Source organism: Phoca vitulina, unplaced genomic scaffold (assembly GCF_004348235.1).
Source record: "Phoca vitulina isolate PV1807 unplaced genomic scaffold, GSC_HSeal_1.0 scaffold57, whole genome shotgun sequence".
NCBI lineage: Eukaryota > Metazoa > Chordata > Mammalia > Carnivora > Phocidae > Phoca > Phoca vitulina.
In genome coordinates, this window is record NW_022589760.1 from 1,289,683 (window position 1) to 1,403,062 (window position 113,380).

Consider the following 113,380-nt stretch of genomic DNA (forward strand, 5'->3'; position numbering starts at 1 on the left):
TAATGCAATATATGTTAAGAAAGAAAAAAAGAAGAAGACGAATGTAGCAGGAGGGGAAGAATGAAGGGGGGGAAATCGGAGGGGGAGAAGAACCATGAGAGACAATGGACTCTGAAAAACAAACTGAGGGTTCTAGAGGGGAGGGGGTTGGGAGGATGGGTTAGCCTGGTGATGGGTATTGAGGAGGGCATGTTCTGCATGGAGCACTGGGTGTTATGCACAAACAATGAATCATGGAACACTATATCTAAAACTAATGATGTAATGTATGGGGATTAACATAACAATAAAAAAAAATTAAAAAAAAAAAAAAAGATGTCTACCTCTGTTGGTATCACACTCAGTTGTTGGACTCCATTATTGCCTGCCTGACCGCTCTATTGTTTTAAACAATGCCCTGGGGCTTAAATTGCTTTACGGTTTGATCCAATTAAATTTGGGCTCCTCTGTAGGGATAGTTTTTGAGGCACATGTTTGAAGTTTGTTCTGATCCTTGCAGGGTTAGTCTTAGCCTTCTATTTCACTAGTTCTTTCTGGTAAATTTGTTGGCCTACAGTTGACCTTGTTGCTTTCATGGATTTATCATTTTCTTAATTACTTACTACCAAAATGTCCATTGTTTCCAAGACCACCCTCAATCTTGAACTTCCCCACATACTGTTTCAAATTAAGTCAGTTCCTAGGAGGAGAACTTTGGAGCTCTCTTTTATTATGGGCTGCCCCTCCCCATAGGAAAAAATATCTCTGAGCTATTCTCTGGGAACTGTATGGGTACAGAAGCCTCTGATCTCAGTTTTCTTCTTCTGACATGGAGCCTTTACTTTTAGAATGAGGTGGAGCAAGGGCAATTGGGGCCCCAATATTCTGGCCTGCTCTGCCTGGTGTAGAACCTCTGCCCTGTGAAGGAGCTGGGTAAAGGCAGGGTGCCCCAACTTCTTGGCCATATTCACCAGGAACTTAGTTTTTTCAACTTGGAGTGGAATGGGATGAAACGTGCTGGCTTGTTTCTCCCAGTGAAATATGGTAACCCTTGATTTGGAGTAAAGGGTAAGAGAGACCTGTCTTTTTGGCCACATCTTCCTGGAGTGGAGCTCCCATTAAATTCAGCTGGGGCTGGGGAGGAAGGGAATGGGTCTTGGCTGAACTGCCACAGGTTCTTGGTTTTCTTACTGAGTTTTAGTAGGTTTTCTTAAAGAAGTGTTCCTGCATTTGCTGTTTACCCTATGACAATTTCCAGGGACTTTAAATGGTTGGCTTTTAAAATTATTTTCATCAGTTATACTTGCTTCTGGAGTGGATCTACAGTACTGCCCATATTTCATTCTGGATGTGACATTCCTTCACTTCAATCTTTAACAAAATTCTACTTTGTGTGAGAAATTTTATGGTTTGGTGGATCAGATAGTACTCAGTTCATGAAGACAAGTGTGACTTGTATAGTCACTTTGTGTCTTATGGTCAGGTGTTCAGTCTCTACCAGGGCCCAACAGTAAATCAGTAGCTATTTTTCAAATGCAGAGTAGTTGGCAATAGAAGAGGGCATGGCCTTACTCATAAGCCATAGTGATCTTTACAGTGATTCCTATTGGGGTTTCCCAGAGGTTTCATATTGCTTCTCTGCCTGATATAGACATGAAATTTAGAATAGTATTGGGTCTGCTGGGACCCAATAAGATCCCAGGGCCAGATCAACTTCCACTGCAATCATGACCTGCTTCAAAGCTGTTTCTTTTTCTGAGCTTCATTCAAAAGTGCAGCCTTACAAAGTTCCTCGTAAATGGGTCAGAGCAGCATAATCAAATATGGTCAATATTACCTTCAAAATTCAAAGAGACTCACCGAGCATTGTCCCTCTTCTTTATGGTAAATGGTATAAGTGCAGGGGGTTATATCCTATTTTATAAGGAATATACAAACATACCCCAATACCACTGGACACTTAGAAACTTCACCAATTGGCAGGTGCTTGAACTTCTTCAAGGTTTATCCCCTGTCCTCTAGAGTACATATGTCTCACTAAGATATTTATTTATTATTTCCTACTCACTGGGTTCAATACAATGGACTATTACTTTGGGATATCAAGATAATCAAGTAATTTCTGGACTAGTCAACATTGGTGGTGACTGATTATACTTGTTCCATTACTAAGTAATGATGTTCACTTTGAACACTTGATTAAGGTAGTATCTGCCAGGCTTCTCCATTGTAAAGTTCCTCCTTTTATCTTTTGCAATTGATAATTATTTTGTGGGGAGATACTTAGGAACTATGTAAAAAATTAAAGTTTATTTACTTATTTATATCAGTATGAACTCATGGTTTCCTATCTTATCCAATAACTTTTACTATCATTAATTTGATGCTCAAATTGTCACTGATTTGGTCAGTGGGAGTCCCTTCAGGGTGGCTTGTTTGTTCTTTTGACATGTCCCCATCAGTCTCTGAGCACTTTCTTTCTTCCTTACTTTCTGGCACAAAAAGTTGTTCCAGGCTTATTTTATAATTTTCCTGGTCCATCCCTGTAATAAACCACTTCTTCAAGGTGCTCTAATTTCTTTTAGCAGAAACTGGTATTTAGAAAATAAGATCTGAGTACTATGTGTGATCATTGCTTGTAAGTACTCTCAGCAGACAGAACTAGGAAGTATATGTAGAGGGGAGTGTATGTGTGTGTGTGTATTTATATCTTTAGCAGTCTATATATCTAAATGTATATATACATATTCACATTTACATCTATACTTATTTATTTTTATTTTTAAATTATTTTTTAAAAGATTTATTTATTTTTAGAGCGAGAGACCGCGCGTGAGCATGGGGAAGAGCAGAGGAAGTGGGAGAGACAATCTTAAGCAGACTCATGCTGAGTGCAGAGCCTGATGCGGGGCTTGATCTCACGACCCCGAGATCATGACCTGAGCTGAAACCAAAAGTCAGACACTCAACAGACTGAGCCACCCATGTACCCCTTTATTTATATATATATATTTTTGTTATTTCTTTATTTATTTATGTATTCATTTTTTATTAAGTTCAATTAGCCAACATATAGTACATCATGAGTTTTTGATGTAGTGTTCAATGATTCATTTGTTGCGTATAACACCCTGTGCTCATCAGATCACATGCCCTCCTTAAGATTTTATTTTTAAGTTATTTCTATACCCAACATGGGGCTTGAACTCACAACTCCCCAAGAACAAGAGCTGCATGCTGTACCACCTAATCCAGCCAGGCAACCCTACACTTACCTTGAAATTGAAAACCATGAGTTCTCATCAATACCTCCAATTCCAACCCAACAGCACAAGACTCATTCTAGTTTTTTTCCCCCTACTATATTGGTAACTCTCTTCTCTGGCAGTGAGAAACCTGGCTTCATTTATCCTTAATAATTTCATTACGCCACATGTATGTAATTAATCTGTATTTCTTCCATTACCTCTTCTCCTATGGAGATACCCTCCTAACCCCACTCTGGCTTCAACACCTGATGTCAGGCCACCTCTCTGCATGGATGCCCTCCTCATCCTTCTTGGCCACTGACACCCTGTACCAGGCTGTGTTTTTGTGGGCATACCCATTCCATCCCACGAAGTTTCTGATGTTGCACACTGCCTACCCACCCCTCCTCCACTGTGTGAATGTACTCTTAACTCCACATACATTTTGACATTACATACCAGGCCACCCTTCTGCAGGAATGCTTTTCGCACCCTTCCTTACTCAGGTTCTGACTCCTCAGTGCCAGGCTGTCCTTCTTCCCACATGGATATATATATATATATATTTTTTTTACACTGCTTTGGCTCTAATACCCCATATCAGGCAGCCTCCTCTGGAGATATCATCCTCACTCTCTTTGAGTTCAAACACCCCTCTCTAGGCTGCTTCCTTACCTGTATGGAAATCATCCTTATCTTGCATGGACTCTCACATTGCACACCAGGAAGTCTCTTCCTTTCATGGACACTCTTCTCACTCTTCTTGGATATGACACCTCATGCCAGGCCTTACCCCGGCATGTATGCCTTCCTTGCCCTGCTCAGGCTCTGATACCTTGCTTTAGATTGCCACCTTACTCTCATAGATGCACTCTTCACCTTGTTCAGGATCTGACATCCTGTATGAGGCTGCCTGCCATCAAGGACATCTTCCTTACTCCACTTGGGCTCTGATACTGCATGCCAAGTTGCATCTCTGTGTGGATGCCTTCCTCATCCTGCCCAGTTCTGACTTTGCATGCTGAGCTGTGCTCCACTGTGGATACCCTCCTAACCCCACTTAAGCTGGGATATCCCATGCCAGGCCACTTCTCCCATTGATACCTTTCTCATTCTACTTGGGCTTTGACACCGTCATCAGGCTACTCCCTCTGCAAAGGGCTTTCATTTCTCATACCACACAGCCCCCTTCACTCCATGTGGATGCTTTCCTCCTTGTCCTTGGACTCTGATAGCCCATACCAGGCCACCCTTCCTTGGGGATGCCCTTCTCACCCTGCCCTGGCTGTGACTCCCTATGCTAGACTGACCTCTAGCATGGACACTCTCCTAACTTTACTTGTGTGCCAGCACCCTATGTCTGGTCACCCCTCTACATGAACTCTCTCTTCTCCATATTTTGACTTTGATACTCCATGCTAGACTTCCTCCATATCTGCACAGGTGCCCTCCATACTCTACTTGGGCTCCATGACCTTATGCCATACCTTCCTTACCTCAGGCAGGCTCTAACTGCCCTGCCCTCCAGATGCCTCCCTTGCTCTGCCCCCAGCTAATGGCTTTCAGGTGGAATTTCTCAGGAATGGGAGGGAAGAGGAAGGACATCAATGCATGTTTTAAATGCCTTGGTGAGGGGAGTATCATATGTGTCTTCCCAAGAGGTATGGTTAGGGGTAGATCCATTCCATTATATCCATTTCCCTGAACCTTTGGACTCTTTCTAAAGGATGCCAGAGAAGTTCAGGCATTTTGACATCAATGACTGCAGGCCATCTCTGAGTCTAGGCTTTTTTTTTAGTTTTTAACATTTATTGAAGATTCTTGCCCAAATCTGTCCATATCATGATCGTTACAAACTTCCCAACTCGGGGCACCTGGGTGGCTCAGTCGTTAAGCGTCTGCCTTCGGCTCAGGTCATGGTCCCAGGGTCCTGGGATCGAGCCCCGCATCTGGCTCCCTGCTCGGCGGGAAGCCTGCTTCTCCCTCTCCCACTCCCCCTGCTTGTGTTCCCTCTCTCGCTGTGTCTCTCTCTGTCAAATAAATAAATAAAATCTTTAAAAAAAAAAAAAAAAACAAACTTCCCAACTCTACTACTCCTTCCAGTACATTTTGAAGGGGGAAAAAATCTTTAATCTAAAAATCCATGACAATAAAACAATGTTGGAAACTGCCATAAAAACACAAGTGAAAGAAACTATTTTTTCTAAGAACCACAGGATTAAAAATTTAGGAAGGACACAAAAATTTTTAAATGAATCAGTGAGTCTAGGCTTTGATTAGCCCATTTAACAGACCACTACCACACACCTTAGTGCTTGAGCCAACACTTTGGGTGAGTACATCAATGAATTTCACCCTATTAAGTCTTACATTTCTTCCCTCTTGGTCAACACCCTTAGAACTCACTTCCATACATGCTTTCTGTGCTCTTGCTAATACAAGCTGGTGACGTCTGATGAGTCTGTTGGGGTATAGGCTCGCTCTAATTTGTGCTATATTGGGATCTAACTGTCCTCAGGGACTTGGAACACAGGAGAATGTGGATCTAGAGGAGGCTAAATACTATCTTGTCTAACAACTGCCCCAGGGTATTTATTGAAAGCACTGTAAAGGCTATCCATATTTTATGTTAATCAGTTATCTTTTTTTCTTACTTCCTTTTCCTTGCTTCCTTGATGAAGAGTACTGGTGATGGCTAATGTTATAATTTAGGTTCCAGATAGGAATATAATTGAATCAACACCACCTCATGATGATATAGTGGCATAGATTTTGTGTCTCCTCTGTGTTGGAGATGAGAGTTCTTCCTTTGCACAAAAGACAGGAATCACTTCTGAGTGATAAGAAGGGTAGACCTTGCTGATTATTCTTTGCTCTTGTTCCCGTCCAATTTCTACTCTTGCTAGCCTCATTCTGTGATCTAGGAGGTTTATCCCTGCAGACTGTATGTATATTCTTGGCTCTTTTGCATGTTGGCTTGTAGTTGGGTTTGGTAAAGGGGTAGAAATGGTAAAAGATTAGATAGTAGAAAGAGAGAGGGGTCAGGGTATCGCTCCCTCACTCCCTCCCTGCTCTGGCTCTGTGTCTCTGGCAGTAGCTACCTTCCTGGAGTACCTACTGGGCTCTTCTTCCATGGTTCTGGCACTCACTGGGCTCTGGTAACTCTATTACTTCCCCTGACCCCTTGGCTCTAGGGATGGTAAGGGTTTCCCACTCATACGTCACTATCTGCTGTTTCTTCCTGTGACTCTGACCACTCACTGTAAATAGTCTTTTCACAAACTCTATTAATCTGGACCATCTGAGTGAATTATTTTGCTGTCAGGGCCCTGCTGATAAAGTCTGTTTGTATCTTCATCCTTTGTTTTATCTCCATGATTAAATAACAATAATGCTGGAAGTGGAAAACTCCCCACGTGGGTGTTTTTCTGTACACTTTCTGGGCTGTTCTACAGTGCTTGGAGATAGAGCACCAGGGAAATAAAAATGACTCCTAGAGGAAGGTTACTTTAAAAAAAAAAGAAGTTTAAAAAATCTATACAAGTAATACATGGCCCTGATGGAAAATTTAGGAAACCACAAAGAGAAAATCAAATTTCCAGTGATCCCACTCTACAGAAATAACCACTGATAACATTTCGATAAATACCTTTTTAAACTAAGTTGTACACTTCCTAAAAACATCCACAATTCCTGAAGCAGTGCTAGCTTGAATTCTTGGGGTTTTAGAATTTTTACAATTTCCCCCATCTGTGGTAGTGTGTACAAGTAGAGGCAATTGAAGAAAAGAGAAGCACAGTGGAGGAGGAAGCAGACTGGAGTGGTTTCATAAATCAGCCCCTTTCTGGACGGTCATATTTGATGCACTTGATGGACCCCACCCACACCAAGTCCTGCTGTGCTGGGTTGGGCTTGTGTGCTCTCTGGGAGGGGCTGCTTTTTCCAGTTCTCACACTCAGAGGAATATAAGCAGAAGCATGGGTAAATAAGCCACAGTTACACAGCTGGCTGCCCTGTACAAAGCTCCTTTGGAATACATGGAAACCTCTAGAGCCTAAGGCAGCCTGCCCAGGGAGAGAGAGAGAGGTTAAGAACCAATTGATTCTTCAGCAGCCCTGAAAAGGTTAATCCCAAATTAACTGCAGAACACAAATGTGTTCCTACAGGGCAGAATCTAATCTTATTGTGGGTAATAACTTCAATCTTCAGAACTGGAGCTTATTTTCTAGATGCCAAGGTCATTTTGTTTTCCCTGAGAATCCGAAGAGCCAAAAATCCCTGCTATTTGATTCCTGTGTCTCTTCAAAAGAAATTACACTATTATGTATGTGTAGAACATCTTGTACCTATCCCCTATATTTGCTTTTCCACTGCTCAGTGTTATGCTGACCCCAGATAATCAACTCTTTTGTCATCAAGTTTATAAATTATGCTGGGTCTATAAAATAGACCACAAAGAGGGGGAATCCACACAGGCAGAGATGTACGCACAGTGGAGTTACTCTGAGCTAGCTGATTGGTGCTGATGTACAAATTTTCTTCCTGGGTAATGTCCCCTATGACTATTTGTCTCACTACTTCAGAGCAACTGAAGTATCAGCTTTCTACTAGTTTCCTCCTCTGGAGAGTTAGCAGTAGCCACAGAAGGATGGAATTTATATATCGTCCCTCTTGCTTGTCCTTTCTTTCTTGTTCTATTATTCTTCAAGCCCCTAGTTTCACTCTAAACAGATCCTGTTGTGAATCTGTTTTTTTAAAAAAAATATTTATTTATTTATTTATTTATTTGAGAGAGAGAGAGAGAGAACACAAGCAGGGGAAGGGGCAGAGGGGGAGGGAGAAGCAGGCTCCCTGCTGAGCAGGGAACCCAATGCGGGGCTCTATCCCAGATCCCTGGGATCATGATCTGAGCTGAAGGCAGAGGCTTAGCCGACTGAGCCACCCACGCACCCCACGAATCTGCTTTTTAAAAGATCTAAAGAAAGAGATACCATGTGAAAAATCTGTCATAGGCCAATTGTAAGACTTAAAGTACAGAGAGAACCAATCTTCCTATTTAAAAACAGAAGACTACCTTCACTTTAACTCTGCTAGTCCAGTATGTGTCTTTTGGAAATCTTGTTGCACCTTTTCAGTTAATGTTGAGGTGAGATAGTCGTAAGTTTACTGAGCTTCAAATAGAAAGGTATCTGGGAAGGGTGGACTCTCAGTAAACTTGTTTGCTCAAAATGAGTGCCAGGATTCAACAAATTTGCTGAAGCTTCTTAGTAACTCCCTGCATATCTAATTGAAATCTACTTTTGTCAAGCTTCATTCTCACAGACCTTTGGCTACATACTAAGAAGAGCCTCAAGATTGTCAAGCAGGAGTGCAAGAAGAACAACAAAGAGAATTTCAGGAGAAGGAAGCGGAGACTAAACCACTCTTCCTGTGAAGCATTATATATGGTGCTAGAACAGTCTTCAGTGGTGTTCTTAATAACAAGAGCAAAGTTGTACAGTCCTTGCTTTCTTCTGATTCTGGCCCATCCAGTAGTCACTCCCTGTAAGGGAAGGATTAGTTTAGTAATGATATAAAAGACTACATAAAAAGAACTCTTGTGATTGTTTTCTGGAGTATTGAGATTGTGTCCCACTCTACAGAATGGGGGAAGGAGAATATTGATGAGAACTCCGAGGGGATAGAAAGGATCACAGCACTTTTGGAAAGAGGGAAAGGCAGACCGAATCCCAGAAGCCTTTGGCTAGGAAGTGGGTCTGGGCCTGAGAAGGGACCCTGAAGTCGCACATTAGATAGGCCTATATGTGGGATATATCACATCTATCATAGCCTATTGTTATCATAATCAAACTTTATCATTTTGTAGATGAGAAACCAAGGAATAGTGAGATAAATGCCATATTCATTTTTTCAAGTACACATGATTAATTTTATGAGTTCATGTCTTTTGATTCCCAGCTCAGGCATGATCTTATTGGACTATAGTGCCTCCAAATGGAAATGTACCAAAGGAAGATGGGCCCTACTCAAGTATGAAGAATCAAACAAAGGGCTAACTGGTTTTAGAGTGGATGCCAGAATATTGTTTTCCTTTTAAAGTTTAACAGAAGCAAACAAAATGTTGAATGTATTAGAAGATATCTTCTGCCTTGAGAACTTGATTTTTATGTGCCTTGAGCACTGAATCATCTTAGCATGGTATAATAGAAGGACATTGGATTTAAGGACTTATTTCTTCACTTAGAATTAATGTTACCTAACTTCTCTGAGCCACAGCTTCCTCATCTGTAGAATGGAGATAATAAAACTACTTAATTTATAGTGCTATTGTGAAGATTAAAAGAGATAATGCACATAAAGCACTTTATAAAAATAGCTCAACAAATGCTCATTTCTCTTTCCTTTTCCACTTGTACAGAAGTTTGTCTAGTGTGTTTAGCTTGAGTCAAAAACAGTGGCTCTAAACCGTTCTCTGAATTTAGTTAAAGCCCTTTGGGCCATTTGTAGAATGGTCCATCTCCCCATAAGTGAGCATTTTTCCAAATATGGGTTTTAGCGTACATTCAAATGTACTTTTGCTCATCCAGCAAGACCAAGTGAAACCCCAGCCCACAAGAACTTTATCTTTATGACTTCCTTTTCCTCCTCCTCATTATCTTAGACCCCAGAAGACAGGACTGAATTTCATAGGCAGCTCTGTAATTCAGCACAAGTTAACAAAGCTAGAAATTACATTATAGTCGAAGGGCTTTGCTTGTCCTCAGGCAGGGTTTTCTTAGCCTCAGGACTATTGATGTTTTCAGCTGGATACTTCTTTGCTGTGAGAGACTGTCCTGTGCACTATAGGATGTTTAGCAGCATCCCTGGCCTCTACCCACCCACTAGATGTGAGTAATATCTCTTCCTTGAGTTGTGACAACCAAAAGTTGTCAAATGTCCCCTGGGGATGGGGGTTAACATTGTTACCAGTCTTAGGAGAAACACATCAGCTAGCTGTTTGGCATACAAACATCCTATAGGGGAAGACAAATGAAATCTTTAAGAATGATCAGAAATTCAAAGGACAAGGAAGAATGAGGGAAATAAGAGTTTAGGCAGAGGAACAGTCTAGATTTAGAAAGAGAACCTAGTTCATATGCCAGGCCTCATGGATACAAAGAGTCATAAGACATATGTTTTGCTTTTGAGGAGCTCACATTTTAGTGGGAGAAGCAGCCACTTGAACAATGAGAACACTGGAATGAGTGCTAGAGGAGGGGCACCCATCCTAGAGAGTGCAGGGAAGGCTTTCCAGAAGAGATCACATTTGAGCTGAAGAATGAGTAAGTATTAGCATGGAGAAGATAAAGGGAGGATGGAAAAGATGTAAAAGAATTTGGGGTTTGTAGGGAAATGCAAATCATTTAGATTGACTGGGAGAAGAGCGCTCAAGAACAAGGAGTGGTGGGAAGAGAAGGATTATTAAGATAGATAAGAAGCAGATCTTGAAAGTCCTTCTAAGCCATGTTAAAGACTCAGTTCTGAGAACTACCAGGAGTCACTGAGTTTCTCCATGATCCAATTTGGATTTCGGGAAGATTACTTCGGCAGCAGTGTGGAAAATCGATTGGAAGTAGGGGGACTAGTTAGGAGTCTATTGATGTAGTCCAGGTGATTACGGCCTGAGTAATGGCAGTGGCATGGAAATCAAGACCTATTTAGGTGGTGAGAACAACAGATCTGGGGACTAATTAGATAGGAGGACAGTTTCTGGCTTGTGCTACTAGGTTGATTACAGTGCTATTCACTGGGATGGAAAACATTGGCGACAGAAGTTTGGAAAGAAGATGAAGTTTCAGTTTGGAAAAGTTGAATTTGAAGTGGTTGTGATCGTTGAGGTGGGGATATTCGGTAGGCATTAAATATATGTGTCTGAAGATCAGGAGAAAATTTAGGGTAGAGTTACAAGATTGAGAGTCACCAGGGGAATTTGAAGCCATGGGAATGAATGAGATATCTAAGGAGAACATGTGAAAAGAGATGGGGGCAAGGATATTCCCATGGCTTACTTCTTCATTTGTGTCACCTCCTCTAAGAGTCTTTCCTTGAGTGTATAAAATATCACCCCTATCACTATTGCTTTATCCTGCATTTTTATTTTTGTTTTTTTAAATAACAATCGCGATCCTTTGTTCTGTATGTAACCCATTTGCTTTGTTGGTTATTTCCAGATGTTTACAACAGTTTAATTCACGGGCATTAAAAAGTTCAACCATTCAGAATAAAAATTTCCATCTCACATTCAATTTAAAGCTTCTTCTCCAGCCCCCAACCTCCAGTGCAGCTTGATTAGAGATCCCACAGTTCTCTAGTGGAAAAAAAGTGACTATTCTTTCACTCTCCTTTCTGCACCTCCTCCCCTACTTGCTCTGCTGCTTCTGGCTCCACTAGGGTTGAAGAGTGGGGTGGGTAGGGAGAGTGAGTCTTAAAGGGAAAGTGAGAGGCTTAATTCACTGAAGCTGGTGTAATCTGGCTATCAATACCCTTTGTGAGGTTGATGTCCAAATACTGGTTTTATTGTGCTGTGCTTTTGTGGTTTCTTTAGAGACTCCTTCACTCCATATCCTCCTAGTGGGGACCTTTACCCAAACCATGCCATGATGGGAACAGTGTATCCTCTGACTGTTTTCCCACACAACTTTCTTCTCATGAGATCATCATTCTTCTGCTAGAGTTGCCAGCTACACTCAGAGGAAACTATCTGGTCGGTAGAAAACATGGTCCCTTGGAAGTCTAGATACTTTTCTTTGCCCTGCCACTGTGAAAAACTTCAACCAGGCTTCTGTCTTTAGACTTTTTCAAGTAACAGTCAAGCATAAGTTTCTATCTTCTCAGACACCACAGGACATAGGTGAGGTTCTCTTATGAACTCTTTCTACTTCAGTGGCAACACAGGCGGGCCTAAAAATTTCTGTAGCATAGTAAGCCTTCAGGCGGAAGTAAGATGCCAGTCTCCCCTTTTGAAAGGTTTAATTAGGACGTGTTTGCTCGGCTCGAGGAGAGGAACCATAGTGCTTTTACTTCCATGAATTCCCTTCAAAAAATCCTCTTTTCCTTCCTCCAATTAATCTCTAGACTTCTATATAAACTGGAGTCGAATGGCGAAGAATGATAATTGAAACACCAGTTTGGCCACCTCTTAGCAAGTCCTATTTGGTGTATTTGTTTATCGCTGAGAGGCAGTATAGAGTACTAGTTAAGAACATGGACTCTGGGGCGCCTGTGTGGCTCAGTCGTTAAGCGTCTGCCTTCGGCTCAGGTCATGGTCCCAGGGTCCTGGGATCGAGCCCCGCGTCGGGCTCCCTGCTCCGCGGGAAGCCTGCTTCTCCCTCTCCCACTCCCCCTGCTTGTGTTCTCTCTCTCGCTATGTCTCTCTCTGTCAAATAAATAAAAAATCTTTAAAAAAAAAAAAAAGAACATGGACTCTGGAGCTATACTGTCTGACTTCAGATCTTGACTTAACCATTTGATCTCTCTGTGCCTCAGTTTCTTTATTTGTAAAATGGGAATAATAATAGGATTTTTGTGAGGACTAAATGTGCATGTGTATCTTAGATTCATACCTTAAAACAGTATTTAGAGTAATAATAAGTGCTATGTGTGTTTGCTATTAGTGCTATTGCTTATTTTTCTTTGGCTTAGAATGTAAGCTCCATGTGCACAAGATCTTTTTTGTTTACTGCTGCATTTCCATCTACTAAAACAGTGCATATCAGAGGCACTAATAAATGTTAGTGCTCTCAGACTTCTTCTGAATAAATTAATGTGATATTCAAGCCTTAAATGTTAAGATGTGGACAGAGAAAATGGGGATTGAGATGATTAAGACAGATAGGCAGAGGGATAGGAGAACCAGGAGGCTGTGATGTTCCAGAAACCATAGGAGAGGAAAATTTAACAAGGAAGGAGTGGGCAACAGTGTCAAACATTGCTAGAATGTCAAAGGGAAATAAAGCTAAAATACAGTCAGTACATTTTGTAACAATGAACCCCTATCTTTTGCTTTCATATCCTGGTAAGTGATGGTGTTTTTTCCCCAGAGAAGCTTTTATTAAAATGAATAACCACTCAGAATAAATCTTTGAATAGGTCTTAAAGTTTTTAACCCTGCATTATCAACCTCCAAAGAGCAAACCAGTCCTGCACTTACTTAATTTTGTCCATAAACACAAAGGACGCAGCCTCAATACAATTTAGTACATTTTCCATTGACCTGTACTCTCCTCTTGAATCAAACAACAAAATCTGCTGTGAACATCTGCTTCTAACTCCATGCCACTTCCCCAAGAATGTTCTTCTCCTTTCCTCCCACCCCCTTCTCTCTTTACAAAAGTATAAGTGGAATGTATAAAAAAAACTCTTATAACTCAGTAATAAAAAGATAGATAACCAAATTAAAAAATAGACAAAGGATCTGAATAAACATTTCTTCAGAGAAGATACACTAATCGCTAGTAAGCACATGGAAAGATGGTTAACATCATTACCTATTATGGAAATGCATATCAAAACTACAATGAGATACTACTTCACACCCACTGGGATGTCTATAATAAAAGAGACCAGTACTAACAGGTGTCTTTGGGGACGTGGAGAAATTGGAACCCTCATGCATTGCTCGTAGGAATGTAAAGTGGTGCAGCCACTTTGGAACGCAGTTTGGTGATTCCTCAAAGGTTAAACACAGAGTTACCATATGACTCAGCTATTCCACTCCTAGGTATATAGGCAAGAGATTTGAAAACATGTGTTCAAAAAAATCTCATACATGAATGTTTATATAAGCATTATTCATAATTGCCCAAATGGGGAAAGAACCCAAATGTCCATCGACTGATGACTGGATAAGCAAAATATGGAGTATTCAGTGGACTATAATTCAGCCATATAAAAAGAATGAAGAATGATTTGAGTGATGTCACCAATAATAATGGAGTAGAGAACTCCAAGGCTCCTTGAATGGTTATAATTATCCACTGAATAAAGTCCAGATTTCTTAACATGACTCATAAAGCTAACAGATTCTAATCTCTACCCATCTGTTACCAGTTAAATTGTGTGGCCCCACTCCCCACAAATTCGTATGTTGAAGTCCTAACCCCCCAGTACCTCAGGATGTATTATAATTTGGAAATAGGACCACTGCAGATATAATTGTTTAAGATGAAGTCATTTGGGTGGGCCCTGATGTAATATGACTGGTATCTTTATAAAAAGGGGAAATATGGGCACAGGGACACACACACAGGGAGAATGCCACGTGAAGATGAGGGCAGAGATCAGGGTAATGCTTCCACAAGCCAAGAAATTCGAAAGATTGTCAACAGACCACCAGAAGCTAGGAGAGAGGCATGCAACAGATTCTTACAGCCCTCAGAAAGAATTAACTCTGCACCTTGATCTCAGACTTCTAGCCTCCTAAACTGTGAGGCAGTAAGTTTCTGTTGTTTAAGCCACTTACTTTGTGCTACTTGGTTACAGTAGGTCTAGCAAACTAATGCACCATCTTTCTAGCCTCATCTATTATCATTTTTTCTTTATACTTTATGCTCCAACAACACCAACTTCTTTGTACTTACTTCTTTTGCATAGACCTGGTATTTCTAGCCTTTTAGTTTTTGCTTATGCTATTATGCTTGCAACTCCTTTTTGGTCTAGCTTAGTCTTACTCATCCTTTAAGATTCAAAGAAGCTATTACTTTTTCCAAGGACCCTTCACTGACCACTCCCCACAAGGATGGTATAAGTAGCCTTCCTCAGTACTCCTGTGCATATCCTGTGCATCTCCCCAGCTTTGTACTTACCACACTGTATTATAATTTTATGGGTTTTCTGCCTCCTTCCACCCCACACAATATACTGTGAACTCCTTGAGGAAAGGGTCACCAAAATCCTACAGCCTAGCACGGTATACTTTGCACATAGTAGATGCTCAACACATTTCTTTGAATAAGGGACTTTTTTGTCAGTGTTTATTCATTTTCTTTTTTTCCCATAGCGCCTACTAGAGTGCTTCACATATAATGGGTGCTCAGTACATCTGGCCAGTGGTTGTCAAATAAGGACATTTGGCAATATCTGGAGACATTTTCGGTTGTCACTACTGGCATTTAGTGGGTAGAGGCCAGAGATGCTGTTAAACATCCTAGAATGCACAGGATAGCTCCCCACAACAAAACATTATCTTGTCCAAAATATCAATAGTGTGGAAGTGGAGAGACCCTAATCTTGACTGAATAAGAGACTGAATCTACTTTTTATACCATATACTCACTGTAGACCACTAGTGTACTAAATTTGCTCTGTCAGGAAGCCTGATTTTTTTGCGGTACATACAGGGTGATACTGTTTATGTAAAGTACTATATATAATTTAAGGATAGACAGATATGTAGTAAATGTATAAAGATATACATGGAAAAGCTCAAGATCAAATCTGGTGAATAGTGAAACAGTGAAAACCTCAGGGTAGAGGTGTCTACAGAAGGCTTCAGTTGCAGTGGTGATACTTTATTTCTAAAGCTGGCTAGTGGGCATATCCTTATTATATTATTCTCTCTATATTTATGTATTATTGAAATCTTTAACACTTTTATAAAAGAGCAATTGCTCAATACTGAGGGGCGGAGGAAAATCTCCATCTTACTAGTTTGCACTAGCCAGAACTCCCTCAATGTGGCAAAATCGAACAACTCATTGAATCTAGTCATTCACTATGGGACAGGAGCTTACATACTATACATAGGATAATATTCCATGAGTTCGTGTTTGCATTGCCCTGCAATGTCTAAATTTTGTGATAATCACGTATTTACGGAAATTTTATGGTATGCAGTCTAAAAATATAGTCAATTTTAGTATTATTCATTATTTTTCAAAACTATGAAAATGTCCTTTGATGTTCATCATTTAAAATAACAAGATAACGGGAAGGGGTGCCTGGGTGCCTCAGCTGTTTAAGCGGCCAACTCTTGATTTCTGCTTAGGTCATGATCTCAGGGTCCTGGGATTGAGCTGCCCCTCAGGCTCCACACTCAGTGGGGAGTCTGCTTGAGGATTCTCTCTCTCCCTCTCCTTCTGCCCCTCCCCCTGCTCACGCATGTTCTCTCTCTCTTTCTCAAATAAATAAATAAATAAATCTTTAAAAAAATAACAAGATAATGGGAAAAGGACAGTCTATCCAACAAATGATGATGGGAAACTTGATATCCATATACAAAAGAGTGAAATTGGACCCTTACTTTACAACATATACAAAAATTAATTCAAAATGGATCAAAAACCTAAACATAGAGCTAAAACTATAAAACTATTAGAGAAAAACATATAGACATTGGATGTGGCGATGATTTTTTTTTTTTTTTTTTTGGATATGACACCAAAGCACAGACAACAACAACGTAACAACTAAATTGAACTTCATTAAAATTAAAAAGTTAAAAAAAATAAAATTAAAAAGTTTTGCACATCAAAAGATACTATCAAGAGAATGAAAATACAACTCACAGAATGGGAGAAAATATTTGCAAAGGGTATATCTGATAACGGATTAATACCCGGAATATGTAAAGAACTCCCACAACTCAACAACAACAACAACTTCAATTAAAAAATGGGCCAAGGACTTGAATAGATATGTCTCTAGAGAAAATATACAAGTGACCAATAAACACAAGAAGTGATGATCAACATCACAAGCCATTAGGGAAAATGTAAATCATTTTGATTTACAACATGAGCTACTACTTCACACTCATTAGGGATGGCTATTATACAAAAAAACAAAAGAAACAAACCCCCCCAGAAAATACCAAGTTTTTGTGAGGCTATGGAGGAATTGGAATCCTTGTGCGTTGCTGTTGAAAAACAGTTTGGCAATTCCTTAGAAAGCTAAATATAAGATTACCGCATAATATAGTAATTCCACTTGGAGGTATATGCCAAAAGAATTGAAAGCAGAGACTCAAACAGATACTTGTACACCAATGTTCATGGCAGCATTTTTCAAAATAGCTGAAAGATGGAAACAACTCAAATGCTCATCAACTGATTAATAGATAAACAAATGTGGTATATTCATACAATGGAGTATTATTCAGCCTTAAAAACACATTCTGATACGTGCTACAACATGGGTTTGCTTGGCATTGGATCCCTCACGATATTTGGTTATAAGAATTTGAGCACAGAATCCTTGTGACAAGCAAGGAGGATCAAACGGAAGTGGACAGTACAGAGTCTGTGCAAACAGGCCAATGCCTAACTTTGTTTTGGTTCATTGTTTATGTTTATCTTTCTCTGTGTATTTGCATTTGGTCCAGTGAGACTGTCTTAGAGTAAAAGAGTCAGATCCTCACATCCTCTTTAGTGAGGTGGACCTTAGAGAGTGAGAAACTGCAGAGGTAGAAATAAAAACATAAAATAATATCTGGAGGTTTTGCTGAGGAATAAGGGGATTGGACTGAATTTCTTCTGGAGTCCCTCCTGGCTGAGAGTGTTTCCAGCTTCTGCTAAGCACCACCAGCAAAAAAGGAGCAGAAAAGTACTTGGTCTGCATTCCCACAGGCCAGGTTAGGGAGATGGAGCATGTGCAAAGCCTAGGGCTGAGCACAGGGGCCCTGAGGGCTGAGTTGGCAAAGCTAGACAGAACAAAAGAATTTTCTTTTTGAAGTGGCCCTCATCACACTTCAGGCTGTGCACAGGGTACTGAAGGGCTAAAATATGGAAGAAAACTTTGGGTAGAACCTGGGAGCTAAATTTTACTGTTTTGTCTGCTAGGATTAAAATGATTTTTTTTCAGGGTGCCTGGGTGGCTTAGCTGGTTAAGCCTTGGTTTTGGCTTAGGTCGTGATTTCATGGGTCGTGACACGGAGCCCCAAGTCAGGCTCCACACTCAGTGGGACTCTTTCCCTCTTTCTTTCCCTCTGCCCCTCCCCCCACTCGCTCAGGGGGGTGCTTTCTCTCTCTCTCAAATAAATTTTTAAAAAATGATATTTTTTCCAAGATTTTTTATTTTTATTTTTTATTATTTATCTTTTAAAAGATTTTTATTTATTTATTTGACAGAGAGAGAGAGCACAAGCAGGGGGAGCGGCAGGCAGAGAGAGAGGGAGAAGCAGGGAGCCCGAGGGGAGGCAGGGCTCAATCCCAGGACCCTGAGATTAGGACCTGAGTGGAAGGCAGATGCTTAACCTACCGAGCCATCCAGGTGCCCCTCCAAGATTTTTCAAAAATAATTATTTATATTATCAAAGCCATACAGTTCTCATTATAATAAAGGTGAAAAATACAGAAAAGTAGGAGGAAAACAAAAAATTCATTTAGTTCTACCACATAGAGACAACCAGTACTAGTATTTTGCATATTTTGTTCTATTTTGTTCTGTTTCCCATGCGTATCGATCCATTTCATTAATTGTGATCATAGTTTATATTAAATGTTGTATCCTACTTTCAATTAATATTAGAGCATGAGCATTTTCCTGTCATAAGCTATGTGTAAATGTCAGCTTCATTAGCTATATAATATTCCATTTTATGACTACACTATAATTTACTTAACCATTGAATCATGAGGTTTTTTGGTTAGTATTTTATTATTCTAACTAATACTAGGATTAACATAGTTGTACAAAAAGTTTGTGTACATCTGTTTTCCTGAGGACACATTCATTCACGCATTATATAAATACTAATGAGGGCCTACTATGTGCCAGGTACTATGTTAGGTGTCAGGTTTCTGCCTTGGGTGGCATGCTATCATTTACTGAGATAGGAAACACTGGAGGAGGAGCAAATTTAAGAGAAAATATGGTGTGTTCAGCTTTGGATGTGTTGAATTTGAGGTTTCCGCAAGACATCCAAATGGAGATGTCAAGAACACAGATTTCAGTGAAGAGGTCTGGATAGAGCTATAAAATTACAGTTGTGGCCATATACATGGTAATTAAAGCCAAGTGAGTGAAAGAGATCATTTAGGGAGAGAATATATGCAGCCTAGGTCTGAGTCTGTCTGACATTCAGAGGTTAGATAGCAGAAATGGAGTCTACAAAGCTATTCTGAGGAGAGGGCAAAAGCGTAGGAGGAAAGGCAAGAGTATGGCATTATAAATGCCACAGGAAGACTTTCAAGTAGGAGGAAATAGTTAACAGCATTAAACGTAGGGATGATGTCAAACAAGATAATGATTAAAAATGTCCCCTCTATTTTATTTATTTACATAGATTTATTGACATGGGGGTCATTCATTGGTTGGGTATTTTGTTGAGCACAGTTTCAGTGGAGTGTTGGGGAAGGACGCCAAACTGGTAAGTGAGAAGAAGAGAATAGAGATTGCAAATGTACCTGCAAAGTACATTTTCAATAGATTTGCCCATAAAGAGGAGCTAGAGAAGTACCTAGTTTGTAGAGAGGATTTTTTTTTTTTAAGATGGCAGACTTGGGCATGTTTAATTGAGCATGGTTAATGGCTGATGAGAAGAAGGGAAGGAGAGGGAGGGAGGGAGAGAGGGGGACAGGAATCTACAATTACTGGGTAGATATAAACATTTTAAAGCCTAATGATATATATTGCTCACATGCCTTCTAAAAGGGTTTTTAAGCAGCACGCACTCCTACGAGCAATTTATGAAAGCGCTTTGTTTTTGTCATCAAATGTGAATAAAACAAACAAAAACTTTGCCAAAGAATCTCATTATTGTTCTAATTTGCTCTTACTTGATTACTAGTGAGTTGAATGTTTTAAACATTTGTGTCTGTGTGTGAATTTAGTCTATGTCCTTTGCCCCAAACATTTCTATTTTAGACAGATACTTTTTTTTTTTGATTTTATTTATTTATTTGACAGAGAAAGACACAGTGAGAGAGGCAACATATGCAGGGAGAGTGGGAGAGGGAGAAGCAGGCTTCCCACTGAGCAGGGAGCCCGATGTGGGGCTCAATTCCAGGACCCCGGGATCATGACCTGAGCCTAAGGCAGATGCTTAACGACTGAGCCACCCAGGCGCCCCTAGACAGACACTTTTTATTTGCCACTTTTATTTGCCTGAAAGTTAAAGGATCAGAATGGTATCATATTTTATCTTCCCAAATCATATGGTCTAGAGTCTTCATCTTATAAGTACACGACAGTTTGACAACTTTTGGCTCAGCTAAGAGCAAGACGCAGGAGATTTATCATCTGAGTGACCACAGATGGAAGTGAAAAGGGGGCCACGTCCAGTCTTAGACCCCTATCCTCAGCCCTTAAGCTCCCTTTCCTAACCTAGGGAGGCATCCCTCCAGTGACTTAAGTCTTTGGCTCTCAGAGCACCCATTCGGGTGGCGCGGTTCCCTACGAAGGGGCCCGGAGAGCTGTGCGGCCCCTTTAAGAGTCCAGCTCCTCCCCGCTCCAGGGAAAGTTGCAGCTTTTTCCGCCTCCCGGGAGGGTGAGTAGGGCCGGCCGCCTGAGCAGGATTGCCGCCTTCTCGGAGCCGGAGACCCTCCCTTGAATCCCGCACTGGGACGCCTCACCCTCTCGCGGCACCTGTTGCAGGTGACAGGTATGTCAGCGGCCAGCGGCCGCCCCTTCGCCCTCGGTCCCGGGCTCCCCCCTGGGCCCCTAAGCACCCCCCACCCCTATCTCAGGGACCCGCGTCCTTCTCTACCCGCCTATCCGCTCTCCCAGTCTTTCCTTCTCCCTAGCTGACCGCCTGTCCCCTCTCCCTTGTCGGCCTCCCTGGACCGCACCCCCCACACTTTGACTCCTGTCTGCTTGGGGCGGTCCCTCCCCGCCAGTTTGCGTGTCCTCGGGCCTCTTCTGGCCCCTTCCCTGGCCCACTGGTCGCTAACGGGGGCTGTACCCCTCTGGGCTCTGCCTCCTCGGGGTCTCGCCTCAACGCAGAGTGGCTCGGCTTTTCCCGCCAGCCCCAGCTGGAGCCCCTCCCGAGCTGGCCCTGGGGGCGGGTGGGGCCGAGCTCCGAGCGGGAACTGCACTCTCAGAGACGTCGAGTCACCTTTTCGGTGGCTCCTGTCTCTGCGCTTGGCGTTCGCGCCGGGTCTCAGTCTCGCACTGCTTCCGGACCTCGGACCTCGCGGCGTCAGCTTCTCTGGCCTCCGTAGGTCCGCCAAAGGTAAAGGCTGGAGGCCGGCTGGCTGCGAGTCCTGCCTCAGTGGGCTCCCCCTGCGCTTGGGGCTGGGGACCCAGCTGTGTGCTCTGGTGTTGAACTGCTTTATCTTGCCACCCTTCAAGCAGGCGTCGGCGGTTTGCTCCTGGAAGAGGGTCCCCAGAGCCCTCAGAAGGGGCACAGAATGCTCTTATCCCCAGTGATGGTTTGTAAAGGGCCAGAAAACATGTTCCTCCAGCCCCCCAAAGTTGAATGAGATGGTTGGGTGTTTGTTTTGTTTGTTTTGTTTTGTTTTTGTGGCGGTGGAAACGTTTGGTTATAATTCTGGTGAACGAATACCCTGCTTCTTCAGGACCAGAGGATCTAGCATTCCGGAATATTGCTTTTGGCAGGGTTAACCCTAGACCTTGTGCGTTTGTGACAGAAATTAATCTTCACTGCATCCTGGACCTTCTATTTTTAGCTGGCTTCTTTTCTGTTCTTTCAGCTCCCCACCCCCACTCCTCATAAACCCATTGATATTAAGGTGTTAATAACCTCATGTGTTTACTCCACTGGGCTGTGGAGAGGACGATGTTTAATGCAACAAAGTTGAGGCCCCCGGATGAAGTTTTTTGTTGTAGTTGTAGTTTGTTTTTTTTTAACACCTGCTGGAAATCCAAGTAGAAAAAGACCACCAGCTTGGCTTGTGAGACTTCTGGCAGGGGATAACATTTCTGGTAACACAATTTTAGGTGCCTCACTTTAGGTCAGAGCAGTGAAATGGAGCTTGGAGGCCTATCCTGGGATAATTGGTCAGTGTGTGTATGTGGCATTCTGGTTGATGCTCTCTGAGCTCTCCCTGTTAATGCTACTAATAATGGTTGTTAAGATCTATTGAGCCATGTACTATGATAAGTTCTTTACATAGTTATCTCATATAACCCTCATGATAACTCTTCGTGGTAGGCACTACAGTTATAACCATATTTTGATGGAAAGGAAACTCAGAGCTTAAGCGCCTTGCCCCAAATCGCCCAACTGATGAGCGGCTGAACTGGGCAGAGCTTGTGTTCCTATCCCCTGTCCCACCACTTCTGCTGTCTTAGATTTTAGGAACACTAAATAAATAGCTCACAGGGGAGGACTAAGTGATTAAAATTTTCCCTTCCAAGCTGAAACATGAGTTTTGGTCTTTGACTCCATTTCAGATGTGCTGCAGAGACTTGGGACCCCTTACCTCACTGATAGCTTACCCTCTTCAACACATCACAGGGGGCCAATTGCCACATTATTACGATAAGCACACCACCCTGAGTGTACCCGGCTGAATGAAGCCTCTGGGGCTCTCAGCTTGGTAGTAATTGTCCCAAAGTTAAGAGAGGGTAACCCTGGCTTCTAGGGATGTGCGTCTGACTCAACTTCTTCCTTCCCTGCTGGCTAGGGAAGAGATGAGGGTGTGGTAAGTGATAAGGATTTCCCAACAGCCAGCCCAGAGAGCCCGAGGGTGAGTGTGTGCTTGTTTTATCGTGGGGTGGATGGAGTACCTTTGGCAGCGACAGTGCGGAAGAGAAAATATCCTCACCGATCCCATCTCTGGTCCTTTGCTACAACTGTTTATTTTTCCTGAAAAGCGAACTGGACTCCCAAACCCACTCTCCTGCCATTGACTCCTGTTCACCTCTCAAGACTGAGCTTTCAGGGCCTCTTCTTTGGGACAACCTTAGTGAACACACAATTCCTTACCCCAAGCCACATTTACCAGTTATCCTGTCCTAAAGCACTTTGTTTACACCCCAGGAAAGCCCTTAACATCTCTCTTAGTTGTTTTTCCACCTGGAAGGCTGTAACCTCTTTTAAGGGCAAGGTCTGGATCTTGGAGCTCCCTTTCTCTTAGGTATGAGCGAGATTAACAAATATTTGTGCTAGGCTGGAGATACCAGGCCTTTAAGGGCCTGAGGGCTGGTGGTAGTAGAAATGAAGGCCACAAAACGGCTTCCTGAGGCCCTTGAAATCCAAAGGCTAGGAGTTAGTACTTAAATGTCACTTCAGCGAGGCCCTCCCTAACCATACTATTTATTTATTATTTATTTTATTTTATTTTATTATTTTTTAACCACACTATTTAAACTCGCAACCCCATCCCTGAACATTCTATATGCCCCTTCCCTACCTTATTACTCTAATGTAACATATTGTGTATTTTTTTTTTCATTTTTCTTTCTTATTGTCTGTCCCTCTTCCGCCCCTCCGTAATGTAAGTTACATGTGGGCAGGGATTTCTGTTTTATTTACCAGTAGTAGACCCCAGCACCCACAACAGAGCCTGGCACATCATAGGTGGCTATTTTGTGAAATGAATCAATGAATGACATCACCGCTCTAGGAACTGGCACTCTTTTGTGTTCTCCTGGACCTGAAAGGAAGTATCCCTAGTCTGTCACCCTACCCCAGGCTCAATTCCCACACAGCTTTCCTTCTGCTGAGTTTTGCTTTGAGACTGCATTGCATTTCTGATGCCAGCTTTGACCTAGTTGGAAGTACTTCCTCTCTCTCTCTCTCTCTCTCTTTTTTTTTTAAGGCATGGGTTTCTGAATGGAAACTTCTAAAGTGAAAATGGAAAGAGGCCGTGCTTCTTGTTGGTAGGAAGGGGGATTTGCACTAAGAGGAGAGGATGTGGATTGTCAGGCTCTTCAGGCCTGTCAGGCATTTGGCAGGCTCAGTAAGAAGCTGGAGAAAGTTGCTGTGTAACAGGGAAATGAAGAGCCCAAAAGAATCTAAGGTGGCACAGATTTGGCTTCTGGCCTCACATTTTCCTTAGCTTTTTGGGCAGGAGGTTATTGGATTATAAGCTTTATGGAAAAGCCACTGTTGAGTGCTATTGTATGTAGTACTTGACTGGTTTAGTTTTATACTAGGAGGAGAGTTATGTGGTGTGAGGAAACCACTATGGAATAAAAAAGAAAAAAAATATGATTGTGTTTAAATGTGGTTTGAAATATTCAGAAAGAAAAAAGGGGGGGCGTGCCTGGGTGGCTCAGTCGGTTAACTGTCTGCCTTCTGCGCAGGTCATGATCCCGGAGTCCCAGGATCAAGCTGTATGGGGCTCCCTGCTCAGCAGGGAGTCTGCTTCTCCCTCTGCCCCTCGCCCCACTCGTGCTCTCTCTCGCTCTCTCCCTCTCAAATAAATGAATAGAATCTTAAAAAGAAAGGAAAAAAACCCCTAGAATTCCTTAAAAGACAAGCTTGGAAGGAGTTGGGCCCTTGATATGGTGGTAAGTATGGGATTTCCTGCCGTTTGATGTATGTTAACTTCTTTAAAACTCAAGTTTGTATTGAAAAACTTCTGCTCAGCCTCCTCTTCTACTAAATTTATCTCCTCAACCTCTGAACATTGGAGTGACCTAGGGCTCAGTCCATGCACTTTTTTCCATCCCAAATTTTCCTAGAAGCACTCCTCCAGCCCCATGGCTTTAAATACTATCTATCTATACACTCACCACTCCCCCATTTATGTGTCTGACCCAAGCCTTTCTTCTAAGCTGTAGCCTCATATATCCAATGGCCTATTTGACAGCTCTACTTGGATGTATGTCCAATAGATATCAAATGTGACGTGGCCAAAACAGGACTCCTGATTCTTCTCAGGTCTCTGGCCCTTTCCCTCAGCCTTCCCTATCTCAGTAAAATGGCACCATCATCCATTGAGTTGCTCAAGCCGAGAACCTGGGGTCTCCCTTGATTCCTCCCCTTCTCTCGCCTCTCCACATTCAATTCATCAGCAAGTCTTATTGACCTGATCTTCCAACTGTGTCATATATTCTGCCACATACCTCCATCTCCTCTGCCTGTTACCCTAGTCCAAGCAACACAAGGCTGCAATAAACATCTTTACAGAGTGCCCACAATGGATGTAGATATGGATATACCCACACAAATATTTCTGTAGGATAGCTTTCTAGTAGAATCGTTGGGTCAGAGGATACTTACATTAAAAAATGTGATCAGGCTTTGTCAGAGTGACATCCAGGAAGGTTTACGCTCTCACCACAGAGAGTGCTTTTCTGCATGCCCTTGCTGAGGGTGGACAGTCTTTCTAATTTTTGCCAGTCTGATAGGTGAAAAATAGTATCTAACTGATTTAACTGGCATTTCTCTTATTACTAGTACGGCTGAGTAATTTTTCATGTGTGTTAGCTATTTGCATTTTTCCTGAGACTTGCTCTTTAAGATCCTTTGCACATTTTTCTTTTGGGTTATATATTTAATTTGTTTGTAAGAACACTGTGTTTATGAGGGATATTTATTCATTGCCTGTTACACAGTGCAAGTTTTTTTGTTCTTGTCATATGTCATAACTTTGTTCATGCTGTGTACCCCTCTTATAATCAGATAAAACACGCTATAAAACATTTTGAAAAACATGTTCATTAGATTTGGCAATTAGGAGGTCAATGACAGCATCAGTGCAGCAGGAGAGAAGGGGGATTGTAGAGGGTTGGGGAGTGAGCATGAAGAAGGCCTGATAAGGCATATGATATATACACTTTGAAGAGGCTTGGCTACAATGGAAAGGAAAGGGTGTTTCTTATAGACAGTTGGGCACAAGGAACAAGACCATCTTGTTAATTTTTTTTAGTTTTAAATATAGGAGATGAGCCCATTTATATGGAGATGGCATAGAGCTTGATGATACATAGTTGCTGAGGAAGCAGAAGGATGGGGGCTCCAGAGTGAAAAAGGTGAAAAGACTGGCCTTAGAGAAAGGGAGTTTGCTTTTCTATTGAGACAGGAGGGAAAGGGGCAGGATTGATGAAGCTGTGGAGAAGGAAGGAACTGTGGAAGGACAAGATTGTGAGGAAGGTCCCATCTCATGCAAGGGCTGAGGGATTGGGATAGCATTTGAGAGGGATGAAAAGAAGAGCTTTTTAGAGGCCTGTCATCCAAATTGCCACATCATAGTGAGCCAAGAAAGGCTTGGATAACTTGAATTTGTCTCCACCCCAAGTCACAGAATCCTGTATCCATTCTCTCCAGCAGCACTCATCAGTCCAGGTGTAGAAACAGAGTGTCCATGATCTGGTTTGGGGATTTTTCTGGGTAGCTGTGACAGAAATATAAGAGGGCAGGAGATTGGACAGTGCTGGTGGAATAGCTGAAATGGTGGAACCCTGTGGAACCCATATGTGTGACTAATTCTACTTTGAACTTGAGTAATTCTTAAGAGATGGAAAATTTTCATGGCATCTTGTACTGTTTGTTGTTTGTAGCTCTATTAATTCAGGCATCAGAATAGCTTTAGTATCAGTGTCCTTAAACTATGGTTTGCAACTTACCAGAAGGCGTGGGTTGATTTACTGAGGGCCTAGAATGTGCCAGTTTCTAGGTGAAGTACTTGGGAGATATAGTGGAGAAGAAGACCATGGCCTTTTCTTCATGGAACTTACTTCAGCAGGAGAGGTATGTGTTAATGTATCACATAAGTAGTGATTTCATCACAATTGTGGTAAGTTCAATGAAGTTTAATTTTTTAGAAATCACATTGTTGCATTGCTTTCTCTAACAGGTTTTACCAATTTACATTTGCCAACAAAGTATGAGAGTACCTCTTACATCTTCCCTTTTTAAAATTGAATACTGTCTTTTAAAAATTTTGCTGAATTGATAGGCATGCATGAAAACATTTTCATTACCAGTAAGAGTGAAAGTTTTTCTTTTTTACATCTTCTGGTCATCTGATTGATCTTCTTCCTTCAAGAATTATCTGTTCATGCTCATTTTCTGTTAACATACTTAATTCTCCTTGTTTTTAGTAGATCTCTTTTCCATATTTGAACCCATTAATCACCCTTCTCTCTCTCTCCTCCCTTCGCTGTGGAAACTCTAAAATGTATTTTACCCAGTCTCTGGCCATTCCCTTTTGATTTCCTCTGAATTTCTTTCTTACCTACTTTAGAAACTTTGGTGTGACTAGGGATCTGACTACATTTTTATTACTTGACCCAACAAAAATAATACATAAGTCTTCTGTTCTCCTTCCACATTCCATTCCCCAGAGGTAACAATATTAAATTTGTATCTCTTTCCAGACATTTCCATGCCTGTATAAAATATTTCCTTCCTCCCATCCATCCATCCATCCATCCATCATGTCTGTACTTATATGTTAAAAATACAAATGGAATCATAATGTATGTTTTGCAGTGGATTTTTACTTAATATTTGTGGCAAGCCTTCAATGTCAGTAAAAATAGAACTATCTCTTTTTAGCAGTAACATTGGTGTTTTCAAATGTATGTGTGGAAGGAGGAGTTAAGATGACAGAGGATTAGGGGGACCCTAAGCCTGTCTCATCCCTCAAACACAGCTAGATAATTATCAAATCATTCTGAACACCCAAGAAATAAATTGGAGGTCTGCGAGAACAAAAACTGCAAGTCTACCAGTAGAAAAGCGACCACCTTTTGGAAGGTAGGAGATGCGGAGAATTGAATTGGGGGAGATAAAGCTGCGGATACAGTGACGGAGAGGGAGCTTGCTTACGGAGGCTACTGCAAAGTGTTATAAGCAGCAGAGCGCAAAATCTGAACTTTTAGATGTCTGCTACAGTGGGGGATGTGCCTGGCTTACAGGTGCTCAGGTGGCAAAGTGGGGTGGAATCCCAGGTGGGACACTGTGGTCTGAGCATCCCCTGGGTTGCAAGAAGACTGGGTGGTGCTTGAGTGCTGCACTGTTCCCAGACTTAGGAGCAGGGACACTGGCTGAGCCATGGTGCTGGCTTTCTGTTCTGTTTTGCAATAAACTGTGAACTGCTGTGAAGTCCTGTAACTGCTTTCCTGTAATAGGCTGGCAAATGGCAAAAGCATGGTGAGACACTCCCCCAGAGGAACAGTGTGTGTCCACCCCATGGGAGTCCCTAAAACTCTGAGTTTTGAAACTCAGTCGCAGGCCTGAGATAAAAAAGCTCAGACACAGGCAGGGTGAACGCAGGGTTCTGACAGAAATCAGGGACACAAGAGTGATTGATTGCTCTTCTGTGAGGGCTCATTGAAGATGGGGGACAAGAACTTTCAGCTCCAGGGGTAGAGAGCTGGGCACCACCGTATTCATCCCATCAGTCAGCGCTGAAAGCCTTCAGGGAGCAAAACAGTGCCACCTAGTGGAGGCTGGAGGTGCTTACACCAAGTCCTACCCCCCTGCATCCTGGAGGTGCATTTCCACTGGTGCAATTCCACCTGAGAATCAGTACAACAAGTCCTTCCCCCAGAAGACCAGCATGAACAACTTGCTTGCAACAAATCTACTGATCATAGACTGCTGCAAAGCTTAAGCTCTAAGGGAAAACAGGATCTAGTTTCCGTTTTCCTTTTATTCTTTATTATTATTTTCATTTATTTTATAATTTTTTCCTTTTTAAAATTTTTATTAATTTTTTAAAATTTTTATTTATATATACTTCATATGTATATTTTATTTTTCGTTTACTTTCATTTTATTATTATTAATTAATTTATTTATTTTGGGATCGAGATTCTTATTAACAAGCAGGCCAAAATGCACCCAGGATATAGGTTTTTTTGTTTGTTTGTTTTCCTATTCCTTGTTTTTTGTTTTGTTTTGTTTTTTTCCTTCTTTTCTTTTCTGGAGAAAATGATGAGACAGAGAAATTCACCCCAAAAGAAAGAATGGGAAGTAGAACTCACAGCCAGGGATTTAATCAATACAGATATAAGTAAGATGTCTGAACTAGAATTTAAAACAATGATTATAAGGATACTAGCTGGGCTTGAATAAAGCATAGAAGACACTAGAGAATCCCTTGCTGCAGAAATAAAAGAACTAAAATCTAGTCAGGCCAAAATTAACAATGCTATACCCAAGATGTTATCCCAAGTGGAGGCCCTAAAAAAGAGGGCGGACCAATCAGAGGAGTGCATCAGTGATAGAGAAGATAAAATTATGGGAAACAACGAATCTGAAAAGAAGAAGGAAAAAGGGGTGCCTGGGTGGCTCAGTCGGTTAAGCATCTGCCTTAAACTCAGGTCATGATCTCAGGGTCATGGGATCGAGCCCCATGTTGGGCTCCCTGCTCAGTGGGGAGTCTGCTTCTCCTTCTCCCCTCTGCTCATGCTCTCTCTTGTTATCTCTCTCTCAAATAAATAAATAAAATCTTTATAAAAAAAAGAAGAGGGAAAGAAAAGTAATGGATCATGAAAGTAGACTTAGGGAACTCAGCAACTTATTAAAACATAATAACATTCATATCATAGGAGTCCCAGAAGATGAAGAGAGAGAAAAGGGGGCAGACGGTTTATTCAAAAAAATTATAGCTGAAAAGTTCCCTAATCTGGGGAAGGACACAGACCTCAAAATCCAAGAAGCACAGAGAACCCCCATTAAATTCAACAAAAGCCAGCCATTGCCAAGGCATATCATAGTCAAATTCACAAAATACACAGACAAGGAAGGAATCCTAAAAGCAGGAAGGGAAAAATAGTCCTTAACCTACAAGGGAAGACAGATCGTCCGCATAAACTTGGCAGGCCAAAAAGGAGTGCAGAAAATGTTTGATGTGCTGAATGGGAAAAATAGGCAGCCAAGAATTCTTACCCAGCAAGGCTGTCATTCAGAATAGAAGGAGAGATAAAGAGTTTCCCAGACAAACAAAAACTAAAGAAGTTCATGACCACTAAACCAGCCCTGCAAGAAATTTTAAGGGGAACTCTTTGAGGGGAGGAAAAAAAAAAAAAAAACAAAGCAGCAAAGACTAGAAAGGACCAGAGAACATCACCAGAAACACCAAATTTACGGGTAACACAAGGCACTAAATTTATGTCTTTCAATAATCACTCTGAATGGAAATGGACAAAATGCTCCAATCAAAAGACATAGGGTATCAAAATGGACAAAAAAATAAGATCCATCTATATGCTGCCTCCAAGACTCATTTTAGACCTAAAGACACCTGCAGATTGAAAGTGAGGGGATGGAGAACCATCTGTTATTCTAATGGATGTCAAAAGAAAGCCAAAGTAGCCATACTTATGTCAGACAAACTAGATTTTAGAACAAAGCCTGTAAAAAGAGTTGAAGAAGGGCATTATATCATAATTAAGGGGATTATCCATCAAGAAGATCTAACAATTGTAAATATTTATGCCCCCAACTTGGGAGCACCCAAATATATAAATCACCTAATAACAAAGAAACTCATTGATAATAATATAATAATAGTAGGGGACTTTAACACCCCACTTACAGCAATGGATAGATCATCTATGCAGAAAATCAACAAGGAAGCAATGGCTTTGAATGACACACTGGGCCAAATGGACTTAACAGATACATTCAGAACATTTCATCCTAAAGCAGCAGAATACACATTCTTTTCAAGTGTACGTGGAAAATTCTCCAGAATAGATCACATACTGGGTCACAAATCAGCCCTCAACACATACAAAAAGATCGAGATCATAGCATGCATATTTTCAGACCACAGCACTATGAAACTTGAAGTCAACAACAAGAAAAACTTTGGGAAGACCCCAAATACATGGAATTTAAAGAACATCCTACTAAAGAATGAATCAGTTAACCAGGATGTTAAAGAAGAAATTAAAAAATACATGGAAGCAAATGAATGAAAACACGATCGTCCAAACTTTGGAATACAGCAAAGGCAGTCCTAAGAGGGAAGTACATACCAATACAGGCCTACTGCAAGAAACAGGAAAAGTCTCAAATACACAACCTAACCTTAAACCTAAAGGAGCTAGAAAAGGAACAGCAAATAAAGCCTAAAGCCGGCAGAAGAATGGAAATAATAAAGATTAGAGCAGAAATAAATGATATAGAAACAAACAAAAAACCCTAGTAGAATGGATTAACAAACTAAGAGCTGGTTCTTCAAAATAATTAATAAAATTGATAAACCACTACCAGACTTATCAAAAAGAAAAGAGAACGGATCCAAATAAATAAAACCATGAATGAAAGGGGGAGATCACAACCAACACCAGAGAAACACAATTATAAGAGAAAACAATGAAAAATTATATGCCAACAAACTGGGCAACCTGGAAGAAATGGACAAATTCCTAGAAACCAGCAAACTACCAAAGCTGAAACAGGAAGAAATAAAAAATTTGAAGAGACCCATAACCAGCAAAGAAATTGAATCAGTAATAAAAAACCTCCCAACACACGAAAGTCCTGGGCCAGATGGATTCCTAGGGGAATTATACCAGCCATTTAAAGGAGAGTTAATGCCTACTTTTCTCAAACTGTTCCAAAAAATGGAAATGGAAGGAAAACTTCCAAATTCATTCTATGAAGCCAGCATTACCTTGATTCCAAAACTAGACAAAGACCCCACTAAAAAGGAGAATTACAGGCCAGTATCCCTGATGAACATGGATGCAAAAAAATTCTCAATAAAATACTAGCAAATTGAATTCAACAGTACATTAAAAGAATTATTTACCATGATCAGATGGGATTTATTCCTGGGCTGCAGGGGTGGCTCGATATTTGCAAATCAATCAACGTGATACACCACATTAATAAAAGAAAGGATGAGAACCATATGATCCTGTCAATAGATGCAGAGAAAGCATTTGACAAAATACAGCATCCTTTCTTGATAAAACCCTCAACAAAGTAGGGCTAAATGGAACATACCTCAACATCATAAAGGCCATATACAAAAGACCCACAGCTAATATTCTCAATGGGGAAAAACTTGAGAGCCTTTCCCCTACTGTTAGGAAGAAGACAAGGATGTCCACTCTCACCATTACTATTTAATGTGGTACTGGAAATCTTAGCCTCAGCAATCAGAAAACAAAAAGAAATAAAAGGCATCCAAATTGGCAAGGAAGAAATCAAACTTTCACTCTTTGCAGACAACATGATACTCTATGTAGAAACCCTGGAAGACTCCATAAAAATTTGCTAGAAATAATACATGAGTTCAGCAAAGTTGCAGTATATAAAATCAATGAGCAGAAATCTGTTGCATTTCTATACACCAATAATGAAGCAGCAGAAAAAGAAATCAAGGAATCGATCTCATTTGCAATGGCACCAAAAACCATAAGATATCTAGGAATAAACCTAACTAAAAAGGTGAAAGATCTGTGCTCTGAAAACTGTAGAACACTTATGAAAGAAATTGAAGAAGACACAAAGAAATGGAAGAGCATTCCATGCTCATGGATTGGAAGAGCAAACATTGTTAAAATGTCTACACTTCCCAAAGCAATGTACACATTTAATGCAATCCCTATCAAAATACCAACAGCATTTTTCACAGAGCTAGAACAAACAATCCTAAAATTTGCATGGAACCACAAAAGACCCTGAATAGCTAAAGCAATTCTCAATAAGAAAAACAAAACTGGAGGCATCACAATTCCAGATTTCTACCTATATTACAAAGCTGTAGTCATCAAGACAGTATGATACTGGCACAAAAACGGACACATAGATCAATGGAACAGAATAGACAGCCCAGAAATGGACCCACAACTATATGGTCAACTAATCTTTGACAAGGCAGGAAAGAATATCCAATGGAAAAAAGACAGTCTCTTCAACAAATGGTGTTGGGAAAACTGGACAGCAAAGTGCAGAAGAATGAAACTGGACCACTTTCTTACACCATACACAAAAATAAATTCAAAGTGGATGAAAGACCTAAATGTGAGATAGGAAACCATCAAAATCCTAGAGGAGAACATGTGCAGCAACCTCTTTGACCTCAGCCATTAGCAACTTCTAACTAGACACGTCTCTGGAGGCAAGGGAAACAAAAGCAAAAATGAATTATTGGGGCTTTTAAAAAAGATTTTAAGAGACTCTTAAGATAGAGAACAAACTGAGGGCTGATGGGGGGAATTGGGTGGGGGATGAGCTAGATGGGTGATGAGTGTTAAGGAGGGCACTTGTGATGAGCACTGGGTGTTGTATGTAAGTGATGAATCACTGCATTCTACACCAGAAACCAATATTGCACTATATGTTAACTATGTAAAATGAAAAAAAAAAAAAGAAACAAAACCAGTGGCATAGTATTCCATTATATGTATGTACCATAACTAACATAATCAGTTTCTTATTGATATATGTTTATATTGTTGTATAACGATTTTGCTTATTCAAATACCAAGCACCCTTATGATATATATTTGTGTATGTACTTGAATATCAGTAGGATGAGTTTTTCAAAATGGAATGGCTCCACTGAAAAGTGTAAGTGGTGCTAAAGATCCAGAGAGGTCTAGGAAGATACAAGACTGGCTACTGTCCACTGGATTTAGGAGGTTCCTGGTGACCTTAGAGCAATTTCACGGGGTGAGTGGGATGGAATGCTAGACTTTGGTAGGTTGAGAAATGATTGGGGATATGAGGAGGTGGAGGCAGTGAATATGGAGAACTCCTTAGAGAAATTTGGCTCTCAAGAGCAGTGAGAGTGGTAGTAGGGGAAAGGTTGAGATCTAGGGATGTTTCTTTTTTTTAAGATTTTATTTATTTATTTGTCAGAGAGAGAGAGCACAAGCAGGGAGAGCTGGAGGGAGAGGGAGAAAGAAGACTCCCCACTGAGCAGAGAGCCTGATGCAGGACTCGTTCCCAGGGCCCTGGGATCATGACCTGAGCTGAAGGCAGACGCCTAACCGGCTGAGCCACCCAGGCATCCGGAGGGATATGTGTGTGTGTGTGTATATATATATATATTTTTTTTTAATTTGGGAGAGACTTAGACATGTTTAAAAGCTGATGGGAAGGAAGGGATAATTGATGGAGCACAGTCCTTACAGTGCGAAGTTTTTATGTCAAATAGAAGAGGATCCAGAATGAAGTGGAGGGATTACCCTTAAATAAGAGGAAGTACATTACTAGGTGGGAAGAACAAAAAGTGAATCTAGATGAAAATAGATTTATAGATTTGGTGGCAGGAACTTGTCTAAGGGCATTTATATTTTTCTGTGATGTAGGAGGAAAGGTCATCCTTTAGAGCAGGGGTTGAAGTGGGGCAAGGTTTGGGTTGGAGATTTGCAGTTCTTGGGGAAGGTTTAAAATAGTTATTGTGGTGAACAGGAAAGCATAGTTGGAGTGTCAGGCAGTGTTGAGGTGAGCTTGGTGACCAAGAATTCATATTGATAATAACCTACCAGACTGTGATTTTTTTACAGTAGATCTCAGTAGCCCCAGGGCAGGCATAAAGCACAACAGTTGGGCTCTTGTAGGGTTATGTTTTTATCAGATATTTGCAATGAAAATGGGTTATTGAGGATATTGACAGAGTGAAGTTGAAACAATAGAATTCAAACTGCCTAGGAAAGGAAGTGAAGACAGGTAGGAGCTGAGAGAGCAGAAGCAGAAAGGGTATTTGAATTAATAATATCAAAAGTGAAGTCCTGGATGATAAGCTCTTAGGTGTATCTGAATATATTTGATATTTTCGATGCCAGCTCATTTAATCAACAAATATGTATTGTATGCATACTATGTGCCAGACGAGGCTCTGGGCACTGAAGGTAGAGAGACGAACAAAACAAAGTCCCTTCTCTCATACAGCTTGCTATCTAGTGGGGGAGATTGTTCATTTTTATAAAAGGGCATCCTCATTGATATGCTGATTGTGTAGTTAGATTTAGAACTAATAATGATCAAGTCAAATATTTACATATACAGGGTGAGGAAAGTTCAGCTGGACATTTTGAGTGCCTTGCTTTATTGTAAGTTATCTTAACTGAATTATGAAAATTTATACCCCCCCTTAAAACTTTTTAAGGTACTTTCATATGCTATGTCAGAATTGAAGCTAAAACAAATATATACACGCATAATTTGAACGTTTTAGCAATTTTAATTTTTTTATCCTTTAGGATTTTTCAAATATCTACATCGCTTCTAGCTGTAGACTAGATGTTGATATTGCATGTACCAATCTTGTTCTAGGGATTTGATGTAATGTGTTAAGTAATTATAGTTAAGCAGTTTAGGAGGGAAAGAGGCTTGTAGTACGTTCATATTTTTACCTTTATTTTATATTCTCCAATTTGTACCTTCTCTTTTGTATATATATATACTTATGGATATGTTAATATTTTATTTGAAAGAAATTAGCATTTATTTTATGTCTTATAGGCCTTAATTCTTAAAATTATCTGCTACATACACAGTTAAATTTAAGTTCAACCACAGGTTATTTGATTATGTTTAGGGTTTCTGTGACCGTAGCTAGATCACAGCATCCCTAAAATTAAAAAAGAAACCAAATGCATGAAATCACAGTTATGTGTGAACATGGGCTGGATTAGTCACGAACCATCAGGATTTCTCATCTAAGGGGACTGTATGGGTGATTTTTAGGTGACATGGCCTGCAAGAAAGAATTAGATGATCAGCTAGAGTTCAGTTTAGCAATCCCCAAGTTCTGCGACCCTGGTGGAAGAGGGTCTTCCCTGCAAGGGTGATGGTTTATAAAAGCTTGTTGACTAAAGAAAGATAATGGTGTTGTGCACAGTCATGGGACTTACTGAAAAATGACAGTGTGTCAGCTCTTACCAGATGTAAAAAAATATTTTATGCATATAAATGACCTGGATTTTAAAACATTATATTTTTTTTAGTGGGGGATTTTTAATCTTTTTAAGCCTTTGGGCCGTTAAGGAAAAGGACTTTGGCAAAGAAGAGGATGAACTGGCCATTTCCCGCCCCCCTCACATCAATCTCATGGGGCTCTTGTGAGCCTGGCTTATGTGAGAGGTAGCTTTAAGTATAGGTCTTGCAAGCTGGAAAGCCAAATGAGATTTGACATATATATGTATTTCTCCTGTTGCCAAGGGTGGTATTTGGACACATGGTCTCGTTTTTATGATCTTTTATATATACTTACTTCTATGTACCATGTTTATGGAGATCTGCCTTCCAGGATTGGTGGTAGGTTTAAGATGTCTGGAGTTGCTGAGGAGCAAGAAAAAAGTGTGAAATCATGAAAATAAGACCACATTTCCATGTATCCAAAAAACTACTCTGCAGGAGAAATATATATAAGACACCCAGCTTCCCTTTGGGGCTTACTTTAGAGAAGTATGCATTATTTTAAGTGGGAATTTCTTCAAACCATTTATGAACAGAATTTGGTGGCATTGAAAAGTAAGCATGTGGTTTCAGTCTGGAGGAAATTATCCCCAACTGTGATTCTAAGAACTAACAAAAGAGATTATATTTTAGTTACTTCCCCCATATGCTCCTACTGTCCTTTAGAAGGGATATCCTGGATGAGGGGAGCTCAGGGGACTGAGAAAGTAAGCCAGACTGAGGGCCTCTCAAACGTTCATCTGTTACTAGCTGAGGACTTTTAAAAAACTCCAGTTACTGAGGGTAAGATGTCCCTTTTCCAAATATTACCATGTACAAGCAATATTATCAGAAAAAGAAGAGGCTGTATAGCATAGCGGTTAAGAGGTCAGACTCTGGAACCAGGCTGCCTGGGTTCAAAGACCAGATTGTCACTTATAGGATGTATGACCTTGGGCAAGTTATTTGCTGGATGTGTGCCTCCCTTTCCTCGTTTTATAAAACATGATGATGTAGTATCTGCCTCACAATATGATCATGAAGACTAAATGACTCCATCTATATGAAGTGCTTAGAAAAGTGCTTGGTACATAGTTAAGCATTATAAAGTATAAGCTGCTTTCTTCTCCTCCTCCTCTTTCTTCATCTTCATCAGTTGATGGATATCTTTAAGCTATCTGAAACTGCTAATGCCTCAGTGTATACAAATTCCACTTTTATAGAACCTGTTTTGAGAAGGATCATAAGGGGCAAAAGAATCTTAGTGCAAACCCCAAATCAGAATCTTGTGAACTCGAGAGCTAGTTATAAATTTCTCATTGTTAGGGGAAAATAACTAACAACTTGGCTACCATAACATTTTTGAGAATGGACCCCAGTGCAGGCAAGCCCGGGCATATTGCCTGAGATTGTGGGGGTGTAGACTCCAGTTGACCATTGGGAAGCCTCAGTTGCCCTTTGGGTTTGGAGCCTTGATTCTGACTCCTCTACTTTATCACGGCTCTTGCTTTTCTTCTTTTGGTCCTATTTTAAAAATTATGCTATTTTGTTATGTTTTATGTATCTTTTTAAGTCATTTTAAATCCCATCTGGAACAGTGTATAAACAAACAGCTTTTCAACTGATCATATCAAATTACTAACATTTACTTAATATTTATGCCTGTCAGCCTACCTCCATGCAGAGAGGTATGGTGACTTTCCATCTGGAAAAGACTACTGATTAGATTTCTCAAATATCACAGTAAGATGTCAAAATAGCCATATGCTCATATGTTTTTCAAAGCATATGGTTAATAATAATTAAAATTAAACAGCTGCTAGATTGGCTGCTTATTCTAGACTGGGCACTATGCTATGCCTTTTACTCATGATGTACACTGGAATCCTCACGGCCTTAGGCAGGAGCTCCTATTGTTAATCACTGCTTTTGCAAAAGGGGAAACTGAGACTCAGGGAGGTCAAATTAACAATCAAAGTCACGCAGCTAAAAAAGTAGTGAAGCTCTGATTGAAAGCCAGGCAGCCTGGCCCCAGATCCAGTGTTTATAGGCACTATTCTAAGCAATACTGCTCTTAGTTAGAAATCGAGCACATCAGAACCCCAAGTCCTAGTAGAAGAGGCTGTTCTGTTTACAGAACATGTTCTGTAACAGGTTCTGCAGGTTCTACCTGAGTGTTATGTCTTCAGTATGCCCCTTCCCATCTCCACTACCACTGCCTTCTACTTTGGGCTCTCATCATCTGCCCCCTGGACTTTTATCACAGCCTTCTCAAATCTGTTTTCTGCATAACTGTCAGAGTGTTCTAGCAAGTCTTTGCCTTAACTGAAACTCTTCAATGGTTCCCCTTGTCAAAGGCTAATTATCCATGTTTCTGAGCATAGTATATCAAACTCTTCCCCTTGCATGATATGATTCCCACCCCGTCTCTTCCGCATCTTCCCTTACAATTTACTGTCCAGTATTGCTGAATTGCTTGCTCATACCATCTTGCTTTATGCCTCCATGCTTTTGTAAATGCCGTGGGCTCTACTTGGTTAACCAACTGGTACACATTATTTACAACCATTTCACGTGCTGTGGCTGGTATCTCTTTCTAGTTCCCTTTCCCCAATCTGGAGTAGGTGTCCCAAATTGGTATTCTCATTATACCTTGTGAATATATTTCTTGGATCACCATGTTCTTTTTTGTTTGTTTGTTTAGATTTTATTTATTTGAGAGAGAGAATGAGAGAGAGAGAGCACATGAGGGGGGAGGGTCAGAGGGAGAAGCAGACTTCCTGCTGAGCAGGGAGCCTGATGCGGGACTCGATCCCGGGACTCCAGGATCATGACCTGAGCTGAAGGCAGTCGCTTAACCACCTGAGCCACCCAGGTGCCCTCACCATGTTCTTTTATGATTATCTATTTAAGTATCTCTTTCAATAGGCTGTGAACTGCTTTTGGGCAGGGGCTATGCATGATTTTATCCTTAGCCGGTTAGCATAGCACTTAGCATGTAGTTGGCCCTCCTAACTAGGGAGTATTCTGTAAACAGTGCAGAATACAGAGCTTCAGGTCAGGGAATGAAGCGGGATTTTGAAGGCCTAAAACCACACGGATGTTCAAAGGTAACTACCAGGACAGTAGAAGGAGGTCTCACAGAAGAATCTTTGGGCCAGATACATTTACATTATTTAATCCAGGAGCCAGAAGGGGCTTGAGGGGATGGGAGTAGGGGTCTGTATCCAAAGAAAACTTGGAAAGATTGAGAAACTGGATTTCACAGCTTGGCAGTTTGAATCTACCTTAAGTTTGTTTGAATGGCCTTATTAGATATCTAAAACAGGTACATTTTAATAAAATATTTAGAGTTATTTTCTTGGAGGGACGTCACCCTAAAATTGAAAGGGACAGGTGATAAAATGACCAACACAGTATCCCAATGTAAACATTTTATTGACTGTAAGCAGTGTTGCATGTTCACTCAGCTGTTACCAACAAAAAAATGTTATCAGTTGGTGCCTTTGTGCATAGGTGGCTAGATCCAAACAAGGAGATTTAGGGAAATCTGCATTTCTGGAATCTTTTCTTTTTTTTAATGAAGTGTGCAGACTTACCACATCACAATCTGTTTTGGTCTCACTTTTCTGTGCTCTAAAATCCACTCTTTTACCTTTAGATTTTCAGATAGTATTTTTTTTTCCCAAAGGGGGTTGGATTTTGCCAGCTTTTAAGGGCCATGCCTGACTCACTTTTTGGAAACCCACACATATAATAAGTATTCATTCTGACAGTGCTTAAGATTGGTCCGCTTCAGATACTGTAATTGCCTTGGTTACAATTAGTTAATAGAGTTCACTTTGGAATGTACTTTATGGCAGCACAAATCCTTATTCATTATGCTGCCCTCCTTGCATCAGGGCAACTGCATTACAATCATCAGAATGATTTATTCTTTCCTAATTAACATACATCATAAATATATGCAAGCAGAATCACAGTAACATATGGCAGTTCGTAAGAATGGTTTCCCTTCATCCTCCTTTAAGCAAAACATTTCCCAACTTTTTTGATCATTCTCCCTTACCACTAAAAATTTTGATCACCCCTAATATATGTATATTTACTTATAAATGGCATATTAACTATACTAATATTATATAAGACATTCACTTCTATAAATATAGAAATAAAGGTACAAGATGAAATGAACACCTTAAAATTAATTTTAGTATTTATTAATGGTGTAATAACCTTTGCTCTCATTTTTTTCCTTTGCTCTCATTTTGATGAGAACACTGACATTAAATGTGCTTCATTTAAACAAAATATTGGTTTCTGATACAGCTATCTGAAGGTCTGATTCTAAGTTCTATTTATTTTTATACTTGTTTCAAGTGAATGTCAGAGCTGAAAAAAGATACCTCACAGAACATATAAATCTAAAAATAAAAGAAGCCCATTGTTGAATGCATTTACTAAATAATGATACTCATAGTTCTGGGAAACAGTTATGCAAACATTTTGTTGCTGTTTCATCTTCTCAGCTCTGAGCATGCATGCTGTCTTTTCACATTTTTTAATTCACGTATAATTAACATACATTGTTATATTAGTTTCAGGTGTACAATATAATGAATGATTCACCAATTTTATACGTTTTTCAGTGCAGCCACTGTGGGAAACACTATGGAATTTCCTAAAAAATTTGAAATAGGGGTGTCTGGGTGGCTCAGTCAGTTGTGTCTGCCTTCAGCTCAGTTCATGATCTCGGGGTCCTGGGATCAAACCTGCATCGGGCTCCCTGCTCAGCGGGGAGCCTGCTTCTCCCTCTCCTTCTGCTCCTCCCCCTCCTTGTGCTCTCTCTCTCTCTCTGTCTCTCAAATAAATAAATAAAATCTTTTAAAAAATTAAAAATAGAATCCCTATATCATCCAGTAATTCTACTACTGTCTTTTCATATTTTTAACAAGTTCAAAACTCACTGAAATTTTTCATGGAGGATAAAACACATGTTTTAGGCAACAAAATTAAATAGTAATGGAAACAATTTCAAATTTACTGTGTATTATTTATTCTTTATAAAAAATAATTTTGCACAATGAAGGAAACCATCAAAAAGGCAGCCTAGTGAATGGGAGAAGATATTTGCAAATGATATATCTGATAAAGGGTTAATATCCAAAATATGTAGAGAACTTACATAACTCAACACCAAAAAAATCCTCCCAAATAATCTGATTAAAAATGGGCAGGGGAACTGAATAGATATTTTTCCAAAGAAGACATATAAGTAGTCAACAGACACATGAAAAGATGCTCAGTATCACTAATCATCATGGAAATGCAAATCAAAACCACAATGAGATATCACCTTATACCTGTCAGAATGGCTAAAATAAAAAAGACAGGGGTGCCTGGGTGGCTCAGTTGGTTAAGCATCTGCCTTTGGCTCAGGTTGTGATCTTGGTGTCCTGGGATTGAGCCCCGCATAAGGCTCCCTGGGAGCCTGCTTCTCCCTCTCCTTCTGCCCCCCCCCACTTGTGCTCTCTCTCTCGCTCTCTCTCTCGCTCTCTCAAATAAAAAAATAAAATTTTTGAAAAAAACACAAAAAACCAAAAAATCAAAAAATAACAAGTGTTGGCGGGGATGTGGAAAAAAAGGAACTCTTGTGCGCTGTTGGTGGGAATGCAAATTGGTGCAGCCTCTGTGGAAAACAGTATGGAGGTTCCTCAGGAAGTTAAAAATAAAATTACTGTATCATCCAGTAATTCTACTACTGGTTATTTACCCAAAGAAGATGAAAACACTAATTGTGAAAAAGATACATGCACCCCTATGTTTATTGCAGCATTATGTACAATAGCCAAGATATGGAAGCAACTCAAGTGTCCATTGATAGATAAATGGAGATGTGTGTGTGTGTGTGTGTATATGTGTACAGATAGATAGATAATGGAATATTACTCAGCCATAAAAAAGAATGAGATGTTGCCATTTGCAATGATATGGATGGACCTAGAGGGTATAATGCTAAAGGCAATAAGTCAGAAAAAGACAAATATCATACAAGTTCACTCATGTGGAATAATGAATAAAGAAAAAAGACAAAAAAACCAGACTCTTAAATACGAAGAACAAACCTGTGGTTCCCAGAGAGGAAGTGGGTGGGGGGAGAGTGAAATAGACAAAGGGGATTAAGAGTAGACTTATCTTGATGAGCACTGAGTAATGTATAGAATTGTTGAATCATATTGTACACGTGAAGCTAATATACCACTGTATGTTAATTATACTTCAATAAAAAAAAGATGCACATAAATAAAAATAATAAAACACCTCTTAGAAGAAAAAAAAAAACCCTCTGACATAAAACAACATTTTACTGTTTGAATACATTTAGAGTCTCCTACTATTTTATAGGTATTCTGGGGTGGTAAAACTTCTGATTACAAGATATGGTTATATTTAATTTTAAAACTTTAAATAACAAACTTTATTGACATATAATTTACATATGATAAACTACATTTTAAAAAGTATCAAATTTGATAAAGTTTGACATCTGATATACCCATTAAACCATCACCAAAATTGAGATAGTAAACATTCATTACCTTCAAATTTCCTTGTGCCATTTTGTAATCTTTCCTTCCTGTTCTTCTCTGTACTATAACACCCTTCTCCAGCAACTACTGATCTGTTTTCTGCCACTATAAATTAATTTTTATTTTCTAGAGTTTTATATACATGAAATCATGTATTATGTGTTCTTTTTTTGTCTGATTTTTTTTCAGTCAGCATAATTATTTTGAGACTGATCCAAATTGCATATTGCAGTAACTCATTCCTTTCTATTGTTGAGTAGTATTCCATTGTGTGGATATACAACTTTAAAAAAAAATGCATTCACCTCTTCATGGACATTTGTGTTGTTTCTAGTTTTTGGCTATTATGAATAATGCTGTTATTTGCATTCACATGCAAGTCTTTGCATGGACATATGTGTTTGCTTTTCTGGGGTAAATACCTAAAAGTAGAAAGGCTGGGTCATATGGGAGATATATGTTTAACTTTCTGAGAAATTACTAAAATCTTTTCCAATGTGGCTGTACCATTTTATATTCCCACTACAGTGTATGAGAGCTCTAGTTGTTTCAGATTCTGGTCAACATTCAGTACATTTTTTATTTTAGCCATTCTAATAACTGTGTAGTGGTATCTCATTGTAATTTTAGTTTGCATTTTCCTTAATGATTAATGATGTTGAGCATACTTTCATGAGTGTATTTGCTATTCATATATTTTATTTGGTGATGGATTTGTTCAAATTTTGTCCACTTAAAAAATTTGGGTTGTGTGGTTTTTTTAAATTATAGTTTTGAGGGTTCTTTACATATTCTGGATACAAGTCCTTATCAGATATACTATTTGCAAATATTTTCTTCCAGTAAATGGCTTGTCTTTTTATTTTTTTATCAGCATCTTTCAAAGAGCAGACGTTTTTAATTTTAATGAAGTCTAAGTTATCAAGTTCTGGATCATGTTTTTAAGTGTCTTATCTAAGAAATCTTCACATTTAAAAAAAAAATTTGCTTACGGATATCCTGTTTTTCCAGCATCATTTGTTGAAATGACTATCATTTCTCCACTGAACTCTCTTGTACCTTTATCAAAAATCAAGTGACTATAAACATAAGGTTTATTTCTGGAGTCTTCTGTTCTGTTGCTCTGTTTGTCTATCTGTATGCCAATACCACTCTCAATTATTGTAGATTTATAGTAAGTCTTAAAATCAGGTTGTGTAAGTCTTCTAACTTTGTTCTACATATGTTTTGCACCTCACAATATATTGTTATATATATTGTGTATATTGTATATATACATATATATATATATTGTGTATATTGTATATATATAGTGTATATTGTGTATATGTATATTGTTATATATATATTGTTTACTTTTAACATTCAATTATTTTTTTATTGAAGTATAGTTGACACACACTGTTACATTAGTTTCAGGTGTACAACATAGTGATTTGACAAGTTTATATGTTATGCTATGCTCATAATCATAGCTACCACCTGTCACAATATAATACTATTACAATACCATCATCTGTATTCCCTATACTGTACCTTTTATTCCTGTGACTTACTCATTCCATAATTGGAAGTCTGTATCTCCCATTGCTCTTCACCTATTTTGCCCATACCCCCACATCTCTCCCCTCTAGAAACCATCAGTTTATTCTATGCATTGATGGGTCTGTTTCTGCTTTTTGTTTGTTTGCTCATTTGTTTTGTTTATAGATTCCACATGTAAATGAAATCATATGGTGTGTGTCTTTCTCTAACTTATTTCACCTAGCATAATATCTTCTACATCCATCCATGTTATTGAAAATGGCAAGATCTCATTTTTTATGTCTGAGTAATAGTCCACTGCATGTGTGTGTGTATGCACACACACCATATCTTCTTTGCCTGTTCATTCTATAAGAAAAAAAATTTTTTACCCACATAGTTTGCCATTGCATGTGCCCTTCATTCCCTTTTGTAGACCTATATTTCTTTTTTTTTTTAGAGGGGGGTAGGGGCAGAGGAAGAGGGAGATCAAGAATCTCAAGCAGGCTGCACACCCAGTGCATGAGCCTGACACTGAACTTGATCTCACAACCCCAAGATCACAACCTGAGCCAAAATCAAGAGTCAGATGCTTAACCGACTGAGCCACCCAGGTGCCCCTAGACCCATATTTCTATATAGATTATTTTTCTTCTGCCCAAAAGACTTCAACAATTTTTATAATACAGGTCTACTGGAAATTAATTCTTTCAACTCTTGCATGTTTAAAAAAGGCTTTATTTCACCTCTGTTTTTGGATGCTATTTCACTGGGTTTGGAATTCTAGGTTGACAGGTTTTTTTTCCTTTCAGTATTTTAGAGATGTTCCACTGTCTTCTCGTTTCATGGTTTCCAATGATAAATTTCCTTTCATCATTATCTTTGTTTCTCTGTGTATAACATGTACCCCCTGCCTCCAGCTTTGAAGAATATTCTCATTATCTCTGGTTTTAAAAAATTTGACTGTGGTGTGCCATATGGTGTAGTTTTCTTTATATTCCTTTTGCATGAAGTTTATTGAGTTTCTTCAATCTGACTTTCTAGTGTTCATCAAATTTAGAAAAATTTTGGCCACTGTTTCCTCAAAAAATTTTTCAGTGTCCTCATTTCCTTTGGTGACTCCAATTACATGTACATTGACCAGCTTAAAGTTGTTCTATAGTTCATTAATGCTCTGTTTTTTTGTCTTTTTTCTTACTGTTTCATTTGGATAGTTTCTATTGCAATGTCTTCAAATTCAGTAATCTTTTCTACTACAATGTACAATTTGCTGTTAATCCCATCCTGTGTACTTTTCATCTCAGACATTGTCATTTTTACCTCTAGGTGTGATTTGGGTATTTTTAAAAAATATCTTCCATGTCTTTATTTAACTTTTAAAAATTGGAATACAGTTAAAATGACTGTTTTAATGATCTTTTTTTTTTTTTTTTTTTTTTTGGCTAATTCTAACCTTTCTGTCAGTTCTTAGTTTTTGATTTATCTCCTCATCATGGACTGTATTTTTCTGCTTTTTTGCATGCCTGTTAATTTTTTTTATTGAAGTATAGTTGACACATAATGTTATATTAATTTCAGGTTTACACTGTAATGATTTGATAACTCTGTATGTTATGCTATGTTGAGCTCACCTCAAGTGTAGGTACCATCTGTCACCATACGATACTATTAAATTGCCATTGACTGTATTCCCTATGCTGTACCTTTCATCCTTGTGACTCATTCATTCCATAACTGGAAGCCTGTACCTCCCACCTCCCTTCACCCATTTACCCATTCTCCCACCCTCCTCCCTTCTGCCAACCACCAGTTTGTTCTCAGTATTTATGATTCTGTTTCTGTTATTTGTTTGTTCATTTGTTTCATTTTTTTAGATTCCACATATAAATGAAATCATATGGTATTTGCCTTTCCCTGTCTGACTTATTTCACTTAGCATAATACCCTCTAGGTTCATCCGTGTCTTTGCAAATCATGCCTGTTAATTTTTTTATTGGGTACCAGATATTCTGATTTTTACTTTGCTGGATGCTGCATATTTTTATATTACTACAAATATGCTTGAGCTCTGGGATGCACTTGAGTTACTTGGAAACTGATCCTTTCAGACTGTTTTGTTTAGATTTGTTAGGCAGGACCAGAGCAGTACACAGTCTAGGGCTAATTAGTTCCCATTATGGAAGTCAAGACCCTTCTGCATACCTTGCCCCATGCCCTGTGAATCAATTTGGCTGGTGGAACAGGCATTACTCCTGGCCCTGTGTGAGTGACAGACACTGTTCCTTTGAATTCTTTCAGTTGGTTCTGTTCTTGGCCTAGGGTGATTTCATCACAGGCATGCCATGCACTGATCAGTGCTGTGCTGAATACTCAAGGGAGACCCTCGGCAGCTCTTCAAAGATCTATGTGCAGCTGTCTCAGGTATTCTGTCCTATGAACTTTAGCTACCTGGATTTTCCCAGACTCTCAGCTCTGTGACCTCAGCTCAAGGAGTTCACCAGGTTCTGCCTACATTCCTGTTCCCTGCACCATAGTCTGGAAAGTGTCTCAAGACAGTGAGCCTGGGAAGTTCGAGGTCTCACCCTGTTTGTTTATTATCTCTCAGGGATCACAGTTCTTCATTGCCTGATGTTCATTGTCTTGAAAACACCATTGTTTCATGTATTTTATCCATTTGGGGCAGTGGCTTCTTTCAGGCAAGGTGGAAATCCATTTTTTGTTACTCCGTCTTAGCTAGAATTAGAAGTCCACTGACATTCTAAAATCCCAAATTTTCATTACCAATTATAATTTGTAGCCCAGTTTCAATCCTAACCTTTCAAAAATGTAGACACCATCATATTTCTTGTCATAGCCATATCAGTTCTGATTATCTATGTTCAAGAGTATACAGAATCTGACACGTAGCAGTGTAAATCTTCTCACATCACTAATCAGTTTCTGTGTAAAACATAGCATCATTTGCTTAACAACAGCAGTTTAATTCAGAACTTCTTGGTTTAAACTGATATCCTTTGAAAGACTCTGATTCACTTTTTCATGTTCAGTGAAGTATAAATTTTACCCAAATTGTCCATTTTCCTTGGTCCAAACAGCAAAATGCTCTTACCGTATCACTTTGGTGGGACATAACTGATAATCCAATAGAATTTATATGCAAAACCATCACATAATTACTACTAGTAGGTTTAGAGGAACACTTTAATACCAGTTCAGTCTTTTTGTCCTTGAGCGTGGTCAGTTTTTCTGAGATTCTTCTGTCATCTTGAATATTGTCAGCATAATTTCTCACTTTGAAAAACAATGCTTGAAACTTTAAATGGTGTCTAGATGCACTTTAACTCACAATTCATCTGTATTCTTTAAAAGAAAGTAAATGTCATTTTTCAAGACCCAGTTAAGTCTTAAAGCATGAGTATACATATGAAACCTTACAAAATAAAAATAGCTAACAAAGAGCATTCTCTGTGTTATTACTTCATGCACTTTATATATTGTAAAAACTCATTTAATCTTTATAATAAGCCCAAAAGGGTAGGTAATTATCTTCATTTTACAAATGAGGAAATGGAGGTGCTGAGAGGTGTAGGAACTTGCCCAGGGTCACACAACTAGTGAATAGTGAGGTTGGGATTCAAATGCAGGCAGTCTGGCTCCAGAATCTATGCTCTTAATCACAACGCCATAGTGCTTCAGGAAAACAAAACCACTGTTCTCTCAGCTCTATTACTGCTCTTCAATTCCCATGAGTTAAGTTTAAACATATAAATATAAATAGATTTCTGGGTGAAGACATTCAGTAAACATTTATTGAATTCATACTGTGTATCAGACACTGTGCTAAAAAAGTTTCTGGGGGCATGAAGTCCAGATACAGTGTCTGCCCCCAAGGAGGTTACGTATGGTAGAAGTTTCTAGTTTGAACATGCACTATATGTTGGGGAGAGGGAGAGGGACCAAGGTGCCCAACAAATTAAACACAGTGAAACTTGTTTATTTGCTGCCCGGTGCAGGGACATTATTTGGTGTTTTTCTGATTTCGCATCAATTTCCATTTTGGGAACACCAACAATGACTTTTAATGTAAATACTGTTCTTCTAAGGATTTCTACATTTTTGATAATCTTTTTTTTATATATATATACATTTTGGGCCCTTGTCCAAGGACATATAACTAATAAATAGTAAACCTAAGATTTGAACCCAAGTCTGTCTTACACCACTATATTCATTATTTCATGCTTCCTATCAATTTGGCCCAGTTTTTTGTTTTTATAATTGGTCTTCAGAATTTAAAATAACTTGAGAAAGCTCTCCCCACCCCTTCTTGAAAACTAGCTGTTAGTGTTAATGTTCACTTATTAATCATTATTATCTCCTAATCTATAGGTTTAGGGTATAAATTAGATATATCCACTTGGATATATAATTGAGAGAGGTATGTTAACCTTCCATTTTGATAGATTTTTCAGCTCCCTCTGGCTTTTGTATTTTCATTAAAATATCCTGAATTTTGAGCAGTAAATGTATATAATTTTCTAAATAAACAAACCATCTTTTCTAAAATAACTTCCTGTGGGTATGAGGTCCCACAAGGATGCTATATTAAGATATTAATCTGAGGGGCACCTGGGTTGTCAGTCAGTTAAGCGTCTGCCTTCAGCTCAGGTCATGATTCTGGGGTCCTGGGATCGGGCCCCGTCAGGCTCCCTGCTCAGCGGGGAATCTGCTTCTCCCTCTCCCTCTGCCCTTCCCCCTGCTTGTGTGCTCATGCACGCACACGCTCGCTCTCTCTCTGTCAAATAAATAAATAAAATCTTTAAAAAAAAGATATTTAATCTGAGTCTTGACACCCCACGATTAACATGGAACAAATTGTCCATCAGAGCTTCGGTTTGGACACTCATGTTATCTGAGCTGTGGTTTTCTCAGTAGATAATCCTTGCTCTTTTGACAACACATCTGTGACTGAATTTCAGTGAAGAGCCTTAACAAGTATTTTTGGGCTTTGGTTTCCCCACTAAACCCTAGGATTCATCAGTTGGGAGAATATGAAAGGTCACAGGTTTCCTAACTTCAAATCTGTCTGGTTTTATTTGTGTCTCCATTATTTTTCTGAGTTAGGTTTTTCAAAACATGTTATATCATTTACCATAAAACTCTTTGCATACAAAAGCATTATTTTTATTCCATATTTTCCTTTCTGAATTTCTAGAATACATTCTATGGTTATGGGAGTGGTACTGGTGGTAAAACAGACAGTAGGTTTCTTTTTAAGGTATTAATGATAGATTTAGTACAGTTATAATTTTGTTTGACCCTATGAGTTATTCAGAAGTGTCTTTAAATTTCCAGAATGTTTTGGGATTAAAAATGATCTCTTGTTATTGACCTCATATTTAATTTCACTGAGGTCAGAGACCATGATCTGTATGAGAATGATTTCTCTGAAATTTACTGAGACTTGTATTACAACCTAGTACATGATAATTTGGGGGGTAGATGTTCCATATGTGCTTGAAAAGAATGTGATTTTGCAATTGGATATAGATTTCTACATATGTCCACTAAATCAAGCTTATTTTGTTGTTCAACTTGTCTATATATTTATTAATTTTTTATCAGCTTGTACTGTCAATAACTGAAAGAGGTATATTTATCTCCCATTTTGATGGTTGATTTTTCAATTTCTTTCTAGTATATTTAATCTTTATATATTTGGAAGTGTTTAATTAGTGCATACAGGTTTATTTACTCTATGTACTGATTTTCTTTAAGTGTTACAATGCTTTTATTGTCCCTAAGTTTTATTTTTTAGATGTTAATATAACTACATCAACTTTCTTTGGGTTGGCATTTACCTGGTATATCTTTTCCCATCTTTTTTATTTTCAATCTTTCCTCGTCTTTATGTTTTAGATGTGTCCCTTGTAAAATGGCACATAGCTGGATTTTTAAAAATTTTATCCAGCTGTTAACCTCTGCATTTTAATGGGTGAGTTCTACTCATATGTTTATTGATATATTGGAATTAGTTTCTACCATCTTCTTGCTGTTTGTCTCATTTTTTTCTATGCTTTCCTTTCTCTCCTTGCCTCAGAAATTTTTTTCTTCGCCTATTTTCTTCTCCCGACTACTGATTATGCAAGATTGCATCTCAAGCGAACTGGCTGGTAACAGGGTTAGTGTTTGAAATAGCAACCCATGGTCAAAGGAGGGGTTGAGGTGGGATATGGCTTTTCTGAAAGGAGTCAGATTGACAAGTTATAGGAGAAAGGGGGCAGGGAGCTGAGGAAGTCATGGATGATGGATTCTAAAACCCTTTTCTTTACAAGTGTGAAACAAGGATGTCTGATAGGACCTGGAGGAAAGGGAAGTGGGAGTGTGAGATGAGATGAATGAAGGCTTAAAAATAGAACCTGAACAGACTAGGTAAAGGAACTGAACTCAGGGCAGGTAAAAAGACTTATGGGTGACAGTGAGGGTCCACCTGAGGTTGGAGACCAAGCATTGTGTAGGACTTGGGTGTAGGAGCATACAAGGCAAGACTGTAACATTGGTATAGGTTTGGGATTTTGATGGGCAGTTGTAGCAGAGGGATGAAGATACATGGATATGGGAGATACTTGTGAGAGTGGTTCAAATGTTGAGTCATTTGGAGTCCAGGATGGGTTGGAAAGGAAAACAGATCAGCGGGAGGCAAGCAGACCAAGAAAAAATGAAAGGTGGCCTCAAGAGACTGTGGTCTTGATGAGGTTGAAGAACAGGTTTAGTGGGAGTGAGCTATGGTCAGAAAATGGGGATTCTTGAATTTAAGATTTTAGAAGGAGGCAGTTCTGGTGGATCAAGTCCATGAGTGAAAAACAAAGGGAAGATATACAGTATTAGCAGTTCCATTTTCTTATGATGCTGTCTTTATTTCCTCAATGATGTTCTTACCTCACTGGCTCTTGATATTACTTCTTCTCATTATTGTGCCCATGTGCCTGTCTCATCACAGAACTCTGCTGCCACTCCACAAATCTGGTTTTGTTCTTATTCCCAGTGTGCCTGTGCCATCCTTGGTCTTTAGCTGCCAGGCAGTTGATTACACCTGTTTTATTCATGAGAGGCTGATATTTTGGCCAGTGTTTCACTCCTAACCACAAATAGGAGAATCCATTTGCACAATGCTTTTGATCGCTCTGTTCAATATTTTATTTTATTTCTTTATTTTTTAAGATTTTATTTATTCATTTGACACAGAGAGAGAGCATAGCAAGGGGAGCAGCAGAGGGAGAGGGAGAAGCAGCCTCCCCACTGAACAGGGAGCCAGATGTGGGGCCCGATCCCAGAACCCTGGGATCATGACCTGAGCCGAAGGCAGATGCTTGACCGACTGAGCCACCCAGGCGCCCCAGAAGCTTAGTATCTTACAGTTCAATAAAGACCAGGAAATAACCAAGTCAAGAAACTGTTGAGGTTTCAGGAACCTTATAACTCTGCTGTATTGTTTATACTCTTTATTGTCCTGTAGGTAATTAGTTAAAAAAAAAGAGTGAAAAAGGACTTATGGTCTAGTTTTAAGGGAGCACAGAGAAGGCAGATAGGATCCTCATTTCCTTTCTCACTATGTCTACCCTGAGCTCTTTGACTGCCATGACTACGAATCTGTCCTTTCAAATACCGTTCCTCTTCGTAAGGACCAGCCCTGTGTCTCCAACTACTTTCTGGGCCTAATTACCGGGATATCCTGTATGTAGCACAAACTCAGTATGACTAAAATGAAACTTCTTGCTTTACTTCCAAACCTGGGTTCTTCTCTCATAACTCTTACCACTGTTAGGATTATTACTAATCCAGCAGTTGTTAAACACAGACATGCAAGGTAGGCATCTTTGACTTTGCCTTCTTCATCCTCTTAGTCACTCCATTCTGTCAGTTCTGCTTCTCAAACTTTAATCTCTGTTCTTTGTCTTGCTGCCATGGTTCCCGCCTGCCCTGTAGCAGATTCAGCAAGTATGTGTATTCCAAACATGGGTCCCAAGCATTGTGATTGGCCCTTTAACACACATTATTTCATTTTCTTGATAACTTTGTGAAATAGGTCATTTTGTACATGAGAAACCGGAGGGTGACAGAAATAAAATGACTTGCCAAGTTGGTTAGAGGCGCACTTAGTAAACCTAGATTGTCTTTTGTCTGGACTATTACAATAATCCCTCTGTCTCCTTTGAATTTTCTTTTTTTCTAGGATTTAAAAGTAAGAGATTTTTTATGTAAAAAAAATCATAACCATTTACAATAAAAGGTGAAAGTTGCCCCCTCCCAATTCTATTCCCCAAGAGAAACCAGTGATCATGGTTTTTCTTCCAGATCTTTTCCTCTACATATACAAATGTATAGATGAATACTTTACCAAAGAAATCATTCAGTATAGTCCGGCAACTACTTTTTTTTTTCCACTCCGAGATGTATTTTCATACAGACCTACCACATTTTTTAATGATTGCATACTATGCCATTATATGGAAGTATTATCTTCTGTAAAGAACTTTTTTTGTTTTGCTCTTACAAATAATGTTGCAGTAATATTCTTGTATATATACTGTTGTATGCACATTTATTTGTATGAATATTTCTATAGGTAGATTCTTAGAAGTGGTATTGCTTGGCTAAGGAATGTATATATTTTACAATGTGTTGTGTATTTTCAAACTGCACTTCAATTTATCTTTTGAATCAATCTTTTGTACTAAAGCTAGAGTGATCTCTGTAAAATGGATTTAATCATGTGATTTCCCAACATCAAAAACAAAGCAACCACAAACATGTTTGATGGACTTCTACTGTCTGTGTAATAAATTCAAAAATTCTTAATTTTTAAAAATGAGAGTTATGGGGTACCTGGGTGGCTCAGTTGGTTAAGCCTCTGCTTTCGGCTCAGGTCAGGATCCCAGGATCCTGGGATTGAGCCCCACATTGGGCTCCCTGCTTGGTGGAGAGTCTGCTTCTCCCTCTCCCTCTGCCTCTCACCCCTGCCCCCGCTAGTGCTCTCACTCTCTCAAAAAAATAAAATCTTTTTTTAAAAAAAGAATGAGAGTTATAAAATTTAGCCCAAACCTATCTTTCCTACCATTTCCACCCCCCCACCAACAAAAATATACTGTTTTATAAGGAAAAATCCACCTCTTCTATAAAACCTTCCATGTATACAGGTCTTTCTCTTCTCTATGCAGGATAGAATTAATTACTTCCTTCTTTAGGTTCCCATAGCATTAAATTTATTATCCCTTTGATAGCACTTTGTGCATTGTACTGCATTTATTTGTATCTGTCTCCCCTACTAGTCTGTGAACTTAAGGACAGGAATCGTGTCTTACTCATCTCTCTGTATCCCTAGCACTTTGCACAATGCCTGTCAGAGTGGATGCTTAACAAATGTGTGTGTAATGGGTGAAGATATTCTTCAGGTAGGTGGTAGCAATAAGAACTTTGGGAGATAGAGTAAGTGATGGAAGTTATGGAGTGTAGCATAAAGCTAACTGAGTCCTGAGAACATGGAAGCTGGTCAGGAAAGGAGAAATGGGCTTCAACTGGCAGGAGTCCCCATGTGGTTTTCTCCTCCATTACAGAGACCAGCTGTCTGATTATTTGGATTAATAGACTTGGGACTTGAGAACATGTAAAGTATTAAAAATTGGATGATTGAGGATTCACTTGGTGTTGGGAGAGTTTGACTTAGCTGTTCTGTGCTTATTCCAGACTAAGATGCTTATGCTGAGAGACTCAACCCTCTTCCAGAGTCATGAATAAGTTCTTCTTCTTGAAAAATCAAAGCCTCCTCATTTTCAGGGCAGGATTCCGGTGGGAGTAAGAATGGTAAATAGGTCAGATACTTCTACATTGTCTTTTTTTAGCCTGGCTTCAGGGGAAAGTACCCTACTAAGAGGCTCTAGGGTGGTGGGCCTACTCTGGAATAAATTATCTGTGTGAAAATAGTTCTTATCTTGTTTCAGGCAACTCTGGTGGCTCTCCTGGTCTGGTTGCTTTGAAGAAAGAAGAGTAGAAGAAAAAATAGGATAAATCATGTCAGAGATACTTGACCTCTCTTTTCTGTCTGAGGTGGAGAGGGATTTGATCCTCAGTGTTCTACAACGAGATGAGGAGCTCCGGAAAGCAGATGAGAAAAGGATCAGGTAAGCGTTCCAGAAAAAGCACAGGTTCCCAGACCTTTGATCAATTTTATCTGGACCTTTCCTTCTACCTCCCATGTGACTTTCAGAGGAACTTGTGTACAGGTTTACAGTTCCTCACTGGGTCAGGTTGGGCTCTAAAGTTGTTGCTTCCACAGAACCAAATAGTCTTACTGTCTCTACCCCTCAACAACTTTCCATCCAACCTATGCAGATTGTGAATGCACTTGTGCTTCTCTCTGGGGTCTTGGCAGGCGACTGAAGAATGAGCTACTGGAGATAAAAAGGAAAGGGGCCAAGAGGGGCAGCCAACACTATGGCGATCGGACCTGTGCCCGGTGCCAGGAGAGCCTGGGCCGTTTGACTCCCAAGACCAACACTTGTCGGGGTTGTAATCACCTGGTGTGTCGGGACTGCCGCATCCAGGAAAGCAATGGTACCTGGAGGTGTAAGGTGTGCACCAAGGAAATGTGAGTATCACCTATGGAGAGAGAGAGAAAAGGAAGAATTTCCCTCCTTGGCCTTTGTTAGTTGAATGACAGGAGCCATTTTTTTTAAAAAAATTCATCTGCCACTTTCTTTTATTCCCTCCCAGAGAGCTGAAGAAGGCAACTGGAGACTGGTTTTATGACCAGAAAATGAATCGCTTTGCTTATCACACAGGCAGTGAGATAATTAGGATGTCCCTGCGCCGTAAGCCTGCAGGTACTGGCCCTGTCTGGAAGTGTTTTGTTGTGGTTGTTGTTGCTTGTTGTTGTTGTTTGTTTGTTTGTTGTTGTTGTTGTTTTTGAGGTGCTTGACTTCAGTGATAGATCCTCTGACGTGGAATCCTGTTATAGTCTTACTGGTGGTGTCCTCACTTCATGGGCTCTGTGGGGGAATATAAAGATTATATGGCCATCCTTTCTGCAAGTGTGATGTGTTTCCCTTTTCCCCCTCATCACCACCACTCTGCCATGCTTTTGTTTGTCTTGAAGTGAATAAAAGGGAGATGCTGGGACAGCCCCTTCTTCATCAGTCACAGATGGATGATATCTGGCCGGGAAGAAAGATCATTCAGGAGCAACAGAAGAAGCCCAGGTAAGAACTAGCAATCATTTACAGAAATGCTACACATCCTTTTAACTTATTTTAACATTATTTTAAACTTTCTTCTATTTATAAAATAATAGCTGTTTATTACAGGAAAATTTGGAAAGTACAGAAAAGAATAAAGAAAGAGGGAAAAAAATACTATCCTACCACCCACATGTAAATATTAACATTTTGGCATATTTACTCTGTTCTTTTTTTTAAAACATTTTATTTATTTATTTGAGAGAGCGAGAGAGCATGAGCAGGGGAGAGGGGCAGAGGCAGAGGGAGAAGCAGACTCCCCGCTGAGCACAGGACTCAATCCCAGGACCCTGTGATCATACCTGAGCCGAAGGCAGAGGCTTAACCGACTGAGACACCCAGGTGCCCTTACTCTGTTCTGTTAAGAACAATTTAAAGACGAATAGAAATAACACATATTCATTATTAAAAACTTAGCCAGTATAGGAAACAATAAAGAAAGCAACAAATCACCCAAATTCCTACTAGCCCAGTATTCACATGTGAAAATTATTTCAGATATCTTTTGTGTGTATATATAGATAGAAGGATGGGTGGGTGGATAGACTGAAAAATCTGTGTGATATTGGATCATAATATATACATTAAAAGCATGCTATGAAATTTTACTTGAATTTAACAGAATAAAACAGAAGAAATAAAATTGAAGGATTGCTCATCTTCAGACAAATGTTTCTTTACCATAAAAGGTATTAGTCATTAACATCCTTCTGAGTTTAAGAAAAAAAAATCATAAAAACCATTGAGTAGTCATTTTTTCCCTAGAGTCTTTTTGGTAACAGCCCTATTGAGATTCACATACCATACAATTCACCCATTTATAGTGTATAGTGCAGTGGTTTTTAGTGTGTTCACAGAATTGTGCAACCATCACCTCAACTGATTTTAGAACTTTTCATCGCCTTAATAAGAAACCCTGTACTCTTTAGCTATCACTCCCCCAACTTCCTTATCCTTCTCCCCCTCCTAAGCATTCACTGATCTACTTTCTGTCTCTATATATTTGCCTATTCTGGACATTTCGTTTAAATGGAATCAAAGAATATGTGGTCCTTTGTGACTGTCTTCTGTCACTTAACATAATGTATTCAGGGTTCATCCACGTTATAGCATGTGTCAGGACTTAATTTCTTTTTATTGCCAAACAATATTCTATTATATATTCTGATAATATTCTGTTATATGTATATACCACATTTAATTTTTCCATTCATCTGTTGATGGACATTTGGGTTGTTTTCACTTTTTGATTATTATAAGTAATGCAGCTATGAACTTTCATTATGAGTTTTTGTATGGACATAACATTTTCATTTCTTTTAGGTAGATACCTAGGAGTGGAGTGCTAGGTCAATCATTTAGTCATTTTAAAAAATCTACCTGTTTCAATATCACCAGTGGACTCTCTGCTATGAAAGAGGAGATTAGCTTTCTTATACTTTCTCCAAATGCTTTCCCCTACTCCCATTTTTTATTACTCAAATCACTTTTACTTTGTCAGCACTTACAACATTTACATTCTGTTATGCAACCATAAATCATCTGCCTGTTTTATCTGTTTGTTTAGTTTTATTTCATATTTAAAAGGATTGTCTGCTTGTAATCAGGCCTTGGAACATGACTCCTCTATATTTCTGAATTCTTTCCTTTCATTTATTTCTTGGTTGTTTGGATTTTACCACTGAGAAGTTCCTTCAAGAAGGGCTTGCAGAAGCTATATTTATTTTACTCTTTCATGTTAAGAATGTCTGCCTAGTGACTTTATACCTGAATGATATCTTGGCTGGGTATTGTATTCTTGGGTCATACTTTTTTTCCCTCAGAATGTTGTAGACACTACTCCACTGTCTTCTGCCACTGAATGTGACTGTGATGAAGTCTGAGGCCAGCTAGCCTTTTGTTTTTCTCCCTTGTAGGTAACTGAGTGTGTGTGTGTGTGTGCACACGCATGTGTGCACATGTGCATGTGTGCACACATCTCAATGGTGATCATTCTGCATCATTTCCCCCTAATATGTACCCTTGATGAGTCCTTTCTTCATTGCTGGAAAATTTTTCTGTATCATATCCTCTGAACTTTTTTTCTGTTTAATTAGTTAAGTTTCCCACCTTAGGGACATTGGATTTCTTTTTTGTAAAAATTTTTTTTATTTATTTGACAGAGAGACAGAGAGCACAAGCAGGGGGAGCGGCAGAGGGAGAGGGAGAAACAGACTCCCCGCTGAGCAGGGAGCCGGATGCGGGACTCGATCGCAGGACTCTGGGATCATGACCCCAGCCGAAGGCAAACGCTTAATGGCTGAGCCACCCAGGCGCCCCTGAGGACATTGGATTTCTTATTTCTTTTTTTTTTTTTTAAAGATTTTATTTATTTATTTGACAGAGCGAGACACAGCGAGAGAGGGAACACAAGCAGGGGGAGTGGGAGAGGGAGAAGCAGGCTTCCCGTGGAGCGGGGAGCACGATGCGGGGCTCGATCCCAGGACCTGGGATCATGACCCAAGCCGAAGGCAGATGCTTAATGACTGAGCCACCTAGGTGCCCCGGATTTCTTATTTCTTTATTCTCCTTTTCTGTCCTTTTCTTTAACTATCAAATGCAAGAGAAAAGAAAGGTAAAAGCAATGAACTGTGATTAACCCAACCCTTTCCTCTATGCTATTACTTTGACTTTCAGACATTTTCGTTATTCCCCCTCTTCCCTTTCTTTTTGCTATATCTAATGTACTTTTAGAACGAATTATCTTGGGACACCTGGGTAGCTCAGTCGGTTAAGCGTCTGACTCTTGGTTTCAGCTCAGATCATGATCTCAGGCTCATGATCTCAGGCTTATGATCTCAGGATCGTGAGGTCAAGCCCCACATTGGGCTCCATGCTCAATGCAGAGTGTGCTTGAGATTCTTACCCCCTCCCTCCCCCCTCTGCCTCTGCTCCTCCCTACCCCATGTGCCATTTTCTCTCTCTCAAGTAAGTAAGTAAATAAATATCTTTTAAAAAGAGAATGAATTATCTTGATTAGGTTTTAATTTGTTCTTTGCTCTCAATCTTCCTTTTCCCCTAATTTTGTTTTATCATCTTTCCTGTTTGAGCTCTTATGCTTTATCAAATCTGTATTCTTATTAAGTTCCTACATAGTATAGAGTACTCACAAGAAAGCTACTTATTTTCTTAGGGTTATATTCTTCTCCAGAATAGTTCTCTGCCTATATTGCAAGTTGATTCTATTTCTCTCCACCCCATGGCATATTTATATATCTGCCAGACCATTTCTTCTCATTTTACTCATGTTTAACCTGGGAAGTTCTGCCTATATCTTTTATTTGTTCTGATACAGTGTGTGAATCCTCCTTGACAGGCCTCTCACCTCAACCTGAGACAATTTATCTCTTCCCTACCCCCAGCTGTACTTTAAGAATAGAATATTGCTTGTGATATGCTTCTTTTTTGGCACCTGAGGGGAAGGGCAAAAGGCACCTTGGGGGTCTTGGGTTTGGGTCTGCTGAAATTCTCTTAAATGTCCAGGCTCACACAGTCCAGCTCTGGATGCATCCTCTAACTCATACCCTTGCTCCCCTAGAGATCACATACCCCAGCTGTCGTGTCTACCTCTGTTGGGATCCACCAGTGGTACCTGGGGCTACAAATCTTGAGAACTTTTGTTTTCCTAGACTCATTCCAGGACTACTGACTCACTCACTTCATCTGCACATCTCTACATCAGATGGAGTTTTGCTGTGCTAAATCTTTTCTTCTGTTTTCTTAGCCATGACTTTTTGAACTTCAGGACCTGAGGCTTTACTCTTTGTTTGGTTGCTGCTGATGAATTTTTTGGCTTTTTATTTGTGTTTTGTTCCCCCGACCTTTCCCTCAGCCAAAGGGAAGTGACTTAATCATGTTTTATATGATTGTTGAAAAGCAATATAGAAATATGTAAAATGAGTCCCCAGTAACCTCACTGCTTCTGCCCCAGACTATTATTGTTAATAGGCATTACTAGTTTTGATATATGGACTACCAGACTGTCTAAATGTACAAATATAGATTGGATTCTTAAATTTTTATTTTTTAAAAAGATTATTTATTTACTTGAGAGAGAGTAAGAGAGAGAGAGGGCACAGAGGGAGAGGGAGAAGCAGACTCACTGGTGAGCAGGGAGCCCGATGCAGGACTCGATCCCAGTACGCTGGGATCACGACCTGAGCCGAAGGCAGACGTCCAACTGACTGAGCCACCCAGGCACCCTGGATTCTTAAATTTTTAATCTCTTCTTAAAAAAGGACCGTACTACATACATATTTAGTGGTAAAAAATGAAAGAGAAAGAATTTTAAAAACTCAATAATATAGATAATCCCATAGAAAATTGGCAAAATATTTGAACAGACATTTTGCCAAAGGCAATATACAGATTTCAAATAAGCACATAAAAAGATGTTCAACATCTTTAGTTATTAGGGAAATACAAATTAAAAACATAATAAGATAGTACCATATGCCCACTAGACTGGCTAAAATGTAAAAACTGACCATACCAGTTGTTGGTGAGGATGTAGAGCAACTGGAATTCTCATACACTGCTGGTGGGAATGTGCAACAGCGCAGCCCCTTTGAAAACCAGTTTAGTAGTAGTTTAGTTAAATGTGCACTACCTTGCGATTCAGCCATTCCATTTCTCGGTATTTACTCAAGAGAAGCGAAAGCATATGTCCATGCAAAGACTTGTACATGAATGTTCATGGCAGCTTTGTTTGTAATAGCCAAAACCTGGAAACAACTCAAATGTCTATTAACGGGTGAAGGGATGAATTGTGGTTGGCTTATACAGTGGAATACTACTCAGCAATTGAAAGGAATAAACTATTGATACAAGCAATAACGTGGGTGAATCTCAAAATAATCCTGTTGAGTGAAAGAAGCCAAACAAAAGAGAGGACATACTGTACGATTCTATTTATATAAAATTCTAGAAAATGCACCCCACATTTTAGTGGCAGAACACCGATCAGCACTTCCTGTCTAGGGACAGAGGCAGGGAGGGAGGAATGGATTATGAAGGAGCAAGAGGAAACCCTTGAGAGTGATAGATGTATTCACTCACTTAATTGAGGTAATGGTTTCATGAGTGTATGTATATGCTAAAACTCATCAAATTGCACACTTAACCCCGTGCAGTTTATTTATGTCAGTTATAACTCAAGGTGTAAAAGGAACAACTCTAGAAAAATATAACATCGACATCTTTCTGTGTCCGCACCAAGGGTCTATCTCATTCTTTTTGCTATCTGTATGGTGTTTCATTGTGTGTGTGTACTGTGATTTTATCCACACAGCTTCAGGTGGGTGACTCATCTGTTCTAGGTGATGAGGCCACCCCTTTCTCCTTTTGGATAAGGATAAAAACGGCTTTTATTTCCCGAATCCGATTAACACATCTGACATCATCGGTCAGAATGCAATTTCTGAAAACTACTGCTTCTGGCTATCTAGGACCTCTTGTCTCATTGGACCCAGAAGACTTATTTATCCTAAACATGGAAGCAGATTAAGTGGCCATAAATGATCTTTGCCATAAAATTATGGAGCCTCAGAGGTAATCAAATTCAGCCCTCTTGTTTTTACAGAAAAGAAAACAAGATAAGTGATTTCCCTGAGATCATACAGATAGGTAGAGGCCAGGACTCCCATCTCTTAGTCTATTTTTTACTGCACAGATGTCAGTAATTGCCTTTTTGCCCTAGGGTTATTTGTATCAGCTCTGGATTAGTACGTATTCATCTTTAGGAAAAAATACAAGCAGAAAACACACTCCATGGGCTATTGTTAAACTGCCTCTCTAGAGGAATGGTTCTGCTTTGGGTTCCTTATTCTTTGGAGCAAAGGGGGGAAAAAAGTAAAAATGAAATCAACTTCCCTGCTGTGCCTTGGACAATAAAGCTAATATATCTCTCAAGAAATGATCACCGTTTCACCTCTTGCAGGCCCCAGGATTTTAACCCCCACTGTCTGTTTTCATAAAGCTATTGCAAACATCATGTGATAACTTGGAAAGTTTATTCTTTACTGCCTAAGACATTATAGATTCTGGCTATTTTGTTCTTTTTTTTTCTGGTTACTTTGTTCTTTGTTCATGTATTAGTTCATGCATTTTTTAAACAAATGTCTGTGAATGCCTACTATTTGCCAGGCACTGTTTTAGGCCATGGGATACACTGGTAAATACAAGAAAGTCCCTTGCTTGTGGAGCTTAGATTTGGGGATGGGGAGACACAGACAGTAATCAAATGCATATATCAAATCAGATGTTGACAAGTGCTATGGAGAAAATGAAGTAGGCTAAAAGGATAGGGAGTGCCAGGAAAACATGTGTGCTGTTTTACTTAGGATAGCCAGGGAAAGTCTTAATAATACGGTGATACCTGAGCAAAGACATGAAGCAAATGAGGGAGCAAATCCTGAGAGTATCTGGGGGAAAAGCATTGTGGGCAGAGAAGGCAGAAGATATAAAGACCTTAAGGTGAGTTGGTATTTGGCACGTTTGAATACTCTGGAACTGAGTGAGCAAGGGGAGAAGTGGTAGGAGATGAGGACAGAGAAGGGATGAGAAGCAGATCATGTAAGACTTTGTTGGCACTTGTAAGGACTCTGTCTTTCACTCCGAGTGACATGATACAATTTTTCTATTTTTAAATTGAGGTAAAATTCACATAACATACAATTCATCATTTTCACAAGTTTAAGGCATGCCATTCAGTGGCTTTTAGTACTTCGAGAATGCTGCGCAACCGTTGCCATGGTCTAACTTCAGAACATTTACGTCACTACAGAAAGAAACCCCGCACCTCTTAAGCAGTCACTCCCCATTTCCTCCAGTCCCTAATCTGCTTTCTCTCTCTCTCTGGGTTTGCCTACTCTGGATATTTCATATAAGTGGGGTCATAGAAAATACTGCTTGCTTCTTTCACTTCGCGTAATGTTTTCAAGGTTCATCTATGTTGTAGTATGGATCAGAACTTGATTTCTTTTTATTGACAGTAATATTTCATTGTATAGGATATACCACATTTTGTTTATCCATTCATCCATTGGTGAATATTTAGACTGTTTCCACCTGTTGGCTATTGTGAATAATGCTGGTCCGAACAGTCACGTACAAGTTTTTGTGTGAACACATGTTTTCAGTTCTCTTGGGTGTATACCTAGAAGTGGAATTGCTGGGTCATATGGTAATTCTATGCTGGATTTATATTTTATTTTATTTTATTCCTTAAATTTATTTACTTTAAAGATTTTATTTATTACTATTATTATTTTTTTGTCAGAGAGAGCACAAGCAGGGGGAGTGGCAGGCAGAGGGAGAAGTAGGCTCCTTGCTGAGCAAGGAGCCCCTGGATTTATATTTTAAAAGCTCGTTTTGACTGTTCTATTGAGGATAGATTGTGTAGGGACAAGGGTATAAGTAGGGAGTTCAGTCAGGAGGCTGTTGTGACCATATTGTGACCAGTAGCTGGATGATGGTGGTTTGGATCAAAGTAATGGCAGTGGAGGGGCTGAGAACTGGTCAGATTCTAGATATAATTGAAGACAAAGCCAAGAGTGTTTGCTAACAGATTGGGTTTGTATTGTGAGAGAATGAGGGGAGTTAAGGGACACTGTTAAGATTTTTGACCGGACACATGAAAGGAGAAAGTTGTCATTTGATGAAATTGAGAGAAGAACGGGTTTGGGGGAGGATTAGGGCCTTAGTTTTGCACTTGCTGTGTTTGAGACATCCAAGCAGAGATGTCAAGTAGGCTGTTGGAAATACAAGCCTGGCGTTTGAGAGATAAATTTAGGAGTTATTGGTTTATAGAGGATATTTAAAGCCATGAGACTAGACGAGATCATTTAGGGATAATTCTAGATAGTGAAGAGAAGCAGCCTAAGGAATAAGCCTGGACACAATCCAAAGATTGGAGGTTTAGGAGACGAAGGACCAGCAAAGGAGCCCGGGAAGGGGACTGCAGCAAGATCAGAGGACCAGGAGAGTGTCATGTCCTGGCAGCCAAGTGAAATTAGTTGAGATTCTTGAGGAAGAATGATTTTTCCCTTTTTCTTACTGCTCTCACAAATTCCTTGAGGCTCAGGAATGGTGTCCTTCCTTTTAGCAATGAGAACTGCTGTTTTGAATGCCCAGGGTCATCCATAAAGCTGAGAAAGAATTCTGGTCTTCTGAATACGGTCTTTGAAACATACTTCTTATTTATGTGTCTACTTTAAGCCCCACTGAGGGGATTCAGTCAACAAATATAGGAGTGCCCACTGTATGGTAGTTTCTCTTCTAGGCACTGGGAACACAGCAGTGAATAAGATATGTGGTCACTGATCTCACAGAACTTAGTCTAATGGAGGAGAAAGACATTAAATAGGTCATTTGTTTAAATTATTGGATAAATTAAATAATTTGTTTAAAAGACATAAATAATTACATGTGGGATGACCGCTATCAAGAAATCAGGGTGCTTTCGGAGCATATAGGAGGGTTACTAATCCAGACTTGGAGTGGGGACATAGAGAGATCTAGAGGAATTAACATAGAAGGAGATTCCTGAAGAAGGAGTTGATTTAGCCAGGTGAGGAAAATGGTCATTGTGAAAAGAACATCCCAGGCAGAGAAAAGAGTAAAAGGGAGAACTTTGGCATATTCAGGGAACCAAAAGAGCTTAATCATTCTGGAAACATAAAGTATAAGGAAGGTGGAGATGAGTCTGGAGAAGTGAGCAGGGGGCAAAATCCTAAGGGTTTTCTTGCCATGGTAAGGAGTTTGAACTCAATCCCAACAGCAATGAGGAACTGCTGAACAGTTTTCAAAGTATACTCAGATATTTATCTGAGAAAGATCACTCAGGCTACCAGGGTGAGTGGGCTGGAAGGAGGCCCGACTCCCAGCAGGAGAGCCCACTTCCTCTACATAATCGCCTCTTGGTTTTTATTCTAGTGTGCCATTTGAAGTGCCCAAGCCGAAAAGTGGAAAGAGTGCGCTGGAGGCCGAGAGCGAGAGTCTGGATAGCTACACAGCTGACTCGGATAGCCTGTCAAGGTGAAACCCCTATGAGTCCCGGCACCTCCGCTCATCCCAAGTCTCCATTTTGTTGTCTAGTTCAGGATGCAGGGCTCCTGTAGCTTCAGTGTGTCTGCCTTCTGTCCTCAGCAGGTCAAATGAAGTATTTTCTCTGATCTTGCCACAAGTCTTGTCAGTAGTTCATCTGCTGTTGGCTCCGAGCACAGCCTTCTGGGGCATGCTAACTTCCACAGGCTGCTGCATCTTGGAGGAGTCTTCTTGGACCAGTAGCAACTGCCCCCGATGTCCCTTAGGAATGGGGGAGTGAGTGTGTTTGTGCAAAGTTGCTTATCTGATTGTCTGCATTCCTTCAAGGTAAATCAGATGTGAAGTATTACCTTCTGGATTTGGTTACTACAGTGACCCCAAGCCAGTGGATCTCCTTCCATAGAGCTTCCATAGACGGGGAAGGTGAGGAGGTGATTTTGTTATAACTTCTATATCTACCTCCAGGAGAGACTCTCTGGATAAATCTGGCCTCTTTCCAGAATGGAAGAAGATGTCTGCCCCTGCACCTCAAGTGGAAAAGGTAAGGTTTAGTTATTGGTCAGTTGGGGTCTCTCTCTCTCTCTCTTTTCTCTCTTTCTTTCTCCCTTCTCAGGAGCAGTTTGCATCAAGAGTTCAACTAAACAAATTTCAGTTTAGATTCACTTGGGAGCATTGAAGGTTTTGGTTGAAACATGTGAGAAAATACGTTTCGTACTACTTCCTAGGATTAAATTCCTAAGATTAAATTAATCTTTCCTTTAACTTTGTATAGTTTAGCAAAAATCTGAGCCTTATTCTTCCTAAGGCTCTTTTTCCTTACTCCATCCTTCCAGCTACCCTACAATCCTTTTCCATTTCCTTGCCCTTATTCCTTCCTAGGAAACTCAGCCTGGGGGTCAAAATGTGATATCTGTTGATGAGGGTGAGATGATATTTAAGAAGAACACCAGAAAAGTCCTCAGGCCTTCAGGTAGGTTTCCCTTCATGGCCTTTGAGATTGAAGTCCTGCATGCCCTGGATGTGTTCTTGGTATGGAAAAGAGTAGGTCTCTTATGTTTTGGGTTTTTGGTCTTCCACTCAGAATATACTAAATCTGTGATTGATCTTCGCCCGGAAGATGTGGGACATGAAAGTGGCTCCTTGGGAGACAGAAGCAAATCTGTCCCAGGCCTCAGTGTAGATATGGTAAGTACCCTTGTATTGGTCGCTATATGAAATTTTATAAATCTAGAGTTGACCTTAGTACTTGATACTCCTAATCAATCTGTTTAATTCTTTAGGAAAAGGCAACATGAATCTTAATTCCTCCAAATTTCTAAAGTAAATCTGGTTGCTGAATCACTTAAAAAAAAGACTGTCTTCACTGTCTCTTGTATCTTCTAATACGTTGCTTGATATATAGTTGGGAGCTCAAATAAATACTTATTTTTTTAAAGATTTTATTTATTTATTTGACAGAGAGAGAGACAGTGAGAGAGAGAGCACAAGCAGGGAGAGTGGGAGAGGGAGAAGCAGGCTTCCCGCTGAGCAGGGAGCCCGATGCGGGGCTCTATCCCAGGATCATGACCCGAGCCGAAGGCAGAGGCTTAACGACTGAGCCACCCAGGCGCCCCAATAAATACTTATTTTGATTAAAATATAAAGCGTTGGTTGGGTTGGGGCAGTCGAATGGGAAAGAGATATTCTTATCTTGTTCTTTTGAGATTGGAAAAAGATGGTTGGAATATAATTTGGAAGCCTGAAATGGGAGACACAAAATGAGGATAATGTGCATGTATATGTGCATGACACTTCAGAGTTGAGTCATAATTATGGCTCCCACTCAAGGAAGTTTATTAGTCTTTGAACTTTTTCTAACTTTATTAACTCTGAATCTATATTTACTGTTCCAGGAGGAGGAAGAGGAAGAAGAAGACATTGACCATCTGGTGAAACTGCATCGCCAGAAACTAGCCAGGAGCAGCATGCGAAGTGGTTCCTCCATGGTAAGTTCTATTAGTTTTGTGGCTATAGACATGTTGGGGTACCAGGAATGAAGGAAGTATCTCTCTAGAGCTGAGCCAGGACCTGGGGAAATCATCCTTGTCACTCTTTCCAGGTAAGTGAGATGCATTTGTCTGTTCATATCCTCAGTTTAGATAGTAGTTGCTTAGGGCACAGCTAGGTGACTTTTCTTGGCCTCTGCCCTGGAAGTAGTCAGGTAATTAGGCAGTTTGGGCTAGAGACATTCTTGATCACAGCTTTGTGAACAGTAAACCATGACTTCTCCTCTAAAAAGGTTAACAGGCCACGAAGTGAGCGAGATAATATTTCTTCATCACAGTCCACTCCAGATCTCACATTCAAGAGCATTGTCCTGACAGGGGCCCTGGCAGGGTTAATTGGCACCTGGGTATGATTAAAGAGCAGCAATGTCAATCAGAATCATGAAGTTAAAGGCACATTTAAGAATTAGGGCCTAGTTCTGTCAGAAGTATGAAGATTGGTGTTTAGGGGACAGAGAGTCAGGAACCGAGGTGATTGGGGTTCGTTCCCATCCCCACACAGGAATAGAATGGCAGGCTTACAGAGCTGATTGCTACCTGAGAGGAAGAGGTCTTCCCCCCCCCCGCCCCAAATCTGACACAGTCACTTTTTTCTATAGGTGTTGATAGGGATAAGGCAGATAAAAGAAACCCACAGACACACAGACACACACACACACAGACAAACATACACACAATGGAATATTACTCAGCTATCAAAAAATGAAATCTCGCCATTTGCGATGACATGGATGGAGCTAGAGTGTATTGTGCCAATAAGTCAGAAAAAGACTAATACCAAATACCATACGATCTCGCTCATATGTGGAATTTAAGAAACAAAACAGATGAACATATGGCAAGGGGGAAAAGAAAAAAAAGGAGAGGGAAACAAGCCATAAGAGACTCTTAAGGATAGAGAACAAACTGTGGGTTGATGGAGGGAGGTGGATGGGGGATGGGCTAGATGGGGGATGGGTATTAAAGAGGGCAGTTGTCATGTTGAGCACTGGGTGTTGTATGTAAGTGCTGAGTCACTGCATTCTACTCCAGACACCAATATTGCACTGCATGTTAACTAAGATTTCAATAAAAAAAGAAACCCACAGATAATTAAGGCACTTTGTTTTAATTAGTACCTGACCCCTGCCAGCCAACATGTTAGCGTATATAACATATACCAGAAACATAGTTTCATCTTACCTGTATTCCTTGTCTACCTTCTGGGCCAGGTGAAAACTAAAACTAAAAATTGTAAAAAGAGGGAAAGAAGAGAAGCTAAGAGCATGGGTGAGCCATGAACTGGTTGTTAACCTCAGCAGGTGTGAGTGTGCTACTAGCTCTCTCATCCTCTGGGTACAAGACTGTTGGCAGCGCTCGCTTACCGCAGGGGCTTCTGAAGATGTTGTTTTGTTCAGTGACTGTGGCTTTATTATGAGGGAAGATGTGAGCAGTGTGGGAAGGGGAGGTATGCCTTTATCAGATGTTTGTGGGCGCTTTATCTGCAGAGTACAATTGGCAGCATGATGAGCATCTATAGTGAAGCTGGCGACTTTGGCAACATCTTTGTGACTGGCAAGATTGCCTTTTCCCTGAAGTATGAGTGGCAAACACAGACTCTGGTCATCCACGTGAAGGAGTGCCACCAGCTGGCGTACGCTGATGAAGCTAAGAAGCGCTCTAACCCGTGAGTGCTTCTGGAATCTGACTGGTGCTCTGAGATGGGAGCTCGGACCCTGGCATCTCGGTTATCACTTCTTGGGCAGACAGGGAGGTGTATTTGAGAGCGGCTAGGGGAGATACGGGAAAGGGATCAGGACTGGGAACATGCTAGAAGGACATGCCTGAGAGGGCTTGCTGTGACATTTTCATTTCATCATGGCATCTGTATGGAGAGCAGAGAAGTGAAGAATGGGCTTGAGGAAAAAAAAAACAAACAATAAATGACTCCGTACTCTCCTTGATTTCTAGATACGTGAAGACTTACCTTCTGCCTGACAGGTCCCGCCAAGGAAAAAGAAAAACCAGCATCAAGCGGGACACCACCAATCCACTGTATGATGAGACCCTCAGAGTACGTATCTAGATCCCGAGAGGAGAACACGTTCTGTCTTGTGTGCTAAGCTGTAGCTATTCCTCTGCTCCAGGGCTGGGTGACATGGTGTTCAGTGGCCATGTCTGTATCTGAAGATATGCCGTGGGCATCTGTTCACATACTAACCTCCCAGAGAAGAGAACAAAAGTGATCTGGCTTTCTTGCATTGTTGTGAAACTGGAGATTCATGTGACCACAAATCTCGTGTTATTTTACTTTTTAAAAGATTTCATTTATTTGAGAGAGAGAGTGAGAGTGCGCGCATGTGAGTGGGGGGAGGGGCAGAGGGAGAAGCAGGCTCCCCGCTGAGCAGGGAGCCCAACACGGGGCTCGATCCCAGGACCCGGGGTTCATGGCCTGAGCCGAAGGCAGACGCTTCACCAACTGAGCCACCCAGGTGCCCCCACAAATCTCCTTTTAAAAAGTCATTTGGGATCAGGAGTTTCTGTGGCAGTCTGTTTTGAAGATTCCGTTGTTCTTTTACCCAGTCAAGGAAAAATTGATTTTCCAGGTCCCACCATAGAATGTGGATTTGTGTGAAATGGGGTAAGTGAAGGCTTTGATTAAGGAAATTCAAAGTACTTAGGGACCAAAGTAATTTGGTATTCAGGATTATGGACTTTGGGTATTGTTGCTCAGAGTTTGGAATAATCTTTTCTGAGGAATTACCACAAACTAGTCACCTTGGGCTTCTCTTTTTCTTTCGCAGTATGAGATCCCAGAATCTCTTCTGGCCCAGAGGACTTTGCAGTTCTCAGTTTGGCATCATGGTCGTTTTGGCAGAAACACTTTCCTTGGAGAGGCAGAGGTTCAGATGGATTCCTGGAAGCTTGATAAGAAACTGGATCATTGCCTCCCTTTACATGGAAAGGTAGTCAGTCTGCTTTAACAACTCCTTACACAGTTTGGATCTGAGGTAGCATGGTCTGCAGGGACCTCTGCTGGTACATGTTGGTGGCGTCTTTGAATGTAATCTGTAGAGTTCTAGGGCACCCTGCTGGGGTTTCTGAGTTTGACAGTAACTTCAGACGCACTTGCACGTGAAGTGTGTTATCATCTCCTTGTAGGCCAGGCAAAGGATGAAGCACGGTTTTCCTTTGAAAAGTCTTTCATATGTGTGCCAAGCTTTGCCTCATAACCTTCCAGAGGCTGGGCATACCCTAACATCCTAACTTGCGCCTCTTCTCCAAGCTAACCTCTTGGGTGTCTCCTAATCACTCCTTTTCCGAGCTGATCTTTTCACTGAAGAAGTGGGAAGTAAAACAATTCATGGGGTTCTAATTGTGCTCTTCGTCACACAAGCCAGGGCAAATTTTACTTTGGTGATGGCACCTCAGGCGAGAGTGTAGCAGTTTCCAAAAATAGTGCCTGAGATCCGAGTGCAGACCTGGATTTGAGTCCTGGTTCTGTTATCTGCCAGCTAGGTAAGTCACCCCTGTTCTAAAATAACTTAGGCAAGTCACTTAACTTCTGTGAGTCTCAGTTTATTCATCCACAAAATGGAGATCATAATAATATTTCTCTTTCACAGGCTTGTCCACAAAGTGCCAAGCAATGCCTGGTACCTCATGGACATTCAGTAGGTTACTGTCATTCTGGTTAAGATGAAATTGCTAAAAGAGAGTTAGGATTTCTTGATGATCTGAACTGTTCAATGGCAAGGTTCCTTGGTAAAATTTTTTTACACTAACGTTTTCTTTTTTTATTATTATTATTTTCAGTTAGCCAATGTATCATTAGTTTTTGATGTATACACTAGCATTTTTCAATGCTAAAAATAGTACATGGTGCATAGACTATCTTTGGAAAGATAGCCAGGAAACTAGTAGCAGTGGCTGCCTCTGGGAAGAGAGACTGAGGTGAGAGAGCAATTTAGTTTTCTCTGTGTGCCCTTTTAGAACGTCTGAACTTTTTTACCATGTCTACATGTATTGCTTATTTAAAAAATTAAGAACAAGAGGATTTGTGTACACATGGTTCGAAATTGCAACGACATAGAAGTATATAAAAAGAAAAGTACATTCCAATCCCTAGAAATAACCACCCTTATCAACTACTTGGATATCTTGATAGAGATTTTATATTAAGCAGCATGAATATGCACGTAGGGATTTATATTTGTTCCTTTTTATACAAATAGGCTTGTATGAAACTCATTGTGTACATATACCTTGATTTTTTTCATGTAACAATTCATTATCATGGACATCTTTCTCTGCCATCACTTACATATCTATCTCATTTTCATTGCTGTATAGTGTTCTTTCATGTGCCTATATTATAAATTGTTGGCTTTTTTTCTGTTAAAACTATGCTGTAATATATCTTGGCCTTCTTATGTGAATGTAACATAAGGGAAATTTCTGGTGGTGGAATTTGTTGAGTCAGTCATGCAATATTTTGATAGCTACTTCCTTCCATAAAAAATATTAACAATGTTAAATCTGCCCTTTTAAATACTAATAAAAGCAGGAAAGCAATGATCACCAATCTATAGCATATTATTAGAAATGTAGAATCTCTTTTTTAAAGATTTTACTTGAGAGAGAGAGAGCACGCGCATGCGAGCACAAACTGGGGGAGGGGCAGAGGGAGAGGGAGAAGCAGACTCCCCACTGAGCAGGAAGCCTGATGAGGCTCCATCCCAGGACCCCAGGATCATGACCTGGGCCGAGGGCAGATGCTTAACCGACTGAGCCACCCAGGCGCCCCAGAAATGTAGAATTTCTTAATCATTTGGCACACGAGTCATTCTCTCAGGGGCCTACAGTTGATATAATGATATTGGAAATGTCACCATAAACCATTATGAACTACTGCCAATGAAAGTGTCTTACATCAAAAGAAAAGAAAAAAAACTGCGTTAAGATGGAGACATTTGCTCTTTGCAATTATTTTGAGCTAGAATGGAAATAATGCTACTGAAAAAATACACCAATTTCTTGCGAAGGCTAAACTCCAGTTTTAAGAGTCTCCTGAAGTTCACAATCTGGAAATGAATCAGTTGTGTAGACATGTATAAACAACAAAAAGTCCACTCCAGCATTACAGATCTATTTTAACTTAAAACACTCTACATTTATTGCCTCTGATCTATCTCTTTTTTCCCCCTAGCAATCCACTTGCTCCCATTCAGCTTTCTCTTCCTGGCATCCACCTGCCTATTCTTTTATATCTCTCCCATATACTAAACTGTGCATCTGGGTATGTGGTACATTTTTCCAAGCCAATGGGGATTATGCCTTCCTGGCATTGGTATACTCCATGCTGAGGACCTAGGTGAGAGGAGCCCCAGTGAACACAGGCGGGTGACAGGGCACGTCTGGTCTGCACCAACTCATGTTATGGATACCGAAGCATAAAGAAGTGAACTGTGCCCAGAGAGCCAATAGAATGAAGCATTTCTGGTACCAACAGCCAAAGACAATATGCCACTTGCCACTCATTCCAGATATTCATTCATTCACTCTTACATTCATTCCATAAAGATTTGTGGAGCACCTACTATGTGCCAGGTACTTGGCTAGGTGTCAGGCCTACTAGGCCGAGCAAAACTCGGTGACTCCTGGCCTCCTGGCATCTAGGTTCTAGTGCTAGAGACAGCCATTCATCAAAAGTAATGAAAATACATATAAAATCAGAAATTGTGGCATGCTCAAATCCTTGCAACAGAGTTCCACCTAGCTTTCAAATCTTTGCAAACTCTCTTTAAAAAAATACTTTTTATCTTTGAAAATCATACAAGCAACACATACCATTCTCTTGAAAAAGACTGTGTGTGTGTATATATATATATATTTGGAACCTAGCGGGCACTGCAGACGACTACACTACAGTTCCTAGATTCTGAGTACCCTCAGCGGTCTTGCAGCGAAGTTGCCACACACACTCACCGGCAACTGATCCCACGATGAAGAACCTTTGTTGGTTTTTCTGCAGCCCCTTCTGAAGGAACTGTCTTAGAAACCCGTGGCTGCCATGGCCTGGGGACCCTGGATGGTATTCATAAGGAGGATTCTCTTATGTCGTGAAGCTGTTCTTGGAGTCAATTTTCGAGTCTCCTCAGCAAGAGGTCCCAACAGCCCCTGAGAAGCCCCGCTTGACCTGTTGGGTTTCCCTGTGTTTCAGATCAGTGCTGAGTCCCCGACTGGCTTGCCATCACACAAAGGCGAGTTGGTGGTTTCATTGAAATACATCCCAGCCTCCAAACTCCCTGTTGGAGGTGACCGGAAAAAGAGTGAGTTTGTTTTTTTGCGGGGGGGGGGGGGGCGGGGGCTGGATTTAGCCCTGAGGCTTCTGTACAGGGTGGCTGTGAGATAGTGCAGCTGGCCGCCAGCACTGTGGGCGAAACCAGATTGAGATGCTCCCTGGATCATCCTCTAGGGAAGATTCCTTTACTAAGTGAGCCTTTTCTGTATCATTTTCAAGCAGAAGGGAGTATCTTCGGGTTGGCACTCTTTTTTTTTTTTAGGCCATTAAACAGACTTGGTCTCGGTCCAGCTATGGCAAGCTATTAACAGGGCAGATTAGAACAGAAACTTTGGGGGTGAGAAAGGGTGGTTGCAAGGGGTGGTGAAGTGTGAGGGACGGGAAGTTAAAGGTGGAGGAAGAGTCAATGAACATACAGGGCACTGTGCTAGTGACTAGGGATAGATATGTAAATGCATAAGACATATTTGACCTCCCTTGAGAAGCTTAGTGTAGCAAGGATGACAGTCCTATGCTAAAAGAGGAGTGATGAATTCTCTCTGGTTACATTTGGGGAGAAATTTATTTTTATTTATTTAAAGATTTTATTTATTTATTTGACACAGAGAGACACACAGCGAGAGAGGGAACACAAGTAGGGGGAGTGGGAGAGGGAGAAGGGAGCCCAATGCGGGGCTCAATCCCAGGACCCTGGGATCATGACCTGAGCCGAAGGCAGACGCTTAACAACTGAGCCACCCAGGCGCCCCTGGGGAGAACTTTAAAGAGGAAGTAAGGATGAAACTGGACTTCAGATTTTACCAGGCAGAAAAGGAAGAGGATGGGGTGGGAAGAGCAGTTCCAGAAGACACAGCGTGAGCAAAGGTTTTAAAAAGGCATGGTAAATGTGAGGTTGTGTGTGAGGAGTTCACTACCGTGAACAAACTCCAGATGGCACTGGAGTTATGGTTTGTGTATGTGGGGGTGGAGCTGGAATTGTTGATAAGGTGAGTGCCTGACTGAAAAGGGCTTTGAACATAAGGGTAAGGAGTTGAATTTGATCCATTGGTGCAATGGGAAGCCAAAGTTCTTAGAAAGATACCTGTAGCAGGGTCGAATCCATAGGATACGGGGATGAACAAGACCCCCAAGAAGGGTGTGCGGGATGACTAGAGAAGAGAAGCAAGGATAGAACCGTAGGGAAGAGCAACACTTTAAAGGATGAAGAGAGGACGAAACAAAAAGCTAGCGAGGCAGAGGGTTATTAGGAAAGGGCTTGGAGAAGAAAAGAGCAGAGGTTGTCAATAGTGTTGAAATACTACTGGGATGTCAGGCCGGTGAGGATGGAGAAGACATGGCTCATCGGCGGTTAGGCTGTATTTTCAGTGGGTTAGTGGAAGCAGAAGCCAGATTTCACCAGAAACTAGGCCGGGTGAATGAAGCAAAGAAGCAGAAGTAGTGAGTGTGAACTCTTTTTTTAGGATAATTGATGGTGAAAGAAAGAGATAAGTGTAAAGGGAGATTTTCTTTTTAAAGAATTTTTTCTTTTTAAAAAAGATTTTATTTGAGAGAGGAGAGAGAAAGTACAAGCAAGGGGGAGGGGCAGAGGGAGAGGGAGAAGCAGACTCCCTGATAAGCAGGAAGCCTGATGTGGGGCTCGATCCCAGGACCCCAGGATCATGACCTAAGCCGAAGGCAGATGCTTAACTGACTGAGCCACCCAGGTGCCCCTTTTTAAAGGATTTTTAAAAGAAGAGGTGAGATTAGTGTATATTTAGACTGAGGAGACAGGACTAGTAGAGGAAGAGATATTAAAAATGGGAGGTGGGTTCTCCCTCTACCTCTTCTCCCTGGCTTGTGCTCTCTCTCTCTCACTCACACACACTCTCAAATAAATAAATAAAATCTTTAAACAAAAGGGAGGGGTGTGCCTGGGTGGCTCAGTGGGTTATGCGTCTGCCTTTGGCTCAGGTCATGGTCCCAGGGGCCTGGGATCGAGCCCTGCGTCCGGCTCCCTGCTCAGCGGGGAGTCTGCTTCTCCCTCTGCCTCTCCCCCCTGGCTTGTGCTCTCTCTCTCTCGCTCACTCTCTCTCTCTCTCTCTCAAATAAATAAAATCTTAAAAAAAATGGAAGGTGGTGGTTGAAATTGATGATGCCTGATGAGTCCTGTGAAGTGGGCATGGGATCAAGAACACAAGCAGGGGAGTTCCCTTTTTAAAAATCATTCAACAAATACCAGGCAACTTTACTTCTCTAAGCCTCCACTTTCCCATTTATAAAATAGGAATAATAGTAGATATCTTATACGGTTGCTTTGACAATTAAATGCTTACTGTAGAATCAGGCACATAGCCAGTTTTCTAAAAAGCATTTATTGCTATTGTTGTCCTTACTAATTGAGTCAGGCACTGTGTTAGGTCCTGAGGGTGGAAGTCAGATGTGGTCCAGTTGTCATGGAGCTTGCTGCCTTCAGGAGCCAGGGATGGAAGGTGCTCTGTAGAAAAGGTCAAGTGAAATCTGAAGCGGGGAGGGGCTCACTTGCTATGGCTGACCTCCCTTGCAGGTAAAGGTGGGGAAGGGGGAGAGCTCCAGGTGTGGATCAAAGAAGCCAAGAATCTGACAGCTGCCAAATCAGGAGGGACTTCAGACAGCTTTGTCAAGGGGTGAGTCCCCGGCTCCAGCACCAAACTAACCAGTTCCAGGACAAGGAAGCTACGAGAGGAACCCAAATTAACCTTTCTCTATGGATATTATCCTTGTATATCCTGCCACCTCCCACAACCGACTCTGTTCCTGAAAGTAGGTAATAGGAAAACCTCCATAAAACCTCCGCCTTTGTCCTGGTCTGAGCTCAGTTTGGATGGTGCTGTAGTGTGGATTTCCAAAGAGGAGGGTGGGAGACAGAGAGGCTGGACTTTTCCTTTGTTATAGACTTCGGCTTTTAATGAATCCTGAATCAAAAGCTGTGTCCTCTGACTGTTCGGATTTAGGAGCACAGGACCCTGTTCCCCACAATATTGAAGCAACACCAGTTTTCCCCAAATGATAGATCACCCCCCCGCCCCTCCGCTGACTCAAGTTCTCTAGCAAATCGTGTGGCTAGGCCTGGAGTTACGACCATTGGTTTTCTTGAAAGAGGACCTTGTCCAGTAGAAATGGAATCAAATATTTAAAACCCCTGTTGGTAGAGTATAGATAACAGTTTACTAATGACACTATATTAATTTTCTCTCCAGGTTAAAGGAATTGAATCAGGTGAACGATCCAGTGGGGGTAGTGGGAACTCTGCTTCGGCATATTCGAAGGAGGGAGTGTATGTGTGTGCTAGCATCTGCATGGCGACTTACCTTCCTGGGCTAGGCCTGCGGTAGGGGGACAGGGGAATTTCGGTCAATATTTGCCAGCTTTGAGTAGCTCGTTGATCACTGCCCACCCTCTGCCAGATACCTCCTTCCCATGAGGAACAAGGCCAGTAAGCGTAAAACTCCTGTGATGAAGAAGACCCTGAATCCCCACTACAACCACACATTTGTCTACAATGGTGTGAGGCTGGAAGATCTACAGCACATGTGCCTGGAACTGACAGTGTGGGACCGGGAGCCCCTGGCCAGCAATGACTTCCTGGGCGGGGTCAGGCTGGGTGTTGGCACTGGTGAGAGCCTCTCCCCCTGTCCTAACTCTTTTAAAGGTCTCTTGTGTATTTTTCCCTCCTCATCTGCCCGTATCCCTTCCTTCAGAGCTTCTCTATAGCAAGCGTCTTCTTTTCTTTTCGGTTAATGTTTGGTCACTGTTTACTGAATGCCTACTCTGTGCAGACCTTAGGGGAGGCTGAGCTCATGCGCTGCTAATGCGCACACATAAACAGGACCCTGATGGCCACGAATGTCATCATCTCAGCATCAAAAAAAAATCTAAAAACCTACCTGTAGCCGTACGGATAATTTCCATCTTCCATCCTGTTATAATGAAAGAGGGGCCTTTCTAGCAAAGGCCAAGCTCTTTCCAAGTGTTCTGGATCACCCCCTAACCTTCTTAACCTCACTTCTGGAATCTCCTGTCTCTCCTGTCTGATCACTTTCATTCCCTCTACCTCCCTACTGGAGGTGAAAACAGATACACTCGGGTATTGCCAATCTTAAGAAACAGAAATTAACCTTTTCTTGACCCTACGTCCCCCTTCTAATTCCTTAAAAGGAATTGTCTCTACTTCCTCACATCTCTTTTAGTCCTCAGTCCACTGTGATCTGGCTTCTGTCTCACCACTTCACTGAGCAGTTGCTCATGGTAAACTTTTGTTTTCATCTTACTAGAATATTCATGCAATTTAGCATAGCTGATCACTCCCTTTTTCTTCAAATACTTAGCTTCTACTGATTCTGCACTTGTCTTTGTGGCTTTCTCATTCTCTACCCAAACTCTAAATATTGGTGTTTTTCAAGGCTTAGTCTTGAATCCTTTTTGCTCTCTGCAGTCTCTGCACGCCTGCGGCCTTAAATACTACTTGTATGTTAATAAGTCATACAAAGCACTTAACCCAAAGTGTCTAGAATGAGGTTTTTACAAATGTAAGCCAGTTCATATCAGTCCCCCGCTTAAAACCCTTCAGGGGCTTACTTTTGTACTTAGAAGACAATCCCAAGTTCTTACCGTTCTGCCAGACCCCTATAGATTCTGGCCCCTTTGTTCCTTTATAATCCATCCCTATATCACTCTCCTACTTGCTCCCTGTGCTCCAAGCACAATGACTCTTTCTGCTCCCCAAATATACCAAGCTCATTCCAACTTCAGAACCTTTGCAATTATTGTTAACCTCTGTCTGGCTCCTTCCCATCCTTTGGAGCTTGACTCAGATGTCTCCTTGGAGAGGCGCTCAGACCACTCCGTCTAAAGGAGGCCCTGATCTAGGCACTGCCGATCACCCTGTTTATTTACTTCATGACATTTATCTCGCTATCTGAAGTATTCTTGACTTCCTTGTAGATGTTCTGTTTCCCCCATTCAAGTGTAAGCTGCCTGTAAGGCAGGACTTTTTTTTTTTTTTTTGCTTTGTTCACCACTGTATCTTCCAAGCCCCGAAGAGTACCCGGTACACAGTAGGCACTCAATAAATGTTTGTTGAAAAGATGAATTACAAGACAGGAGGAATGAGGCCACATACAATCCGAACCTCAGGCCTGGAGTCTACAGCTAGAGAAAAAAAGGTGTTTAGCCGCTGCCATATCACCCATCTTTCCCGGGGGGCTGAGGTGTGGGTTCCCTGTTCAGCCTCCTCTGGTGTTTCTCCTCAGGGATCAGTAATGGGGAAGTGGTGGACTGGATGGACTCGACTGGGGAAGAAGTGAGCCTGTGGCAGAAGATGCGACAGTACCCAGGGTCTTGGGCAGAAGGGACTCTGCAGCTGCGTTCCTCGATGGCCAAGCAGAAGCTGGGCTTATGAGTCCCTGTCCTTCTCTGCAGGTCCAGCCCTGTCCAGGGCAAGTCGGAGGAAGTGAAGAAACCAAGAGCAAAGATTTATAATTTTGTGTGTGTGTGTGTGTGTACGTGTGTGTGTTATGTATGTGTGTGTATAAACATGTATTTCTACAATTCTTATTATGCTAGAGTGATGCAGACTTGTTCCCCTTTTTAAAGCATGCTCAAGACTAAGGGTCTGTTCAAAATGTTTTTATTTGTGCATAATCTAGTATATTTCCAGAGTCCATGCTTATGTCTTTATGATGTTTAATTAACTTAAAAATCCTTTAAAACAAGTTTTTTATCTCCTGTCTTGCAAACCATTTCCTCCTTCCCCAGGAAGCCCTGGCTATCTTTGGCATTCCCACAGGTCTGTGTTTCAAGGTGTGCCTGATCTGAGGCCAAGGCTCTGGGAAGCAGGGTTCGGTTACTAAAGAGAGGAGAAGATGGGAGAGAGGTGAGTAGGTCTGCCCCCTTCCTTTCCAATTTCTGTTTTTTAAGTCCATTTTTACCTTGATACATTTCTGGTACTTGGCTTTTAACTCTTCTTGCTCTTAAGCAGTTTCCATAGTGCTTGGGTCTCATGGTTTTCTTTGAAATGCTAAGAAAATTCCTAAGTTCCTTCCAGCTCCAGAAACCTTCACTAGACCTTTAGGGGACCCTCGTAATGGAGCTGCTTTAGAAAAACACTTTAATTAGGTAGTGACTGAGTCATGGACGTGCCCAAAATGGCTTCTCAGTGGTCTCATAGGACCAGAGTGGCTGAGAGTGAAATATCTCCCAGCCCGTGCTGGATCTTTGCATTTTATACAGATACAGCTGTTCTTGGAGAACTCCTCATTTCTCCAATAAAAGACATCTTCCCCCCCATATGCCACATGTTCCTTAGCATTTGTGTCCACGGTGTGGTACCACACAGAATACGGTCTACATACCATTATGCCAGCCAGAATAGCCAAGTACTGTCTAAACTGGCCCAGTGTTGGGGCGCCTGGGTGGCTCAATTGGTTAAGCCACTGCCTTCGGCTCAGGTCGTGATCTGGGGGTCCTGGGATGGAGTCCCCGATCAGGCTCCCTGCTCCTTGGGGAGCCTACTTCTCCCTCTGCCTCTTCCCCTCCCCCCCTGCTTGTGCTCTCTCTCTCTCTCTCTCTCTCGTTCACTCTCTCTCTCTCAAATAAATAAAAATCTTTAAAAAAATAAACTGGCCCAGTGTTTCTCCAGACTGGGCACTGTTACTACTCTAAGAGAATGTGTTTAGAGAATCTCCTAGTTATTCTGACTTCCTTCTTGAAGTAACTTCAGTTTCTATTTTTCCTATTGTTTCCTAAACTTGACCTAGATATAAAGTGGGTGTGATGTGTTGAGACCTTTCTAGGAAGGGTCTGGTGACCTGAGCTTCATTTTCTGAAACTCACTGTACCAGACTGACCTTTTTATCCTTGCAAGTGTACCTACACAAAGTTGTTTGTGAAAGGAGTCTATACCAGAGAAGAAATCCCTTTTGGTAGAGTCTGCTGATTTCTCCTATAAGAGGCCCTTAGATCGAGGGCAGCTCCCGTGGTTTCTACTGTATGGGTGACCTGAATGGAGGAGTGTTTTTAAAAGGTTTGTTTGGTATGGATTGATATTGTAATGGAAAGCATAATTTGGAATCCTGGCCTGTAACTCGCTCCTTTGTTCTCCAACCCCTGGAATGTACGTGTGCGTCAATAAAGCTTTCTCACTTGTCAAGTGTTTGCATTTGTTAGTTCTGCTGAGGCTTTTCTCTCTGATGTCCTCACCTACTGCTGCTGCTGTTCAGTGGTTTGAAGGAGAAGAATCAAAGTGACAAATGCCCTTCCCTAACCATACACTGTACTGATTCAAAGAAAATTTCCCTTTCCCTACGGTTGCTGCCTGATACCTCTGCTGAGCTCTGATCTATTGACCTTTGTGTTTGGTATCTAGGGAGAGACCTGAGAATCCATCTTAAAAGTGACACCACTTTTCTTTCTCTCTCAAGTATCAAGGGAATTCCTTCTCTAGTTTTGTAGCCCCCTATCACTAGGAAGCAGAGAGCTGTGTGTGTATATGTATGAGCACAGGGGAAGGAAGATGTTCTCTGCTGTGTTTCTTTCTGGATCCTTCGCTATCTCTAGGAGGTAGGGCCTTTTTCCTTCACTCCTACTATCATTATTTAGTTTTGAGAAATAAATAACACAGATACTAAGCAACCCATCTCAGAAATAAGGCCCTGGGTTAAGAAACCTGGGTTTCTAGGGAGAGCCCAAGTGATTCTTGACCTCTTGTGCAAAAAGACATTAATATATATTAGATGTCTTTTGTGTACGAAGCTTTATGCTAGGCACATTATATATTAGTTCCTTAATTTCTCCAAGCACCTTATGAAGTAGGAAAATTTCCCTTTTTACAGATGAGGAAAGTCAAGTCCACTATTGCACAACAGAGTTGGGATTTGAATCAAGGTCTGATTCTGTGTATCATGCTACTTCCTGCAAGGGCTTTGTATGTGTTATGGGCAAAGAGTCAAAGGAAGGGATGACTCCCTTATTCTAAAATCTCTCAAATAAGTTTAGTCTACAAGGTAGGATAATCAGAATGCTTCGGAGGTTACCTAACCAGCTGACTGAATCAATAGTTTGTGCACGTGAGTATGTGAGTAAGCGTGTGTATATGTATGAGAGAGACAGACAGAGATGGGGATGGGGGTAGATGGGAGGCAGAGAAAGAAAACAGATATGTACAAGGCTGGGGTGCGGCTTTTCTGGCTATGAGCCTGATTCTGCTGTGGCCCCCTCCCCCTACTTTAGGAGCTGGAATTTCTTGAATCATAAGGCAAAAGAGGCTACAGTGAAACTTTACCTAAAGAAAGCAAGACTGACTTGCCTGACTACTCAATAAAATGAAACAAAACAAAAGCTTCTCAATTTTTCGAAGCTAGAGGAGCATTTCTATGCGAGAGTCAGGCCCAGGTGGAGACTCGGTTCAAGTTGTCATTCATGTTATTATTTGGGCCTTTGACCTGCTAGCACGCCCTGGCTTGCCACTTGAGGTGTAAGTGATCAAGACAAGGCAGGGCATTTATTCTGACTAACGTGCAGTCCTTGCCTTTGGAACCACAGACCTTGTCTGACCAGAGATTTCCCACATTAGCTCATTGTATTTTGTCTTCTGCCCATAACTTGTCTTTTGACGTTTAAGCTCCTGGATTTCCCGGGAGGGAAGAGGGAGAAGGGGACTTTTTTGCTCCAAGTTTGATCATTCGCTCCATGTCCTGGTCCACTGAGCAACTGCCTCACTTGTTATTTTTGCATTTTACAAATGAGTTTTCCACTAAGCCTGCAGTGAGAACAGCTTCTCTCTGACTCACTACTACCCCGCTGTGTTCTGGGCTCGTGATTGATCTATGCCCCATCCCTCTTTCTTGGGTTGAGAGCTTCCCAGTTCCCTCTTTTCTCCTGGGTCCAACCCCAAGTCTTGTGTCTGAGTAGGATGATATAGAGAAGGTGAAACCTTAGTCTGTGCTTGGAGCAGTCAGCTGTCTTTAAATGAAAAGTCAAAAAAGTAGAGGCAGTACAGCCTAATATTTAAGAACAGGGACTCTGGAGCCAGACTGCGGGTGCTTAAATCCCAACTCTGTCACTTACTAGCTGTCTGATCTCGGGTGAATTGCCTAACCTCTCTGTGCCTCAATTCCCTCCTCCGTGAAATGGGACTAATAACAGGACCTGCCTTATAAGGTTCTTGTGAAGATTTCCGAGTCCGTTGATAGACTGTTTAGAATGGCACTCAGTACATGGTGAGTGCTCAAGCATTAGCTTAGCCTCACCACTCAACCTGCTTTCTTCTCTCCTCTCATTTTCCACTGGGGACCCCCTAGGCAAAGCCGAAGGACAAAGGCTGCCGAGTCTTAACCAGGACACGGGGTTCCCTGAGTGTCAGCAAGAAGGTTCTCGGACACACCGTAGAGTGTTGCCCCATTTCACAAGGGCCCAGCCTCAAATTTACTTTCAGGCCCGGCTCTTAAGGCTTGACTCCATGCTGCAGCGGCTCCTACCTGCTCTGTGCTCACCTCTTGAAAGCGATCTGAGTAAGTTAAGACGTGAGGCTGAATTGGTCTTTTTGTTTTTGTTTTTTTCCCCTTCTCTACTAGTTTTACAGAGGCTTGGAGTGATGGTTTTCGGGTGCCCTAGATCATGAGCTGGGGGCTTCCCTGAGGAAGGGACAGCCCTGGCTGCCTTTTGCTATGGAACTGCAGGCTCAGGAAGAAGAGACTGTTGCCCATTAGCCGGCTGGAGGGGCCAGGACAAAACATTCTGCTCTGGCCTGATTCGTCTTCCTAAGCGGCCTCCCATGGCCACATTCTCCTTACTCTTAGTTGAAGCAATGGTTAACGTAACATTTGTAACCCAATCCCCTCAAAGGGCAAATGACAAGCTCAAGAAGGTCTTGAAGCTCCCTCCCACAGCCTCCAATGATAGAGCTCCGCTGTAGGGGAAAATCCAGCTACACTTGCTTGCTTACTTGTCCTGGTTGTCTGTTGTGACGGCGCTGCCCTCTGCTGTCACCTCAGGGTAGAGGAACCATTGAAACCACGGCCGGTTAGTGAATGAATCGAGAATTTACTTATCTGGAAGACTTTGGAGCACAGCGCAGAGGCCCAGGTTGCGAAAAGAAGACTTTCACCCCACAGCCCATTGTCCAGGACCTGCCCCCGGTCCCTGCTTAGCTTCGTATGCTCCTCGAGTGCTACTTAAAGCAGAGACTTGCTTAGGGAAACTATTACACAGCCCTACAAAGTGGCCTGGGAATGTCCCAGGATTGGTGAATCTCACCCACCTCAGAGTCCTATCCTTAGAGCCGTGGGGAATCATTTCCTCCTTTTCTCAGGCCCCAGCTTCAGCTGACTAGGGGAGCTTTTCCCTTGACCTCCATCCATGCACTGGCTCAAGTTCACTCGCACATGTCCCTTTGCTCCCGGCGCTGGATCAGCTCCTGGTTGCTCAGTAGGTAGTCATCAATGAATGTGAAGATCTCCTCGGGGGTGACAGGTTCCATGTAGCGTTCCCGGTCAATTCCCTGCTTGTCAATCAATACCATGTTGAAGTAGGAGGGAGTGAGACGCTGAAATTGCCTAGAGAGAGGAGCCCACGAGGTGTGAGTGAGACCCTGTCTGCGCTTCACCCCACCAGGCTCTACTACACTCACATTTCACGGCTCTCCTCATGGACTAATTCCTTCCCTACCTGATCTCTTGTCCCCACCCCCTCTCCTACCTGTCTCAAGCCCCTTTGTTTTCTCTCTGCTCAGACCCTAGTCTTGCTGTCCCTTTGCATCTGATTCTGCTAAGCTGTTCCTTCCTTACCCCAGATGGAGCAACTGTGTTGATACCAGGCTAGGCTTCCCTCATAGGCCCCCTTAAGCAGGGCTATCACATATAGCAATGCGGGCTGCACAGAATAACTCCAGGGAGCACCAGTCGTATGTACTATGATGCGACTAGTGTTTTCTGGAGTTGGGCTGGGCATAACCTGCACAACTGTACATGGCAGCCCTGAGGTTGATTAATATTACCTGGTCAACTCTTCTATCTGGAGACGCAAGTTTGCAGTCTCCTTCCTCTGCGTGTTTCCCAGGCTCTCCCCTACCTGGGACTGAATCTTTCTGTCCCCGCTGAGACTGAGCCCTAGAGGCAGGTATCGTTTATAGAACAGAGAGCAATGATAGCTTTATTGGCACTGAGTGTATGTGCGGGTGTCGGAGGGGTGATAATGGAGAGATAATGAGAAAAGTCCACTTCTACAACCTGTCCCTTATAATCTTCTCTTCGCCCAGGGTCCAGAGGAGTGTGATTCAGATTTTTAGTGCCTAAAAGATGCCTGTTGCTCCTTTGGAGACTGAAGACAAAGAGATGAGGCCATGAGGCAACAGAATCAGAGGCTTCTCTGAGTCACGTTTGGGTCTGAGTCACCTGAGGTGCCTTATAAAAGCACAGTCCTGGGGCGCCTGGGTGGCTCAGTCGTTAAGTGTCTACCTTTGGCTCACGTCATGATCCCAGGGTCCTGGGATCGAGCTCCATGTTGGGCTCCCTGCACAGCGGGGAGCCTGCTTCTCCCTCTCCCACTCAACCTGCTTGTGCTCTCTCACTCTCTCTCTGTCAAATAAATAAAATATTCAAAAAAAAATAAAAATAAATAAAAGCACAATCCAGAGGTAGTTTGGGGTGGAGCCTGGTCATCTGTCTTTTATGCTCTTCCCCCTGCCCATTTGATTTTGATATTCTACCACTCTCTGGTTTTACCTAACGCATCCAGAGAGTTCAAACACAAGGCATGCCTCAAGATGGTAGTGTCTGCTGATTCTCCCCCAACCCTCCTGTTGCCAGTGTCCTGCCCAGCGTTGCTCCCCCGCTTCCCTGTGGCCTCCAGCCTGGACCTGAGCTCCTCGATGATGTTGGCTGATAGCTGTTGCTCCCGGATGCGCCCCACCTCCTGAGGTGGCTGCCCCACCAGTTCAATGATGGTCACGTGACGCAGGTCCAGTCCACAGGTGCATTGCTGGGAGAGAAGAGAAGGTTTGGTGGAACAGGTTCTTAGACTCAAACCCAAGGCTACTTAGCTGATTCTTCCCAGGACCACACTGAGGCAGTGTAGGAAAGGAGGGGCTTCTCCCCCAACCATCATATCGTGGGGTTCAACAACCTCTTTCCTCTGTTGTTCCTGAAGCATTTGCCCTAACGGCATTTCTTTTATCCCAATGAAATGTACCAAACCCATCACACCATGCGGTGTAGAAAAGCTAAATGTAATTGATAGATTGCAGGAACATAATCTCTCCTTGTTTAGTATTGCATTGGCTTTAACCTACACGGGTCCTTAACAGATGGCTGTGGTGATGTGATTATAATGGCTAGTGTTTATTGAACACACATACCTAATGCTTTACAGGAATAAGCGAATCTTTACAATCCCCCTAACAAGGTAGGTGGTTTCATTCCTCTTCTGTAAGGGACAAAGTAACTTGCTCGAGTTGGCATGACAATAAGATGCTGAGCCAGGATTCAAACTGAGGGCAGATACTTGTATGCTCCTTACCACTAGGCTACATGGCCAGGGCCTTCCCTCAATCTCCAGGATTTCTCCAAAGTAGGGCCAGTGCTCTTTTCGTTACCTTTTGTTGCCTTCCTCACCCTGGGCAGGATACCCTGTAACTCTATCCTGGCTCTTTGTCTTGCAGGGTCGCTTCTTAGCCAGTTACCTGGAGTGAGGTTTAAAGCAAGAGTGAACACTCTGGGGCACCCAACCCCTTATTTAATCTTTGGGCTATTCCTCTAGTCCTGACCCTCAGAATCACTGTCCTTACTGGCTGCTTCCTGTTCTTGTTCTTGCTTTCTGTTCAAGCTGAGGTTTTGTCTTTGTCTGCCCTTTTTGGGGGGTGGGCGGGAAATTGCTGGAGGAATGAGGTCCTTTTTGGTATGGACACCCAGGGTCATCCCTTTGATAGAGCTGCTGCCATCATGGGCCTCTGAATAGTGACTTACCAACTTCTAAGATTTAACCATTAGAGATCCCCCTAAATAGCATCTTCTCTTACCTGGGTATCTAGCCCCTTGCGGCTCCTCAGAGCCATTTCTCTTAGTCCTGTCAGTACCCCCTGAATTCTCTTCAAGAACCTTTTTATAAGACCCAATGGGTATATCTATTGTGTCTTATCTACCTCTCCCTCCCCCACAAATGGTTTTGGCTAGGTAAATCTCAGTATGTTAAAAATTGTCATGCAATTCCCTAATTTTTCCTTCGTTTCTGCTACTGTCGTGGTTAAGAGCACAGATCTTGGAGTCAGACTGCCTGGGCTCAGTAAAAACATAGCAGTTTTTAAAATGTGCTAAATCTGTCCACAGTAAAACTGATCACATGTTGCCCACAAAAAGTTTGAGGAACTAGGGTTTGTGCTGCAAAAGAACAACTGTTTGCTTTGAAAGAGGTAAGGGAGTAACGGGGTGGGCTTAGGGGGTAAGTAAAGGAGCTAAGCCCTACTTAGGGGGTGGGTCTCACCTGCAGCATAGAGATCTGCATTTTATAATATCGGTTGGAGGGATCAGGAGCTGAGATGATGAGGAGTCGCTGTTTCTCATAGAACTGATCCAGAAGGCCAGCGGCAGAGTTGACATTGACATTAATCTTCATAGCTAGGGCAAGAGCATATGGTCAGTCAGAGTATGGCCTTATCCTTCATCCCAGCACAGGTAACAACACCTTGAGGATTTGCAGTCCTTCAGGTTAATGCTTTTTGGTTGTTTCTGCCTTTCCTTGGGGGGAAATGCTGAAAGAACACTTGGAGATTTTGAACCCTTCTGATTGGGGGAGGAGTCCCCTATGGGGGGGGCATTAGCCCTTAAAAATAAACACATCTCAGAAATCCCCATTCCCACATCATACACATTGCTAGGGGACCACTGTGCCATACATCAGGAGAGCTCCTCCAAAGTAGCCCTGATCGGTACGTCTTCTCTGCCCAGCCCCTTGGTTTCACTCACGGGCACAGACGGGTGGTGATCCTGACCACTGACGGCTGGACTGGCAGACCCGAGAGGGGGTTCCTTGGCGTTCATAACCTCCGTCACAGTGGTATTCACAGGTGGCACCGTAGTTATCCCCTGCCGAGGTGCAGGTGAGGTAGCCATGCTGTGGCGGTTTTAGCGGTGGGCAGCGTCTCACTGTCAGGCAGGAGATCAAGTTAGGGGCTATGGTGTCTCTTTTAGGGACAAAAAGTTAAGAGGGTGCCCAGGCTGTGTTTTCTAGATCAGGAGACCCAGGAGGATCAGAATGAATGGCTTCTCTGTATTTTCAGTGGCCAAGGGTGGAGCCAGAATTTTCCTCCTAAGGAATTAAATCTGAAATGCACACAATGGTGTTCACAAAATCTGGAGGTGCAGGTGAGTATACACATTATCATAAAAAAGACTATCAATCTGTAAAAAAAAAAAAAGTTTGTTTTCAGACTCGGTGGACACCCTGCACAAAGATGACCACCTTACACAATTAATTTTAATATCAAAAATAAATTGGAGAAGACTTAAATATCCATCAATGGTAGAAGTGTTAAGCAAGCCAAAATGTGTTCTTAGAAGTAGGTTATTATGTTGTCATTGAAAATGACTTCTGAAGATATTGTAAAAAGCATGAGAAAACTACTTGTGTGGTAATGAAAGTGAAAAAGGGCGATCTAAGATTGGGTGTTCAGTATGATCTCAACTATATATTTTTTTAAAGTCTATGTAGATAAAAGACTGGAAGGAAAATACCAAAAGATTAACAATAATTGCCTCTGGATTATGGGGTAATAGATTTTTTTCCCCTTTGTATATTTATTTCCAAAATGTTCAACGATGAGCATGAATTATTTTTATAATGAAAAAACCAAATCAAAACAATACAACACAACCCAAAGAGGAAGAATCAGGCAGCCAACACCACCAATTTCAGCAGAGGTCAAAGACTGAGAATGAAGGCTGATTAGATTTGATAATCAGAAGACTAAGAAAAGAAACAAATACAGAGTATCTTCATGAATTTTATCGAGATTTAGAATGAGAAAGTCTTGTTGGGGAGTGAGGGTTTCTGAAGCGTGTATACCCATGTCGTGCAGCTCCCCGAATGACCCTGTGTAAGTGAACTTGTTTTTTCCCCTCTCCCAATATAAAAGGGGCATCTGTTTCAGGCACAGAGGGGAGAAGGTTGTGGCGGGCACGTAGAGGGTCAGGGTAAAGCGGGAATAATGAACAATGTAGAGATGGAAGACTTCTTTCTGACCTTGTACTTTCACAATGAACTTGCAGCTGGCTCGGTTATAGGCTCGATCGTAGGCAGTGTAACGGATCACATGCTCTCCTTCGGGAAAGTGAGAGCCAGGCTCAGGGCCCCGAAGTGTCACCCTGCATGGGACCGGGTAAGAGAGCCACTGAGGAAAGAGACTTCTTCGAACTGGGGTCTGGGGTACACCACTGTGGCATCAGCCTGTGCAGTGCGGCGTGGGCGGCCTGAGAAACTGCTGGGAGGTGTAGGGGGAATCCATTACTCACCTGGTGATAGTCCCATCGGCAGAGTCTTTCACCAAGGGTGGGTCCCAATATACTCGAGCGGTCAGTTTCTCCGGCTCTGCCATCTTCTCACGGGAGTGGGGACAACGGATCTTGGGGGGATCTATGTCTGCCAAGGTCAGAAATCAAGTGCTGACTCATGGGCCCCCCTACCTTCCCTAGAGGGAACCCATAGAAGCAATACCACACTACTGGGTAGGTAGGAGATGCACCCTTGGCTCAAGACGCTCAGTGAAATGGGCAGGAAGCCCAGCTCCCGGGGAAGTGATCCCTTTGCGGAGCTTGTGCCCAGGGTGCCCCCCTCATAGCGAGCAGGAATGCCTTCTGTGGTGAGAATTCCCCATCCTCTGTGGCTATAATGCCAGGGTGGCTCTTTGCAGCAGGACACATGGGAGTGACCACCATTTACCTACACACACGGGCTCGCCTCCACTCCATCGCCCATCTTCCATGCAGATTCGGCTGCGGTCACCTTCCAAGTGGTAGCCACTGGCACAGCTGTAGTCACAGCGGGAGTCAAGGAGCACCCCGTTTGTGCAGGTGTAAGTACCACTAGTGATGAACGGCAGCGCGTGGCATCGCATCTCTAAGAGAGAACCAAGTGGCAAGCTCAGTGGCCTGTGGGACTATCTGGAGGTGATGTCTGGGCATCTAGCACAAGGAGAACCATATCAGAGCCAGTAGAAAATACAGAAAACCCTACCCCAAACTGTCCTTACATTCCTGTGCCCAATTGCCTTTTTATTTTCACCTTATAAAACACAGCAATGCTCTTGGAGGCCGGGGGCCGTCTTCAAGAAGTGAATTACTTGTCCAAGTGCATGGACTTCAGAATCACACCCAGGTTTGGATCCCAGCTCTACCTCTTACTAGCTCTGTGACCTGAGCAAATTACCTCATCTCTCTCTGTGTCTCAGTGTTTTCATCAGTAAAATGCGGATATTCCATGGGATTGTTGTGCAGATTAAAAGAAACAATGCATATAAACCTCTGGACTCAGGGCCTCAGCAGCTGTTTCAGATCTTGTTCCTCAAATCCTAGATGCTCTTTAGCAAATGCAAAGCCCCCCCTTGAGTATAATTTTGGGGTTACCACAGCACCCCTCAGCTGAGGCTCACTCCATGTGGAAGCAGGCTTGTCTTATATCTGGGTGAGAATACAAGTCAGACCAGTGCCTGGAGGGTCAGACTTGGTGGTATTTGATTAAAGAGGAATCCATGGGCTTTAGACACCACATGTGCTAGAAGTGGAGACTGCTTCCATGAATTGATTGTGAGCCTGACTGTGAGCTTGCCAAAGTCTAGTTTGAGATACCAGAGACTTGAGAGAAGTAGGCAGGTTATACTTTAGGTTATCTAAGTTCTAGCCCTGTGTAGGTTCGATTTTTGGAGCTTTGAATAAAGAATTCTAGATAAGCTATGTTCGTTTGGCTTCTTGGCCAAACCAGAATTGAAGATGAGTGCCTTTTATGTTTTCTAATATCCTCTACTTAAAGTCCTACAGAAAAATGACTTCCTTGAAATCAAGGCTAAGGAAAAAGGTTTGTCTTTTCAGATGAATTTGTTTTCTTAGTATAATATGACAGTGAAAATGATCCAAGGTGTTTGCCCTTTTCTCTCTAAAGAGGAAGGACAAAGCCAGATCTGTGTTCAAACATAGTAATTAACTCATTCCAAACACATGGAAATATGTGTGCCTCCATTATTTTAAGTGATTTTATGTTCATTTATAGACATATTATTTTAATTTTGTAAGCCCAATTCAACTTCATTTTGGAAATGATGGGGTCTAAGTCCTAAACCAAAGTACTTACGAGCACCTAGAGGCGTGTGGTGGCTTCCTTTTTTTTTTTTTTTTGGCTATCAAGCCTCCCTTTTCCTCCACAGCATCTTCTCTGACCAATGCCATTTCTCTCTAAATGCTCACCGCCATGCATCCACTTACACTGCATTCACGTGCACACACTTGTGTTTCTACCCCATTAGTCGATAAGCAGCCTGGGAGTCATTAAGGACCTGAGTGAGCTCCTGACGAGACCAATACGGGGTCCCCCACATGTGGCGGTTCTACAAATGGCATTGAGTGACGGACATATGGATAGACAAAGCTCAGCTGCCAAACGTGGGTAGGCTGTAGAGCTTGAATAAGAGGCAGGGATGTGGGAGCTGAGGGAGACATGATTTAGAATGTGTGTATTAGTATTTCCACATTCTAGCCTTAGGGATTCTTCTTGACTTTCAGAAGAAAATGAAGAATAGCAGATGTCTCGTACTTTTGCTGCCAAGACCATCTAAGGCCTTGGGGCAAGAAGACAGCAGTTTACCATGAGTGGGAAAGAGTCTGAGACCACACACATCCTTGAGAGCTCCAGAGAAAGGCCCAGGTTCACATTAGGCCCCAGGCCCAAACTTTATATGTACTCCTGGACCCTCTGAGTCAGAAGGGCTGGTTGTTGCTTAAATGCCCATATTGCTTGGGCAATAACCACAGGGAGAGAAAATGAGCTAGAATGTTAGGATGGGGAAAGGGCCTGTAGGGCACCTGTGGAAAATTCTCAATTTGCCCTTGACAGAGGGCATAGTGACGCCTCCAAGCATATACCTGCAAGTGGCTGACTGGCTGGCTGGCCTCTCCCATAGACACATGTCAGTATATTCACACACACCACTTACGCCTGCAGTAGGCAGTTCCAGACCAACGGCGGCTGGGCAGGCATTGCACCGACCTTCGTCCGATCAGCCGAAAGCCCCGGTCACAGGAGAGCTCACAACGAGTACCCAGGCTGCTGTGATAATTTCCTCCCCTCGGAGAGTAGCATGTGGCTTCTCCATCCTGGATATTTAATGTATAACACCATCGGGGGACTGTAGCAATAGAAGAAAAGTAAGCTAGAAGTCCAGTCATCAAGACAGTGTGGTATTGGTGAAAAGACAGACACATAGATCGATGGAACAGAATAGAGAGCCCAGAAATAGATCCACACAAGTCTGTCTGTCAAAATGATTTTTGACAAAGGCGCAAAAGCAATTCAATGGAGGAAAGCTAGCCTTTTGGACAAATGGTGCTGGAGTAATTGAACTTCCTTAGGCAAACAAAACAAAACAGAACAAAACAAAACTTCAGCCTAAGTCTTATAACTTATACAAAAGTTAACTCAAAATGTATCGTGGACTTCAATGTAAAAAGTAAAATTATAAAACTTTGAAAAAAAAAAATAGGAGAAAATCTCTGGTATCTAGAACTAGGCAAAGACATCTTATAGACATGACACCCGAAACTCAATTCATAGAAGAAAAACACCACAAAATTTAACCTTGTCAGAACTAAAAACTTTTGTTCTGTGAAAAGCATTGTAATAGACAGGAAAAGTCACAAACTGGGAGAAAATCTTTGCAAACCACATATCTGACAAAGGACCAGTAGCTAGAATATAAAAAGAACTCTCAAAACTCAACAGTAAAAAAGCAAACAATCCAGTTAGAACGTGGGCAAAAGACACGAACAGACATGTCACTGAAGAGGATATACTGATAAGCAAATAAGTACATAAAAAGATGTTCAGCATCATTAGTCTGTAGAGAAATGAAAACTAAAACTACCACAAGATACCATTATACACCCATTAGGATGTCTAAATTTAAAAAAAATGCATCAAATGTTGGTGAGGATGGAAACTGGAACTCTCATACACTGCAAGGGCAAATACAAACTGATACCACCACTTTGGAAAATATTTTGGTAGTTTCTTATAAAGGTGAATACACACTTGCTGTGAGCCCCTACAATTCCACTTTATGTATTTACCCAAGTGAAATGAAAACCTGTGGGGGCGCCTGGGGGGCTCAGTCGGTTAAGCGTCTGCCTTAAGCTCAGGTCATGATCCCGGGGCGGGGGTGGGGGGGGGTCCTGGGATCTAGCCCCGCATCGGACTCCCTGCTCAGCGGGGAGTCTGCTTCTCCCTCTCCCTCTGCTGCTCCCCCTGCTCGTGCTCTCTCTCTCTTGCTCTCTCTCAAATAAATAAATAAATAAATAAATAAAATCTTTAAAAAAAAACCTGTGTTCATACAAAACACTGTACACAAATGTTTAAAATATCTCAATTCGTAATTAACAAAAGCTGGAAACAACTCAAATGTCCTGTGGCTGAATGGTTAAACTAACTGGTTTATCCATACAAAAGAAGGAAGCGCTGACGCACGCAACAGGATGAATGAACCTCCAACGCAGTTTGTGAAGTGAAAGAAGCCGGATTCAAAAGTCTGCGTACTGTAGGAGTCCATTTATATGACATTCTGGATTAGGCAAAAATACAGGGACAGATCAGGAGTTGCCAGAGATCAGGAGAAAAGGTTGGGGATAACTTCAAAGGGGCAGCCCTGGGCAAGTTTTCGAGGTGATGGAAATGTGGTGGTGGTTACCTGACTATATGCATTTGTCACAACTCATAGAACTGTACACCAAAAAGAATGAATTTTACAGTAGGTAAATTTAAAATGACTAAAAAAAAAATTAACACAAATATATAAGCTAGAGAGAGGAAGGGAATGTGATACCAAAGAAGGCTGCTTAAGAATGAAAGATCCCAGTTCAGTACTGAGCACAAAAGATAATAGAGCCCTTAAATTATAAAGACATTAGAAAGATGCCTCATTGGCTACACAAAATAAACGACTCTTCAGTGGGTTCAGATTTTTTTTTAAGATTTTATTTATTTATTTTGCCAGAGAGAGAGCACAAGCAGCGGGAGTGGGAGAAGCAGGCTTCTCACGGAGCAGGGAGCCCGATGTGGGGCTCGATCCCAGGACCCTGGGATCATGACCTGAGCCGAAGGCAGACACTTAACGACTGAGCCACCCAGCTGCCCCCAGTAGGTTTGGATTTTAAAGGAGCACATATAAGCAGGCATGCCCAGGGATGCATACATAGGATGACACAGATCTTTTAGCCTGGGATTGGGAAGGCTAAAGCCCCAGAAGAGCTCATTCAATACCCAAATCCCAAGAGACAAAGAAGGAGCGGCTTTTTTTTTTTTTTTTTAAGATTTTATTTATTTATTTGAGAGAGAGAATGAGATAGAGAGAGAGCATGAGAGGGGGGAGGGTCAGAGGGAGAAGCAGACTCCCCGCCGAGCAGGGAGCCCGATGCGGGACTCGATCCCGGGACTCCAGGATCATGACCTGAGCCGAAGGCAGTCGCTTAACCAACTGAGCCACCCAGGCGCCCAAGAAGGAGCGGCTTTAAACAAACAAACAAACAAACAAAGCACATCAGGAGCTAAAGGAACAGAGACAGAAAGGCTAGGAACCTCTGCTTGAGGGCAGCTGGCAAATGAAGACAGATGATAGTGAGAAAACTATCCTCTAAGCAACAACATGCTTGTGGCTTCCAGTGTTAGTTTTGAGCCTGTGCCTATGATACACGACTGCCATCTGGGGACACCATCTCCAAATTACAGAAGGTCTCTTAAGCACTATAGTTGCAGCGCTGTTGATGATAATGTCACCACTCAACGACTCTACATGGGAGGCGGGGACCCCAACAATCACTCCCATTCTCTTGCTCGCCTATATTCTGCCAAGGAAAATACACATCAGATTGGAATGAATGGAACAAGCAAGCATAGGAAAGGGAGATATAAAGTTCAGGATAAACACTGAGATGGTAAGAGAGGGCCTCGTTATTGCAAATAAGTTCAAATTTGCTGGCCCAGAGGAATCTTAGCATAAAGAAAACACATTGGAAGGCTGGAAACGAGCGAAAACACTCTTCCAGTTTTGTTTTCGTCCCAGCTTTATTAAGGGTACAATCGACGAATAAAATCATATACATTTAAGACGTACGATGTGCTGTTTTAATGTACATATACATTGTGAAATGATTACTGCAATCAAGTTGATGAACACATCCATAATTTCACATAGTTACCATTTTTTCTTTTTTTGTAGGGACCACCCAGAAGATGTAGTCTCCTAGCAAATTTCAAGTACGCAACACAGTATTATTAACTAAGGTCACGGTGTTGGACATTAGATCCCCGGAAGGAGGAAGGCAACCTCTGGGAACCACAGCCTGGTGAGGCTGACAGCGCTGAGAGCAGCGGGTTCTAGAATATTTAAACACAGGCTTCTGAGAAGTTAGAAAGAGAAATGGTTATCTCCATGTGCCTTGAAAAGCAAGTAATTCCGGGCTGACCTCATTTCCTTTTTTGGGTAGGGTCGCCAGACTGGTAGAGCAAGGTAAATGGTGGGTACACTATATGACAATGCCTTTCAGGCCATTGATGTGGAGGAGATGAAGACATACGTACAGGAGAGGTGACAGTACGGCTGTGGAGATTTACAATTGGTTGAACAACCGTACCCAAAGAATGCTGATGGGAAACTGAAACTAAGGATGTGGCTAAAAATTCCATGGCAAAAATGTCCAGTAGGAAGTGTGTTAGCCATTTATTGAGTAGCTGCCATGAGCTGGGCACAATGCTTTATATATATATATTTTTTATTTTCACATCCATCATTTCATGCAGTTCCCAACGGCCCCGTGAGATAAGTAGGTGTTTATCCCTGTATTGCAGATGGGGAAGTAACTTGCCTGGAGTCCTTCAGCAAGTAAGGGGCAGAGCTGGGATTTGAACCCAAGCTTTGTCTGGCTCTAAAACCCCTTATCTTTTTCTAATCACACTATCTATCGCTGCAGCGCGTTAGGCTGCTATTTGGAAGTATAAATTTACATTTTTTGAATAGGTAACATAGCCACATGATTTGAAACACAAAAAGTATAAAAAGTTACACGGTCAAGAGTCTCCCTCCCACCCCCTGCTCCCATGTCTACCCCCACTTAGTCCCCCATAAAGAACCACTGTTAATTGTTTCTTTATGCATATAAAGCAGATCTTGCTCTAGATATTTTTTACCCCCCTTTCTTTTTTTTTTTTTAAAAGATTTTATTTATTTGAGAGAGAGAGTGCACGAGCGGGGGGACTGGCAGAAGGAGAGGGAGAAGCAGACTCCCTGCTGAGCAGGGAGCCCAACGCAGGGCTCGAACCCAGGACCCTGAGGTCATGACCTGAGTCAAAGGCAGACGCTTAACCGACTGAGCCACCCAGGCGCCCCTACCCCCTTTCTTTTAACACATAGAGTAGTATATTATGCTACCGTTCCCACCAATGTTTTTAAAAATAAACTTAACAATGTGTTTTATTTTATTTTATTTTTTAAAGATTTTATTTATTTATTTGAGAGAGAGAATGAGATAGAGAGAGAGAGCATGAGACAGGGGAGGGTCAGAGGGAGAAGCAGACTCCCCGCTGAGCAGGGAGCCCGATGCAGGGCTCGATCCCAGGACCCTGGGATCATGACCTGAGCCAAAGGCAGTCGCTTAACCAACTGAGCCACCCAGGCGCCCCAATAATGTGTTTTAGAGACCTTTCCATACCACTACATAGCAAGCATGCAATTTATTTAAATGAAATAACATTTATAAAATACACAGCGCAACAACTGGCACACAATATGTGTTTGTCCAGGGTGATATTGCTGGAAGGTGGAGGGGCTGGGACTTGAAATTCAGACCCATGTCCTCTTCTCTGTGCAGCTGTCCACCTATCTCGTTTTGCTGATTAGAAGAGAACAAAGTGCTGACAACAGAGGTGAAAGGGCCTCATCTGTGATTATCTTCAGATCACCCAGGCAGAGTTACCAGCTTGCCTAGGGCTGAAGCAATATGCTGGAAAAGCAGTGCCCCCAGAGGACTGAGGGCATACCTCAGACAAGGGTTTCTGACTCCGCTCCAGGAGTCAGGATAAGGGAATGAAAGAAAGTTCAAGATGAGCCAAAATGGCACCAAACTACATGGTCAGCTTGCTCTAAAAATCACGATCTGGTTTTTACTAGTTAACTCTTTTTCTTTTTTTAATTTTTTTTTTTTTTTAAATGATGGGTTACGTTTTTGATGAAAGAGACGGAATGAGCGTGGCTCAGAATCCAACAGACTGACCTGGGTCTAAATTCCTGCTCTGCCACCTCTGAGCTCTGCAACTTTCTAAATTTACCTTCCCTGAGCTAAGTTTCCTGATCTGTAAAATGGGGACACTGAACCAGTGTCATAGGGCTGTTCCGAGAATCACATGAAATTGCATGTGTAAAATATATCTAGCCCTGGGAATGATATTTCTGAAATCAGTGTCTGGGTTTGAGCCACCAGCTCATTTTGCTTCAAGCAACAACACGCTGCTACCAGACTTTTTTTTTCTCTCTTTTTTTATTAACATATAATGTATTATTTGTTTCAGGGGTACAGGTCTGTGATTCGTCATTCTTACACAATTCACAGCGCTCACCATAGCACATACCCTCCCCAGTGTCCATCACCCAGCCACCCCATCCCTCCCACCGCCCTCCACTCCAGCAACCCTCAGTTTGTTTCCTGAGATTAAGAGTCTCTTATGGTTTGTCTCCCTCTCTGGTTTCATCTTGTTTCGTTTTTCCCTCCGTTCCCCTATGATCCTCTGCCTTGTTTCTCAAATTCCTCATATCAGACTTTTTTTTTTTTAACAGAAAGTCTCAAGCACTACAATTGCAGAGCTATTGTGAAAACACAAAGACCTTACAAGGGAGGCTGGGCTCTCAGGTTGTATTTCCCAGCCACCCCATCCCCGCTCAACAGTGATAACCTTACTCAATTTTATGTCCTGAGACTAAGTTCCAAAAAGAGCCATGAGACACTTCAGCCCAAGGCCAAAGGCCACCACGTCACTTACATTTTTCTAAGGAGCTTTATAACATTTAAAAAGAACCAATGACACAGGTTAATATTAATCATAGGGCTGCCAGACCTCCCGTCTGTTGCCTTTTCCCTTCTACTTCTCCCATTCACAGTTTCCTACAATCTGGCTTCTGTTCCCAGGATGCCAACCAGCCAGTAAACATTTCTTGAGCACGACTTTTTGCATAGCTCTGCAGGGATATCATACATGGCTCCTTCTGTTAACAGGTAACTATTTTGTTGAGGGTAACAAAAAAGTAAACCGAAGGGGCAGTACATGATGAATGCCAGATGAGTGGTCCACACAATAAATATTTATTTTAGAGGAAGTACATAGTAGGTACTCAGTAAATATTTATTGAATAAATGAATGGAAGGGAATGAGGGAATGGATGAGGGAAAGCTCAGTGTGGGCTAAAGCTGGCAGGGACCAGAGTAGAGTTCTACTAATCTGGCTGAAGCATAGATTTCATGTGGAGAGAAGGGGTAGTGAATTCTCAGCCTGGACAGCTAGACTGAGGCCAAATTCTGTTAGAAATGGTCCCAGTGGGTACCACAAGCTAAGTGGATTAAGAAAAAAGAAAAAAAGAAATGGTCACAGTGGGCCACTAGGTTTGGGGAAGGGAAAAACATGAGTCAGAGAATCCAGTTAGGAGGCAATTGTCATTATCCATGTGTGAGGTAATAAAAGTTTTAAGCCCATGGAGTAATAAAGAAATGATAGTTCTTGGTGAATGACTAGTGAGAGGTGATGAGGAAAAGGGGCTATTAAAAATGCCATTGATGGAGAAAGGGGAACCCTTTTACACTGTTGGTAGGAATGCAAACTGGCGCAGCCACTCTGGAAAATAGCATGGAGGTTCCTCAAAAAGTTAAAAATAGAACTACCCTATGATCCAGCAATTGTACTACGAGGTATTTACTCAAGGGATACAAAAATAGTGATTCAAAGGGACACATGCATCCCGATGTTTATAGCTGCATTAATTATGGAAAGAGCCCAAATGTCCATCGACTGACAAATGGATAAAGAAGTTGTGGCATATATACATACATATATATATATATATATATATATACACACACACACACACAATGGAATATTCATCAGCCATCAAAAAAGAATGAAATCATGGGGCGCCTGGGTGGCTCAGTCGTTAAGCGTCTGCCTTCGGCTCAGGTCATGATCCCAGGGTCCTGGGATTGAGTCCCACATCGGGCTCCCTGCTCAGCAGGAAGCCTGCTTCTCCCTCTCCCACTCCCCCTGCTTGTGTTCCTGCTCTCGCTATCTCTCTCTCTGTCAAATAAATAAATAAAATCTTTAAAAAAAAAAAAAAAAGAATGAAATCTTGTCATTTGCAACGACGTGGATGGAGCTAGAGTGTATTATGCTAAGGGAAATAATTCAGTCAGAGACAGACAAATACCACATGATTTCACTCATATGTGGAATTTAAGAAATGAAACAAACGTGGGGGAAAAAAAGGGAGAGGGAAACCAAGAAACAGATTCTTAACTATAGAGAACAGACTGAGAGTTGCCAGAGAGGAGGTGGGCGGGGGATGGGTTAAATGGGTGATGGGTAGTAAGAAGGGCACTTACTGTGGGGCGCCTGGGTGGCATAGTTATTTAAGTGCCCGACTCTTGGTTTCAGCTCAGGTCATCATCTCAGGGTCGAGGGATCTAGCCCCTTGTCCGGCTCTGTGCTCAGTGTGGAGTCTGCTTGAGATTCTCTCTCCCTCTCCCTTTGTCCCTCCCACTTGTGCTCTCTCTCTCTCTAAAATAATAAATTAATACACCTTTAAAAAGAAAAAAAAAAGGGCACTTGTTGTGATGAGCACTGGGTGTTGTATGTAAGTGATGAATCACTGAATTCTACTCCTTGATCTAATATTACACCATATGTTAACTAACTGGAATTTATTTTATTTTATTTTATTTTATTTTATTTTATTTTAGAGAGAGAGAGAGAGAGAGAGCATGAGCGGGGGGGAGGGGCAGAGGGAGAGGGAGAGAGAGGACCTTAAGCAGGCTCCATCCCCGGTGCGGAGCCCAGTGTGGGGCTCGATCTCATGACCCTGAGATCATGACCTGAGCCAAAATCAAGAGTTGGAGGCTTAACTGACTGAGCCACCCAGGTGCCCCAACTACTGGAATTCAAATAAAAACTTGAAACAAACAAAAATGTCATTGAGCCATTTTTTTTGGAGAATGATGGTATTATTATCAAAAGCAGGAAGGTCAGCTGGTTGAGCCTTTTTCAGGGAAGATGAAAGAATTTAGTTTTAGATATCTCCAAATGGAAGTTTCCAGGAGCAGTTGGAGATCTTATCTGGGAGCTCAGGAGACATGTCAGGGTTGTATAAAGTTCACATCCATGCCTCATTGTCTCTTGTCACCACTAGGAGAGCCCATCTCCTTTCTTGGCTTGAACTATGACCAGAATAGTGAAATGCCATGGAGCCCAAGTATGTGGGGGGTGGTAAGAAGGGAGGGATTTGCTCATTGCTGCTGAGAAACTAGAGAGATTGAAGTTCCAGAAGGGGCCATATGATTTAGGCATTGGGAGAGAATTGTGATCTTCAAGGAATGTTGTTTCAGCATGGAGATTTGTGGGCAAGTGGAAAACAGACCTTAGGGAGTTTAGGAGTTAGTGGGAGCTAAGGCAAAGAGGCAGTGGGTGTGGACCATTTGGCAACAAGAAGAAAATGGGTAGAAGGTAGCTAAGCTAGAAAGGACCATAGAGAAACCCAAAGCTCTGATCATTTCTCGATTGAAACTATTTTCTCAAAAGTCACCATTTACCTTCTTCTTGCCAAATATAATATTTGAAATACCCTCAGTTTTTCTCTGCAATATTTGACACAGTAGATATCTCATTCTTTCCCCTTCCTTAAAACTCTTCCCACGTGACTTCTGTGATATGATAACTGCTACCCAAATCTCCTTCTACATGGCTGACTTCTATCTCTTTTTCCTTTGTTGGCTTCTCTTCTCCTACTCACATCTGTAGATGTCCCCTAAGGCTCTGACTTTTGGCCCTCTGGTCTCTCAGACAGCTCATCCATCTAAGCTCCGTCTTCCTACTTCCCACTGCCTGTAGGGCACCTTTCCCAAACGAATTTTCTAACTTTGTCTTTTCTGAGAGGGGTCTTACAGTTCCCCTAGGTATTCAGACTGGGTGCTTTCAGATATCTGTTTGTTTCTTAGCCTCTTGGTACATCACATCTGGACCAAATCTTGTCATCTCTTTCTTTGAAACATCTCTGGGGTTCATCCTTACTCTCCATTTCTTAGCCACTACCCTCAGTGATCTCTGACCAACATTACCATTACTGATTCATGTAATGAAGAGTCTCCCTGACCCAGGCTCTACCTTTCCTGAACCCCTACTTCTGTAGACAACAACAAGGTTGATATTCTGAAATTTCATTGTCATGCCACCCCCTGTGCAAAGACATATGATGATGGCTCCTTATAACTCCTAGCACAACAGCTGAACTCTTCTGCATGGCTTGCAAAGCATAGAAACAAAGAACCTTAGAAATGGAAGAGATACTAGATATCACCTGGTCTAACTTGCTTTCTAATGTAGGAGTCCCTCCCTATTCAGCATTCTTCACAGATAGTTCTCCTGCCTGACCTAAGAGAGGTCCCTAGATCATGGAGCCTTTCTTAATTTTTGTCTTACTCTTTATATTCAACTTTATTTTCTCTTACTTCCTCCACATCTCATCTCCTCCAGTCAGGCTGGTTTCTTCTTAGCTCCTTCCTCTAACTGCTTTGTTCTTACCTCTCTATCTGTGGCCAACTGCTTTGCTGAATGCCCTCCCCTCCTTTCTCCAGTTCTCAAAATCCACCCATCATTCAAGGCCTAATCTAAACATCATCTTTCATGATCCTTTCCCTGACTTCTTTTTCTTAACTCCTATTGCATTTACTGCTACCACATAGTTTCACACTTACCCCACATGTGCTAATTTTATTGCCCTGTCACACATCCCCCACTCCCACCCTGCCTCCAGCAGAATGTAAGCTCCTTGAGGAGGACAAAACCTTACCTTAGATTTTGTATCATCCACAGGCGTACCCTGCACAGGATTAGGCATACAGAAGGTACTCAGTCAATATTTAATGATTAATAATAGATGGGTAGCCTTAGTGCTAAAGAGGTAAGGTCACAGAGCAAGTCAGTAACCAAGTTCATGATTGGCAATCATGGCCCCTGATTCCCTGAGCAGAAGTGTTGGTACATCCAGCCAAGCTGGATGAGGATACTTCAGGGAGGGTCTAGGCCTTAAGCCAGAAAAGACCCTTTCCTGAGCCTGAGAAACAGGGAGGTTTACCTCGGTAGTCTAGGGCAGGGGCCCGTGGGACCTCTTCAGCATATACTTCATTGTAGCTTTCATCTGGGTAGTAGCCCGAACCTACAATGAAAAAGATAATACCAAGATGACATACTAATTTCTCGCTCAAGTCCTTCCCAAACTTTCCCCCTATCCAACTTGGTCCCTTCCTGAGGACATGGCACTCCTTGTAGGAGGGAGCCAGGTGGATATTTAGTGGGAAAAATTCTGCCTTGTAAGGCAGCAGAACTATTGTACATAAATCTCAACATCCCAGGTGCATAGAAGGTGAGCTCAGCATCGTGGGGGTGGGAGTGACTTACTTGTAGCACAAGAAGCTTCCATTCAAAAGAAAAAAAATGAACTGCTTGACTATCCATCAATCCCACCAATGGGGGCTATAACTGACCCTTTTCCTTGATGCAACACACAAGGTCTTGGTGAGATACTGATGACCAAGCTCTGAGGATGGACTGTTGTCCCGGGTAGGGGAAAAAATTAGTCTGAGTAAGAGTCTTCCCACTAGTGACAGGCCTGCTCATGGTCCTCAGAGAGAAACAATTCCTCAACCTCCCACTAGCACACAGGGCACCACCCTTTTGCCATTTGGTTGCCATTGCTAGGGCTGGCATGCCAAAGCAGAGGAAGGGTTCAAAAGGCAAGAGGGAATGAGCATAGTTTCATGTCCCGAGCAGTTTGTCCTCGTTTGGAAGAAAAAGAAGGCAGAGTCCTTTGGAGAAATTTCCTGTTCCTCTAATCAGCAGAAGCTTTAGCAGGGAGCGGCTGAGCTAGGAGAACAGTCTCAATCTAGCCCCCATTCTGTTAAGTGGCCCAGTCCCTGGTAGAAGCAGGCCCGTGGCTGTCTGGGAGACTAAACAGTGTGTTCCACCAGACGGCAGGAAATCAGTCATGAATACAAACTAATTGGAATACGACTTAGTCCTTTCCGGAGTGAAGTTTCCGGAAGCTCTCTTTCCAGCCTCTCTGAGCCCTTATGCATGCACAGGAATCGAGCAGCCAGCCATGCCGGAGTCAGAAAACAATTCCTCATTTCCAGGAGAGGGTGTGCTTTCAGGACAGGGCTGGGTTTTAATGCAGGAGCCCTTTGGCCTGTGTAAACACTCAGACCACAAGCTGGTCTGCCTCCTCTCTGGGAGGAGGCACGGGGCCCCCTGCACTAAACGGTGGAGCAGAGGGCCAGATGATGAAGCTCCACCTTTCCCCACAAGCCCAGACTGGGGGGTGGGGGGTGTTGGGAAACCATTCCAACCTGATGAACAAGGGAATGAATCAAACTGAAAGTTTGCCTTATGAAATCATGTCTTCATTGGTTTGCCCTCATTCCAGAGGAAAGAGTTCATTTTTTTTCTTTCCCTTTATTATTATTATTATTTTCTGTTTTCCCAGTCGGGTTCCTTTCTTGGCTTTCCTTTATTTCTCCTTAGGCCTCCTGTCCCTTGCTCTCTCTCTTCCCACATGGGAGGGTTCTTTGTGGGGGCACAGGATTCTTGTCAGCTGTTTCAGTTTAGTATTAGCCTCAGAGCCTTACAGCTTCTGTAAACAGGAGACCAGATGTGTGTGTGATTCCCTAAAGGATTCGCCCCAGCGCTCTTGTTCCAGAGTTTGCTTGCGAAGGAATGCCCCATAGAGAGGAAGCCTCTGTTTACCAGAAGAGCAAACAGGAGTGTCAGAAAGCCTATGGCTTGATAGCAGTAGCAACACCACTGCTAACAGCACTCAGCATGTACTTGTACTCTGTGTTCAGCCCATTACATATGTTATCGTATCGTGTCACCCTAACATTTCAGGGAGGTAGACACTCCTACTGCTCTCTGATATACAGACAAAGACACAGGCTCAGAGAAGTTAAGGGAATAGCCCAAGTTCTCTCAGCAAGGAAGGAGCAGAGTGGGCCTTCCAGCCCAGCCCAGGGTGGTTTGATCCCCTGATACCAGACTCAGATACTCCGCTCAAGAGGGCAGTAAAAGAAAGCTTTGGAGAGTATCCAGCAGAGGAAAAAAAATGCATAATCTTTCTTGCGATCCAGCTTTTTTCCTCTGTGTGTAGGATCAAAGGCCACAAAACAACTTCTAGCGTTCCAGAATTACAGGGGGTGTGGGAAAGCTGAAGGGAAGACTCAGTCAGATAATTACAGTCTACAGCAGGGTGCAGAGGTAGCTGGACCAGGGCCAAGTTTGCATCGGATGGGAATGGGCTTAGGCCACCTTACCACTTTAAGCCTTTCCATTTCCCTCTCTTTGCCTGTCTTGGGGTATTTTATGTTGCCAATATTAAGATACTGAGATGAGAGATAAGAAAATAGAGGGGCATGCTCCCCACATTGTTCTATCTGCTTACCCCTTTTCAGCACCTGGGAAGAGAGGTTTGGGCAGCATTCCTCAGTTCCCTTGTATCCGTCAGAGATTACTGTGTGGTCCCTCCAAATTCAATTGTACCATCAGGCCCTCTAAGCACTGCCCTTCACAAAGGTATGGTTGGAAGTGTAACTAATAGTTGGAAACTATTTTAGGATCCACACTAATGCTTGGCTTACGATCACAAATACAGTCTGACTTCCTGAACTGCACAGATATGCCAATCCCCACTTTATAACCCACTTTATTAATATTCTTAACCCTTCCCAACACCTGCTGATTATTCCTGGCTCTTTCTTCCGATTAGCCCTGAATCCACACGCGGCTGCTTCCCTTGTGTCATTCCTATTTGAGGACAAAGCTATGGCCATGAATAAACAATGTTGGATGCACAGAGAGTGGTCAATAAATAGCTGTTGAATGAATGAATGAAGCAATGAGTAGAGCAGGCTCAGACAGCTGAGCTAGAGATGTAAGGGAGGATTATCAAGACATTTCTGAATTTCTCTCATCATGTAGCCTCCTAAGAACAGAAGGCAGAGGGCGCCTGGGTGGCTCAGTTGGTTAAGCGACTGCCTTCGGCTCAGGTCATGATCCTGGAGTCCCGGGATCGAGTCCCGCATCGGGCTCCCTGTTGAACAGGGAGCCTGCTTCTCCCTCTGACCCTCCCCCCTCTCATGCTCTCTCTATCTCATTCTGTCTCTCAAATAAATAAATAAAATCTTTAAAAAAAAAAAAAAAAGAACAGAAGGCAGAATGAATAGGTTTGTAGGGCTCTCAGAGACCTCCCCAACCTGGGCTCCTCAGAAGAAGCCTCAAGATTCTTGTGGAAGTAGAGAGTGCCGCCTTTGCGAACAGCCCTTTGAAAGCTTCAAATGAGTCTAAGTTTTTTTGTTTTGTTTTGTTTTGTTTTAAACCGCTCTGTCCTCAAGACTCCAATAGCTCAGGCTTCCACTCTGGAAAAGGTAAAGGCCCTTGTACTCCATGAGGTTTCTTACAAGTGTTGGGCTTCGAGCCATCTAATCTCCACTCCCCAGTCCTCTGGTCTTTGGCTGGATTTTGGTCTTATGTACTTGAGCTGAAGCTAGGGGCAGGTTGGCGAGGACAGTTGCACATATTATCTCCTGGAGACTTGAGGGTCCTTTAACCCCAAACAGTGCGCACTCTGCCAAGGGCTTGACTTGAATTTCTTCATCTCAATGTCAGCCCTTGTGCCTCACCCCCTACAAAGCCAAGTTAAGCCAAAGAGGGGGAGATGTTTGCATATTTGGTTGAAAGCTTGTTGCAGCTGTCCCAGACAAACAGAGCTACTGCCAAAGGCCTCCACCAGGAGCTAAGGGCAAGTGGAAAATTTTAGCTGCAATGACTGTGGCTGTGATGGAAGCAGTTTGTTATTTACTCATCTCTGGATATTTTCCTAACTCTATTGGTTGGGTCTGACTCCTTCCCCTACTCCTCCCAGCCCCCATGAGGGCAGACACTGCTGGCCACAGAATATTCTTAGCACTTGGAATGCCAGTTGGGCCCCAACAGAAACCTCTGTCTGCCGCCTCATTATCCTTCCTTCATTTCTCTCCCTCCCCCTTTCCCTCTCCTCACTGAGTCTGTTCTCTTCAGCTCCTTATGTGTCTAGGGGCAAAGGATGACACATTCAGGAATCCAGAAATCTCCATCCCTTCTGAAGTAAGGACTAAGCCAGAAGAGACTGGGGAGTTCCTGTTTAAGAGAATGTGACCTGTATTGTCATTAACATCTTTGGCAGAGAGGGACTATAAAAATCTTGTCCTATAAGTAAGGTCTAGGGGAGAGAGAGGGAGGGAGAGACTGAGAGAGAGGGTGTGGGGAAAGGAGGTTGAGAGAGAGGAAGCTGAGTGCAGAAGCAGGTAAGATAGTGGCCTCAAAACCATGTTGTCCAACCCTCTCGTGTTTGTGCTGATGCAGCCTGTTTTCAAATGTCTCTGGTTTGCCTCAAAAGCCTCCCTTAGTAGCCAGTTGCAATGATTAGCCATCTTTGTTGTTGCAAATAGTTCTTTATTTAATTTAAGTATCTCTTATTGCAGTCTAACTCTCTCTTCTCCAAGACTTAGTCTAGGCCTCTGCCTTCCTTGGAAATAATGAGCAACAGGTCCTAAAACTTACCTGCATACCATGTTGGTGTCACTGCTGGAGTGAGGAAGAGCAGGAGAGATAGAGCTCCTCTTTGGGTTAGTTGACCAGCCATCCTTGAAAGGAGTCGGGATGAGGGGAGGTTAGGGAGATAAGAATAGAGATATGTGGCAAGAAGTACCAGGGAAAAGGAAAATATCTTTCAGAAATCAGCCATCAGTGAACTTCCAAAAGTGAGAAGAAGCAGAAATGCAGGATCTGTGAGGAAGAAGAGAAATTTTTAAATTACTGAATGCTTGTTATATTGTCCCCTTTGTAAGGATCTTCTACCTTATAAGAGTAACAAGACTCTATTTGTTATTTCTGATCTCTTTTCTTCCCAGGAGGAGGATGACATAAAACAATCAATTCTCAATTAACCCTGGTGGGATCAGATGCAAATGTTCCACTGTCCAAGTTATAGAGAGGGACATGGAGGAGTCAAGATCAGGAGAGGTCCAACATAAAGTCGTATAGAGCCAAGAGGGAATCCTGTGATCTAAAAGCTGTCAGTTGATGGTTTCATCCATTTAACTAGTATTTCCTAACCACTAATCTGGGAAAGCATTAGCGTGTATGGACTAAGAGCTCTTGAACTCTGGAGTTACACAGACCTGTGTATGTATCCAATTCTGTCCTTATTAGCTATGGGGTCTTGGACAACTTCCTTAACTTCTCCGAGCCTCAGTTTCCTCACCTATAAAATGGGAATAATAATAGAATCTATCTTACAGAAGAGATTATTGCCTGGCACATAGGGAAGCAATAGATATATATTAGATGTTATTATACCCAACTTTGTATTAGACAGGACTAGATGTTTCCTTTCTCTAGTCTCTCAGACCTTAACTATGCCTGGCTCTTTTTTTGGCTTTGGGTTTTGAGACTTAGTGGTTTGGTAGTGGCTTCTGGCTTTCGAGTCCAGCCTGACCTTCTAGTATTATTCTGCTGAGCCAGCAGGAAGTCAGTGAGGTTGGGAAGAACCTATTGAGGTACGTGAGGAGAGGGTAAGCAATCTTCAGTTGACCTCTCACTTCCTGTCCTGTCCTCACTCTAATGCGATGAGAGTTTTGTGGTTCCCAGTAAGCAAGTACTTCATACAGGACAGTATTAAAACTTGCTGCCCATTAGTATAAACTGGCCACTGAACTTTTCAGCAAGCACCCATTCACCCACATGTTCTCAATGAAATGCCATGCTCAGGGGAGGAGTCACTCCCAGAAATGGAGAAACAAAAAGATAGCAGATTCTGGCCAGAGTCCTTAAGGGACATGAGAAGTCCAAGAATGGCAAAAGTTCATTTTCCAATTCATTGCTACTTGGTTTCGGATTTTGTCCAGAGACTGGCAAGGAAGCAGGACAGAAAAAAAAAAAAAAAATTGAGAACAAGCGAGGGAGGCAAGGAAAGTGGAAAGGTGTGGGAAGGAAGCTAGAAAGAAAAGAAAATCTGCCAGGGTTGAAGGCAAGAGATAAAAGCAGAAAGAGGGAACAAAAGGACAAGAAAAGGGAGATTAAAGAGAGATCCATGAAAATGAACAGCTAGGTAAACTAATCACCACCCCCTCTCACGTATGCATTCTCAGTGCAATTCCTTGGCTCTGGAGCGGGGGCTGTCCTTTTCAGACCCACTGCTCTACATCTGTCACTGCTTCCCTGCCCTCCTCCTCCCCCGATCTGAGGCTGAAAACCTGACTCGCAGAGTCAGCCACCCTCTGCTGCAGGCCGGGAAGGTAGTGGGGACCTGTATCTGCAGCCAGGTCATGGCTCAAACGGCAAGCAGCATATGATCCAGCTTCATAAAAGAACGCCCCCTCCCCCACCAGCCATGCTGCTCATGTCCTGGGTCTCATTACCCGCCATGGTTGTGAAATGAGGTAATAGAGTGTGGAGGGTTAAGCAGCAGATCTTACCTGTTTTATACTTTTTTGGTGCTCTCTTTCTTTCTCCTTTTTCTCCTTCCTCTCTGCTCCTCTCATCAGTCGGAAAAACTTCTATTTTAACATTCCTAGAATGAGTGGCTCTTGGTCTGTCAGGGCCTCCGGGATTCTGTTAACACTGCCCAGATGTGAGGACATCCGCATCTGCCAAAAGTTTCCTTAAAGCTATATTATCCCCAAAGCTATAAGCTATTCCTCCCTCAGAGAAGGGCTTTAGAGAGGTAGGGGAGAAAGAACACAAGGATTAGAGGCACACAGTCCGTCTGCCACGGAACAGGGGGAAAGTGTGAATGGCGCTGGCCCAGATCCCATGAGTATAGTAATGACTAACAGAGGCTGCCTGCAGGGCCTCCAGAGATGTGGTGTACTGAAGAACCCTTCTTCTTATGACTCAGCATGACATCAGGATTGAATGAAAAGGAATTTTGAAAAATCCAAGGAGAGGGGCAGATTGTAGCCGACTTTGACATTCCCTAGATATTTCCCCAGTAATTCCTTCGTACTTCCCAACTCGGAGTTGCCTTGCCATCCATAGACACAGGGCCAAACACATTTTGAAACTCTCTCACTGATGATCTAACGTCCATGGACTTCAGTTTCTGATAAGATTATGTTGTTTACAAAAATTACCATGCACTTTTTGCCTGAAGGATCAAGACCGATTTCCTGTAATAAGAGTGGAGGGAAAGCATGCTTAGAGAGGCTCTAGTGGGAGGCTGTTTAAGCAAACCTCGATGATCTGTGTATGGCAAAGTTATAGCTGCGGCTAAGCTGTTTCCCAGTGACCTCTGACGGAGGGATATGCTTCGCTAAGCAAGCTTTCTTTTTAGTATCTGGTAATGAGAGTATACGGACCAGCTTCCTACACTCTCCCGGCTCTCAGAGTGGACATTTTTGTCCTTGAAAAATCAGTGATTGTGGAAGAATTTTGTTTAGATGCTGTAGAAAGGGTTTCTTCCCTGTGTGTGCAAGCAAACTGGCAACACCTTCTCAGTTACAAAGGGAAGAATTGTGCTTCTGTTAATATAAAGTTCAGTAGCAAGCCTGTTTCATGTCCAATCCACCAATCAGAAATATGTATTGAGTGTCTAACAGTGTGATAGTGGTATAAAAGACTGAAGACATGATCTTGGCCTCATTTATTCAATAAATTTATCATGCTCCTACTGTGTTAAGGCGGGTGGACAAAGACAAAAGTCCCTGACATCGTAACACATAATTGATTCAACAATATTTATTAGTGTCTATTATATGCCACACACTCTTTTAGGTACTTGAGAAACATCAGTGAGCAAAAGAGACAAAAATCCTTGCCTCCGTGGAATGGAGGAGGCAGACATTCAACAGAAATCTTCTTTTTTTAAAAAGATCTTATTTATTTGACAGAGAGAGAGTGAGCACACAAGCAGGGGGAGCAGAGGGAGAGAGAGAAGCAGGCTCTCTGCTGAGCAGGGAGCCCGATGCGGGGCTCAATCCCAGGACCCTGGGATCATGACCTGAGCCGAAAGCAGCCGCCTAACCGACTGAAGCACCCAGGCGCCCCTCAACAAAAATGTTCTTGATTACAACTGTGTGCGTTTAGGGAATTAGCCTTCACTGGGCATCTACTATAAGCTAAGAAGGGGGAACAGAGGTGAATATGGACTGTGTGATCCTTCATCTAATGAAGCTTACTCTGCAGCTCCCAGAGGGTTTATGTTTAGGAAGGGAGATAAGAGGGACACAAACAATTAGAAAACAGTACAAGACCACATAAAATTCTAAAAGCTGTGGTATAAACTGTGAGGACCCTGTGAATGCTCTGTGGGAAGAGGTAGGCCATGGTCCGTTCTCAGGCAAGGGAAATGACATAAACAAGAGCTCATTGTTAGGTCAGAGGGGGATGGGCTAACTGGTTAGAGGGATCAAGAGAGTGATAGGGAACAAAACTGGATAAATCGAGTACGGCCAGATTGTGAGGCCTTTGAAATCAGATATAGAAGTTTACTCTAAACTCACGTGTTAAGAAACAGTAAATCTATTCAGTGTGTGTGTGTGTGTGAGAGAGAGAGAGAGAGAGAAAGAGAGAGAGAGATGGAGAGAGAGGTGAGAGAGAGCACAGAGGAATATATTCTTCTAGGGTTGTTTTCTTAAAAAACAAACAAAACAAAAAACCCTTTACCGGCCCCCCTCTTGGCAAAGAGTATAGTCCGAGCTCTCAGCAAGGCATACTATGTCCTTCACAAGCAGGCCCCATCTATGTCCTCAGCCTAGTTTTAAACATTCACCTCATGACTCATTCTAGACATACTGAACTTCTTGCTCTTCCTTTCATACTTTGGTGGCTTTGCACAGATATATTTACTCTACCCTGTATTCCTTTCCGTCCTTTCCTGGACTGTTGAAACTGTATCCATCTTTGCTGCTGAGAAGTTCCCCTCAGCCCACCCCAGGCAGATCTGGTTTGCCTGCCTTTTCTATCACATCACTTTGTACATGTCTCAATTATAGGTTTATCACATTTAATGTCATTGTACACCCGTGACAATTTCTGTCCCCTACTCTACTAGTTTGTTCATCTCAGACTCATCTCTGTCCCTGCCTAGACTGTGAGAGCCTAGGGGTCAACGAACTTGCCTTAGTCTTCATCATTTCCCCAGCACCCAACACAGAGCCCAGCACATGCTAGGCCGAAGATGCGGCATAAGGCCTCCTGTCCCACTCAGAGCTGGAAGGAGCAGGACAGAGGGGTGGCAGAAAGGAGTTAAAGAAGAAAGGGAAGGGGGAGAATATGGAAATCATAGGGAGAACAAAGTAAGGGGATAAATAAGGGAGACAGCATCACTGTGAGGCACAAAGATGGGCAAAAGGAAGAGCTTACGCAAAACAAGGGGGACTAATTTAAAAAAAACACAGCATTTCTTCAGCCCCTACTATCTGTGGATAACACTATATTAGACACTGTGGAGTATAAAGTTAAATAAACCACCTCTCTGTATGATTTAGTTGGGAAGATAAGACAAAGACACACACAGAGACTGACAAACTTTTTCAATGTCAAGACGTTGAGTATGAAGTTCCTTAGCAGTCAATAAGGTATTGTTTTAAGAAATATTAGATATGGAAACTGACTTGCTTAGACAAGATCTCAACAAAGCTTAACAAAACTAAACTAGAAACAACTTTTCTAGAATACCAACTAAGGCAAATTTATATGAAATTGTGAATTTTAATATCGTTTAAGAGTTTCTCATTTCTATGTGTCCCAAATTGTGTATTATGAACTTTTTTGAAGAAGGAAAGATCAGGGCTGGAAAGGGAGGAAAGGATTCATGGAGAATCTGAAAGGAGTAGATGGAAAAAAGTGAATGAAAACTAGACACAGAAGAGAATTTCAGAAAAGGAATAATGAGAATACACAAGAGACAACAGGAAAAAAGATATTCCTATTTGGGAAACTAAGTTTTAAAACTGTACATACGAATTGTCTATTTAAATGGTGATGTTCAAATTATCTGTTTAAATGATGTTTATCTGATGGCTGTAATGTGAAATATGAGACTTTAAGAAAATAAGCAGGACATGCTTTTAAATTTTATGATGGGCACTTAGCCAAAGGTAATTGAAGAGATTCTAGAAAACGTTTTAGAAAATGAAAATGGGAAGGACATTATGTGAATAAGAGATAAGATGTATTCTGAGTGAAATAGTTGAAGTTTTGTCGCTGGTTCCTAAGACAGGGAGTAGTAATGTTCCAAGACATTATCCAGCAGCTCAACTTAATTGTTTTGTTTATGACAGTGTGATACTGGGATGGCTTAGACATTCAGTTTATTTAATTTAATTAATCAAACCTCAAGTCACTACTGAGTGGTTAGTCTCAGAGACCAGCCATGACCAAGGAGGTCAACAGGGATTGGCTGAGCACTAAACGAGCTCATCAATTGAGCATTGTGTCCTAGGGCATTGGGGAGAGTATAAAAGGGGGTGCAGGAGCCTGCCAGACTGGCTCTTCAGTAGTTTCTGAACATGTAGATAACAGGAGTAAGACAGGTAAGTAGAGAAGAAAGCAGGTACCCTTCTAATTAACTAAGGGTCTGAGTTAGTGTGAGTGGTCAGACTATGAGGTCTGATACTAGAAAAAGAGGTGTGTGTGGGCAGGGGTGGGGGGTATGGATAAAGGGGGCAGAGGAATGCTCTCAATTGAGTTGGGGTTGGGATGTGCCTTAAGTAGGGAGTAGGAATTCTGTGTGAAGTTAGAGAGTGGGACGGGAGCAGGGGACAGATCTTGTTTATTGGGAGATAGTCATACTGGTTTACTGTGGAACAGAAAATTCACATTGGAAAAGCAGTAGGAAATAAGCTGATACCATATTTGCTGGGGGAGGCATAGTTTAAATGCCAAAGAACAACATTTAAACTTAATCTTGAAGGTTACAGGAGATTAATAGGGAAGGGACACAAATCCCTACTAAATATCGAATGTAAACCAAACAGCAACAATACTTAAGGAAAACATTTTCCTTTTTCCTAAATTTTCAGCATCACCCATGTGTCTTTGTGGTCAGAGAGAGGGAGGAAAATAGATTGGACCAGAAAAAGTATTGAACTCTCTGCCTTGCTACTCTGGGATGGGCAGGGTTACTTCTTAGGTGATTGGGCTACTGGAATGAAGGCAAAAGTAAAACTCAACAAAAACCCCAAGTACAAGGCAGAATTGGGGAGATCGAGGTTCTTGTGCTTCAGGGACTTTTAAAAGCCCTTGTTTGTGGCTACATGTCTGAATACAGCGGTCTTTGCTTGGATAATTCCCAGCCAAGACAGCTGTTTATTCAGTGGCAGCCGTGTCTCATCACAGAGTGGGCCCTGTTTCTGGTGAGAGAGACAGAAGTTGGCAAAGCTTCATCCTAGGCAAGTTAGCCTCTTTGAACCTGTTTCCTCATCTGTAACATGAGGGCAGCAGCAGGCTTGACCTCACAATAAGGGCTTTTGTGATGTATGCATGAGGTACCACCAGCCCAGTGCTTAGCAACGGTGGTTGCTACATAGTCAATGCTCAGTACTACAGTTACCATATATGATATATAATATGTAATATATAATATATAATAGAGTGTAATATCAATAACACAATTAAGTATTACAATATTAATACTTTAAAGAATAAATGTATCTTATGACCTAGAGAATTACTATTTACATTGCCTTAGATGGGATTAGATACCCCTTTGGTCTGGGTTTGGACCCAGACCCAGGCCTAAATTTGAAGTAAAGTGAACTCTTCTGGGTTTAGTGGCATGGGAGGGTGGGAGGTGGGGGTGCAAGGTGTTGTGGCCATAGGACTATTAAATCCCACGTCAGCCTTTGGTTTAATTTGGCACTGCCCGTTACTCAAACAAAGCAGCGTTGTGGTGGCAGAGGAAGGGAGAGGCGGAAAATCAACACATTCTTGGAAATAAGATGTGGCTTTTGCTTTGACTATTTTGTTTTCTCTTCAGCTACAAAAATATTTCTTTGCTCTTGGGCTCACAACGAAAATCCCTTCCAGACC

At 41.8% G+C, this 113,380-nt stretch overlaps 2 protein-coding genes across 4 annotated transcripts; one reads left to right on the forward strand and one right to left on the reverse strand.

The window, feature by feature from the left end:
• Positions 1-20,675: 20,675 nt before the first annotated feature.
• SYTL4 (synaptotagmin like 4) lies at positions 20,676-79,224 on the forward strand. 3 transcript variants are annotated; one of them, XM_032390071.1, is made up of 18 exons: positions 20,676-20,805; positions 53,793-53,909; positions 54,047-54,226; positions 54,478-54,693; positions 54,819-54,928; positions 55,201-55,303; positions 64,313-64,414; positions 64,889-64,964; positions 65,303-65,393; positions 65,505-65,608; positions 66,316-66,408; positions 67,956-68,134; positions 68,419-68,521; positions 69,252-69,413; positions 72,671-72,779; positions 75,294-75,393; positions 76,174-76,382; positions 78,019-79,224. In XM_032390071.1, the coding sequence occupies exons 3-18, from the start codon at positions 54,117-54,119 to the stop codon at positions 78,165-78,167; spliced, it is 2,016 nt and encodes a 671-aa protein (XP_032245962.1). In that variant the 5' UTR covers positions 20,676-20,805; positions 53,793-53,909; positions 54,047-54,116; the 3' UTR covers positions 78,168-79,224. The 3 variants fall into 3 exon arrangements, with proteins under 3 accessions (XP_032245962.1, XP_032245961.1, XP_032245963.1); XM_032390070.1 differs by lacking the exon at positions 53,793-53,909; XM_032390072.1 differs by lacking the exons at positions 53,793-53,909; positions 75,294-75,393; positions 76,174-76,382.
• A 3,756-nt stretch (positions 79,225-82,980) lies between these two features.
• On the reverse strand, positions 82,981-105,989 carry SRPX2 (sushi repeat containing protein X-linked 2). Its single transcript, XM_032390080.1, has 10 exons — positions 105,908-105,989; positions 101,394-101,474; positions 90,957-91,148; positions 88,694-88,870; positions 88,267-88,393; positions 87,998-88,119; positions 86,722-86,901; positions 86,240-86,373; positions 84,621-84,742; positions 82,981-83,319 (listed from the first exon to the last, which is right to left on the reverse strand). The coding sequence occupies exons 1-10, from the start codon at positions 105,987-105,989 to the stop codon at positions 83,139-83,141; spliced, it is 1,398 nt and encodes a 465-aa protein (XP_032245971.1). The 3' UTR covers positions 82,981-83,138.
• Positions 105,990-113,380: the final 7,391 nt, after the last annotated feature.

Bases quoted from the DNA above. Each gene is read 5' to 3' on its own strand.
- SRPX2 (XM_032390080.1), bottom strand. From the start codon at position 105,989: ATGGCTGGTCAACTAACCCAAAGAGGAGCTCTATCTCTCCTGCTCTTC. The intron at 88,120-88,266 runs GTGAGTAATGGA...GGTCCCATGCAG, and splicing joins GCCGATGGGACTATCACCAG to GGTGACACTTCGGGGCCCTG. The intron at 84,743-86,239 runs GTGAGACCCACC...CTTCTCTCCCAG, and splicing joins TGCAGATCTCTATGCTGCAG to CAATGCACCTGTGGACTGGA.
- SYTL4 (XM_032390071.1), top strand. From the start codon at position 54,117: ATGTCAGAGATACTTGACCTCTCTTTTCTGTCTGAGGTGGAGAGGGAT. The intron at 68,135-68,418 runs GTGAGTGCTTCT...CTTGATTTCTAG, and splicing joins GCTAAGAAGCGCTCTAACCC to ATACGTGAAGACTTACCTTC. The intron at 76,383-78,018 runs GTGAGAGCCTCT...GTTTCTCCTCAG, and splicing joins CAGGCTGGGTGTTGGCACTG to GGATCAGTAATGGGGAAGTG.